A 127,598-nucleotide genomic window follows, 5' to 3' on the forward strand; every position below is an offset into this window, starting at 1 on the left:
TTTTAAATCTGGTTATATTTATAACTGGTTATTCTTATATCTGGTTATTTATGTTTAACGGATCTCGAAAACGGCTCTAACGATTTTCACGAAATTTCGAAAATAGTAGGTTTATGATATAAACGAGTCGATTATTCGATTGCACTAGGTATCATTCTTGAGAAAACTCGCTGAACAACATTAAATGGATAATTCATCCTTGGCTGAAACAGCTGTGGATAGTAAAAAATTAAAATATCGCATCCCCGAAATTCTTAAGATGCCAGCTGTGGAATATAAACACGATCATTTTAGAGAATTGTGTTCTGTTTATCAATAAATAAAAATAACGAGCGAAGCTCGGTGCCCCGATATTTATTATTATTGAAAGAAAATCCAAACTGAATGCTGTAATTCACCCCGAAGACTTCTTCTAATGCAAATATTGACAACAGGGTGAACAGCTAGATGAAAATTCGATGAGCACTACTACTCAAAAATTGTTTTGTATATTTCTAAATTTTATATTTGTGAATTTGTCCGGGCTGACAAATAATTTTACTTTCCTTGCCCTATTACCATAGGTCTTTCCTTACCGAAAATATTTGCAGTATATATTGCTTTTCGAAAAAAATTAAGGTACCCCAATTACCAAATTTCTATACGTTTCAAGGTTCCCTGAGTCCAAAAAAGTGGTTTTTGGGTATTGGTCTGTATGTGTGTGTGTGTGTGTGTGTGTGTGTGTGTGTGTGTGTGTGTGTGTGTGTGTGTGTGTGTGTGTATGAGTGTATGTGCGTCTGTGTACACGATATCTTATCTCCCAATTAACGGAATAACTTGAAATTCGGAACTTGAGGTCCTTACACTATAAGGATCCGACACGAACAATTTCGATCAAATGCAATACAAGATGGCGGCTAAAATGGCAAAAATGTTGTCAAAAACAGGGTTTTTTGCGATTTTCTCAAAAACGGCTCAAACGATTTTAATCAAACTTATACCTAATATAGTAATTGATAAGCTCTATCAACTGCCATGAGTCCCATATCTGTAAAAATTTCAGGAGCTTCGCCCCATCTATGCAAAGTTCGATTTTAGATTCCCAATTATCAGGCTTCAGATACAATTGAAACAAAAAAATTCAAGTGGTAAAGATTGAGCATAAAAATCTCTAGTCTACAATTAATGTTCAGTAACATTTTCACCTTAAATTGAAAATAAGCTCGGAATTTGAGAAAATAATATTATTCAATTGCAAACTGTTGATTCTATTAAATCATTCACTATGAAGAGATAGCAGACTTCGTGTGTCTGCAGCGCTATTGTCCTGTCACCAGCTTTCAGATCTTAGAATAGTAGACTTGAGATGCGCGGGAGCACTAGTGTTAGTTGACCAATTTTCATAACGGCAAGGAAAGTTGTGTGAGTGCGCCACACCAGATTTTTTGAATAGTAGCGCTTATCGAATTTCCATCTAGCTGTTTACCCTGTTGTCAATATTTGCAGTAGCAGAAGTCTTCGGGGTGAATTACAGCATTTAATTTGGATTTTCGAGAAATAATAATAATGTATTCATTAGCATTTGAATGATTACAATATCTCAGTAATTTCCATCTGCACAGTGAATCTCACAGTTACAATATAGCAATAGATTCATTGCATGATTTTGAAAATAATTGAGTTCTAATGAACTTGTAGACATTGCTTTTCACTATTGTATTTTTCAAAATGCAATGATGTAACCTCAGACAATTTCCGTGAGCAACGTGTTCAAATGAATTGATCATTGGTTCCAATCATGAATTTAACTTGATGAAATATGTAAGATGCCAACCCAATTAGTAAACGATTATTAAATACATACATTATGTATGAAAAATGATGAAACATCGTCATTGTGAGCTATTTATCAACATAAAATCCATATTATTATTTATTCTTCTTCTACAATGTTTTCCATAACGAATTACAATGAAATTATGTGAGTATTCCAAATGAGTATTCTTTCTATTTCCAGTATTATAACTATCATATGAATTAGGTAATGATCAGTATAATACTATACTGCTGTATATCAATTCGAAAAAATGGAATAATTATCATCACCAACTTATAATGATAGAGAGGTGGAAATGATAGAATCTCTTTGAATTCTAGAGTGTTGTAAAATAATGTCAAAACAATACGAAATTGAAATAATATTTTTTGTTGATATTTCGAATATGAATTATCTATCGATATTTATTCATTTTATGATAATGGATCCATAAAAAATGGAAAAATGGCGATATTATTACAAACTTATAATATTATAAAAAGGTGAAATAATAGAGTATCATTGAATTCTAGATTTGTGATGTAATGTCAATAAGATATGAAATTGAAAAAATTTGTTGATGATTCGAATATTAATAATCTATCGATATTATTTTCATAATAATGGATCAATTGTAATGATAACAGAAGAGGAGGAGTTCAAGCTAGTTCAAGCTATTCAGCTAGCTATCTGGAAGTATAGTGTATTCTTTTTAGATCTTGAGACAGTTATAGATCTTGAAGTTCCAATCATATAATTAATTGTTGATTAATAATTTACCTAGGGTGGTATGTTTCTTCTATGACTGGCTCAGTAAATCTTAATCTATCAAATTTTCGCAATCTATAATTCTATAGATTCATTCATAGAAAAAATAATTATTATTCCATGGATTCATCAAATCTTCACTGATTTCCATTTACTTGATTTCACCTAAATATGTGAAAATATCAGCTTAATCGTAAACCTATGAGAGGAACATGCAATTGGTTGATAATAATAACGAACAAATTTTAATTTCAAAACTGGAAAATATATTCAACTATAGTTTGCATACAATTGTATTAAAAATATTACAATAACAAATAATTTCAGAAAATCAAAGGAAGTTCATGACAATAAATCAATTCAAATAATTTATCAATCAATATAAACATTTCAACTTCATCAATATGCTATATTTACAATTATTTATTTATATTCTATACATTATTTTCGTATGTTTCACTTATTTTTTATTGAATTTATTCCAATAAATTTATTTAATTATCAGTGATACCATCATTTTTGTGTGACTAGTTCCCCGAATAGACTAAAAAATTTTGAATTACAAAATTTTATTAAATGAATTTAATTATTCAATTTGATTTATAAGCTAGTTAGTTTCTAACAAGCATATTACAATATTTTGCAAGTTACATATACATAAGTACAACTTAATATCAGTGCGCATTAAATAGAGAATTATAAATTAACATTTTGCAAAGCACTGCTTCAAAAGGTTACAAGTTTGACATTACCAACAGTTTCAATAAATAAGACAAAATATACATAGAATGGAACTAAAATCACAAATTCACATTCCTAATTGCACATGGAGTAAGATTTTGGATTGTTTATACTGGAATCAAAATATTTAAGAGGATGGATAAGAATTGACATGCTACATACACTAACGCTGACATACTGACATACAAAAGTTTATTTAACAATACCTTTATGGAGAATACTACTGATACATTGGAAGATGTGACTCCTGAGCAGCAATTGTTAGTGTATACGAACATTTGTTGCAAAGGAATAACACCCAATGAAGTAAATTTGATGTCTAAACAATAATTGCATAAAATACAAAATCAGAGCTGAGCTCATGAAATGCAGACGAATACTGAAGTCTTGATATTTATTTTATGAATCTTACAGGAAAAACAATTATTTTTGAAGCTGTCATTGTTCAATAGAATGTTTTTATATGTTTCATGAATGAAATATTACATATTGAATAATGACTGAAATAATTTGAAACATTCATTATGTTTAGTAGCCGTTTCTGAATCTATCACCATGAATAAGTCTCTGAATGTTGATGTTGATATATTTTCTATATTTTGATAGAGTACTGTAAATCTGTTATTGACTTTAATAGCACAAGTTGTTTTCTATGAACAAATAGGAATAAGGATTTTACCGAAATAATATCAATACAGCTAAAGAATGGAAACTATCAGCTTTCCTTCCAACATGAATGTCCTCTTATTAAGTAATGCTGACAATTGAAAGTGAATTGCTCTATAGGATAAAAGTCATGAATGAAATCGGGTCCCGTTATTGGTAAATATTTGCCGACAAAAAAGCATTACCAAGATTGACATAGTCGTTAAATGGCTGTGGCGACATGACTGTGCGCCAAAGTAGAAAATATCACGTGATCAGATATAATTCAGGTGAAAAACTGAAACGGAAGCATAATCATGCACACCCCTTATCAAAGTGAACTGGGTGGGCGAGAGAAAAAGAGAGATAGTGTGACAAAGGAAGGGAATGGCAATTATTACCATCTTAATATTCTCCATCTCTTTTCACTTTTCTTTCCTCTCGTTTTCTTTTACTACCCTTTTTACTCTGTAGTACTTCTCTCGCATCGTTTTCCTTCTCCTTCCCTTGCTTTTCCTTCTCATCTCATTCTTGGTTTTTTTCAATCTTAATTTTCACATTCCAAGTGTTTCTAACTTTTCAAAAACTGTATTTTCTTATTTTCTTGTCTCTCACTTCTTACTTCAATTTTAATTTCATCTCTCTATCATCATCAAACTTCTCTTCTTTTTCACTCCTCATTCTTCTTTCCGTATTCTTTACTTCCTCAGGTAAATTCTACAACCTCCCTTTATTCATCCTCTTCCTTCTTCTCCCCATCAACATAATTCTCCTCTTCCTTCAATTCTTCTTTCTCTCTCTTCTGTCCGCATTGCTACCACTCAATCTTCAACTTATCTTTTCTCTTTCTCTGTACCCCACCCCATATTTACTCATTACGTTACCCAACAACACGAGCTTCAGAGAGAGAGACTTTCACTTCGGAAACGATCAAAGATCCAAGTGCGGCATAAAAACACCAACAACCGACCATAAAGCCAACTACTGTACTAGCTACTTAAAACTGATCGAATTGTTTTTTGGGTTTCGTTTTCTTTTCATTTTTCAACTACGCCCTCACATGCAAAGAACCATTAAAAGATAATGTTTCAATTCAGGTGAATGGGTTTCAGTAAAGGTTGGGCCCACTACAATCAATGGAAGTAGCATTAGTGTAGATTACACTACAATCGATGAATGTAATAGATTATTTTCAAGTGGTCAGATTTGAGATAGTCGGAGAAGTATTTATTGAAGTATGCCTTGCGTAACAAGAGACATTATACAGATCAGAACTTTGTACCGAAATGGTGATCCATGGTGATAAATCTGAGGTTTTCAATTATTGCTCACGATTTTAATAGTTCGAATTTTGAAATTCATGTTAGTAACAACATCAAAGAATTGTGATTAATGTTAATGATTTAGTGAGCAGTGACAAACACCATTCTCAGAAATGAAATAAATGAACTAAAGTGGGATAATGTGAGTCTGTATAAGTGTGAGAACCAATTTCTAAATTAGTGAGAATTACGACCAACAGTATAGTGTCATCGGGAACCAATAAGATTTATCTGATCAAACTACCAAACATTTTCCACCAATTATAATTCCAACCATACTATTCCCCAAGTATACGAGTATACTGGGAGTATTTACTTTTAATACGTTTCCCCCACAATCTCACTCCAGATCGCCATGTTTGTTGATGGTATCGATCAAATTAACACGGGAAACAACAACAAACCTAAAGTTAACATCCCAAATAAAAGGAAAATCTGAAAACTAACATCGTCCACTTTTCGTTGAGAGGAGATTTACTCGAAGAACTCCTAAAAAGCTCCCAGATCTTATCAGGTGTTGCTCTAAATAAGGTTTATTTATCGGAAATATTGTATTTAACTACCGGAGATGTCGTCGTAAGGAATGGAATGTTGGATATCTTCATCGGAATATTTGTGGATGTGAATTTGACAGATGTTACTACTGTAAAGGCCAGCTTATTACGGTACATAAATCAAAGGATCTTCTCCATCGATAGAAAAAGTTTTGGAATTCCATCGTAACGGCGTGTTACACTGAATGTTTATTGGATTTTATCTCATTCCCCTTTTTATGTTTCTTGTTGATTGATTTTTTAACGTTGAAGATTTTCAGATATTATTTCATGATTATTGATTTTTTCATCTTTATTTCATGATGTTTGAGAACGGAAAGATCCATAATTTTTGGCATATACTCCATCATAAATTAATTATATTTTTTACGCGTCATCACCACATCGTAACCTTACAGTAAGAAAATCGCCAGCAAATTTCCAGCACATGAAATTGAAATTTATTGTGAAAGATTAATTTTGAACGGTTAGCATCAATTAAATAGGAATCATTGATGTTATTTGTAAGGAACGCTAATAGTTTAAATCTCACTGTAGACATGTTCACGTCGAAATTCAGTAACATAAATGGATTTCTGCAATACATTTATTGTGAATGTTAAGGAAAATAGTTAAATAGAGGAAAGAAAAATGAAAATGGATTATGAAGAGAATCACTTCTATGAAATATGGTGGATATACACTAGAGAAGAGATATCAATAAAAGAATTTAGAGTTAGAATATGGATAATAAAGACCATTTTATAGAATGGAGAATAATTATAAATAGGCTTCTACGGAATTTGAAGCAAACCTATTCCAGGATTGAATTTATAATTGAAATTTGAACGAGGCAAATGCCGAATACATTTTGAGATCCTACACAAATACAGTAGGAATGTATTCAACTACAGTTTGACATGATTGAAACTGAACATTTTCTAGGAACTGTTATGGTGTATACTCAGGATTCGCCTCTCAGAGAATGCAATGCGTCTGCTGTGTATTTGAGTTTGATGAGATATTATTTGTCCAACTGAGAATCACTTCAACTGTCAGCATTGATTGGATGATATGCTTCAGTGTTATTTACAAGCAATGCTGACACACATGTAGGCCTCTATTGAGTATCCAGTAAAACATGAGTATATCTGTATATTTGTTATCTTTAAATTAGTGTTGTATGTATATGATAGGCATCAGAGCCAAAGATGCCTCCAGTCATTCTGAGAAGGTAAACATTATTCTGCATGAGCCCGAGTGTAAATAAATAAGAAAGTTGTCATTTTCATAAAAAATTTCAATACTCTTGTCAACTGGTGTCCACAACATTGATAAACTTATTTTGAAACATAATATTTCAATTCAATAATACGTTTTTGCATTAATTTATGAGACTTCAGTATTCGACGTTCACCAAAATAACTCAAAAACTACAAAATACTTGAATGGATGAATTCAGTAGTGTAGATATATTTTCTGCCTGCAGAGAAAAAAATCCAAATCTTAACAATATTGGAGACAAAGCACATATATATATCATCAATATAATAATAATTATTTGTTGATAGGAACAGTAATATCGATGTATTACATGCAATGAAAAATCGTGAGTTCTATGTACAATTAAGGCTTCTCAGTCTTTATTATAAGCATTATAAGCACACAGAAAAATATTGACAATCGACACCATTTAGGAATTGACAATCATGAAATTCGTTAAACGATTCAGCATTTCAGTTAGAAAAATCAATTTTTAATGTACAGAACAAATTAATAAATTATGCTGTAATAATTTACAATATTTACAAGATTATCACTTAATATGCAGAGAATTATAAGGGCCTTTTTTTGTTCAATGATTTCTTGAAATATGAGTCTCAAAGATTGTATCCACCATCAAATCTAGTCTAATACAAAATATTATTATCAGAGAAAAATTCACAAAAATTACACATAAGAAGGAAATAACAATGATAAATTAGCCGGCGGAATTATAGAAATTCAATATAACTACATCATATTTGCAAAACTACACCTTCAAAACATTTGACAATAAAAATATGATCTTATTTAAATTTAATCAGTGATAAAATATTGAAATTTGAAGTGCAATGAGAATCAATATAACAAAACAATGACAGTGTACAAAGAATCACAATCAGTGATAAAGCTTTTCAATACAAACTTTGCGACAAATATGATTGGAGATTATTACTCAATAATTAAAACCATTTCAACCTACTATAAGTCAAGTTTGCTAAATTTTAAACTTGGTCAAATGAATTCCCAATTATGAAGAACGTCAAAATAAGAATAAAGGATAGTTATTTTCGAGAAACATTCTTATTTTAAAACATAACTTTCTTGAAGTTACAACAATGAAACTTTCTAAAATAGAATAAAAATAAATTGCATGTTCTTTAGGATTGATTTTGAAACATAAATCATGATACATAGATTAAAATATTTGGAGAGTAATAAAATCGTTACCTACTAGAATTGCATGAATTATAACATTGAACAGAAAAATATATTTTAAAAGCACAACTACAATGATAAATAACTACCATTTCAGTACTACACTAATTTCGAAACAAGAGGCCCGTAATTTTCGAGTAAATTTAGTTGAATATTTGGAAGAGCACAATATTCTGCATATAAGTTCATAGATAAATAACTTAGTGTCTATTGATAAGCTATCTATAATAAGTCTCACTGAGTTTCAAGTCTTTCAAGATCACAATAAAACGGCTCCACACGGCCTGGGTATTCCTGAGCTCCTCCTACAACAGACAAAATGAAAAAAAAAAATATTAGTGAACGTGAAAGGATAAAATGAAATACTATGACAGGACCTGCACCACAGTTACTGCAGGTAAAGTGAAAATGGCATTTGTTAAATCTTTGATAATACTGAGAGCTTTCACAGAATATTTCAAGAAAAAATGATCAATAACATTCAAGAACATCCTCATATATTCAATTTCTTCTCTCCAATCACACTTCTCTCGTTCGTTACCTTTCTGTCACTCTTCCTCTCACTAACTCTTTCTCCTTTTCTCTCTCTCTCCCCCCTCTCTCATACTCGCACCCTGTTTCTCTCATATCTCTTTTCTCTCTCGTCCAGTACATTGAACCGAGACTCTGTTCTACATCCGATTGATTACCGGCTTCCGTCCTACTATGACGTGAGTGCTGGTGTATGTGTGTACGTGAGTCAGTGAGTGAATATGTGTTGGTGAGTGGCTAAGTGCACTTTGTCACGGCTGTTGCTGTACTACTTTTACTCTTTCAATTACTACTTTTACTCTTTTCTGAGCTGCACTGGCGTCTGAGAGTTTTGAATTTGACGAGGATAATGTCCGTCGGTTAAACAGAGTACTAAACAGAGAGTGTCGGTTAAACAGAGTACAGTATACAGCATAAAAGTACAGTCACCTAAGTGCAGGGACACACGATCCGGCGACATTGCCGTCCGGCGTTTTCGCCGGACCCGGCGGCAATTAGCATTCAGAACACACGACAGACGGCGAAGCTGCCGTCCGGCGTTTTTGCCGGATCATTTAGATACATTTCAGTATAATAGATGGAGTACAACATTTCAAAATTAACTTACACATATTATGTTGTCGCGTAATTAAAATTATTCCTACCAAATCTCATGAAAATCTATCAAATCATTTGTCTGAAAATGTTGTAATAGCTTGGAACTGTGGTTTAGGCGTATTCAACCTTCTAATTTACGTTTTGCTACAATAAAAAATTGATAAGATACGAAAAAACAATCTTTTACTATTGCGATTGAATTTCCAGCTTGAATTTCACTTTAAATACTGAAATGAAGTGTATCTTACTGGTAATTCTAATAGAACATAATCTCAAGAGCTTATGTCGTTGTGCAAAATATCAATGTGAGGACAATGTAGTTGGTGATGATGCTTGAAGCTGAAAATTAGGTCTTTTTCATAATACAAGGAGAATTGTTGTCAGGTGTACCTAGAATATGAGATAGATTGCTATACCTGAACATCGATGTATCGATACCCATCCCTACTTACAACCCTACCCTTGTAACCTACCCTTGTAACCTACCCTTGTAACCCTACCCTACCCATTTGTAACGTTACAAATGTTGATAAATAAAGAAGTGGCATGGGTGGGGACAGCGCCGTCCGGCGTTTTCGCCGGATCGTGTGTCCCTGCACATATAGTACAATGCCCTGCTACTGCTTTCCGGCGGCAAAACCGGACGGCGAAGTAGAGAATACCCGGCGATATCGCCGGATCAATTTCTCGCCGGACCGGGGTTTTCGCCGTCGCCGGCGTCGCCGGAGTCGTGTGCTCTGCCCCATGCCTTCCTGTGTACTTCTTGCAACCGGACGGCGAAGCTTCGTCCGGCGAAAACGCCGGACGGCGATTTCGCCGGATCGTGTGTCCCTGCACTAACATAGTGAGATAAACGTTATGAAATCTGTGGAAGTGATAGAATGACATTTATAGTTAACACGTTACTTGTTATTCAAGTTATCCCTGTGAATCTGATCTAATATTAAAATTGTTGATAATGATAAATGATTGTATATTCACCAAGATTTCCATGATTCAATAATACATTTTCAGACTTCATATTAGATATTATGTTAGTTCATTATATATCTCCATACCCTACAAACAATTCGGCAACGGTAAAGGTTTTGGAAAATGATAGAGCTATCTGCTTTGTCTGATGTCAGACAAGAACAGAAAACCAATGTTAATCAAGTGCTCGACTTTATAACGTGAATCTCACTATACAGTTTTAACTATCACAGACCATTCAGAAAACATTCATATAATTATGCTTATCCTATGTTCAAGACTTAAGACGTCGATGATGGATAATAGAGGGAAAGCAATACTGTATTGAAATAAATATATAGGAACAGTGTGTAAAGTTAGATATTACATCTCCTAAATTTGTAACTCTTATTTATACTTCATCATTAAAAGAGCTCTCAACAGTTCAACTCAACTAAATATTCTACCATGTGAATAAAAATAAATTCATTTCCATGAAGAACACGCTCGACTCCTAAAATATTACATAGCAAAATAACTTTTTAAACACTCACGACGTTGCAACGAATACAACTTTGTTTCCAAATGACCATTAACTAGTCATCACCCAATTTTCTAGTTAAAATCTACCTCCTTCACCCCCCCCCTTCCCGTTCGACCCACCTGCACAAACTCTTACAAATTCCTTGTCTCGAAACAAAAAGTCGCTCCCAAGTCATTAAGGCAGGATTTACATAAATTAGAATCCCCCCGAAGCAATAGTGTACCACTCACACACATTCGAATAGATATACACACACACATGTATGCAAACATAGAGCAATAAAGCTAGTGGATAATAAGGCTTAGCTTCTTCTTGAGCATTCACTAACTACTACTAGAGCGAAATACATCACAAGCCGCCGTATATTTATTAGGCATAGCTTTCAGAGTAATAAATTCACTAGACTACTGATTTTCTTTCAAATGTTGCCTCGGGATTTGAATGTTGATCTATTCACTTCCCCTCTCCTCCTCTTGTGAACCAGGGGGAAAGAGGGGAAGGTAATCCAAAGCGCGTCTTCTTTCCACCACCTGTTGCTAAGCAACCCAAGGGGGGATTGATGTGGGGGGGAGGGAGAACTAAAACCCCCTACAGCACAGTTAAGTTGTTTCAAAGACGAATAATTTTCTCCCTTTCGGAATTAGTTGAGGCGAATCGTCTGTTACTGGAGGAGGATGAGGAGGGGTGAGGGTGAGGAGGAGGTGAAGTTGATGCTAAACCGTCGTTTGTTGAAACAGTTAAAGCAATTTACATCTAAATTATAAACAGACAGGATATTTAGTGAGATGCCTACAACGTTGTTTAAATCAGGGGGGATTAGTGGTATTGGTTTATGCAGTATTCAGATAATATGCTGCTTATGTTCATTACATTCAGTTGATTACCATATTGGGTTGAGGGGAACAGTAGGCCTCTAACAGTTATTATAAACAGTATTTAAAAGAAGTAAACTTTCGAAAATAGGAATATTTGTTGTGTTTGATGTAGACTGAAGACTGTAGAAATTTTCTATTGTTAACACGATGAAAAAGGGAAGTTAAATAGAGGGAACTAGCTCAATGATTCCATCATTTTTCATTAATGGACTGACTTTATTTTATAGCTGTTACGATATTGCAGTGGCGTTAAATGGTATGAGAGGAAAAAAGAAAAATATTGGTAAACAGTGAGTGCAAGGAAAGAAAACTGAAGGAGGATGGATGAGAAAATAAATAAGGAGAGGAATAGAGAAAAAAAGGGAATAGAGAATAAGAAGAGACTATAGTGTAATTTGACATAGACCTCTCCCTCTTCCTAACAGTGTTTCCCTGTCACCTCTTTCTTCTTCCTTGCCTTTCTCCATCTATATCATCATCATCATCATCAACATCGTCAAAGATAATCTTCTTCTTCTTCCTCTCCTTCTTCTTTCGTCTTCTCCTTCATCATTATTCTTGTCCCTCTCCCCACCATTTTGTGAAACAGTATGATCCAATAAGGCTTAACTTATGCTAAATAATTGGGAGGGGGTTCTAAGAGAGAGAGAGAGAGAGAGAGAGAGAGAGAGTGAGTAGTAAAGAGAGGTAGAAAAAAAGTGGTGTACAGAGGGAGTGAGAGAGAGGCATTGGCTGAAACACATTACACATACAAATGGCTCACTAAGTCCCTCTCATTATCACTTTGTTTCTCTCCCACTTTCTTCTTCATTCTCCTCTCCTTCTCACTTGTTTTACTTCCTCTTTTCCTGCACACCCTCTTCTTAGGAAACCATCTTCCACTCAAAAAGGTCATTCAGAAATAAAAAAGAAGAAGACAAATAAGCGGAAGAGAAGAAATGAGCCAGAGAAGAGCGAGATACAGAAAAATAAACAATGGGAAAGAAGAAGAAGAAGAGAAGAAGAAGAAGAAGAAGAAGAAGAAGAGAAGAAGAAGAAGAAGAAGAAAGAGAAGATGGAGAAGATAAAGAAGTAGGAGGGGAGCATGAAGGACAAAAGCCGATAACCATCGTTTACAATTTCTCTCAACGATCACACTACTTTTCCAGAGAAAAACCCTTGAAAAACGGGGGAAAAGCCGTGAAAGTGTGGTGGAGGGTAACTTGATGATATTCATGAGCGAATAAATCATTTATTATATCATCCCCTAACAGTGTAACAGTGTGTGCTAGTATCCGACAAGATAGGGCCTTTACCACTCTAACAAAATAGCTAGTAGCGTTTGAGATATACGAAATTCTAGAAATTACTACAATAGTAAAATTTGAAAATACAGTATGTACTATAATTTCTGAAAAATAACTGTCTTGATTGCCAATCTATCATCATAGACTGAATAGGAAGTATTGCAATCAATGAAGGAAGGAATTCAGACAGTTTTTAAATTGAATCTCACTATACAAGAATCTCTGCAGGTTATAGAGGCTAGTATTTCCAGTCTCCACTGGCAAAATGATTTTGAAAATAAACAAAAGCTTTGTCCTTCTACAAAGCACAACAAAGTAATATGATCAACGAACAATATAGCAGACTCATAAAGCAAGCACACATAGCTGTGCAAATTTCTCATTTGCTCGGAAAACTGGGCAATTTTTCCCTCTTTTCATTCCGCCTCTGGTTGCCTGCTATATTATCAATCTGAAGTGGAATATGACAAAGTCTGTGCCCGGAAAAATATTTTCATTCTTTATTCAGAATCGCATCTCCTGTTTTATTATGTGGTTTACTCCGCAAAAAAACTTTTACCTCGTTGCGAAACTTCACTCACTCTCTCTCTCTCTCCAACATTGCAATACTTCATCAAGTTCCTCTACCTCTTTCCGTCTAACAATAGAATACTTCATCAACTCACCAACTCTATCTCTTTCCAACATGACATATTTCACCAACTTCTTCTCTCTCCTACATTGGAATCACAATCCAATCCCGACTTTTCCATCTCTTTCTGCCTCTACATAACTAGAAAACTCACCGATGTCATTAAAAGTTTCCTTTTCACGAGATTATTTATTTGTTTCTCTATTTATTTCTGTTTTATGTCGTTGCGCTGTTGACTAATGAAGAGTGGGAGAGATGTGACCTTCCAGAGAATGCATTACGAAATACACGAATGGTAAATAATTTGCATTGTTATTATCAGGCTACATATAATATTCATTCATTGGAATACTCTTTCCTATGATAAGATTCACGTTTCAAAGGCTGTGGAAATGATAAGACGGCATAGTTGCCACGTTTGTTTTCCACCGCCTTCCAAAGAAGATAGCTGTGATTCAAGTCATCGGGGTGTATCTGATTTATAAAAAATCACTTCACTTATATGGGCTGCTTTATTCAAATGAATAAGAATAATATAAAAACTTGTAGTACCCTTTTATTAAAAACTTTAGAATATTTAACGACTAGTTTCGACCACAAGTATTACAAGTTATTATGACTTATTGTTTTTATTAATGTGATTTATCAATTATTGTTGATTCTTCCTGAAACTGTAATGATCAATTATATTATGTGAAATTCATATCATATCCACCAATGAAATTGTTTCATTGTTTCTCATCTTATTATTTCTCCCCTTAACTTTTCTTGAATCAATAACAAATTTCCATAATTGATATTAAATATTTTGATATTTCTTCATAGCCTACAAACGATTTTGAAACTTTGCAGAATTGGTGAAGCAATCTCCTCCCTATAATAATTATTATATGTAGGCCCACATTGCTTCCAAAGATAGCAATGAACAATCTTCATAAAGGTTTCGAAAAGATGTCAAACCTTCTCCAAACATATTCAAGAACATACTATGTCTATAAAGGTGCGTACAGATATACGCGCCGCGAACATGAGCAATTAATTCACTTTTAATTAGCTGATGCCAAGCTTTTTATATCTATATATTATACCGTTTCTGTAGAAATACAGATATAGTCAGCTGATTAAAAATGAATTGCTCATGTTCGCGGCGCGTATATCTGTACGCACCTTTATATTGACAGACAAGGAGAGCAAAACCAATCTTAATCATATGCTCACTTTAAAACATGACTCTCACTATAGGTAGGAATAATTTTCTACAGGAAATTTTGAAAATAGTCTCATTCTGGAAGAATCTTTTTCTACATTTTTTTTAATTGACCCATATTGGAAGAATTTATTATTGTAGCCCAGCAATGCTTCCCAGGGATTTAAAATCAATGAATACTGAACTAGAAAATGCATTGGTTTCCTCGTTAATTATGATGGATGAAGGATTAAATTCGGCCACGTGTGTTCAATCATATTGTAACATTCACTTTAAACTGTCAGCATTCGTTATGAATATTCATGAATGCATTCCATTCAATCAATGCTGACAGTTTCTCACAGTAGCCTCGAGGGTACCACAGTAGCACCAGTTCTGTAGTCTACCTTTTCCTGAATGAATATTTAACAATTTAATTCCATGTTTGTACGCTTTTCGGATCATTTCGAAAAGGAGGAAAGTTTTTTATAATTTGAATATTGTGTGAGGCAATGGACTTATAGGATGGGAATGCTTGCTTGAGGGCATGCATTGAATGGGTAATATTGTAGTTTCATCTGATTTGGGATATAACGGTTTTATCCAAATTATTTATTTACAAATTTTTCATTATTTTTATTTCTGAATACTAATTCATTTTCAATACCTTTTTAGAGCTATTCACCTATACATTTTTCACATTTTCACACTACTATTTCCTTTACATCACATCATTCTAATTCTTCTTCGGTAATATTATATCATGAAGTATATTATAGATTTAATAAAAAGTAACGTTTCCCTCCTTAACCATTCTCATTCATATTTTCAGATATGGGAAAAAAACTTTCGGATCTATCGGGATAATCTATGCGATAGTTGCAATTATATCTACAAATCATAATGACATTGGAACCCTTCACTTTATCCTAGGTATTTGATCGGGATTTATTGGAACTATAAGAAGTGTAATTATCCGATCAGTTTCCTTCATTTCATACATTTCTTCACCTGTAACTATTGCTTGCCTTCTATTTTAAATGTTTCAGAATGAATATTCTATTTTCTACTGCATTTGATTCTTCATCCTTCTGCTTTCCAAACCTTTCGTTCCTTACAATCTCTTACCTCCCTACTCTAACCTCCGTTTCATCTCAAATCTCAACCATTCACATATCTTTCTCCTTTTCCAAACTGAATCTGAACTCCTTTTTTCAAGCAGCTGTTTGTATAAAACAGAACTTATTCTTCTGTGCTATTAAAAAATTACGTCGGAAATAACACACACACACACACACACATACGCCTCCAAACACTAGATAAGATCGTTGAGAGCATTTCAAAGCAGCTTCTTCCAAAAAAAAAGCACAAGCACTTCCAAAAAGGATGTCTGTTTCTGATGAATCAGAAATAAAAAATCTGAAATAAAAATATGGCAAACTTGAAGTGTGCCTGCAAATGGAACTAGCACTCCATATTGGAATTCACTTCAAACGGTCATCATTGGTTTCAGTAAGGAAGCAGTAATGTTATTCATACAGAATGGTGACAGTTGAAATTGAATCTCACTATACGCTTCTTGATTGATCTGGTAGAGCACTATAATAAAAATATAAACCACTTCCTTCGGTTGAGTTTTCAAAGAGAAGCAACTGATTACAGTACAATTTTGGATCAATTCCAGACCTTTAATTTCGAGTTGGAAATAGTTTTTCGTTTGAGTTGAATGTTTTCATCTAAACTGGAAGCTTCAATAATGTTGGTGCTGATTCTAGATTGTTTACAGTCAATACATCAAAGTCTCATTGACGCAATGACAAACCCCACAATAAAAAAACAAATTCGATGTTTCAGGGCAACTATACCCCTCATCTTCTTGGCTACACAATTCAAACGATAAAATTATTATTCTCAAAAAAGTTTTGAAATAACCTTATGTTTATTCAAATAACGTAAAAGAATCATAATAAACAATAATGTAAATATGATTCAAAACAGAAATATTGTAATAATTCTAAGAGAAAAATTAGTTCGACTACTAGCCTGAAGCTACAAAGTTACACGTTTTTGTTACCAGAAATTATTCGAATTCATTTGTTTCTGGTGATTAAATCCTTTAATCCAGCCTCCTGGGCTACAATTTCCAATGTCATAAACAACATAGTGTTGTTATTCTTGGAATTTATAACAAATAAACATGTACTCCTTACTACTATATACTATATTATTTATCAATACGCGATAGTCAACTATCGAACAACTAATTTATTTCTCTATTCATCCATCTAACTCAACTTGTATCAGGAGTTCATAATTTAAGGAGAAAAAGATGAGAAAACATAATTTCAACGTTTTTTCTGGATGGTGTCTTGAGATATGATTAGTTGAGATGAGTCAGTGATGTTTATAAAATTATATATTGATGTATTATCAATTAGCTTGTAGATAAACGTTAGTTAAACTAGTAGCACAATTTTTTGTAGAGGTTTTAATAACTCAATTCCTAACTAACAATATAGTGAATTTTCTAACTATAAACCTGGAACTAAGATTCTGAGAATAATTGTTCAACCTAATAATCATCTATATTTCAAAAAAATATCTGGAGTAATTCCAAGAGCAATAGGAAATGCAAATAGTCAGATACATGAATTTCATTCGAATTACAACTTGCTGTGCATAACAACTACATACCCACCACTACCATTAATTCCGATTCTGCTATCATTCCTGATATTACCAACGTCTATGAGAGTTTTCATTGCAAGTGCTTTGAATACAGTGGTTACAGGAATTGTAGTCTATCTCTAATAATAATTAGAACTTGCTTTGCCCTTGCAAGATGCAATCCATCTGCTTTACATAAAGTGAGATGCACTCTAAACTGTCAGTAATAGTTGAATTGGAATCTATAAGGTTTTTTATAAGGAATGCTGACAGTTTACAGTCACTCTCAATACAGGAGTTTATCAATCTGCACTGAGCTAAAATTTTCAAGAAGTGAAGTTGGCTTCAAACCATCATTTATGAACAAATAATTGATGCTTATCCGTTTGATGCGATCGAATTGTTCATTTAAGATGACTGGATATAAATGCAATTGCATTTCCATGATGTAAATTGATAGAGATACTAAATCTCTCATACTCGTGGATAGTAATACTGATAGATACTGGGCAGCTCAAGATAATAACCACGTACGCGGTACCTAAGATATAATAGTACCGCAAATATACTGTTGTATCATTCCCAGGTAAAGAACAAAATGAATATTTAAATTGAATCAAGAGTCCCTGATAGTTCTATTTGATCTAAGTGAGGTGAAATATGGGAAACTGTGTACTTCGCTGTTTTGGACGCTACTTTGCATAAAAGAATATAGAGCATTGTGAAATAAACTTTTCTGAAGTTCTTCAGTAAATATAACTTCTCTGTAGTTTTGTTATCATTGAAACATTCATTCCAAGTCGAATATACAGATAACATTTTGAAAGGAACAGCTTGAAAATGGAGTTCATAATGCTGTTCTTGGTAAGTACTAAGTTATTTACCTTGCCGAGTTGCTAAGCTAGTTTTTACCTTTCTGATAAAGACGCTAACAATGTTCCTGGATCATTTTCATGCCTACCTGCAACAGAAAATAGAACAAACAATTAGAAATATGAAGATATATAGATACAACGAAAAAAGTGGAGAGATATGTTTATAAACTGGCAATTAATTTAAGTATCAAGTAATTTTGACATGAAGATTTGGATTATTAGGCATCAACTGACTCATTGTTCCATACGGTTATGACACAGATTAAAAACAAAATCTGAATATAGAATATGTATTTACTATCAAATTCCATAGCATCTTAATTGAATACTAATAATTTCGAAGATAGCAGAATGTGGATTTGAATTTAACTTTATCTAAATGTTGATTGCAGAAGCTTGAACAGAATGGAAGTAGGCTCTACTTAGTTGAACATTTTGTCTCAGTACTTTGCATTTTCCAGGACGCCGCAATACTTAACTTAATTACCAATTTCAAAAGTATTTCATTTTAAGCTACCGTAATACTCTATGGAACTGAACCGATTACAAGTTTATTTCACTATGGTATAAGTTACGTTTCCATTTTTATGCACCTTTAAGCTGGAATAATGAACTCGACTGGACTAATTTAAAATTGTATCAAGTTTTCGTTGAGTTCCAGTGGTTAGGAAAACTGAGTGGCTTAAAAGGTAGTCACAGCTCTCAGGTACTCTGGACAAAAACTGAATGACTTAAGATTTCATTAAGTTTCAGTAGAGTTTCAGTTGTTGGGGAGACTGAGTAGCTTAAAAGTCAGTCACAGCTACTTGGAGTGAATTACTTTGACCAGACAGTTCTAATAGAGAAGAGCTCTCCCACTGACAGCCTGGCATTTCAGACAAGTTGCGCTTAAATTCTCGTCTTCCTCTTTCTTCTTACTCATCTCCTACTTCCTCCTTTTCTTACTTATTTTCTTCTTCTTGTACTTAATCATCATCTTCCTCTTCTTCCTAGAATTTCCATTCCTTCTATGCTACCAGATACTTTGCTTCATAGTCTTTGCTCTTAGGTTTCGCCATTATTCTTTTATCCATTCTCTTCCTGATCGTTCATGAAACTCCTCTAGTCTCCTCTACTTTGATATGTTATTTTTAATGTAATGATTCCTAATTAGTTTCCTGATTTGTAACCTTTTTCCTGATATACGCCCCTGCTTTGCTTTGCATTCAATTCTATTCTTTTTACTTATTTCAACTCTTTCCTATTCATTTATTTCTGCCTTCCCTAATAAAACTTTTTTTTTCATTGAACAGTCACTTTCTTCGTATTGTTTCTCCTTATTTTCTCCACAATCACATGTTCTAACATTTTCTCTTCTTTGGTTATCCAGTTTTTTCTCCCCCCTCCACTTTCCACTGTACTTTACAGGTTCACCTGTCTATCACATTTTCTTCTTTATCTTCTTCCACTTTACTAAATCTTCTTCACTTTCTATGCATTCTGGTTTTTCATATCCATTCCCTCTCATTCTCACTCCTTTCGTTTCTTATTCCGCTCATTCTCAAGTTAACATAGTTTTCCAACCATTCCTCCTTTCTCTACCTTTTCGCCCCTATTTTACATATACTTCCCTTGCATCTCCTCTTTCCCCCTCGCTTCTACTCCATTTTCTCTCCCCTGAAGCAATCTGTCTAGAAGGATACACTCTATCTACAGTCACACAGACGGACAAACAGCTAGACAGACTAGAGAGATCTTAATGCAGTAATTAAAATGCGGCGTCGCCTTTATATACGACGCTATCATGAGGAGGGGTACTCCCGTGATAAAGGGGGGGGGGCATCGATCTTGTTTTATTTGAAGGGTAGGTATACCACTGCCTCACAAACAGACAAGGTTAAATAAGAGATAGCAAGAGCGAAATAGAGATACAGGAGACAGTAGGAGAGGACAAAATAGACCATCAAAGAGACTAGAGGAGGAGGAAAAAGATAACAATAGGGAACAGGAGAGACATGAGAGTACAGGGAAGACAAGGAGAGAGAAGGGAGAGTACAGGGGATAACAAGGGAAAGACAAGGAAGGATGAGAGAGAATAAGAAACATATAAGAGAGAGATGAAAGGCGTCTTAAACCCTCCATTCCACCCAAAACATTGCAAGGGTTAAATGTATACATCTTACTACTTCCTTCACTTTCCCCCTTAACTACATACACAATAATTGCAAGCAATGTTTGTCTCGTCTTCTTCTTCATCTTCTTCATGTTCACCTTATCCGTCTTCTACCTCCTCTGCGTCGTTCTACAACTGTTATCATAGTCTGGTTTCACTGAAATAAGCCCTCATCACACCTTCAAGCTGTTATACACACTGTTTCGCCAATGTCATACCACTTAATTACTCTTTTGTAACACTCTTCTTGTTCTTGATCAGATATATGTTCTAATGATCAAATCATTTATTAACTATAGTGAGGTCCACGTTATAATGACAGTATTTGATCAACTTTAGTTTTGCTATCCTTGTCTATCATTTGACAAAGCCAGTGATACTATCCATTTCTAGGTCCACAACGATGACAATTATGTTTTTGACAGTGTAGAAATATAATTAATTAATGCAGAGAATCGGCATCGCTATTCGTCTATCTTTATTCACTGCCATTATAACGTGGATAACGTGCCATTATAACCTTTGTGTCACCAATTAATGCTCTACCAACCCAACGAATTTTGACTGACTAAAATACTTTTCATATGTGAATTTCAATTTCAATGATTTTTTACGTTGAGATTTGTTAAATTAATTATTATTAAACGAAAATCCCAATTAAATGTTGTAAATTACCCCAAAGACTTCTGCTACTGCAAATATTTACAACAGGGTAAACAGCTAGATGGAAATTCGATGAGCGCTACTATACAAAAATTATTTTTCGGGGTGACTTAATTGGATTTTCATTTAATGATGATTATTCATCATTTAGTATTCGAACAAATGCTATTTCCAAATTATTTTCATCTGTAGATTTGTTGAATTTGTGATCAACGTAATAAATCAATTCAATAATAGAATTATTAATCATATTATTCTGGAACTCACGAAAGTATTCCTTATATTATATCATGAAATAGAACTAATCACTTCGTAATAAACCAACTAAATCATAGGAATTTACTTAATAATAGTGTTAGGGCATGACGAGAAGCAACGAAAACGTTTCAACAAAATATGAAGTGGAAATAAGGACAAAGAAATGAGACGAGTAGAAGCAAAACAAAGAGAAACGAACGCAAAACTTTGAAACGACTTGAATTTGAAGACGACTTGAACGCTGAAGAAAGTTGAGCGGCACCGACAAATTTGTGAAGACGACAAAATACTAATCAGCAAAAGTCTGTCGAGTTATTTGCTGGGAGTTTATAAGGCGGCTCTTTTCAATTACGCGGCAATTATGAATTTGCCTGATGAATTCAGTTAATTCTCCAGTTCTGGCGTTTTGTTTTTGAATGCTACTGGATGAAGAGAGGAAGAACTCTAATAAGATGAAAATTAAGGAGAAGGAGGAGAGAGAAATCTGAAGGGGATGGGAAACAAGAAGGAGTAATAGAAAAATAGATAAAGAGAAGAAGAAAAAGGTGTATGCAGGAGGAGGGAGGAGAAGGAGAAGGATTTGATATTTATCTAATGAGTATAATAATTGACATGTGAGGGTGAAAATAAGAACAAGAAACAGACAAAAATGGATGAATGAGGCAGGATGATAGGGAAGATTAGTAAAAGGAGGAAAAGGAGATATTTTCCTATAAAGTAACCTTCACAGTAGAAGAAAAAGCAGCACAAAAAGTGGTAGGAAAATAAGAAAAAGCATGAAAAGCAAGGTAATATGATTTGGGATGAGCAGAGGAAGAAGGAGTTGAAGTAAAATAAAAATAATGAATGTAAATAAAGGTGATGAGGGGAATGGGGTAAAAGATAAGACCTATATGAAGTAGAAGAAAATACATGAGAACGAGAAGAAGAGTACCGCGGAGATCCAGAAAGAGTACAGTTGAAAGAGGAACACGAGAAGAAATAGGAAAACGATAAGAAAAAGAAGGAGAAAAAGAAGAAGCAGAAAAAGAAGATGAAGGAGAAGAAGAAGAAGAGGAAGAAGAAGAAAAAGAAGAAGAAGAAGAAAACTTAGTAGGAATCAGATTGTGTGCTTCCAGAGTTTTGGAGAAGCTTTTGAATTTACTGAAAGCCGTCGCCGAGACAAGATTGAGATTTTAATCTACTCCAAGTGGTGAAATTATTTTAAAACGGTCAGTCAGTGTTTTTCAGGCCAGCTTCCAGCTTCCAATATTATTTTTTCTCCTCCAAAAACCTTTTTGAGATAATAATGTTTTCCTCGCTGTATTATTTACGATGACACGACAAGATTTGCTACAGTGTGATTCACTACAAAATGTCAGCATTCCTTTCAGTTATCACCAACGCTTTCCATCCAACCAATGCTGACAGTTAGAAGTGAGTCTCACTACAGAGACACATTAATGGGGGTTGGAGACTGTGAAATACTTTTAGTTTTCGAGGAAGATTCAGATCTGTGGTCAGTCTGTTGTTCACCCTCAGATTTCTTACTTTTTTCATGTTCTTTCCACTTCTCCTTCAACGGTTCTTTTACTTCATCAACCTTTCCTATCTTTTCTTTAAACTATTATCCATCGTCATCCTCTTATTCAACTTCTTAATCAGCAAAATTTTGTGTTTTCGAGTTCTCAAGCTTATATTGATTTTTTCTGTTACTTGATCCAATTAATTTCCGTGCTAATTCTGACTCTTCGACTTCCTTATCATGTTCTTCTTCAACCTCTTTTCCTTAGTTACTCCATCTTTTCATTTTTCATTATCCTTCTCTCTAGTTTTACCCTACTTTGCTTCGTCATTCTGATTCTCGCCTTCCCCATGATCAACCACTTCTCTTTCTTCAACCTCTTCTTTTCCTTCTCCCTCCTCTTCCGCATCCTTTGCGTTCTCTTCTCTCTAATCACCTTATTTTAAATAATAATTTCCATCCAGCTGATGTCAATATTTGCAGTAGCAGAAGTCTTCGGGGTGATTTATAGCATTCAATCAGGATTTTCGTTCCATAATAATTATATATTTTTCCATTCATCCTCTAATTTCATCACCCTCTCCTTCTACTTACCTTAATCTACCAGCTTACCTCATACTTATATCATGTATATAAATTTTCCTTGATGCAGCTTTCTCTCTTTTTTTTCATCTATTGTGTTTTTCCTTTCCAGTGCGTTCTCTAGATTCAAGTGCTTTTCTACTCTCGTGATTTGCCTATTCTTTTCTTTTCCGTTCCCACCTACAACTCGAACTAATAACATTTAACAAATATGCTAATTGAACATTTTATTTAATACTCCACATCATCTATCATCTGCTACGTATATTTCTTAATCTTTCTATTCTTCATACCCTGCTTTTTTAACCTCATATATATCTTCCTCCTCTTTCTTATATTTTTCCTTGTCATCACGTCTCCTTCTTTCTCTATTCCCATCCACTGACCATTAGGAGGGTGATAGTCCTGGAAGAAACCAAGAATTTTGGGGTTTCTTGAGAAGGTCATCGCACACATTTTGAATCTCTCCTCACTCTCTTTCTTTTTTCTCTTTCTTTCTCCTCTCTTTCCCTCTCATATCGCTCTGTCTCTCTGCCTTCAGATGCTGAGAAGATTGAGTGGACTGACAACAATACAAAAGATGTTGTAGCCTGATACAAGCAGGGTACGAAAGGACATGTGTGGAAAGCCACATATCATACAAAATGTGTGTATAAAAGTTATCTAACAATAAAGCTCCGACAGATCTTAAGAAAGTGGTGGATATTTTTCGGACAGAGCAAGCTGCCTGCCTGTTGATACTCGACAAACCACTTGTGCTTTTCATATGTCACATTTATCTCTCATATGTCTTTGAAAATAATGGACATCCAAAAACCTCGCAAAAACCTCCTCATGATGTATTTCTTCTAAAAAATATGCTTCCTGCACGAAAAAGAAACAGACAGTATTTTAGCACAACAATGTGTGTCTTATACGATGATTGACATTCTAATATATTATTATAAATCAACTATACGAATTATTCTACACTATTATCATGGAGGAAAAAGAAAGTTAAGAGTAATGTCATACATTGTGCAATTTGATTACCTCAGTTATCATGGAGCCAATTTGGTAACAGTAGTTTCAAATCAAATTCAACGACAGTTAGGTTCAATATTTTTTTCCTACAGTTACGTTGAAAAGTGGCCATTGCTGCACTGATTACAGAACGCAAAGAATCACTTTTCCGCTCTAGTGCGGGAAAAATTTTTCTGCACTCCAGATTTGCAACATGGCAACGCAAAATACTTAGTAGGTTATATGGAGCAACAGTGCAGCAAAATCAAAATGAAGTTGGTAACAGTGACTGCTGTGGCTGCTATAGTGAGCAGAGGTGCAACCAAGCACAACGCGCTAATTATTACTATTATAATTATATTATATCGAGGACAGCAACAGCACAGTGCCACCACAGCACACACCACACAGCCGCCTCGCCATTCAAACACTACTAAGTTATTTGATGGATTTCAGGCAATTTTACCCATAATTACCCACTTTTCATATTCAATGGTAACTGTAGGAAAAACTTAATGTGAAATACGTGCGCAAAGTTCCTCTGCTGCACTCAAGAAACCATTCCGCCCTCGCCTACGGCTCGGGCGTAAACGTTTCTTTCGGTGCAGCAAACTGTCACTTTGCGCACTAGTTGCACAAATAACTATTTCTTATTATGACATAAAAACAAGTTAGTATGGTCTTGAAATATTCAGGAATTGTATAGAAATGTATACAAATTTTGTTACTGCATCATCTTTTTAGATTATAGTCACATTACATTTAAAGCATTTTTATCCCTTTGAATTTTAGCTCAGACCATTCTTGTCTGGAACCAATTCTCAACGCACAAGGTCATTCTCCATTCTTTGACCACACAGTTTTCAAAAAGGTTACAGTTGACAAAAACGTAGCAGATTAGGATGAGCCAGAGGTGTTTGGTCCTTTAGTGAGCTCAGGCCTGCGTTTTAGCGCCGCTCCACCGAATTTCTATCACTTTCAGCCGGGTCACTGGGGTTGCCTGTATCTTCTATACACTTCTATAGCATTCCCGCTGTGTGATGGCATCTTGAGGGTTTGCACCACTTGGCAACGTTGCATCGCTACAAAAAATGTTTATGTTATAAGCTGTTACTAGAGAGATATCATTGGATATTTCGACTATTTACAGACCAGAGAACGTGAAATCTGTTGTATCAATATTATCTTAATGCTTTTACACTGCTACAGAAAATAACATTACTACATAGAATTCAATACCATTCTAAGATTGTGTTTGTTTAGGAATGATATTTCAGTTATCATGATGCTTAGGCGCTTGCTGTATAATTTACTCAATAATATGATAGTATAACTTATAACTTACTCAGTATCTATATATATAGAAGCGAAATGGCACTCACTCACTGACTGACTGACTCACTCCACTCACTCACTCGCATAACTAAAAATCTACCGGACCAAAAACGTTCAAATTTGGTAGGTATGTTCAGTTGGCCCTTTAGAGGCGCACTAAGAAATCTTTTGGCAATATTTTAACTTTAAGGGTTGTTTTTAAGGGTTTAAAGTTCGTCTTTTAGCATGTATATTCTTCTTCTCCCAATCTCTTAAATTATAATTGAAATTTCCATATCATATGTTACTATAGAACTATAATCTAGATAGAGTACCTCTTCGAAACAGTTGTTAACTGGCAACTAAATTAATAATTTTGTCAGGTTGGCATTAAGTTGAATGACTATATTAGGTTGGCACCAAGTTGAAGATCTACGATCACGATAAATGCATTTATCGCGGAAAAATTGATTGGGCACTGCTACTTCAATCCTGGGAATATTATATTACTAGCCGTCAGGCTCGCTTCGCTCGCCATATCCGTTTAGCCAGACGTTTAGTCTGGACCCCCGACTGGATTGCTCTAACATATGATAAAAATGCTCAAATGAAAAATGCAGGCGAGCGAAGCGAGCCTGCTGATCTCATTCTTGGACGATCCAGTCGGTGGTCCAGGGGGCGGAGCCCCCTGGCTAGACGGATATGGCGAGCGAAGCGAGCCTGACGGCTAGTGATGGTATAAATGCACAACTTTTTGGTATAAACTACGGAACAGTGGCGATATTGAATATGATTCTACTGAGAACTTTTACTTCTATTGTAATATTTATTGTTTCATTATACGTTTGGCTATTCTACTGAGTAAGTATATAGATCAAAACCTCATACCAAAGAGGATATATCAGAATATTTGGTAAGAATCTGAAGGAATATTTGGCGAGCTTATCTCTGTATTCTTTGTAGGAGTTTGACAACAGCAATCGTTGATTTGTTTTGATTTTTAATTGTGTACCAACTATAGTTATGACTTATTTATAGTTTTAAACTGACGTTATTCATATGTATTTGTACATGTCTGATGAATAAAGATTTTCCTATTCTATTCTATATACTAAAGAATCATATAAAATACAAATTATGCAAGAGATATTATTCTGTTCATACTAAATTAAAGTAGTTTATTCGGATAAATCACTGTATCATACAGTATTACTGGAAACTAAGTTCCATTTCATCTTCAAAGACAAGTACACATGCTTCCAGTTCAAATTTCCAACTAACGTTTGATGTACCGTTTTATACCTTATAGGAGAAACGTCAATGATGTCATGTTCACTTGCACAATGCTAGTAGACAGTCTAGTTGACAGGCCAGTCCATAAGCTAGTCTACTGGACTCTTCTCTGACATTGACTCTTTCCTAACATTGTTAAAACGTGGCTAAAGTTATAACGTACCTATAACTTGAGAAATTATAGATCATGGCGTCAGTTACCCAACATTAAATAAACGATGTTGTACCTATTAGTTTTCGAAATTGAGTTTTGCTTCTTATCGGGCAATAAAAATTTCTATTTAGAATCCTACAAGTGGCAATTGCCTGGCTAATGGTGGTGAGTTATCGATGGCTCGACTTTAACGAGCACATAAAACTATGTTGTGTTGTTTTGAAACATCAAATCCAAAGTCCAATATTGGATGTTATCTCGGCTACAGCTCGAATGGTCCATTCAATTTCAAGATTAGTGAATACTGGATTGTGGTTCAGTAATATGCTTTTAACTATGTAGGCCTGGAAGAGAAATGATTTGTTATTGAAGAAAGTGAAAACATTGTGAAAATATAAGAGTCCTAAAGTGAGATTCATGTTATACATTCAGCATCTGATTAACATTGGATCCTTTTGTGTCATTAGACAATGCAGAAAAATCGTTTGTTGCCAAATCATTTGTTGGCTATGAAGAAATGTAATAAACTAGCAAAATTACTTTTATAAATGATGAAAATCTACTATTGAATAATGAAGAATACATTTTCTTGGTAAATAAAATATATTTGAGATATTCGAACTGGCTAATATAATGTCGTCCTATAGTATCCACTAACTTTATAGTGTTAATCTCACTATAATTTTTTTTCTATTGGTCAATACTATAGCCATCTAGTCTAAAGACTAATGAGCTAATTTTTTCTATCCTAAATTACTACTTGAAAAATTGAACAGTGAATTTCTCATTAGGAACTCTTACTGCTATTGTTTAATTAATATGTACACTTATTGACTGCACTATAGACACTATTTATATGAAAGTGAAAATTTTGTATATACTAATTTCTATATAATTATATTCGTATGGTCAGGGAGAAAACACAGAAAAGAGTAACTCATTTCTGAATAAGTATTATACTTTCCTCTGAAGAGAAGGAAAAGAGAAGTGAACTAAAGATGTTGAATAAGATGGAGAAAATGGAAATTTGAGAACAAGATGGAGTCGAACAAGGTGATAAGTAAGATGAATTATGGATGGAAAAGGGGCGAAGATTACAAAAATAAAAAAACGTTTCGCCAATCAACCCCAACAAATTAGGTGCGTACACAGTCTACTTGAAAAGAATACACAATATTCTAATTATTCCTTCTCATCTGCATGACACACCGCAAACTACCATCGCAACCCCTGAAAATGGTACATGGGAGGGTGGTTTCACTGGACTGTACCCTCCAAAAGGGAGAGAGAGAGAGAGTAGAGAAGGGAGATGGGAAGTGGCATCAACCAGTTGAACCATGGCTCGAACCAGGGTTTCCGGAAAGGGAGGACTCCGCTATGACCGGGAGCTTCAAAGGGAAGCTGCCCACCCCTCAGCGAGGGGTGCATATTTTTATAGACGACCAACTATTGGGGAATCGCAGCATAACAACTTGTAGAAGCAATTGCAAAACTAGATTGGTTGCGGTGGGTGGGGAGAGTTTTAATGAGATGCTGAAGAAGGGAAGAGAGAAAAATGGCGGCTGGAAGGATGGATGGGAAGTATAGGAGAAGGATTGAGAGTAGAGAGGGAGGGGAGAGAAGAAATGGAGAGAGAGAACAGAAGAAATGGAGAGAGAATGAGGTTGGGAATGGTTATTTTGAAGAAAGTAAATTGAGAAAAAATATGTAGCGATGATGTTAACAAAAATAGAAAGAAAATATATGTACCTAGTGATGATGTGAATATTTCAGTTGTATTCAGTAAAAAATAGTACAGTAGTGTTGCATGCTACTCTGTGTTTGTCTAGTATGAATAATAAAAGCTGAATTGTATTATTTGTTGTACGATATTATGATTGTGTTATGTTGTGCTGCAGTGTTTCATTGTATAATTATTATAAAGAAAAAGTGAGTTTGAGTTTGTGCTTTGTTTTTGTGGATCTCGAAGTGCAATATTGCTAAAGCTATGTTCTATTCAGTTAAATTACAAATAGAGTGTGCAAGGAAGAAGAAAAAATAGAAAACTAATAATGAAAATATGAAGAGGAAATGAGATAAATTTCAAATCAATAAAAATTCAACACCAAATCATTGGAAGAATGAAAAGAAGAAGAATAAGAAGAAGAAGAAGAAGAAGAAGAGGAAGAAGAAGAAAAAGAAGAAGAAGAAGAAGAAGAAGAAGAAAAAGAAGAAGAAGAAGAAGAAAATAACCGAAGATAACAAAGACAAAGTGAGAAATATCTCAGCACCATTACACTCACTCATGAATATTGAAATGAGGGCTTTAGTACACCCTTAGTGGGGTGGTTTCGCCACAATATGGATGCATCACAGGTCTATCTGTCGATAAGCCCAATCAAGCAAGCGTCTGCTCAAATGACGTCACGTGACAAATCTCCGCACTGACCAATAAGTCCTTGCCACCCGCGATCATTAACAGGCTCCCCCTCCCCACACACACATGTACCATAATTATTATGAATGGTGAGACTCACAACAAACTGACAGTTTTCCTTTGAAATACGCTCGATGCTTCCCATTCAACTATACTGCTTGCTGTCAGATTTGAGTAAATCTTACCATGCTTGGGGTGATTCGCTACCATATTCGTAACCGACCATTGAACAGATTGTAGATACAGGAATAGTTGGGGGAAATGGGATGCTTGGAGGTCGACCATTGCGAACAGAAAAGTTTTGCTGATTTTACAAAATTGAAAATCTAAACACTGCTGATGACTATTTTATAAAATACTTCAGAGAACACTTTTACGATTATGAATATGATTGTTTTATTGTATGTTCAAGTGAACAAAGTAATTGAACAACACTAGTATCATTCAAACTTTAAGGTTCAAGAGTTTTTTGGGACAACTTTTAACTGCTAGTTGCGCGAGCATCTATCAAACTAAATCATAGTTAAGTGACTTCACCCAACGGGAAAAATATCACATGCACCAATGAAAGGATCGGATAATTATGAGATGACGTCATTATTCCACGGATAAATTCAATAGACTACGTTCAACGGTCGTAGGCCTACATTTTACATCAGTAAGTTTTGCCTGATGTCCCAGACATTTCAATCTTAAATATCCAATGAATGTTATAAAGGAATCAGTCGTCAGTACTGCTATCATAAAGAAAAGGAGTCAGTGATGACCTACTGAATACTGAATAATTGATTATAAATCCTCTATTTTTGATTCATTCATTCATTCATTCATGCAACATTTGTGAATTTGTATTCATCGGTTGATTTAGAGACAAACAATTGGTGGTCACGTTTGCAGGCATGTGCCAATTGTGTCACCTCTACTACGCGCCAATCGCAAACTCATTCATAAACATTGGACGGTTGTACATAACTATATAGTGACGGATATACAGATATGTTATAGAGATAAACTTTACTATGTATGGGAGGATATACAGATATGTTAGAGGGATGAACTTGATTATATATCGACGGATATACAGATATATTGCATGGATAAACTTGGGACTGTGACATCTTTCTGCGGGACAAGACACTGTTATTTATTGCCAGACAAAATTGGTGAAAGTGGGACAGATTCCCTGCAGTTTGCTACACTCTCACATACTTTATCATTGTCTCTTCTTGCGGAATTCTTTTTTCTTCTTTTTCTCTTCATCTTCTTCTTGTTCTTCTTTTCCAACCCATATTTGGGTCTCACAGTTTTTGTACACTCATATTTTCATCATCTTATTTTATCCACTTCATCTACAATCCTCTTTCACTTTCCCATCTCTCTCTCCTCTCCTTTTCCTTTCCTTCTGCTATTTTTCTTCTTCTTCTTCTTTCTTACGTTTTCACTCATAAAGAAAAATTCCATCTTCTCTTCAACACATTTTTTAATACAGCAAGTATTTTTTCACTTTCCACCGCATTGAGTATTTGGTGAGTAATCAAGTTCAGTTCTTGAACAATAGGAATAGCCAACACCTCCATTATTTATTTTGCGAAATTGAATAAAAATTTTTCTCATTGATTGCTACAAATTTGCTGAATTTGGAAGTATCTAATGTCCAGCGCTGACTGGAAATTTCCCACAGCTCTGATCCATTCGAATGTTCAATGTGTTGCACAGTTCAATATCTCTTCCAGCTGTTGAGCAATGTTAACCAATTTATTCGTCTTCCGATTCAAATGCTCAATTAAATTTGTATAAATCAATAATGTTCATCCTAGCAGTAGAATTCATATTAGCAGTAGCAGTAGGAATAATATTTTTATTGAATGAAATAGACTGAGAAATTGTCAAAAAACCACTGATTTATTGATAATTAGAAAGAGCGGTTTCGGTTATTACACCATTGTCAATCTCTGAGAAACTAATATTTTTGGAAAAATACTTCTCTTACATCTCTGTAACAGGAGAACAGAGAGTATGGCGCTCATCTTAGCACGTGCGATTAGATGCTCTTTTTTATTACAACGACTTCTCTACGAGACTATATTATTATAGACTATATTGCTATTTTCTTATATCCAAAGAGTTGTTTTCATGGGATTGATATATTTGAACTTATTCATTTATAGAATATATTAGTATCAACCACTCAGTTATTTTCCAAATTTTCAATCCCAATCATCTAGATCAGAGGAAATTCCATAATTATTTATCAACAATTTTCACCCGATTTCTGGAACCCAACTTCCCAATCTTGTTGGTCTCAATCACTCCAAGACCACAAATTCAAAAGCAACCATCCTTTGATTTTGAAAACCCCTGACCCCCCAAACCAAACTCTATGGTACCCCCTCCACTCCTTTACGTTTGAAACCAAGCAACCTACAGTGAAATTCACTTCATCCTGTCAACATAAATAACATTGATGCTTCTCATCCAACCAAAGCTGACAGTTTGAGATGAATCTCACTACAGCGTTAACTAACGGTGTTTGTGTGAGTTGAAGCATGCCTGTGTGTGTTGTGAAGCATGTTTGCGTGTATTTGTGAGTGTGAATTTATGTTAGTGTGAGTGCATGATGGTGTAAATATCCATTGAAGTCCTGTCCGGTTTTCGTGAAGCAACAGTATAGCATAGGACGGCTAGCTGAACTTGAAATGCTCTAATTACAAGAAGGGGAATTGCTAATGACCGTGCCCCCCTCCTCCTCCTCCTCCTTGCATCGTGTTAACAACCCTCTAATTAAATAGTGTCTAGTGCTATTCAATCCCTTGTGACTACACTCTACACTCTAGGACCTTATCGCTCTTACTCTATTCGTTTTGGTTCTACATTCCGTATCTCACTCTTCTTCTCCTTCTTTTCTGTATTCGTCTTCTCCTTCAACATCATTGTCTTCTCCGTCGCCATCTTGAATCATTGTGATAAATTCTAAAAGTTTTATCTACGGTTGTTGTTCGTTATCACTATTTTTGACAGCTTCTCTTCTTCATCAAATTGTTTCTTTTTCACTTTTCTTTCTCTTCCAACTCTATTTTGTTTTTTCAACTTTATCTTCTTTATCACGATCTTCTGTTTGCTTCTCTTCCCCTCCTCTACTTGCCAAACTTCTCAAACTTCATCTCCGCTTCATCTCCTATCACTCACTGTTTCTTTTTCTTTCTCTCTCACACACACACTCTTTCACTCCCTCTCTGTCACTCTCTCTATCCCTTAACTCTCCATTTCCTTGTTAATTACCGTCCAGTATCCCTCATCTAAATCAATGGCAACTTTCTGCCAGTTTGGGCAGATTATGATGAATGAGTTGGCCGATTTGTGGTAGAGGCCTATCAATGACCCAACTTTATTAGGAGAGTCTCCCAGCCGACATTTCTACGGTCGGTCATCCTGAAGGCCTCCTCAAGGCGGTGGTTATCAATCTTGCCAGTCATTAACAACTGGCAAAAGTCAGCTATGTTCGGACATCCTTCGGGAGGATTAGTTCGACATTCCTTAAGGATGTGTAATGGAGCCCTCGGGTCAGTAATACGTCAAAATGTACACACAACACTTGAGAGATTAGTTCAATTCGGTTAGTTAGCAAAGAAAACTATGTTCATCAATAACTTCCAACAATGTTCAAAGTTGAACCCATACTTAAAACTACCCTTATTTGTCCAAGAGACATGTGAAAAATCACATCATAACTGACTATACGAGAACTTAGAAGCGTGTAATTAATAATGTTTGTTCCAGTTGTGATAAAAACATTGACCACAAACGTCTTTGAACCTCACATATTTTAAAAATAGACTAAACAAGAGAATATACCTTTGAAAATGTATTGTCGAAGTTAATCTGTGTAATATTTCTTCCACTGTATCCAAATTAAAGATTTTCCTATTTTAGTTTTTCCTCGCCTGTTAAATTGTGTGAAAAAGAGTTATTCGGTTGAAACTCTTCTAACTAGTTTAGATATGTTGTGATTTCCAGTCACAGTTTTACATGGAAAAATATATTCTAGTCATAATGAATACAATCATCGTTGTTAAGTACTTTAGAAAATCTCAGAATATCACTTGAATTAATGATCTCAAATCGGCCCAACATGACAACCAGGATATTACATCATTGCATGCAGATGACATCATTTTAGAATGAATTATAAGTAATGCAACTATCAACCTCAGTTTCTACTGAATAAAATAGCCTGTTCTATCATGGACAATATCCTCTATGCATCACCTATCCAATAAAACTATAGGAGATTCACTCTCAAATGTCAGCATTGTATGTATGAGAAGCATTGATGTTATTTATAAGGAAATCTGAAAGTTTGAAGCGTATCCCACTATAGATAATAATTGGATTCAGTGTGAGTTGATTCAACTTTTTTCCAACTCCTTCTACATGAATGCCCGTTTATTTTTTCCGCAAAGCCTATTCCTACAAGAAAATTTAAAACTGTAAACCGTCATACCTTATTTAAGAACAATGATGTATCGTTAGATCATAATTGAAAGTAGACAATCTTAAAGAGGTAAAGTACAGTAAGGTACTTACAGTAGTAGGTAACCGATAGTAAGGTTCAATTATTTATTTCTAAATTGGATGGGAACTGAAAATACTTGTAAAACGGGTAATGCGTGTGGCATACTATAATGGCTGGGATCTTCTATCTCTACTTCTTATAACTTCTTTATTCCCATGGTTAACTAGTATTCGTGATCAGCCATTATTTCCTAGTTAAAGTGATGTAATTGTTGAGTAAATCACTTTTTTCCCCGGGTTCTTAGTTGGCTCTTCTTTTTTCCCAATTACTTTGCGTCTCCTTGTTTCTTTGAATTCCATAAACTTCTCAATCTTTATTCCCGATTTATTGTTTTCTTTATTCTTTGTCTGATTCTCCTTAATCATTTCCTATGATGTTTCTATGTTAATACTCCTGTTAGGAGAAAGCTTCACTTCCTTCTTCTATCTACCTATCCCTTTTCTCATTTTCCTTATTCTCTCTTTTCTTCTTCTTCTTCTTCTTCTTCTTCTTCTTCTTCTTCTTCTTTTTTATACCTTTTCTCCTTAATATATCTTTTTTCTATTCACCTCTTCCATAAATTCTTGCATTTTTTACCTTTGAATTCTTGCACAGTTTTTACCTAGCCAATCTTTCTATCCTATGTCAGATCTCTCTTCCTCTAGATCTATGTCTTCCTCTCTCAATTCCTCAACTTGGAGCTGTAGTCCTCTTCCTTGGCATTTCCTCCGTCTCCTCCTTCTCATTAGATTAGCCTTCTTGTTCCCTTACTCTCCTATTCTAATGTTTCAATTCCTCTTATGGTTTTCCATAGTCATATTCTTCATTTTACTCGCTAACTATATTCCATCCTTCTTCCTCTTTTTCAAATCCCTCTTGTTCCACATCTACTTCATATTCTTCGACTTCTTCATTATCAACCTCACCTCCCTTTATTTCCACTTCTAGTTCTTAATTATCTGCTACTTATTCTTTTTCATCTTCCACCTATATTTTTGTATCTCCATCATTTCCATTACCGTCTTGTTTCTCATCGCCTTGTTCTCACCTCCATCATTGTCATACTGCATGACTTCTCTATTTCCTCCTTCTTCCTCCTTCTATCACTCACTCTCTCTTTTTCCAATGCAATTGTGGAATCCAATACCAACACCAATTGCATTAATGTAATCAATTGCCTGATTGCATTACTCACTCATTGAGTAATAGGCGATTTACTCATTTAACCTTTCGTCCTTGACCGGCTCTGCAACTCACCTCCTCCTTGTCCACCCCCCGTCTTCATTGTCTTCTTCCTCTTCTTCTTCTTCATCTTCTTCTTCACAACACTCAACTTTGCCATGATAATATTCGCTTATCCGCTTATAAGGAAGGCCGTATGAATCAGAGGCAGACGGAGATGTTTACGACCAAGATTGGAATAATGTTGTTTGCACAGTTGAATAAATTGAATAAATTACACAGATCTTGTTGTATCTTCAGCCGATTATGAATGAGATTGTGGTTGAATGCAATAATAATCCAAGGTGTTTGTGGTATTTGCAATACTGTAGTTTGCAAATAAATATCATAGTTAACGTGGTGTGTTTATTTAATCTGGTATTTGTAAAAGTCAACTCTCAATTATCATTGATTTGTTTAATAAAATATGAATGAATTATTACAGAATTTTAGATTCATGTGGTATATTTGCAATACTATAGTTCACAGGTTGTGTTTATTCAATGTATATTTTTAAAAGTCAGTTATCACCGATTTAAAAGTTTTCAGTAATACATGAATGAGTAATAAATTCTGGAATTGAAAGTGCTAGTTGTTTATTTGCAAGGTTATGTTTATTCAAAGTTTTTATTCTTTCAAAAGTCAACACGCAATTATCATTGACTAGCCGTCAAGCTATATATTCCCAGGAATAGCTCTGATTGGAGTAGCAGTGCCCAATCAATTTTTCCGCGATAAATGCATTTCAATCTTCAAATTGGTGTCAACCTAACAAAGTCAACTCAACTTAATGCCAACCTGACAAAATTATTAATTTAGTTACCAGTTAACAACTGTTTCGAAGAGGTACTCTCTCTAGATTATAGTTCTATATTAACAAATGGTATGGACATTTTTCAATAATTATAATTAAGAGATTGGAATAAGAAGAATATACATGCTAAAAGACGAACTTTAAACCCTTAAAAACCACCCTTAGAGTTAGAATATTGCCAAAAGATTTCTTAGTGCGCCTCTAAAGGGCCAACTGAACATACCTACCAAATTTGAACGTTTTTGGTCCGGTAGACTTTTAGTTCTGCGAGTGAGCGAGTCAGTCAGTGAGTGAGCGCCATTTCGCTTTTATATATATAGATAAGTTCTTGATAAAATACTTATTTTTACTTTCCTTGCCCTATTACCATAGGTAAGGAAAGTATTGCTTTCCAAAAAAATTAAGGTACCCTAATTTCATGTTTTCTGTTACGTTTCAAGGTCCCCTGAGTCCAAAAAAATGATTTTTGGGTGTTGGTCTGTGTGTGTGTGTGTGTGTGTGTGTATGTGTGTATGTCTGTGAACACGATAACTCCATTCCTAATTATCCGATTGGCTTGAAATTTCAATCTTAAGTTCCCTTTACCATAAGGATCCGACAATAAGAAATTCAATTCAAAATGGCGGATAATGGCTAAAAAACCTTGTTTTTCACAGTTTTCTCGAAAACAGCTCTAACGATTTTCTTCAAATTTATACCTTAGATAGCTATTTATAAGCCCTATCAACTGACATGAGTCTCATTTCTGGGAAAATTGCAGGAGCTCCGTAATATTCCTGAGAAGAATGAATTCTGTTAAATTTGTATCACGATTTCCTCAAAAATGACTCGACCGATTTTTTTCAAATTCATACCCGGTATAGTTATAGTTATATATCAGCTCTATTAACTGGCATGAGTCTCCTCCCTGAGAAATTAACAGGGGGTTCACCCCATCCTTGAGAAATTTACGTTGTAACCTCCTTCTCGTGCGTGAGGTAGGTAGGTAGGTAGAGCAGTTTATTCAAAAGAACACATGTCGATATTTTATTTGTAGAACAGCTGTTTTGACAACTTTTAAAAAATCCTCAAATTCCATAATTCAAACAAAGGAAAATGTACTCTGAACACAATAACAATAGTATAATCATAGTTTTAACTATTTAGCCGCCAATCGGCATAATGTTATTCCCCTAAATTATCCTCGTTAATGAGGCTTATAGATCAATGAGCAAGGAAACTTGTGTGAGTGTACCACACCAGATTTTTAATGATTGTTACACATTCCTCCAGTATATATTACAAATAATAAGTTGCTTACTACAGGACATGACATTCAATGTATAGTAAACATAAACTGCAGAGCTGTATGTAAACACTGATTGATTTACGTAGCTCACTGATTTCCTTCCTATTGTACCAGATTATTCCATATCAGTAAGAAAATAGTTCCGCAATCAATTCCTATCCTATTACACATCACAAGATCCCTCCTTATTCAATTCATTGGGATAGAGAAGAAATTTATGTTATAAATTGAAGCAATATCTGAAAAATTTTCAAAGTAATTCATGTGGAAGAAATAAGCATGAAATAAGAGTAAAAGACCTTCTTGTCACAAATATATGAGTACTAATTCTACGGGCTAGAGTTCAATTCCCGATAAACGTCTGGTATTTTTGTACCCGCATCCAAATTCTAAGCTGAAAACTACAAATTTAATGGATTCTTATATCGAAATTCATCACCCTATCACCTACTCACATAGAAAAGATTAATCTGAGGAAACAAGTGCCTAATTCCAAGCCTTTGTAGACATGTTTGAGTCACAATTATCAATCATACTACTGAACTACAGTCAATATCATCCATTCCTCAAGAGAGACAGAGGTTGAAAAACTTTAAAATTATACTAAATAATGCATAGCTCATTTATAGTAATCATTTTTTGAGTGGTATGAAAATGAAAAATGGGGAATGTCTACAGTAGTGTTTTCTATTACCATGACAAGGAATGGTTAATCTGTGTATTAGACCTATTGCTTGGACTATTTTTCTTCGTCTGTTCGTCATCTTATTCTTTCTATTTTACTCCTTTTTCTTGTTCTCTGGTCGTGTGACGGGGAACAAACGTGTGTAGCATAATAAAGAACGAAACCGAAAGTATGGGAGGTCGAACAGTGAAAAGAAGAATGAAGCAATAACAACCACACCACGTGAGGTGGAAAAATAAGAATAAGTATGAGAGAAGAAATAGAACAAAATAGAGGACGTGTGATGGGCAAAGAGGCTGTGTTTTCGTAGCGGATTTACCTCTGTCTGTTTCTATTCACTTGTCTTTTTCTAGTTCGCTACATCTTATGTATTCTTCCGACTGTTCTTGTTTCTATTGTGTTATTTTAAATTATTTTAAAAGAAGAATAAGTATGAGAGAAGAAATAGAACAAAATAGTTTTCGTAGCGGATTTACCTCTGTCTGTTTCTATTCACTTGTCTTTTTCTAGTTCGCTACATCTTATGTATTCTTCCGACTGTTCTTGTTTCTATTGTGTTATTTTAAATTATTTTTCTCTCCCTTCTTTCAAATTTAGTGTAATAATCTCATCCTAGTTCACCTAATCCTTCTACCCGTCTAGGTCTCCTTTTTCTCCCCTATTCATCACGTTTCAACCTCTTTCTTTATCAAGTTTATTTTATGCTATTTATAAGGATAATCCAACCGAAATTTTAATCGTGACACATAATCCACTTTCTCTACTGAACCAAACCACCTTTCAATAATTACCTCCTCACGATAAAAAATGAATTATTTTCCTTCAATGTCCTTTCTGTTCAAGTTCCACAACTATTTCAGTACTCACTCATCTTCATGTATGTTTCTTCCATTTTCAATTGTTTTACCAATTATCATTGTTCGCAGCCTGCTCCATCTCTTTCCCTCCCAATCATTTTGGCAGAGATTTAGTGGGAAGGATACTTCGAATATTCTTTCCGAAGAATGTACATAGATATATGTCCAAAGCTCCGCCAATTTATGTAGATGCATAACAATATTATCTAGTTTATCTATAGTTATTACAAATTGTTTTTTATTCATATCATATACAGCTCAATAATTATTTTCTTAGTTTATATCATGTAAATTCATCTATAATTTTGCTATATTGTAAGCTATTGTATATGAGTGTATAAGCCAGTATATATTGTAATCTACATAAATAAAGTACTCAATCAATCAATCAATCATTAAACCATTCAATCAATGGTTCAATTGAACCTTTGTCACAATGTTTATTGCTTATATAGGAATAAATCATATTCATAGCATTCAATTCAGTGAAAATACAATAAATGAAATCTCAATATTTCATTTACTTTTATAATTCAATATTATATATTATATTATATTAATTCACCTTTCCTTATAGGACTACTACGTTTGTTAGGATGAAATAAAAACTCTCAGAAGACTTTCTGGGCTAAAAAGGGTACTTTTGAGAATTCTTTATTCAATAACTAACTACAACGCACTGAATAACATATAAAATAGATTACGTATTTTAGAGATCTCTTAATTTTTATTCTTATATGATTTTTCTAGACTCAACAGTCCCAGTCTCCTAGTCCAGGTACCTAGGTATAATAGTTGAGTAGTTCTAGAAATGCTGTTTCATAGATATAGTTATAGTGATTATGAGTCCTTATTAAAGGGCCTTTCATAGCTGTTGGTCTGTGGCCCTCCCAACCGGAAAGGTAGATTAAGCACACACAAAAAGAAAAACGACGAAAAAACGGGAGAAGAGCAAAAGAAAAAGATCAACCCTGAGAAAGGAATGCTGCGGAGATGACGATTCACTTCAATCTTTCAGCATTGGGTGTATGGGAGGCATTGATGTTTCTTTGGGGGATTACTGGCGGTTCAAAGTGAGAAACTTACTAAATAAAATGGATGATTGTGACTCGAGTGAGACTCAAACAAAAATCAGATTGATTCAAACATTCGGAGTCCTACATACAATATTGAAGATGGTAGGAAGGTATAGTTCTTCTTGGAGTTGGAATTCAGACGTTATTTAGAAATATGGGGGTGGTTTTCAATTCCAAACAAACAATGCCATAATCTAACAGTATTATGATACATTACCATACATTGAACGTTATCTATTACTTTACTCATCAATATCATCTTCGAATAATTTTTCATAACTAGGTCAACTATCACTTTTAAGTTTACTTAAGCTGCGTTTACACCAGTGTTAATAACACGAGTTATTAACAAAAAGTTATTAACTTGACTGAATCGTCAAAAAGTTGATAACTAGTTTTTTCAACAGAAAATTACTTGTTATTGAAGGAAATGTTGAGTTAATGACTTTTGATATCAACATCAGTTAATAACAAAAATGTTAAAAGCTTTTGTTATTTACTCCGGTGTAAACCCAGCTTGAGTTTAATTGCTTTTTACAAGTTAATACAGGTACAATGAATAACAAAATGATAATTATTCTTCAATATTATAGAATCGAGTGTTTATTTTCTCTGTTTATTATTATGAAAGTTGGGATCAGATAATCCAGAAGCATGGCCTGCTATAGTCAAGGGATACTGCAGAGTTTCTTGAACGATGATTCGTCACAAATTTTTACTGTTATTTTGTAATTAAAATTGGTAGTTATTTTCAAAAAAAATAAAATCAAGGTACCTCTCTGTGACGGTGACTCTGGTACTTTGACTCGTCTTGACTAGAGTCAGCAGCCGAATCCAGGAATCCAGCGCCAAACAGGGGAACTAACCTCATTTGATTCGCTCCACGGATTTTCGATGGATGACTCAAGGAGTCCCCCCTACCACCATGTGCCCCTTCGGGAGAGGTGAGCGACGTTCAGTTCCCATTCACCAAAAACTTCAAAAGAGAAATAAGAAGAGAGAGAAATGGAGAATAAAGTGAGAGTGACGCATGTGTGTATTTCATCCACAGACCGAAACCGAATTCAAAAGATTTTTTCTCTCCCCCACCTTATTCGTATCCGACAGAGGAGACTCACTCCATCATCTGCACATTATTGTTTTTTGATATCTTCTCCTTTCCCCCCTCCACCACCCGCTCACAATACTTCTCCACGTAACTCAAAATATTATTCACATTCGTCTCCAGATATTATTTACTATCCTAAAATACCATCCATCTTCCTCTGTATTTTTATTTCTAAATATTCTTAGTTATTTCTTCTTTTTACTTTTGTTCTTCTTAGACTATTTCTTCTTTTTCTTCCCAACTTTCTTTTTTCTTTTTCTTCTTTTTTTCTTCTTCTTCTTCTTCTACTCCTTCTTCTCTTATTTTTCTTCGTCTTCTTCTTCTTATTCTCCTTCTTCTCTTATTTTTCTTCGTCTTCTTCTCCTTCTGTCACCTCCCACGTCTTCTAGCCCTTTCACTATTCCTTCTTCTTCGCTCTTCCACTTTATTTCAGATGTTTTTCTCGTAATTTTTTATCGAGTAAAATAATAAATATTTTCTTTACTATGCTCTTACTCTGTCTCCCTCGTTCACTCACTTTCTCTTTCTCTTCTCTGGGAAAATCTCTCTAGATTCCCTGAAGAGCAAGAAACGATTCACTCTCTCTTTCTCAAATCTGAACCCTCCTTGTCATAGATACAACCCATAGATAACATCAAAATAGAGGCAACATTATCTGAATCTAATCAGATACAAGATACAGTATGGTTTGTCCCTTTATTTGATTGACAACAGAAAAGACACAATCAGATATGATACAGTATTTTCCTCGCAGTTTGATTGACAACTGAAAAGACACGAGTCCGTATTTCTCGCAAGGACCCGTCAATCGGTCTCTTTCATTCTCTCTTTCTTTCTTACTCTTCCTCAACTTCCATCCTCCCTTCTTTCTCTCAATTCTTTGTATACCTTATCTCTCTCCAATTTAAGGGCTCATCACACACCTTATCAGATCTGTAACAGAAGTATAAACGATTCGTGATCTTTGCATTGTGTGGAAGGGTTTCGAGTATCATAATGCTGCAACCTGGGGTGAGATCTGTTGGAATGTTTTTACAAAGAGGTTTTGTCTCGGCTCAATTCAAACTTGAAATTTGTCGGAATGTTTTTAGAAGGGGTTTTTGTGAAGAATTTGTATCACTTCAGTTCAAACTTGTATCAGTTTTCTAAAGATTCCATCACTAGGGGTTCACTAGTACAAAAGTTCAAAATGTTAGCCTAAAATATTTAAGAAAATTTTGATATTGATAGTATAAAATACAACATAAAATGAAAATATCACAGAACGTGTTTTTATTAAAAAATAGAAGAATCTATCCAATGAAAATAAAATCTCACTAATTAGTTAAAGTAATGGTAAGTAAAGTTTTCACCTTTAAAATGAGATTGAATTTTACCTTGTTCTCATGAATTAGGACTATATTATTCGATTCCTGGTGATGCTTACCTGCAACAAGAGATGAAACAAGAGAATTAGATAAATTATATAATATCAAAGTGAAAACCAAGAAAAACTTTTAAATTGGCAATATATGAGCTTTTAGAATGCTCTCCCAAGTTCTGTCTAGCATGCTACATATTACAAAATTGAAAATAGTTATTGTGTATGTCTAAATTCATAACAATAACAAGCAAACCATTCCAAAAGTTTCAACTTTCAACAAACTACAATTTTTTAAGTTCATAAGCGTTTATGAATTATGATTTTATCTCACTGTTAAGTCATTATAAGTCACACTGCATGCAGTAGCGTTAACGCAACTATTGTGAGATCAAATTTGACCTAGAAGCATTACTCATGAATAAACTTTTTGATAATGTATTTATTTTTATCATCTGATAATTAATTGATAATTGATGCTGCCCATTCAATCAATGTTGAAATTCGAAGTTTTTAATTCAATTTGACTGAAATCGAATACTTTGGTGATAGAGTGATAAAGTGATGATACAATAAATTGAGATCAATTCTAACTGCAAAAATGGATGATTTCACACTAATGAGGTTCTACAATTGTATAGAATTGCAGAAATCCATGGATTTACTAGACAGTTTGAAGTGGCCCTCACAATAGGATATGAAACCCATCACCTGAAACTGATCATCCTATGAAAAGAGAGAAGGCATGAGTTATTCCGGAGTGACCTTGGAAAATATTGTTTCTTGTATCATACTATGCGGGACTCATTTTTCATTTTTCATTTTTGATTTTGGGAACGGCAGTGTTGTGGAAGTTGCTTCTAGCCTTGTTGGGCAATGGGCGGGTTGCATGGATGTGAGTTTATAATTGAATTCTACCAGCTTCTCAATTTCACCGGGAATTGTTTCAATTTATTTTGTGTTTGAAAATATGCATCAGATTGTGGTGTTGGCCTTGTAAAGGTGTATCCTATTATGCAGTATGATGTGGAAGATTAGGTTATATACTGTATTTGTATTGTCTCATATAATGTGAGTGTCTTTGTCTTGCCTCAAATACTGTATCTTTTCTTGACTTAAAAAATCTGGTGTGGCGCACTCACACAACTTTCCTTGCCGTTATGAAAATTGATCACCTGTCTCTAGTGTACTCGCTCATCTCAAGTCTACTATTCAAAGATATGAGACAGCTGGTGATAGGTCAATAACGCTGGAAACACACGAGGTCTGCTATCTCTTCGTAGTGATTTAATAGAACCAACATTTGCCAACAGTTTGCAATTTAATAATCACATTTTCTCGGATTTCAAGCTTATTTTCAATTTTAGGTGGAAATGTTACTGGACATTAATTTCAGAGATTTTCATGTTCAATCTTCTCCACTTGAAATTTTTTGTTTAAATTGTATATGAAGGCTGATAATTGAGAATCTAAAATCAAACTTTGCATAGATGGGGCAAAGCTCCTGAAATTTTTACAGATATAGGACTTGTTGCAGTTGATAGAGCTTATCAATGACTATTCCAGTTATAAATTTGATCAAAATCGTTGAAACCGTTTTCGAGAAAATCGCGAAAAACCCTGTTTTTGGCAACATTTTCGCCATTTTAGTCGCCATCTTGGATTGCATTTGATCGAAATTGTTCGTGTCGGATCCTTATAATGTAAGGACCTTAAGTTCCAAATTTCAAGTCATTCCGTTAACTGGGAGATGAGATATCGTGTACACAGACGCACATACACTCATACATACACACACACACACACACACACACACACACACACACCACACACACACACACACACACACACACACACAATACTTTCCTTACCTATGGTAATAGGGCAAGGAAAGTAAAGTGTATTTGTCTAAATGTATTAATAATCAGCTGATGATGTGTGAGCACACACGAAAGCATACTCCTGTGAAATAATTTTTTTTTTATTAAAATAAAGTGGATTTTTTGACAATATCTCAAGTCTCTTCAATAATTTATTTGTCTTCATCTAGAGAAGCATAGGAAATTGCGGGTGAACTAATAATAAATTGTTCTAAAGTTATTTCATATTTGAGTAATAACTTGAACCCTAAATAGTAGATTCAGGTTGTGCAGTACCAGAAGATTTCTTTTTCCATAATAAGAAATACGAATATTACATTCTAGATAATAATTTTTTACATTCTAGATATTAATAATTAATTCTAGATAATTCCCAATTTCAAGTGAGCATTAAATTTATAATCTTGAACATTCCAAACTTAAAACGAGAAAGAAGTAATCTCAGATGAAAGTATACAGAATATGGAATTATAATTGAACAGATAATACAGAAGAATGCCAGATTGCTGGAGAACAGAACTAATGGAAGAATCTAGAGCAGACAAAAACTGGAAATCTTTCACGATTTCATGAATAAAATCAACTCTGGAACATTGAAATGAGAAACAAGTTGTACAGTACATATTACATAATCAAAAATTGCAATACATGAACTAATATAGAGCCATGAAGACAATTACCATCTTACAACAAGTTCAGCATGGAAAATCCCAGTTTTGGATATTATCTCATTTTTTGGACGCAGGATAAAACCTACAAAAACGGATTCAATCATGATTTTCAGGAGAGTTACAGAATTTAGGCGTTTTCGAATCGCGATTCACTATGATAGCAAAAACAATTACAATATCATCTGAATTCACATTCAAATTGTGTGCGTAATTTGTGTGTAATCTCCTATCCCAGTTCTCGTTTTTTTGTCTGTGTAATCTTCAACTATTCCTTGTTTTTGTTTGTTTCATTTCTTCTAATAGCCAATCTGTCTGCTGTACAAAATTGAATTTGCAGCTGATGTTGCATGGTCCCCTGTTTTTATGCTTCCTTATCGTGTCTTCGTATTCTACCCGTTGGTATCTTTCATGATATTTTGAAGAAACAAACAACTCATGGAAAAGAAGTTTATCTGAAAAATGGATCATTTTATTCAAGACTAGAGGGTTTTCACTCAATTGCTGATTATTGTGAAATGAGTATTGAGTGTGATACAAAATTGAAGACTACAAAAAGGAGGAGAATTGAATTGAATCGCTGCTTTTATTAAAAACCTAGGAGGGAGAAGTTAGGGCGCAGCCGGCCCTCTCTTACACTTAACCCTCAAAGAGAAGGAGAAGAAGAAGAAGAAAAATTGAAATAAACTATGAATGGGGAAAAATAGTGAAGAAATATAATTTAAAGACAAATTAATAAAACCAGGGAAAAATTACTGGAGCTTGAAGAAAAAAAAGTAGAAGTAAGAGTGGATGAAGAGGATAAAGAAGGAGAAAGAGTGATGAGAACTGAAAAAAGAGTATTTTTGACATTGATAGATGGATAGAAAGATAGACAGCATAGCAGGCCATTAGTATAGGAGCCTGAATGCAAATTACACATTTAACGTGTCTGTATTTGTTTTATTTTTCAAAATTGGAATCATTTAAAGTTTCATTCAACTTGTCGGCGAAGCTGATTACTTTTTAAAAGTTGAAATCTATTAGCGAACGGCAACTGATGGATGTGAGGTGGATACTGGATTTACAAATAGCGATTATTTTTTAGGACAAGCTTTGTGGATCTCAGGACACTGAAGATTGACAAATCATACAGTATATTTTCTCAAGTATCACATAATATGTTTAAAGTAATTGTAGGTCTTATTTGAGTACTCAGTGTTGGTACTACATGAACTAAAATCACATTTTATGGAACACTGTTCATAGAGCAATTTAAATTGAATGCATCCTAGGACACTCACCTGAAACTTTACTTACAGCAAAAAAATCAAACGAAAAACACAGAAAATAAACAAGTCTAGATGAAATAGTGAACTGATTGCAGGATGTGAGACGCCAGGGAGTAACAGTCACTCAGTCACTTCTAACTACGAAGCAGCCTCAGGTTCTGTTTCGTAAATCAATCAAGCCACGATTTTCAGTCGGCTGTTTTGAAACATTATCTCTCACAACTCTCAATCAATCTTTTCCACTTTGCTCCACTATCACTCTATCACTCTCTTACTCTCTCACCCTTATTCTCTTCTCCTTTCCCTTCTCTCGCATCCATAACCTATTAACATTAGTCACGCTGGCTCTATTTGACGGGTTCTAGTTCAAGTTTTTGCCGCCAGATTATACCTACCATAAGATTGTCGAAAAAATATTATGTACGAATAAGCAAACAAGCAAACTGGACTAATAGTAATTGGAAAAAGAGCTGAGTTGGAAATTATTGTTCAACGAGCTCTGTTTGTTTGAGTGCCGCTAATTTCAAATTTCGACTAATCGTTTCCAACTCTATTTCGTTTTGCTTTCATTTTCTCTTTTTCTTCTTCTTCTTCTTCTTTATTGTATAAAGGCATAATGCATACTGTATTGTAAAGGCATAAGAATGGCACAAGACATAGAATTATGTAGCCACCATTGAAGAATATTGGGAATAATACTAACTATAAAGTAAATGGTAAATCAAATAGTAATCGATTTACCTGACAATAATTACTCATTTATCACACCATTTATCTAGAATTATTCACTTTACAGTTATTCAAGATATTCAGCCTAAACTACTGAACGAATATCTGCTAAAATAATCGACTCCTTTAAAACAATACTGATTGTTCTTGACATACTGCAGAGTTGTAGAAAATGTATGTAGGCGTATTATTTATGATAGAAGGAGACATTTTTTCATTCCTCATTCAAAGTTCTATCTGACATAGTGTGCTATTATTTACATTGTAGACGATTTCCAAGTTATCTACCAAATCTAGCAAAAATAGTAGATGTCTAATTCCATCTAGAGACTCCTAGAGCAATTGAAATAGGTGATGGATTCAACTATTGTGTGCTGACATCTTGAGAATAGACTATAGAATAAATTCTATACTCCGAAAGTCAGTATTTAAAGTGTCAGAAACAATTATTTATTCTTTGATGTGCATTTACCTAGCAAAATTTCAACTACGGTAGGCTACTACATGAAACTTATAATTGAATAGGTGAATGATACAGCTATTGTGTTACCATCCACAATCATTAAGAATCCAGAAAGCCTTATTTAGGGTGTCAGGAACAATTAATTATTTCCTGATATTTACTTATCTAGCCAAAATCCAACTAGTTCATAGGAGATCTAGAATAGGTGATTGATACAACTATTGTGTTAGCATTTTCAAACAATGATTAAAGATTCAGTAAGGCCTTATTTAGGGTGTCAGGAACAATTATTATTCTGTGATAAATTGAATACTGTGATATCTGGGAACTTGAGACTGATTTTTACAAAACTAACAAGTTTCTCCAGTCTAGTTCACATAGATACTGGCGAACAATTTTCTTCACACGGGTTGGAGAATTTTTTCGGAATTCGTGGGAGAATCGTGAACAATAAGTTGTTTGGTCGGGGGGTCGAAATTACCGCGATTACCATATTAAGCCCCTCCCATTCTCTTAATAAAATCTTACCGTCATTAGCTCATTAATTAATTACCGTTGAGACGGAAACGGAAATTTATTAATTAAACCTATTACTAGGTGGATTGGTGTGTTGTGATGCGTCTAGTTTAAAGATGGAGGATCCACAAAATTGCGCTCCAACTAGTTTTTAGTGGGAGGACTGTTTTCACAGGACAATGCTTTATTTCCTTCATTAATTCAATGCTCTATCTCCTCCTCCCTGTTTTGGTGTGTACGCCTTTTTATCGGATTTCTTTTTGTGGGTGTTCGTTTTCGTGTGGAAAATCGTTTTCACCTTATTCTCTTCCACATTCTCCTCCTACAACACCCTGTAAACGTCTCTATTTTACAATAATTCTTACTTATTTTCTGGAACACTTTATACCTTATAAGCTCCTTTTCCTCCTTCTATCCCTCCTCCTCCTTTTTCTTCACCTCCTCCAACCCCTCATCCACTTACTCCTCCTCCTCCTCCTCTTCTTCTGACTCTCTTCTGCACTTCATTCTGATCTTCGTTCTTCCACACATGCACAATCTTTTCTTTATCATACATATTCCTTTTCCACCTCCTTCCCTTTCCTTCATCCTATTTCCCCCCTTCTATGCTATTCTATTCCTACTTCTCCTACCCATCTACACACCCCTCATCCATTGCACTTCTTCTACCCCCTCTCCTTCTCCACCGCTATTTTCACCTGTCTCCAGCCATTGGCTGATCGTCTCAACATCTGTCTTCTCTTAAGATAGTTTTTTCGTTTTGTTCTTCGGTTCTTCTCCGTTGATTGGTGGAAAATGGTGCGTGACTATGGGGGGGGCCGGAAGGAGGTTAGGAAGAAAAGTAAAGTAGACAACAACGAATAGAGGTGTAATGAGGGATTACTTCGGAAGTGAATCTATCTACATGTAAATTGTAGGTTCTTTGGATTTCCGGAGGAGCTGTCTACATTGAGAATTCAATCGTCCATCTTCAATTAATTGTCAATTCTCTTCTTATTTACATTTTAATTCTATTTCAGTGCTCATCCATCCACTTCTTCTCCTTCTTCTTTTTCTTTCATCTCTTATTCTTCTTCTTCACCTACTCCTTCTTCTTGTTCTTTTCTCATTTCAATAGTTTTTCCGCCCTTCTTAGTTCCATGCTGCTGAAACTAGCGGTGTGGAACAAAGTGTTTACGCCCTGAAGAAATTCAAGTTGCTCTTGAAAACTATAACGATATTTTTTTCGATTGCCAGTTTGGAATAAACCGAACCAAAACCCTCAGTTTGGACGTCATGGTGATTGCTATACAGTTTGAAATATTTCAATTATTTTCATTTCTGGAAAGAGATGTCTGTTTCCACAATTCAGGTTAAAATAAGGTTAGCAGTTATGGGCGAATGCCTGTTGTTATCAGGGGTGCCCAGCCCCCCCAAGGCCAATGGCGCATGCCCCCCCCCAATTCAAGTGTAATTCCCCCCCCCCAATCCATGTGTAATGACCCCCCCCCCAAAGTACCCCAACTCCCAACTCTTTAGTTTTTAACATTAGTCAGTGTTTGACAATAAATTCACATCTTAAGGTGCTTACAGATATACGCGCCGCGAACATGAGCAATTCACTTTTAATCAGCTGATGCCAAGCTTTTTATATCTGTATTTTACCGTTTCTGTAAAAATACAGATATAATCAGCTGGTTAAAAGTGAATTGCTCATGTTCGCGGCGCGTATATCTGTACGCACCTCTACATTCTAATCTTCCAAAGGACATTTACCTTTGGTCTTGTGAGGAATTCTTTCTGTTTTCATAATATTGTAAAAATATATACCATCGTTTCTTATCTCTTTAAAATAGAAATAAAGTATTTTTTGATATTATTTTTGAGACTAGCAGTGCACCCGTTCTTGTTAGGGAGGACTAGAAAGAACTTCATTATATCAGGAAAAACTACATGACACATATTTTAATTGGATATTAAAAGATAAGTAAGGGAGGCTTTGCTTTTTAAATGTTAAGGTTACTTATAAAAAGTTGAATAATAATATCATTGATAATTCTTTATTGCAAAAGAATATTGCATAGCAATTTTGGTAAACATTTATACATATTTGGAACGATTTTATTCATACAATATATAATGTCGGCAAGTTTAGGTATTCTAAATCCTATACTATTAAACGAGCAATTTCTGTTTAGATGTTTTGATGTTTAAATTTTTAGATGTTTATAATGTCGGCAAGTTTAGGTATTCTAAATCCTATACTATTAAACGAGCAATTTCTGTTTAGATGTTTTGATGTTTAAATTTTTAGATGTTTATATGTTTGTATTTCACCGGATCTCGAAAACGGCTCTAACGATTCTCACGAAATTCAGAACATAGTAGGTTTATAATATGAAAATTCGATTACACTAGGTCTCATCCCTGGGGAAACTCGCTGAAGGACATTAAAAGAATTTATTCATCCTTGGAAAAACAGCTGATAATTTCGGCGTCTGTTGATGATGGAAGTGAGTGAGCGAGTGCATGTGTGTGGGACTGAGACAAAAATATGACTCAGCTGTTGAACTTTTGTACATAATTCAATCAGGTACTTAGTGACAGTTGTACAAAAGCCGGTTAAATTTCAATCCTGATTAATTCCAGTAGAACCAATCAGATAAGCTATCTTTTTGAGATAGTCTTCTGTGATTTGGTTCACGTGACATGAATCAGGATTAAAATTTAACATGTTTTTGTGAGAGAAATTTTTGCATTCCTCTGCGAATTAATCTCAATCCACTGTGATTGGATAGAACCTTTCTGTATGAACTATGAATATTTATTATAATTTCTTCTTTCGTAATAGTTTTTATATGCTTTTGTAGGTACTCTAGAGCGGAGCTCGGTGCCCCGATATTTATCATGAATTGGAATAGGTTGTCACTGATGTTGTGTTGTTGGTAGTATTTACTTTTCAACATTACAGGAGTAAATAACACAAGTCGAACAAAATGTACCTTTAAATGGTTTGGTTTTTGGAATAAAGATATCATCTGAACAAGTACATTTTGTAAATTCTATCTATTAATACCAAATATTGGGGCACCGAGCTTTGCTCGTTATTTATTCATTGATAAACAGATTTATTTCATTGATAATCATTTCTTCAAAATGATTGGGGAAGTACTAACAGGCACAGCCCAAAACTGTTACTTACCCGAATTTTGATTTATTCACTACGAAAAATATATTTCGTCTGTGATTTATTCACAGACGAAATCATCATCTGTTTTTCCAAGGATGAATTATCCTTTTCATGTCCTTCAGGGAGTTTTCTCAGGGATGAGACCTAGTGCAATCGAATTTTGATATCATAAACCGCTACTATATTCCGAATTTCGTGAAAATCGTTAGAGCCATTTCCGAGATCCGTTGAACATAAATAACCAGATAGCCAGATATAGAAATAGAAAAATATAAACAGATATACATAAATTGCTCGCTATTATAATAGGATAACAACTTATAGTCCAGTCAAATGGTCGTTTTTCAGGAAACAGCCCCGAAATATTTTTTTTCGATGGTTCTATATATATTTTGGGGCGCTAAATTCAAATCTGAAATTTGCTGACACACCAGAAGGCGACTTAACCCCAAAATTTTGGATTTTTTTATGTTTTCCATTTAATCTCGAGAACCTTGAATTTTTCGAGAAAAAGCATTCTCTATATAATATTAAAGATAATAAATTTCCAATGAATTGAGTGGTCGCGCAGGACTACTTTTTGGATTTTATATCTGAAGTGTTCCACAAGATACGCAACTTTGAATGTGCGAGAAGTTTTCAATACCGTTAAAAAGTTACAGCCAATTGAATGAAGATCTTTATTTTCTCATTTTTCTTGCGATTTTACTGTTTAGAGTCTCTAAAATGAGTACAATGCATGATAGAAACTTGCGATTGGTCTTAAATGAGAGAAAATTTCATGCTCTATAAGCTGAGTTGCCCTAAATTGATCTTGCATTACTGTTTATATCGAAAAACTGTCGAGACTGTGAAAATGAGAAAAATATCGCATATTTCTTGCAACAGCAAGGAAACTCAAACACAGGACCATTAAAAATTAAAATGAAGCAAAGGAAATCAGAATAATAATGGATGATGAAGTTATAATTTATTTTTGTCAAAGATTTACCTTCAAACTCATAGGCTTAAAATTACTAAAATTCCTGCATACAAAATATTATCAATTGTGCTTATGCTTTATATTGAGTTACACTTAGCAAAATATAACATTTTAAAGGTGGGAAAAATTAACTACATTAGGATATCTCTATTTAATACCTTGATTTTTTAATCATAATTCAAAATGTTGACATAAAATATACAAAAAATCATGCCCCCCCCAAAAATGTTGATGGCGCAAATTGCGCCATGCCCCCCCTTGTGGGCACCCCTGGTTGTTATTACTTTCCTTGCCCTACTACCATAGGTAAGGAAAGTATTGCTTTCCAAAAAAAATTAAGGTACCCAAATTTCAAGTTTTCTATACGTTTCAAGGTCCCCTGAGTCCAAAAACATGATTTTTGGGTGTTGGTCTGTGTGTGTGTGTGTATGTGTGTGTGTGTGTGTATGTGTGTATGTGTGTATGTCTGTGAACACGATAACTCCATTCCTAATCAACCGATTGACTTGAAATTTTAAACTTAACGTCCTTATACCATGAGGACCCGACAATAAGAAATTCAATAAAATTCAATTCAAGATGGCGGAAAAAATGGCGGATAATTACTAAAAAACCATGTTTTTCACGGTTTTCTCGAAAACGGCTCTAACGATTTTCTTCAAATTTATACCATGGATAGCTATTTATAAGCCCTATCAACTGACATGAGTCTCATTTCTGGGAAAATTGCAGGAGCTCCGTAATATTTTTGTGAAAAATGGCGGATAATCACTAAAAAACCATGTTATTCACGGTTTTCTCGAAAACGGCTCTAACGATTTTCTTCAAATGTATACCCCAGATAGCTATTTATAAGTCCTATCAACTGACTTGAGTCTCATTTCTGGGAAAATTGCAGGAGCTCCGTAATATTCTTGAGAAAAATGGCGAATAATCACTAAAAAACCATGTTTTTCACGGTTTTCTCGAAAACGGCTCTAACGATTTTCTTCAAATTTTTACCATGGATAGCTATTTATAAGCCCTATCAACTGACATGAGTCTCATTTCTTGGAAAATTGCAGGAGCTCCGTAATATTCTTGAGAAAAATGGCGGATAATCGCAAAATAAAAACATGTTTTTCACGATTTTCTCAAAAATGACTTGACCGATTTTTTTCAAATTCATACCCTGTATAGTTATATATCAGCTCTATAAACTAGCATAAGTTTCCTTCCTGAGAAACTAACAGGGGGTCCACCCCATTCTTGAGAAATTTACTTTGTAACCTCCTTCTCGTGCTTGAGGTAGGTGGGTAGAGCAGTAATATATACACCACTATGTATGATAATATATAATATTATGTATTTGATAGTGGATTTAAATACATAATTTTATTCAAAAATGTACAGTTTTCAGTACAGATACGTTTACCCTGTACGGAACTATTAGTAATATTGCAATAATATTGATTATCATTATGGAAAATATATCATAGAATGTAATTTTAGATGATATGAAATTATTCGATTATAACTCATGTGAAATGCGACTATTTCTGCGGTGTGTGTGCATTATACCAGAGAAAACTAACATAATATAATGCTGTACTATAATGTGCTATGATGTACTAAATATATTTTCTCGTGAATATATTATTCATTCATTCAATTCATTAAGCAGTATCCACCAAATCGAAATTTCAATGATGTAATCTGTGATTATACGAAGATGCCTACACTATCATAATATTTTCTCTTATAATTTTGTCTTCTACGAGATTCAATTTTGGTTAAATCAAGTGTTAATGAGGATTCTTGATATTATTAATGATAAGTACAGTTGCAATTACAGTAAGCCTCTACAAATAATATTCATCATTATATTATAATATGAACTCCACGGTACTGTGCTACTCTAGGGTATTCACATTCCAAATAAATGTAGAGATTTGTTGACATTTGCCCTACATTTCGCCCTATTCAACAAAGTAGAGGTGCGAACAGAACGAGTAAGTTGCGGTGAAGATCGATGCCACTAAACAGCTGAGCTATGATAGAAACATTTTGAGTCACTGATATAGATGAATAATTCATTTATTCATTGAATGATACACAATCATTGAATCAATGATTATTGAAATAATCATCAAATCAATCATTAAATTGAAATAACAATGATAACTGTGAATCATTGAAACAATAGAAGAAGGCTAGCGAGCTGAATCACTTGAATCGACCTGTTCATGCCCTCACATATCCTCTGCCTGTTTATGGACGTTTTCGTTATTTTCACAAGTAAAGTATATACGGAAGTTCGGAAGTACATCAGCCTACATGCAGACTATAGTCTACAAACTGCATACAATACTGAATACTAACATAACGAAGGGTCGAGGTTACAGCATACAGAACATTCTAACCACTATTTTATAACTACATATCGACCACACTATCATACATTGCTTATCGCACAACCTGGTAACCACAAACCTGTGGTCAGAGATGCTTGAGTGTATGTGTAATTGAGTGAGAGAGTATGAGTGTTTGTGTAATTGTGTGAGTGCAGCGGCCTACTGCTTTTCCCTGTGGTGAGATTCACTTTAGCAACCTTGTCAGTGCTTCCCGTTCAACCAATGCTGACAGTTTGGCGTGAATCTCCCAATAGTAAAGAACGAGGCTTAAATGAATTCCGAATGTAAATATTTCTCAAGGAGAACCTCTTTGCTTCGGGACGATATCAGCAGAGACGGTCAATAGGCTTCCTTTTCATCTTCCAACATTATTTGCATCCTTCTCCGCGTATTCACAATTATTATCAAGAATTGTACTATTTCTACTACGTATTGCATTCTGGAAGCTATCCTCTGTTTCTTCTTCTCTTTTTCTTTTATTCTTATTCTTCTTCTTCTTCTTCTTCCAGTGAAATTGTAAATACAAATGAATCAGGATGTTTTATACAGCTAGTTATAAGATTAATATAAAAAAACACGTAGTCTCCAATTCTCCCAAGCACTCTTCAAAAATCAATATTCTAATTCAAAGACTTTTGACTTTACTAATATTTTATAAAATCGTTTAAAACATCTCTCTTCCGGAGAAGAGAGGATTCTCTTCCGGTCATAATATTGTAGCTGACAAGTGACAAGCCTGACCAGGGAGCAAGGCAAGGCCTAAATTAAAATATTTCCACTCGAATCAAACTCAAAGTCAATCGATTACGGTGCTTTCTCGTTAATCGTTACTTCGTTCTCTTTCTATTCATCAGTCGCTTTCAGTTTCTCAAATGGGTTTATCTGGTCAGATTGAGTTGTGGGCGCTGGAAATTGAATAAAAAAGAAGCTTTCAATGCTCGTTCAATCGTGAAAAGCAGCAGCCTCTGCTTCTTCTCCTTCATCTCCTCCTTATTTTTCGTTTTCTTCTCTTTCATTTAGGAGGTGATCGAAACAGTTAACAGGATGTGAATGTTGTAACAGTTTTGGTAAAATAACACACAGTCAATCTGTCTTAAGAAAAGACAAATTCTCTTAAACCAGAATAACTTGAACAAAATTACTCCAAAAGAACTAGTCAGACACTAACGAAACATTTCCTCCTTATTGTATAGACGAATCAAAGAATTCAGCGGCAAAATATACACGCATCCGAACCTTAAAATTTGATACCAAACGACAGATAAAATTCAATATTGTGTTTCCTTCTTAGCCACTGGCACAAAACGCACCGATCTTTATCAACATTATTAATTACAATTATACACTTTAATAACAGTTTCCGAGCCACAGATACCATCTTTAGACAGTCGACATGAAACTGAATTCAATACAAGTTATTATGTAGGTCTGTCTATCCTATGTATATAATAATATGTCCTAAAATAAGTATGTTTTTAGGTCCACTTTCAACTGTCAGAGCATTGGTTGAATTGGAATCATCGATGCTATATATAAGGAATGCTGACAATTCAATGTGAATATCACTATAAATATAAATGATTATGTTATTGTATATACATAACTTACTTGTCCAATCTTCATTACATATATTATAGTATATATACTCTGAAAAGTTATATTCTATTATGGATAGATGTATTGTGTAGTTTATATAGAAGCCCAACGTTTATCATTGTTTTTTTACAGTTTCCTTTTAGTAGCTTGTGTTCAAAGCCGCCTTCTGATGCCTTAATAACAATCCAGAAAACAATTTGTTAAACAATTTCTACATGTTTATCAGCTGTTTTATCGAAATTTATTCAGTCGGGAACTGTCATTCAAAGCTGCTCTTCTCCTTTCGTGCGCGGAGCACGAGATAAGAAACGCAGACACTGCAAGAGGAGAACAGAGAGAGAAAGAAGAGAGGAAAAACAGTTGGAATTCCATTGAGAGCCGCAATTTGGAGAGAGATAAGGCGAATTAGTGTCCGGGGATAATTTGGGGGAAACGGCTGTTTTATCTATTTATCAACCCCGGACAACCTGTTGCGTTTCGTTGCCAACTTAACGGCGCAAATTGTTCCGCAACAGGTGGAAATTACCGTCGACTTTTCCCCATACCACTGGAAAACTTTCAGGATAAAATGGGATCGGTTCTCGTCTAATTCCTGCTGCGGTTCTAGGGTTTTTTGCTTGAGAGTGTACATTTCAAATTGTCATCTATAAAGAGGTGTAATGCCTATACTGGTGTAATTAGCGTTGGCAATGAACTGATTCTGAATTGATTTTCCGTGTGCTAAGCAGTGAAAACTATGTAGTTCACGATATCCTTGTTGAATGCAATGTCTTGTAATGACCACTATTTATTAACTAAATAATTGAGAGAATAGTTCCGATTGTTACAAGACTATATTCATCTCAAACCAGTCCTTCTATTACATTTTGAATTAAGTAGAGTTCAAGCTGTGCTACAGAGTTCTCTTAATGCCTTTAGTATGTTCAAATAACATTTTTGAAGAATATCGTAGTATAGCCTACACCAAATACTTGAAGGTTGAGTTCTTAATTAACAAATTATGATCTTAATATGTGACAAAAGGTTCAAAAATTGTGGATTTAATATTTCTTGTCGTACTGGATCTATTTTTTAGTCGTGTATGTGATAAATTACAATTTTTCACCTTTATCTCCAAATAACCTCAATTAGTGTCAAAAGGTTCAAGAATTTCTGATAACATTTTTTACTATCGTGTTTTTGTTTTCTGTCGTGTGTGTAATGAATTACGATTGGAAAAATACTGTAAAAAAACGTAGATTATATAGATGCTAGATGATTCAGCAGTTATGATAATGAGTGAAATAATTAATAGAGCGCCTAGTAAGTTCAAAGAGAACAGCCCACCTAAGAAAAATCAGGATCCACTTCCAAATTCCAGCCTCTCTTTTTGTAACAATTCTTCCTTTCGACAAGCACTAATGTTCCGGACGTCATACATTTGCCAGATGAAAGAATAATAACCACAGGAGAGATAAAGAATTATAACGACGATACCAAAAGAATAATAACTGAAGAGAAAAAGAATAATAACGGTTACTAGCCGAAAAAAGTATCGGTTTGTTGAGGAAATAGCAGGCTTCATCAATTTTAGCCCGAGTCTGCCTACTTCCTTTATATCTTCATTATTCTCTGTGATGACAGGTGGCAAAATCTGAATTGTGTTACAGTTTTGTAATGATAAGGAAATCCGTTGTTTTTACGGTGAGCTCTCCTGATTTTTTCATAATTTTTCTTCTTCAGTTGTCATAGTTTTTACTTTTTAATTCTCGTCTGAAGTATTACAGTGCTTCACAGATCACATTCTTCCCAAGTTCATAGTCACAGTAAACACATAGCTACTAATATTCCACATCTTATCATCTCATAATTTTAAGTCTCTATATCCAGTAATTATTATTTCATGCTTTACCTTGAAAAATGAATGATAGACGCCAACAATATCTATGAATTCTGTTCATGCTTACCTGCAACAAAAGAAAATGAAACAAAAATTAGAAAAATCGGAATACAGTATGATAATGGAATATAAAATCAAGAAACTTCTCATGATTATCTGGAAACACAAATGATTATTCTGGAGAATAACTTTTGAGAAAGGGCTTTTAGGGTTTGGGGGGTGTGGTGAAAGGGTAGTTTCGGTAGAGGAGGGGGAAAGAAGAAGGGTAGCTGGAATCCTGACAGGAGTTCTGAATTACAATCAGTTTTTTCCCTAATATAAGGGCGCGCATTCTAGTGGCTGGAAAAGGGACTGACAGTATGACAGCTAACCCAAGCTGTCAAAAAGCAGACGAAAATAAAATTATCTACAGATATTTTTTTCAAGATAAGAAAGAAGGCGTGAGACTTGATGGCAAGAGGCTTATTCTGTCGAAAGATTGAAAAACAAAAGAAAATTGACATACAGGTTGAAAGGTTGACAGATGCTAAGTGTCAACTGTTTTCTACAGAGAACTGGGATTGTCTTTTGATTTATTGAAATAATAGAAAGAAAAATACAAGACAAAATAGAGAAATACATTTCAAGGATTTGAAAAGTTCATTTTTCCAAAGGAAAGTTTCCTATGTAAGCTTTTCCCTTTATTATTTGAGTACAGTAAATTATTATTAATTCATAAACCTAGCATTAGTTAAAGTTTTATGTTATTGAATCAAATTGAGTTCAGGGTTTATTTTATTTTCATATAATTAAGTTTAAAATTAATAATGTATCATTTTTAAATCCTGATATTTTTGTTGTATTTTTGATGGAATAAATTTGGTTGATCATCTTAGTCAACTGTTGCATATTATTAAAAGCGAGCATGTGATGAAAACTATTCAATATTTTTATAATTTATCTAATACTGTTTACAAGTCTGCTGATGTATACCAGACAAATTATATGAATGAGCTAGACATATGACAATTACATAATGGTAGTATCACTTGTACTCTTTTGCTTTCTATAATGAAAGGTGCTCCCATATTCACACATATATTCATACTGGTGTACGTGCCCGATACAGTGAAAATATTATTACAATCACTTCTAATAGGACTATTCCCACCCATCCCGGCCGAGTAAGTATGGATACTCGCATTAGAACTCATTGGAATTTAATTTATAATGTGCGGATCCAGCTTAAATCTTCCAACATTTAAAATGTATGAATTATTTCGATTAAATTGTGATATTGATTCATATTAATCGATGGAACGTTATCACCCAGCGAGAGGTGAAGCTCTGCATTTATAATGAGGCTTGATTCATTTTAATCATCCCTCAATTCATTACCAACAACAGGTTAACAAGATCGTTTGTAACTGAGAGTCAATTTCAAAGTTTTAACAGCAGATCAAACCAATCGGTTTCATCTAACTGTTTTTTACCAATTTTACAGCCATCATAAACAAACAAGATTAGTTGAAAATCAAATTTGATTCAGTATATGTTTAAAATCAGATCTGGTTAGTTGTTGGTATACAATAATTTAATAGCTCAATCTTAATAAATTATTGCCGTATTGAATTTCGTAGCAGAGATGGACTAATCGATTTTAGTGGAATGCTAATTATACACGAAATCGATTCACCTCGATCTGTCAGCATTGTTTGAATGGGAAGCACTGAAGCGCGTGTACAAGGAATGCTGACAGTTTGAAGTGAGACTGGCCACATGTTATTATGAACGGGTTTCGTAATTTCATACAAGAAATGAAAATTTTATAGCCCTGTTTTTCAATTTGATGAGCTAGAGCCAATAATCCAGAGCAAGTAGACTGATGGCTTGGCGAGTGAAGGAGAGAGAGAAAGAGAGAGAGTGTGAGAGAGAGAGTAGATTAGAGAAGAGGAACAGGAGGAAATGTTGATGAGAGATGTAGAGTGACAAAGAGAAGAGGAGAAGACGAGGACATAAGCAACAAATGAAAATGTGGAGAAGTGAAAATCACAAATGTTTAACGGGGGAAACTAAAGAAAATTTTTGGATAAATGAGAAAGAAGAAGAAGGAGATGAAGGAGAAGAAGAAGAAGAAGAAAAAGAATGCATGCCAAGACAAATTGGCCTGTCTAATTGAGACTGGTCAGAAATTGTGAGATCGACAAATTTTGATTGACCACCATCAACTCAACTTTCATCTCTCTCTCTCTCACTATTTATCTTTGGCAAAGATTGTCTTGCAGCTTAAATAAATTAACAGTTGATAGGCTTGCAGTGCGCGACTAATTACTTCACTACGGATGAACACAACAAAAATAAGAGGATGCTACCAAAAGAAATATCTCAACTTCTGTTTCCTTATCAACTTCTTTTCACTCCTTCATCATATTTCTTCTCATTCATAATCAATATTTTCATCTCTAATGAGCCTTCTCGTGAATAATACAGTGAGATTTATGTTGAAAAGTGAATTGAAATGAGGGAACGGCGTTGTTATTACGTGCCCTTTTCCAGCCTCTTCTGTAGTACGTACAGACAGTTGTGGTCCTTATTAACCCTGTATATCTGATCTGATATTATTGATTGTTGATTCTTGTTGGGAAGGATTAATTAAATAGAAAACGCTAATTTAAATTGTCAACCACTATTATTAATTTTAAATTAATTGACCAATTTACAATGTTTAACTAATTAACCAATTTAGTTAACTTTGAATAAAAGTTGTTGACAATTTCAATTTGTGTTTTCATTATTGAAAAGTAAAAGTAAAAGTTGAAATTGTCATCGACTATTATTAATTTTTAATTAATTAACCAAGTAACCAATTTCTAACTGATTAATCAATTTAGTTTGAATAAAAGTTTTTAACAATTTCAATTTGTGTTTTCATAATGGAAAAGTACCACAACACAACAGTAAAGATCAAAATATCTCAACCATATCAAGTTCACCAAGAAAATATATCTTTGTGTGATACATTTTCAGAATAGAGATTAGATATATATTATTCCAATAGTTCATATATTTTTCTATAGCCTACAAACTGTTATCAACGGTGAGGAGTTGGTAAATGATGGAGCTATCTGCTTTGTCCAATCACAGACAACGATAGCAAATCAATGTTAATCAGATGCAGACATTAGCATTAGATCATGGTATTTCGGCATGGAAAAGAGGCTTTCAACACTCGCTTCAATTCAAAACCGATTGAAGCAAACGGCTGCTTGCACTGCATCTGTATGAACGCCTGCACTTATTCTCGTTAAATACAAAAACACATTTAATGCACTATGTTCTTGAAACCGATGCCTCATTAAACGTGTGTCTGTTGCATGCACTCAAGTACCTAACTACGGTGAGTTTAGCTTACACTGTCAGCATTGGTTAAATGGGATGCGTTTAGTGACATTCATAAGGAATGCTGACAGTTTATAGTGGATCCAACAAGTACAATATCATTATTGCCTCATTGTTTTCCTTTTCTTGTTTTACTCCTTCTTCTTTTACTCTTAGTTTTCTTCTTCAAACATGTCTCATTATTTCTCTTTATCATTTACTCATGGCTTATTCCTACAAAATTGTTCCAAAATTCTTTATTCACCATTATTCTCACACTTATCTGCTTCATCACCTATCATCATTTCCTCTCATATTCAATTCTTCCTCTCACTTTTTTTTCCACCATATACACATTTTGAATCGTTCACTTTCTTCTACATTCTCCCAAGTTAATATCTATCTATTCATACGTTAATATGTAGGAGGGTTAAGTGTAAGATAGGGCCGATTGCGAGCTAACTTCGCCCTCCTAGGTCAAAACTAAAGCCAGTCATTCTATTCTATTCTAGTCTTTCTTTTCCATTAATTTTCACCAATTTTATTAGTGTTCTATACTTCTTGAACAATATTATCATTGTTAATATTCTGTGTTTACTAATATGCTCAACTTGATCTACTCTCCTATTTACTTTCTTTGTACTTCTTACTCTGATTTCTCAAAATCTTTGTCATTATATTCTTCTTTTTCTTTATTCTACTACATTCTCTAATTTCCTCTTTCTCATCGTCTTTTACTTATTCTTCTTCCTCTCTTTTTTCTCCCTGTTTTTCTTTTCCTTCGCCTTCATCTTCTTATTCTTCTTCTCCTCTTTTCTCTTCCTGTTCTTCTTTTCCTCCTACCTCTCCTTCTTCTTCTTATTTGTCTTCTTCTCTTTTTTCTTCCTGTTCTTCTTTTCCTCCTACCTCTTCTTCTTCCTCTTCTAATATTTTCCCTCCCTGTTCTTCTTTTCCACCTCCTTCTTCTTCTTCTTCTTCTTCTTATATTTTCCCTCCCTGTTCTTCTTTTCCTCCTCCTCCTCCTTCTACTTCTTATTGTTCTTATATTTCCCTTCCCGTTGTTCTTGCTCTCCTATTTCTTCTCCTACCTCTTCTTCCTTTCCAAAGTTGCCTTACTTAGTGAAAAAACCATGCTAATTTAAGCGAAATGAGAACAGTAATGTAAGCTGTGGTAAGCAAAAAGTTGATGGATACCGAAGCAGGGTATTAAAATGATGCAACCTGCATTTTAGCTCAGGTTTTATTGCAAAAAGTAATGACTGATGGTTTATTGAAATGAGCGAGTGCGAGTGTAATACCGTGAAGAATCAATAATTACTGTTCATCTAGTTTCAATTATTTCAGACATGTAATGCTAATACAGGAAGTAAGCATGCATTCACTAAACAGTGGTACTTAACTGAAATTGGAGAGCAAGAGTCTATATTGAGATTCACTTTAAAGTGTCAGCATTAATTGAATGATAAGCAAGCATAGGTATTGAGGAATTCTGACAAAGACTGTATAGTGATATAAGCTTGTCAGAATTGGTTGGATTGAAAGCATTAAATATGTTATTAATAAGGAAATTCTGACAAAGACTCTATAGTGAGATAAGCTTGTCAGAATTGATTGGATTAAAAGTATTTAATATTATTAATAAGGAATTCTGACAGTGAGTATGAATAGAATTACACTGCAGATTCATCAGACAAGACATAGGCTCATATCTGTGGCAGTATTTTGTAATGTCGTGTACTTGACTGAGTAGTATTTTAGAGTTACTTGAGAATTGATTATAGCTCTAATTATATTTTGATATAGGAAGAGTTCATCTATTATTTAGAAAAGGAAGAAGAAGAAAAAGAAGTAGAAGAAGAAGAGCAAGAAGAAGGAGAAGAAGATGAGGAAGAGAGAAATACAATTTCATCAATTATTTCTATCATGCCCTCATCCAGGGGATTTCTACCAGCTTTTCCTTTTGTCACGAATTTCTAATCATTCCAATAGTTTTACATCGACTTTGAATTATTTTCATGGATTTCCATCACGTTTTCATCAAAATCTATAATCTATAAAGTTTTCCATGTGAATTTCCTATCGATCAAAAGATTTTTCATCGACTTTCAAAAATACTTTGAATGGATTTCCATCAGGTTTTCATCGATTTCCACCAGTTTTCCCGGCTATCCAATCACTTATCAAGCTACATTGAGAATCATCTACAACAGTCAGCATTCCTTATGGATGACATCACTGCTTCTCATACAATCAATGCTGGCATTTTATGTGGATCTCAGTGACCCATTTGCGTTGGTTTACAATCCACAGCCCTCTCTATTCACACCAATGTTGCCAACCGCATGATGGCACTCCAGAGTGTTACAAACTACAAACACCAACTATTTTCCCAGCATTTTCCCGACAGCCGGAAAACTGGCACTTAATTGGGATGGAAATCGCCACCGATTGATTGGGTCGGGAAAGTGCTGCTAATGAAACCGGCCTCTATTAGAGTGACATCACTGCTTTCCATTCAACCAAGGCTGACCATGGTCAAATTCACTTTGTAATGTCAGTATTTCCTATAAATAACATCAACACTTCGCATCTAACTGATGCTGATAGGCTCTACTGTATCACATCAATGTTGGAAATTCAACCGTGGTTGAGAGTATGAAGAAAATCTCACAGAATCAGCCTTTAATGTCCTAAATCCAATTTGAACTAGTGACATACAGTGAGTAGTAGTTCAGAATGAATGGTGATACCTGGTAATGTAATCGGTCTAATGTAAACTAGATTGCTGTTCCAATGGATATTTGGGTTTAAAAATGTCTGAAAAACACTGTAATAGAGTCGGAATTCATCTGGTTTTTGCTGTGAAAGAGATCATTAAGTCCTCGTAGTTACTGTTAGTTGGTGAACTACTATAGATGGTGAATACATTCTGTAGTAGACATACATAAACATATTTGAGTTTATTCAAAGGAAAGTTATAGTGCAATCAAAATTCATATTCTTTCTCAAAAGATTACAGTAACCTCACTTCGTCAAATACCATGAGAATAATTACACACAAATTAACAGCCTTGTCGAACAAACCCAAAATTAATCACAAACTACGAAATTTGATTACAACATCTTGTCCTCTCGTTTATACGATAAATAATAATGATAATAAATAATTGAAGAGGAACACAAAACGGAAATGGGCGTCGAGACAAAGATAGAGAGTCTATCGTGGAGCTGAAAGAGAGAGAGAGAGAGAAAATGAACATGAGGATAGAGGGGGTATCGTGAACCGACTAGAAACAGTACTGAATGCCTCAGGCTAAACAGAGAACAGAGATGATAATATACTCTTTTTAGTCGGGTAAAATTGAGGTTACGGTCATCCGATTTTTCTTCTGTCTGTGTATGTTTCTACTTTTTCTCCTCCTCCATCTCCATCTCCTGCCTCTTCTTCCTCTTCTTCTTCTTCTTTTTCTTAATTTTCTTCTTTTCGTTTGCTGCATCTTGTACTCGTCCAGCTCTGCAGTTTCGATGCTCAAATTCTTTCGTGAATTCCTTCCAACCTCCTCACCGTTCTCATTTTCTTTCTTTTGCTGAGATCTTGAATGGCCAGCAGTCAGGTATAATATCATCCTCTATGCGCTTGTTCCAATGTTTGTTTTAAACCAGGCAAGAGTGAGCCTTGCAGCGCGGCAGTCTCTCCATCTAACTGATTATAGTGATTACCTTCTTCCCATCCTCCTACTTCTCCTCTTACTCCTCCTCCTCCACCTATCCATCCCACAAAGTTACCGATCTTCTTCTTCTCCTTTTCCCTCTTCTTGTTCTTAGTCTTCTTCTTCTTCTTATATGATACCCGTCTGCCCAGTTCGGCAGATTCCATTAGGAAGTTAAACCAGCAAACAACGGCGAAAATATGAAGATTACCAGGTCGATGACTATCGTAAAGGAGAAAAAGAATAAGATGGATAAGAGGAAAGAGGAGAGAGCGAGAGAGAAAGAAGATGAAGTGGAGTGGACCAAAATCTAATCTTTTGCCAGGTAGAAATAGTGTGGATAAGTTTTGTTGAGTGCGTGTTATTGATTGAGGTATTCGGTTTGTTTTGAAGAAATCTATGGATTTTGATGATTGATTGTGAAACATGTGTGGGTGAGAAGAAATAATACATATATACATAACCAGAACATTACATTTGGGCCCAGATGAACGCTAATCTAGTTTAATATGAATATAATTGGTCGCAGATATTTAAGTAAGTGTTACATTCCAGGTAACGAGATGATTCATTTCCGTATGTCGCATATGATTGTTGATTGACCCCACTTTCTATCGAATTGCCATTCTAGAATGTATCTTATATGATTCATCGCCTATATGTCGGTGCATGTTCTACTTCATGGATTAGATTCGAAAGTATGTTCTAACATTTTACAAATAATCTTACATCCTCGATCAAATTTTTCTTATAAAAATACTTGTACTTTCTGATATTCCCAACTATGGTTGAATAATTTCTCAGTTCATAAATTGTACAATTCATATAATTATATTCATGTTCGCAACCGTAAACTTGTTATAAACTATTGTGAATTATTATTAGTTCATATTGTATTGTAATCTAGGTTAATGAAGAAATTTGATATATTCCAAGGCTTATAATACACATTTTTATTCTCTCTTCCTATACTATTCTCATTCTCATTTTCATTCTTATTCTCATATCTTCTAGACTATACTAGGTTCCAATATCTTCTAGACTCCTCAAACAAACTCAAAATGGACTTGCTCTTTATTTCGTGTAGTATATACATTTCAGAACTGTATTATTACTGAGACTGTTGCGACCCCGATAGATGCACTTTAATGTATTCAGAGCTCGACATTGAATCCCGGTTGGGGGACCAAGGGGCACCTCTAAACCCACCCCCCCCTCCGAGAGACATTTATCTTACATCTATCTGACCGTGTATCGCTCTGGCTTCGTGACATACTCACACAAATGTACGTACAAACACTATATATGAATACAAACAAGCATATACCATATGTACATATACATAAGCTATATAGATATAGAGATTCATAAATATACATTGACTATGTAGATATGCCGGTAAGATAGTGAGTCTGCTAAAAAGATTTTGGACCTGATAGCAATGTTAGTTATGTCGTGTATTCTTCAATGCTGCAGTGTGCTGTACAGAATTGGATAGTCACTACCGGACACTGGGTGATGGGGAAAAAAGAAGAAAAAGAGAGAGGAAGTGGAAAAGAAGACAAAGTAATAGGGTGAAAAGTAGAGATTGAGAAGAAAGGAATGGGATATGAGATTGATTGATTGATTGGTTTATTTATTTTTTAAATTCCTGGTCTTGCATCAACATTACAATGATTGCTAAAATTACAAAATTAATCACTGAGAGAGTTTGTTTATTGAAATTATGATATTTTGTAGAATAACCGAACTATACATGTTTAAATACTTTTTCGATTGATTTATCTACTTAGATACATGATTGAATTCGAATGAAAGGCATTAAATTATTATCTACATTCATTGTTAACAAGCTTGTCTCAAGTTACCATCTCACACTTAAACTAATCCGCACTCAATGTCACCAAAAATATCAGCAACTGAAAACATCCATGAAAACCAGTTAACCAGAACAAAAGAACGACAACCAGTTTTTCGCATCCCATTACAAAACACTTAACCTCTTTGCAAGGATGTGATTCAAGAAGGGAATTTTATACAGTGAGATTCACTTGAAGCTGTCAGCATACCTTATGAATAACATCAATGCTCCCCAATTCACCCAGTACTGAAATGGATATTATCAATGCTTTTCATTCACCTAATGCTGACCGTTTGAAATGAATCTGACTGAAGCGCCCAATGATTAACAACCGTACACGTTATTAATATTCGCATAACGTACAAAAGGTAAACAAATTTCAACGTCCACCTCAAGCAAGAGCGGTCGGTGGATTACTTCAAAACAAGTATTCAAATTACTCGCCGCATCGCACGCTTACAATTTAATAAATAATTTATATTCAAATACTTTACTTACACGCAATTTAATTCTGTAAAAGGTAGGAAGGGGGAATGCATTATAATCAAATGCAATCTGTTGCACTGAGAAGATTGAATTTTCCTTTCTGCTGGTTTTTGCTGACCGCAACGTAAAGTGGTGTGTAGTCTAGTTGTTTTGTTGTCGTTGCTCATCGGAAGGTGAGCTTCGAGCAGAGAGATGCATGGAGTGGCGCCCCGCTGTGCTGTCAGCGCCAATTAGCGCCAGTGACGTCACTGTGATCACTGCGAATGCGCATTTGTCTCAAAACATAAGGCCCACAGCTTCCTCATCTGGATGGACTTGTTCGATGGAAATTTTTGTGTATTTTCATAGGAAATTTTGTTTCTTGTCTCTTATAATATCTTATCCTTTTCTTCTAACTTTTCCTTTGTCTTCTTCTCATTCTTCTTCTTCTTCTTCTTCTTCTTCTTCTTCTTCTTCTTCTCCTGCCTCTTCTTCTCCTTCTTCCGCTACATCTCCTTCTTTCCCGTCTTCCCTGCTTAACCATTTAGTTGCCTGTTATAAGAACCCAAGACCGGCAGGTCATCACATTCACCTCCTGCTGTTAACAAATACATATGTTTTCGCTCATTTCACCAACCAAATTTGATTAAATTGCGGCCGATGTTGTGTGTGCTCAATAAATTTGATTTATTCAACTTCAAGCTAATCGGTGTCTTGTATCATCAACGGTTACTTTGTTGTCTAACCTCTTTTCAATCTGTATATATATTATGGTTTCAATCCTGGATCCAACTAAAAATTCTTCTCTCCCACAATTTTCTTCATGTTCTTCTCGTTGATCATCTTCCTATTTTATTCTTTTCCTCTCTATCTACATATTCTGCTAGTTCCCTCCTTATTTATATATTCAACTTTTTCATTACACATTCATCACTCTCTCCTTCATAACACCTTTTTCATACTTGTTCATCTTCTCCTTCTTCTTATTTTTCTCCTCCATCTTTTTCCACCCTCTCCTCCTCTTTTCCTCTCTTTGATAGTAAACTCTGTACAAATACATCGTTCTCTTGTCATCAATCTCAAAAACAACAAAAAGTCATGTCTTCAAATTAAATCTTCAACTTTTCTGTGGCGTCAACTTCACTTTCTAGTCATAATGAATGCAGACGGTGGTCTGTCGACTGTCTGTCTAATGTCTGTCGTGAGTCTGCGGCGTGTGTTTTTGAAACACACAGTCCTTAATGGGAACATTCACATCGAGTTTGTGAGACATGCGGCTGGACAGGATAATTGAATGGGCATCAGATTCCACCAAGGATTATTATTTTCAGCCAGTAAGTCACGATAAGCTTCCAACATTATTTTGTCATGTCTTCTCCTACTCCTACTCCTCCACCACCTCCTTTCTCTCATCATCTTCCTTCTTCCATCTCTTCTTCATCATCTTCTTACTCCTCCACCACCTCTTTTGTCTCCTCATCTTCCTCCTTCTATCACTTCTTCTTCTTCCCCTCTTGGTATTCTCTACCATAATCTACTTTGTTTCGAACTTCCCCACCTTCACATCTTCACCATTGATCCTCCTTCTTCAATCCTTATATTCTCTCATTTCTATCTCTACTTCTCCACTCACATCTCACATTCTCTTCCTGTTTATTCCCTAGTTTATAATGTCCTTCATTTGTAAAGCTTCTCTTTCATCCTTTGTTTGAAATTCTAATTTAATTCATGTACAAATCAATCATCATCAGAGTTTAAAGTCATGAACATCAAGCAAACAACATGATTGCTGTAATAGACTTAATAATACTAGTCATACTGTACAGCCAATGCAAATATCCAAGTTACAATGTTCAGATTCCAATTATCCAAGCACCAAGTTGATCGTGATCCGTGCACAAACTGAATACCTGCATGATAGCTGATGGTGCATTCACTTTTCTTAATTGAAAACCCACATTTGACAGACTGAATGAATAAAAATTGATTGTAATTATTTTAAATTGTATAAGAAAACCAACCTTACATAACTTGAAGTTAGAAATAAGATTAGAATTTCAGTATTACCATACAAGCTGTGAAACAAATCACTCTAGCCAACCTTGGATTATATATTCTTAGATAAAAACACTCTTTAAAAGAATTCAGAAGATCTACATGATTGAAGACCTACATGTATAGTACATGCACCATCAGGTGAGTGATTATTTTTATACAGCTTTCATTAAGCAGTATTCACTGAGTATTTATAGTATTTATGTATTTGTGAAGTATTTACCGACTTGTCAGAAATCGAAAAAAATTGAAGACGTTCAAAGTACACAGAACATGATAAACTTGCAATTAAATTCCAGCACTAGGATACCTCGACGGCTTTAGCATCTCAACAGCTGCAATTCAATTACATTTTTCCTGAAAAAATCAAGGTTACCAAGTAGCATCCTGGCAATAAAATTCATGGAATAAAATAAACAGCTGACACCTGAGATGAACAAACATGTTTGAGAGAAACGTGTTGAACGATCTCAAACTGACTCATAAAGGTTAAGAGTCAATAAAATCGAAAGCTAGTTTCCTTGTTCTGACCAGAGGTTAAGACCAAACTCTAACTAAACTAGCAAGTTGATACTAAACTCAACTGGATCTGGACATTGAAGAGCTGTAAATATGCTACTAGTCAACTAAGGATGCTCGTTCTTATTTTAACAGTCAATGCGGTAATACTACATTTATCACGTCTTTAGTTTTATGTGATTCAATCATAAAGCGTAGAAATGGATTTGAGTTTTGAGTATTCCAATAATATTTGAAGATAATTGAAAATCTATCACCTCCAAGTATGAAGGTATAAAAAACAAATATGAGTATCAGATACTAGAGTATCAAATTCAACTTTTACAACATAAATAACAAGTGAAGAACAGACGCGTTTCAAGGTACTGAGTCCCAATTTAAGTATACATTGTTAATCTTACTTTACAAGTATGATTGTAATAATATTATTGTAATCATACTTTACAAGGTACCCCCGATACACTGAAGATGAGACCCAATGCCTTGGAAAGCATTTAAATTTATATAAAATTCATGTGTAGTAGGCTACTGTCATAAAAGTAAATTTGATGATAATAATAATATAAAAAATTCTTTTAAAGTTTCAAAGTAATTCCACGGTTGGTGCATGTTTGTTGAAATTTGAAGTAATCTAAATTTATATATATTTTTCAAAAACTGCAATGTTCTGTTATAAAAAACCGACTAATTATCGTATTCTCTACTTTACTACTTTACCTACTGCAGTATCTGCCTATATTCTACTACTTAAGTTGCCTGTAGCCTATTTCAAAGGCAACATCCGAAAAATCTAATTGGAAAAATGAATATGAAACGCAAGTCCAAAACAGCCTTTCATGATTAACACTAGTAATCATATGGACCGGAATTCCGTTATTCTTCTAGTGATTATTTATTGTAGTCTACCCTAAAAACTCTCCAATCTCATTATGTCAGACGAATGTTTGAACAGACTGGTCCTACTCTCAACTATTAATATTACAATGTAGCGAAACTCTACCCGAAAAATTAAGAAGAGAAGAGAGAAAGAGCAGAGGCTAGAAGGGAAGAAAGAAAAAGACTCTTCCCAAAAAAGGTAACCGCAACATAATAATGGTTGTAGATTAATCACCAACTCATTAGTTGAGTCCTTATGGCGTAGGGAAATCACCTGTTTGAAACGTTACACTAATTTAGTAACTAGATATACATAGCTATACATGTGTAACCTGAATAAATATATGTGACTAGACTAATAGCAGTTATTTACTTTTTTGACGGAAGCTATATTGTTGTTACACTTCTACAAGAGGGGACGTCAATCATATCCAAGATTAGAGTGAGATTCACCTATAATTGTCAGCATTTCATGCAGATAACATCAAGGCTTCCCATTCAAGCAATACTGACAGTTCGCAGTGTATTTGAGTGTTTCGTTAGAATTATTGTGGGTCAGTGACTTCCAAACAATTATTTTTACAAGAAAATTCCACAATAACTAATTTCACCTTGTTATGGTTGTTTATAACTGAACAAATACAAAAGAAGTAGTCGAATTTTTCAATCATTAATTGCAGTTCGTGATGGAAACAGAAAATTGAAGAATTCGAAAATTGTTTAGGAACGCATCAAATAATCATCTCAAGCGTCCTTGATACTGTTAGCTGCCTGCCTTTCAATAATATTGAGTGTGAGAAATTGACTGACAATTTAAGTGGAAAATTGACTAATTTACTGAAAATGAATAAAATTTTCACTACAACTGCACTATAACCTTGATGCAGTTTCCATGTTTGAAAGTGGAAAATTGACTGACAATCGAGTGAAGAATTGATTATAAGGAATGAATTACCAACAATGATTCTAGACAAAAATCAACATATTTTGTTTACTAGACGGATCGTATGTACACCTGTTTGCACCTAATTCCAAGCTATCATTATTTGCACGATTTCTGGATATAATGATAGGTTAGATACTGGTGTATCATTGATATACTATATGAATATACATACACATATATATAAATGATTGATTTACTTGTATGGAAAGCATGATAAAGCATAACATGATTGATATACTTATGTTTATCTGGTTTTTACGTGTATATCTACATGAAATACTCAGACTAGCGTTGATAAATATGCCATGAATGCTAGGAAATTCCGAAATCAATTACTTTAAAATAAGAAGTATTAAAATGATTACATAATGATTGATAGAAAGGCTGAGTTCAGACCGTAGAATAAAACAGGAACTAGTTTGTGACTAAGATAATAGAGCAGCATTTGTTGAAGTAGTAGTGGATTGCGATGCAAAAAAAGGGGAGGAAGACAAAAGAAAAGAGAGAAGAGGGAGAGAATGTTGAGGGTGATGATGGGGGAAAATAGGGGAAATAAGAGAATTAGGGAAGCTACATTCTCTCAAATAGGAACGAGTGAGTCGCGCTGAAGAACGATGCCACAAAACAGCTATGCAATGATAATGAAATTTGGAGTACCTATTGATAAATTGGAACATATACAATGATGAAATATACCATAATGAAATAACAAGGGGAGACCGATCTTCGCTCTGGAGTGTAAAAGCATAGAAAATTTGTAACGGAAGATTGAATTTATAGTTTATATATATTTATTCATTTTTTCAGTCGTACAATTAATTTTACAGTTATATGAGGAGACATAACAGGTCTATGCCCGAAAATGTCCCTTTTCAAATTTATACTACAGTCCAAATCAAAATCTAGGTTAAGCTACTATCACTTATCAAAATAACACTTTATTCACACTTCAAAAAATAAACACATCATCAATTACAAACAGAATACCTTGAATTCGATTTAGAATGATATACTATGTTTGCTACAATTTTTGTTAATATACTATGTACTATTCTACACTAACAGCAAAGACCATAAAGATATAAGGGTCTTTAAGGTCTTTGACTAACAGCATCTAGTTCGGACTTTCTGGAGTAAACAAAAGAGAAATAAACAAAATATGTTTTTCTTGCTGGATTATTATTCTCGAGAGATCAGCTGAGGAATAGCCCACACGTGCAATCGCTCACTCACTTCTATTACGGTATCGACAGACGACAAAATTCCCAGCTATTTTTCCAGCTATCCTTTTAATGTCCTACAGCGAGTTATCCCAGGGTTGAGACCTAGTGCAATCGAATTTTCATATCATAAACCTACTTTGTTCTAAATTTCGTGAGAATCGATAGAGCCGTTCTCCAGTGATGGAATATACAATGATAAAATATAGATATTTGAAGAACGGAACTCTAGCGAGCTAAAATCCACATATCGACCTGAAAACAAAGCATACAGCTTGACTAAGAATTGCGTATTAAGCCTTTCTCAATAAATTTCAAAAATAAATGAATTCAGAAACTAATTGAAATACATAACAACCTTTGGTGAATTAATAACTAGGAAAATAAACTGAATACACTGTATGATATATTGCTGGTTAATGAAAATCAAATTGTTCTCAGAAATTGATAGTTGTTTTAGCCATCCTGAAGGAGATTTATTACTTGGCTGATGACAGCTGACTTGTACACTCATTTGAAATCATCTTTATTACCACATAATCAAATATGGACGCAAGAATAACGATGGAACGAGGAAGATACACAAGAAGGAGACGAAGAAAAGCAAAAGAAAACAAGAAGTAGTAAAAAGAGAAGAGACAAAAGTGAGCTGATATTGTTGGAGAGCAAGTGTAGAAAGAACAGAACAAGGGGAAGAAATAAAACAGAAAATTAGAAGTAAAAAGAGGTTTACAGTGTAATTAGCTATTATATTGCAAGCGTACTCAAAACAGTCTCCAGGAGTAATATAAACGTTACGTCCATATCATTTAACATTTGAACAGTAAATAATTCAAGTTTAGTCCGAACTGTTAAATCACCTAGTCACCTCTCACCCCCCCCCAAGCGCATGCGCAATTGTGGTCGACCTAATCACCTGTCTGGCCGCAATTATAATTTAGGATTGTTAGCTTTACAGTTCTCTGTCTTCCTCCTCACTCTCGCTCCTTCTCCTTCCCACTGAGCAATAATACTTTTGCAAAGAAGATCTTTGAAATAATCCTGTCTCAATTACAAACGTTTTTCTCTAATTCAGGCAGTAAACTTTCAACAGAAGTATTATTATTCAACTTACGACTGCTCGTTCGTTCGTTTTAATAAGTTTGTTTTCGAATAATGACGGCAACAAATTTTTGAAAAGCGCGCTTTGTGCTAGTGATGTCTAGCGGCGGAAAATGGTGTACCAACAATAACAAACCTGCGTAAATAAACTGACAGCAGTAAATTATTTATTATTGTTTTAGACGACAAACAAAGTGTATTGAATTTGAGTTAGCTGTGACGTCACGGAATGAAGATTGATGGCTGGCTGCTTGTTGCTTGCTGGATGTTGGGTAATCGCTGTTGCTACAATTAACTGTGCTAGCCGAGATTTGGGTTAACGAAAGACAATGGGCAAAGAGAACAATGAAATAGAAGGAGAAGAGTATAAGTATAAGAAGAAGACGAAGAAGAAGAAGAAAAAGAAGAACAACAACACGGATAATAAGAGAAAGGAGAAGGAAGAGATGGAACGAAGAAGAACGAAGACAAAGAAGAAAGAGGAGGAGAAAGGGGAAGGAATGTAAAGAAAAATCAGTAGAAGTAGAAGATGATGATGATGATCATATTGAGGATGATGATGATTATCATTAGGTAGAGGAGAAAGAGGAAGACGAGGAAAACAAGGGGAAGAAGGAGGAGGATAGAGAAGTGGGGGAAGAAGTAGAAAGAGATTGAGGAAGGATAGGATGTAGGATGAAGCGAATAAGGATTGGGAAAGTAGATAAACAATAAGAACGAGAAATTGAATGGAGGAGAGTAAGAACACAGTGGAGAAAATCGGAGACAGGAGTCGATCAAGAGAAGAAGAGAGGTTGAAGGAGAAAATGAGGGGAGAGAAAGAGAGAATAACAGTTTTCCCAGAAACTGAAGAGATGAAAGAGAATAACGAAGAACAAGAAGATGAAAAATGGAAGACCGATTGAGAAATATAAGGAAGAGAAGAAGGAGCAAGGAGTAAAGAAGAAGAACTAAAGGACATAAGACATAGACTTGGCTTAGCCATCGTAATTAGGCCAAGCATCGTTAGGAAAGCCTGGCCAGGTTCGTTCAGAAGGTTTTCTAAAGCCAGCAGAGAATTAGACAAAGACATATTGAGTGTGTTGTCCTGAGCACTTTATGTTGTTTATACGGTCTCCATTCTACACAAAGATTCTGGCAAGTTGTAATTAGTTTCTATCAATCAGCCCGAAAACCCTGAAACATTTGCTCTATGATGAGATTCACGTTTCATAGTCAGCATCTGATTGATATTCGCTGTCTTTGTCTGTCATTGGACAAATCAGATAGCTCTATCGTTCCTCAACTCCGCACTGTTGTCAAATCGATTGTGTAAAAATATAATGAACTAGCAGGTAACCCGTGCTTCAATTTTGTTGGAAATTTTGTGTGGTGGAAAATCAAACTCTCATGTCGAGGAAACATAAACAATATAATAATTAATTATTGTTTATGTTTCCTAAAACCTATAATAATTAATTATTATATTGACAAAATAACGTGGCAATCTTCATCAGAATTGAAAAGTCTGAAAAAAGAGTTTGATTGGTCGTAAGACCAATAGACCGAAACCTTTCATTCATGGGTCGCACGTGCTACCTATTACGCCACGGATACACTTGGAGAAAGATGGGCTCTCATTTTAGACCAACATTTATTATCATGTTTGTATACTTGCTATAGCCTAAATATTTCGTATCCCGTACATGTTCACTATTCTCAATTATGAGAATTTATAATTAAATCATGAAAAAATAAATTTTCTTTACGAATGGAATATATTTGAGATAGAGCTAATCAATATAAACTGATTAGAATCAACAATAAATAATTGAATCAGGATTGTTTAAGCTGGTAGAACTTGAATTACAGCTATTTATCATAGAAGCTAGTGAAAATGAAAAGTGCCAACAATGCCTTCCTATAATTTCCACTGATTTTGGAACATGAATCTCACAATAGGAAACTTTTATCATCAAATTACTCATACTTTCACATCCATGCAAAAGTTTACAATGATTTCAAATTTGTTTCGATAAGAAGAAAAGATGAAAACGACGATGACGACGAAGAAGAAGAAGAAGAAGAAGAAGAAGAAGAAGAAGAAGAAGAAGAAGAAGAAGAAGAAGAAGAAGAAAATAATGATCGATGAAGAGAAGAAGAGGTCTCTTAGAAAATTGTGGTAATATTTTTAGGTGCAGTGAGTGAGCTGATCTATGAAGTTGCAACATTACCTATACGAGGAGTGATGATTGGGAAGATGTCGTAAATTGAGCCGAAATAATGTGAAGCAGTCCAACTAACAACCGGATACTGAGAGAAAGAGAGAGAACGAGAAAGTGTGAGAGAGCGTGAGTTAGAGAGATTCGATAATAAATCGCCTTCCTTCAACCACCTCTTCCCGCTAAACCCCAACAACCCTAAGACCCTAAAATTATTGGAGTACCACTACACATTCCCGATACACAATATATGTCACAGGCAACGCCTCACGAATATACTGCCAATGCAAGACAACTGACAAAGACAGAAATAGTAGATCTGCAGTATATTCACTGTCTCATTCCCAGCAGCTCACAAGCGAACATAAGTGACAAAGATAGGAACAGTTCCCGAATTGCACAAACTCTTTCATTTTAACTTAATCACAAATGGATTATTTATTTATTCGTAAATACAATCACAAATCATATAAATATGATTGAGAAGGAACAACAGGCTTGGTCCAAAACTATTCCATTCTCAAATTTTGATAATGTCCAAAAAAGTAGGTTATGTTTCTATTGCAAAAAGTTTAAGATCAATTATTGTGAGATTTGCTTAAAAAGTTGGTATTTTTTGTTAATACAGTAATATGAATTATTCCCACAGGCACTTTGGAGTGAAACAAGTCTCTCTTTCGATTGAATGTATCACCAAAAATCAAAAATACAAAATTGTAAAATAGGTTTTGTAAAGTATGCAATGCGAATACACATCAGAACATGAGTAATTCAATTTTATCAATGTACTTTTTGACACTGCCAACAATACAAATACAATGGATCTGAGAAGGATAGACATAGTAGTAGGATAGTACTATATTGACTATACAGTACTACTGCGTAGCAGCATAGAGATCCCGGGTTCGAACCCACTAGATTGAAAGATTTTATTTTTTTGGCAATTTCACAACATACCATACAGGCGCCATGAATCTGATCATACATAAATGATCTATCACAAGAGTAGGTCTTTCAATACTGACTTTCCAAAAACATTTCCCTGCCACAAAAGATCCATTAGCAGTTGTAGACCTCCCCTATCAACGCCAACACTTTTGAAACAAAAGGACGCTTATGAATGTTATCACACCGACATCGTAAACACACTCCACCGTTTCTCACAACAGAGTAGATATTTTGGGGCAACTGTTCTACCTGTACGCTCATTGTTTGGTTTCTTCACATAGTAATAGTTCATCAGCTCATAATAGTTTCTTGAGATAATAGTTGGGGTGCATTCACCTATTCACTAGGCGCCACTCAGCTAACGAAATGTTTACGCTTCATTAATAATATAACAGCACTCACGCACGCACATGTGTGCCCAACTGTTTACAATCCATTGACAAACGTTGCCGCCGGGCAGCCATCTTGGATTTTCAACGCATTCATTCATGATTTCAAGAGTGTGTATGAGCAGACAGTGATTTCTATTCTACTATTCTATTTCTCTTGTAAAGTATGAATGAATGGATTGAATACAAAGGTGAGTGGAAGGAAGAAAGAGGAAGTGAGTGTATTGAAGTAGAGGACAATGCAAAGAAATAAAGTGGAAAGAGGAACAGATACATGAAAGATGGAAGAAATAATGGATGAGTGGATGATGTAGTTGAGGAAGCAGATAGTAAAATACTCGTAGACTCATCAATACAGGTAGAATTATTCGACAATAGTGAATTTAGTAGCCCACTCATTATCGAATACAAAAGTTCCAATCTAAATTATGATAGGCCTATTAGCCTCGTGGAAGTGTTCTAGTGAATACTATATTCAACAAAGCTGTATTTTTCATACGCTTATGCTATTTTTTCTCTATGAAAATACTTATATTGATGAAATTTCTATGTAAATATCCATCAAGAGTAATTGAGAATTTTCACAGAAATGATAATAATTCACAATCATTTAGTGTATTTTGTGCTTGGGTAAAATAAATTAATAGAAAAATAAAATGAGTTTCAGTATGAATACCCAAGTAGGCCTCAATCTCTATATCTATAAACATGATTCTACCAGATACTGAACTGGTTTTGATTGAAACTAAGAATATTGAAATTATTATTCCGGTCAAAAATAATGATGTAAGATTATCAGAGAAGTAAAAATGTGTGACGATTTGGTTTTCCTTAGGAGGAAATTTGTGATTTTTTAAAATTTGTTTATGTAGAATTTCTCTCAATTTTTTTCAAATAGCCTACTCCATATCAAACGCTCAGAGCAACAATAATTCTACACTTAGAAAAATTTCAACATAAAAAATAACACCAGAGACAAACGAATATCCTATTGGTGGAACTATGCAATACATCTCTCAGAATTCTATTCTCTCTGATAACGCTTACAGAAACAATAATTTTTCCAACTTCAAAAAAAAATATAACAAACAAAATTATAGTAGCTATAATATCCGCCCAAAGCCCTCAGAAGACCATTGAAACTCCACAGAAGCAAAATTATTAAAATCAAAGATCAAAAAGTAACACAATGAACCATTCAAACAATCTCGATGGTTAGGAGGAATTTCCCGTCTCCATCTTGCTCATGATTTCGAATACTTGGCTTGAAATATTTAGAGAGTCATGAGAATGAACAGCAGCTTGCTCCCAGCAATCACATTATTGTGATATTCACTTCAAACTCAGAGCATTTCTTATGAGTAACATCAATACTTCCAATCGAGTTATGCTGACTGTTCAAAGTGAATCTATGCAACGTTCAGTGTCTGAAAACGAACCGAAAATATCGTGCGCTAATTTTATTATCCATTCTGGGGGCCGAAAATTACTCTTTTTTCTATTTTTCGATATCATAATACCAGCGATACCTCCCTCCTTCCTTGTCGAATCGAATTACGATTATGATTATTATTTTTATTAGCAAGCTGTTATGCGCGAGCCCGTGATACGGGGTGTGATCGAAAATTAATGAGATAAATTTCAATAGTGCAAGTGTATAGCGAAGGTAAGCTTCGTAACGCGGCGTGAAATAACGCTTGGGGGACTTTACTGAATTACCGAAACAGATGCTGACGAAGAAGGAGAAGGAGGGTGGAGGAGAGCGGTGATAAAGAATAAAAGGCTGGAGGGAAGAAATTTAGAAGCCGAAGATTGGGAGATAACATGGATATTGTGTTAAAAGAATTATTAAACCATTGTGGCATGTATTTGAAGGCCAAATACAAGTTTTTAGAGGTATTATAGCCTACTGTATATTTAGCTACCTGTCTAGGATTGAGATACGAACTTATTTCCATGGATTTCAAGAACAGTATAGAGATAGAGCAAGGGTGGTCTACAATAGTGTAACAATATTTACAGGAAAGTAGCGAGCGAAGTAATTTACCTTTAGATACTATATCGAGTTGCATGAGAAATTGTTGATTTATGGAATTCTGCTCACCTGTAACAAAAGAAATTTAAAAATTTGTAAGACAGTTTTAATGTATTTTTGAAAATTGGATCATATTCATGAATCACTGACCTACCAAATACTGTCTATTTTTTATATTATTTGATCGAGACAGACTCATCATTGAAATTATTGGGAAGAGAATCAATAAGGTGCTATTGAGCTAGTTCTCTACCTAATTCAGATAAAATGTCGTTGTCCGAAATCAAGACTATTTAGAATACATTACTAATTGATATTATAGGTATTTTTGATTCTATAAATCTTGTAGCCTGCTTTCTGTAGTGTATTTGCTAACCTTACATTCGGGAGAAAACCATTTAAAGTTGATAAAATGATCGAACGACGTGAAATTAAGAAACGACAATGAAGAAGACCTTTTGAAAAATGTGTATGTAAAGACGATAGCTAAAGATTGGCCACGGAACAAGGAGATAGAGATAAAATACACAGAATTAAAGAACAAAATGGACAAGTAAAACCTCTCTAATCACGATTATTCCAGGATTAGAGGAACACAATATGCTAGTAAAACAACTATTGGGAGAGTTAATTGGAAGAGGAGGAGGCTGACTTCTTGCTTGTATCGTGCTGCTGCCCGAAGAAGATGGAAACAAACAAAAAGATGATGTGAAAGATAATAGAGTAACAAGGAATGGAAGAGGAGGAGGTGATGGAGGAGGAGAAGGAGGAGACGATAAGTGAGCAATTATTCAAAAAACCAGGTAAAATGTTTGTGTAAATAAGTCTCCCAAAAGAAGTATGCACTAAGCGGGGGTTGTGGGGTTTATTGACTCATGAAGGGGGAAAGATTATCTTCCTTACTTTCTTTCTCTCTCAACCTCCTCATTTTTCCCTGTTACTCACCAAGGATATCTCCCATCCTACGAGCTAAGCAGAGAGATGATCTTTTCTCACAACAATATATCCCTCTCATTCCTCCAATTTCTCTATACTCTCTGTCTCTCTCTGTCTTGTACTCCTCCTACTGGTCTTAGAGTGGTTGATAGTGATCGGTTTCATCGACTAACACAGCCAATTTACTTTACTTTGGCTGATAATTAAATTGATAATCGCTGCGGTGGCTATCTGTTTATTAGTCATCATCATCATCATCATCCAGCCAAGCTTCTAAAAGCACTTTTGAAGATAGTCGACATAAGGAAGAAGGGAGAAGAAGGAAGAAGGAGGGTTGTGGTGGAGGGAGAGAGGAGGCAAAAAGAAATGAGAAGAAGGAGAAATGAAGAGGGCAAAAGAATGATGATTGAGAATGAAGAAAGTAGAAGGAAAATAGAAGAAGAAGGAAGAGAAGAAGAAGAAGGAGGAGGAGAAGAAGAAGCAGAGACAGTAGAAGGAGAGGAAGAAGAAGGTGATGATGATGATGATGATGATGATGATGATGATGATGATGATGATGAAGATGAAAAATGAATATGGATTTAGTAAAGAAGGTTTTTTTGAAGAGTGAAAAAAAAAGGAATTCAAGGAGAAAGAGGACGATAAAGATGAGTTGTGAGATGAAAGTTGCTTAGAAGAGAAAATATATAGAGAAGAAACCTAGATAAATAAATGGATGGATAACTTCCATGGAAAAAGTCAAGATCCATTTTTGAATGCAAATTTCCTTGTGCTAACCTCTCAATCCTTCTAAAAGGCAATTTTTTATAATATGTCAAAATAAGGTTAGATCTGCGCTCTGCACATAGTCCAATTCATATAGTCCAGTTACCAGGTAATCTACTTTTTGATTGAAAAAATCCGTACACGCTGATTTTTCCGTGCAATGATTCTGTAGTATTGGACAAATTGAAACTTAACCTTCTAGCTCTAGAGCTTTTTACAGATTGATCCAAAAGTTTAGAAGATTTGAAGAAAATGAGACGATGAAATGTTTGAAGCTCACCAAATTTTATGAATATTTTTAGTGTATTTGATTCTATTGCCAGTACGTTTAACAGTTTTTCAAGTTCAATGAAGTATAGTACCTATTCACTCCTCCTTCATCTATAGGCTATATTATTATCATGATCAGTTGAATAGTGTCGTATCAAAACCTCCATTTCACATTGTGTTGTGACAGAATAATACTAATCCTTTGTCGTATTATTGGAGACAAAATTACTTGTTAGGATTACTGAAGTCTGTCTAATCCACCTGTATTTCTCGAAAGCATTCAATCAAATCCGGCGGTAAAGGCATAAACGTCGTTGAAATAAAGCTAAACTTAAATTCACTTTAAACTGACAGCATCCAACGTATAAATAACAACAATGCTTCCCATTCAGCCATTGCTGACAATATCTGAAGTGAGTCTTACTATAGAAGATAATACCGACCCGAAGACTAATGGATAAAATAATGAAATAGCCAATATAAAATAGATGCGCCGCTTACCACCCAGTGGGAATTATGCTACACTCCTCCTTCTCCTTTCTCACTCCTCCTTCACCTCATTCCTTCATCATCTCTCTGTTCCTCCTGCTTCTCACTGTCTCTATCTGCGTCCGTCTCTTCTACCCACCCGTTCGTTCTTGATCTATTGTTATTATCCATTGTAATTCTCATTTCACGGTTTTCGTTACTACCTTCGGGCGGCCTTTGTCGGAGAAGATGCGAGAGAGAGAAGAAGAAGAAGAAGAAGAAGAAGAAGAAGAAGAAGAAGAAAAAGAAGAAATATGAGAAATTTTGCCGGAAGATAGCGTAACTGAACGTGCAAGACCTGTTGTATTCCGGTGTCATCTTCTTCTCCTACCTCTTCTACTTCTCCTTCTTCTTCTTCTCCTTCATTTGAGTTCTTCTTCACACTAATCTTCAAGCTTGATGTCTGAATGACCAGCCCAGAATGTTCAAGCTTTGTTTTGTATTTTCGGCTTTAGTTCGTTGTCTTTTACAATCTCTTGCTTCTGTTTCAGCTTCATGCATGGTCTTCTTCCTCTTATTTTCTTCTTTTCTCCTTCTCCTTCCTCTTTTCTTTCTTCTTCATCTTCACATTCTATGTACAAGGCCCATTATCTCCAGCTTCCGTGCAAAATTGCACATTAGATACGTGGTTACTCTTCCACTCATTACTGCTGTCCTTATTTTTCGTCTGTATTGTCCTCATTGTCTGTCTCTCTTCTCATAACATGTGAGTGGCAAGTCTTCTCCTGTGATATGAGGCATTGGTTTTGGTTTGATCGAGACAATAGCATTCATTCAAGATGCTACCAATTGCAAATTGCATAGTGTTTCTGGACTATACGAGATTACTGTCGTGAAGTAAAATTGATAGTGAGATTCGGTTATAATAGTATCTTACGTCTCATGGACGGGAAGGGGCCTTTTGCAGGCGAGAATGATGTTTATAATATAGGCTTTAGCCGAAACTAGAATTTCATTCAAGTTTTAGAATGAAACTAGAATAAGCACTGCAAAAGACATTCACGTCCAAGTAAGGTACACTATTTTTTGTCATAATAATCTAAAGAAAAATAATTGAGAAATAGAAAACATTACCTGCTTGTGCTGAAGTTACTACATGCATTCTTTAATCATAACCTAGTTTTAAATTCCGAATCAGGAATTTTGTGGAAGTTGACAAAACTTCCAGCAGGAGCGCTGAAGGTGGTTTTTTTTGTAGCAGTTTTGCTGTTCCTGTTTCGGAACTAGGAAACATACTCGACTGTAAAGAAAACATATGGTATCATTACAGTAAAGTCTTACACCAGTTATAGAATAGACACGGCTCATTGTATATTCATACTGAAAGTCGATGAAGCCAACATCTACAGCCAAATCCACCCATCTTGACGTCACAACAGTGACGTCACGCATCGTAAAGAAATTATAGAAAACTTTTTTGAGTTTGTTGTGTAAGTGTTTGTGGTGTTTAACTTACATTGTTGTTGAACAATGCATTGTTGTTAGCTTGGTTGTGACGTCAAGATGGGTGGATTTGGCAGTAGATGTTGGCTTCAGAGGCTAGACTTCCCAGCGTGTCTATTCTATAACTGGTCTAAGAATAAAGTATGCTGTAATGAGAATGATAAGTCTATTTGTTCTGCGAACAGCTGTTTGCCGGTTTTATTTCAAGCATGGAAAACAGCTGTGACTGAATGACTATGTCAAGAACATTGTTTCCATATCCTTGTCTGTTATTAGATAAATCAGATAACTCTATCCTTTTGTAGCTCCGCACCGATGCCAAATTGTTCGTACACTGTGTAGAACTACGAAAATATTTAATCTTTATTATGAAAATTAATATCAGATTAGATTCACCGGGATAGCTTGAATCACAGCAATATACTATAAAAAGCAGTGAGAATGGGAAAGTGTCAACAATGCGTCCCTATCATTTTAATAATTGACTTTTTATAAAGTGATTCTCATGATGAGGATCGGCAATCATTATGCATGAAAGCTCTTTCCTTTAAATTGGTGAATTTACATTAACTTTGAATAAATACTGTATGTATTCTCATTTTCACAATTAATACTACAAAGTAGTAGTAGGAGGAGGAGGAGGAGTGGGAGGAGGAGGAGTGGGAGGAGGAGGAGGAAGAAGAGAAAAAGGAGGAGATGGAGGAGAAGGAGGAGGAGGAGGTGAAGGAAAAGGAGATGAAGGAAGAGAATGAGTGAAAAGAGGTGTGAGAGAAGGGAGACTAGGAAAACGATGACTAGGAGGAAGAGGAGGAGGTGGAGAGGATGGGAACTGGGATCAGGATTAGGAGGTGGAGAGATATAAATTTAATAGAGAATATTGATAATTGACGAGGGTATGACTGAACGAATGTAAAACATGATTAGGGCCTGTACAGTAACTGGAGAATTAATGAATGCTCTGAAGATTTGTTGGATTTAGTATGCAAGCCGTGTGTTGAAAGCTGTGATGAGTTATGAACGCGCATGCGCGCATCACGTGTATTGGATCTTGGTTATGATAGCCTATAGTCAGATTCACTTGCAACTTACAGCATTGGTTGTACGGGAAGTTTAGGGGTTGTTTATGACGAAAACTGACAGTTTGAACTGAATCTATGTCAAGAGCGTTTCACTTCAAGCTTGCAGCGATGGTCAAATAGAAAGAGTTGGTGTTATTTACAAGGGACGCTGACAGTTTAAAGTGAATGCCAGGATAAAGTAACCCATGGGGCAAATCAATGTTGAGATGCCTGATGCCTCCACTCAGATAAGTTCAACTGATTACTGAGCCGAGTTCAAAGTAACTTATGACTTTTTCATTTTTTCATCACTTTGCCTTCCCCCTTATTTATTTGCTGTTGTTTCTACTTGGTTTATTTATTTTGTCGTAAATCGTTTCTGTAAGTGTATGCAAAGAGGAATTGAAGGGTACCAACGTTCACAAAAAAAAAATGATCCTGAGGGTATTGTTCGATTTTGTAGTTGACAGTCAACTAACCTATAATACAATAATATAATCTTGAAAATAGAAAATAAATAAATATGTTCTTTAAACCTATAATCCTTAAACTGTGTTTAACAGACTGGTTGATTGCCTACTTTACTGATCGTTAGACTGAGTTTGGGTATACTGTAGTAGTGTTTGTGTTTCTTAATTTCTGATACAGACGCTATTTCCCTAATATATAACCGTCAATTCATCTGTATTTTTACTGGTTGATAATTTTATTGATCATTTACTAATCATCGCTATATATATATATTATATATATATATATATATATATATATATATATATATATATATTCCTCCCCCAAATTTTGATTCATATACTAGTCCAGAAGAAAGTAAGGTTATGTTTGAGATATCACCTCAACAATATTCATAATTATTATCAGTACAATTTCCATGTCTATCAAATTAAAATACAGCCTGGATCAGTGAAATACTTGAGTATTGTTCTCTAAATATGCTCCTCACTTGAGCGTCAAAAATATTTCACGAGCATGTAAGGATGTTTCTAATTTCAGTAAATTCCAAATTAAGGTTTGAAGCAGTTTTGGGCAAATGCCTGTTGTTTTTACCTGGATTGTATTTGCATTTATCAATAAATAAATAACTAATTGGAGATTATCATTAAGAGAGCAAATGCCGTACACTGTACACCGTAACTATAACCAATCATTCAATTAATTTGAACATCATTTATTGAATGAACACAATCAATATATTATTATATGATAATATTACATTCAAAAGATGTGAATAATTAATATAATTTGTGGCTTGATATCGATAAATGGAATGAATGAAGAGAATTTATCTAGTTGTTCAGAGTCAGTTTTGAAAATAAAAGAGGAGTAGGTCTATAACCACCACATTCCTATCCACCATTATTTGCTACACCATGTGTACATAGGCTCAATATATTCCCATGCTTTTAATAAGCATTTACACACACGCACAAACCAACCTGTCCTTGTTTAATAGCCACGTTTTGTGTCAATTACCACTGTAATTGGCTTAGGCAAACATTCCTGTCAATTTCATTACCTCCTCACCATCATCCTTTATCTACTACATTCTCTCTCTCACACAATCCCTACCGGATCATACTCTCCTTCTGACTATTTTTTATCAACTTCCCACTTCCCCTCTATCATTTTTATGAGCTTGTTCTGAGACGGATGATGATAAGATACGATTGGACCTACAGCTTTAAGTGGGTTCCGAAGCACCTTCATCACAATCTCCTTCACATTACCAACCATATCATTACAGTGTGAAACCTGCCCTTTCACATAAAAAAATACAGGGGATATTGATGTTGTGGAAAATCATCGAAAACATGCTCCTGTAAAATAAAATTTTTTATTGAAATAAAGTGGAATATCGTCAAAATCTCAAGTCTCTTCAGATACAGGGAACCTTACTCAAATATTCTGTGACATTCTAAGGAAAAATAGTGGTGGAATAGTAGCTCTATAATTATTACTATGGTACTAGTTTCTGCTGTGTTTACTCAGATAAAAGAGTTATTATTCTTGAATTTAAGTTACGACCGGTATTAATGTGGTTTTAACAAGTAGTGCACTGTTATCGTGGAATCATGCATTTGATGCAGAATTGTGCATGCGATATTTTTTCTGTAGGTGAATTGGTTTGTAGGTGTGTTGGTTTTTCAAACCGGAAGTAAGTTTCTTGACGGAGTTTTGAAGTAAGAAATTATCATGATTGCATACTTTCCACAGTTTAGACTAAATTTTGACTTCTTCTTCATCATCATCATCATCATCTTATTCTTCACCTTATTATTCTTCTTCTTTTTCTCCCTCTTCTCTCCTCCTCCCCCACCTTCATCATCATCTACTACTCCTTTTCTTTCACTACCTTGTAGTCTCCACAACTTTTAGCCTCTAGTCCCAAGTCCCAACACTGGGCACTGTGAGAGAAAAAACATCTATCCTGAACCCGTGAGGAGTCGCTGGTTCAAAAAAGTAGGTAAAACTAGTTTCGTTGTGTTGGTAGCACTTCTTTTCATCCTGGCATTTACCGCTTTGTTTACACGAGAGATGAATCATAATGGACCAAAGTATTTTCAGTGAGCGATTGCCCAACCTGATATTACCGACCACTTTTTCTCTCATTTTTTGTTATTATCTTCTCTCACACACACTCTCTCACTCTCTCTTTCTTCTTTGCTACTCGTCCACCCACTCTTCCTTTACCTGTCTGTCTTGAGCAACACTTTCCTCTATATTTTTAGCCACCGTCCAAATAGTCGATTTTCGACCATACTTCGTTGTGCAATCACCAAACATTATTTGGAAATTTATGATGGCCCACGTAAGAATTTTCGAGTTATTTATGTGTGTGTAAAAGGCACTAACTTTCATTTTTTTTCGTTTGCAAGCGAGATTGTTGTTTTCAGTTATGTACAAGAACTCAAGAACTGAAATTCGCTGCAGTTGACCAATACAAAAGAAAACTAGGATTTAACAATATGTAAAGGTCATGTACTTTGACACAAGTCCTCAATATCAAATTATTATGGAGTATATGGAATGGAATTTATATAAGGAGAATTTTATATGGAAACACAGTAATCTGTGTTTATGACTGTATCAAACATAAGAATTGAATGAACCCATTTGTATGTTTCATGATGTTCTCTTCAAACAAATTACAGTGATTCACTATGATTTTTATTAATTTTGAAAGCATCCTGACTACTCATTTCAGAACTAAGTTCTAATTATAATCCCCAATGTGAGTCACAAATTCTGAAATTGCAAATGAGAACTTCACCTAAATCCGTAGGATCCAACTTAAACAGTAAACGAATACCTCTTCTACATTATTTGTGAAGTATTGTTTATGTCTGTCAACCATAAAAACATTTCAAAATTTCACATTTCGGTTTTTGGTCAGTTTTGGAACCTATTTCGGGCAAAATTTTGAACCAAGAAAGTTCTCACCTCAAAAACTTGAGCATTTTATAGCCCTGTGGCGCCAAGGCTTTTTCAAACATAGTTATACAGGATAAATACTGCACAACTACAGATATACTGTACAGCATAATGCTCAGTAGAGGTTTTAGTGAAGTTGTAAATTGTAAACTACATTGGAGCGCGAGTCTATACAAGAATGCTTTTACCACTAGTGTGCAAGATTCTCATCAATGAAGCAAGCAATCTTTCTGTTTGTTACTCTTTTTTCATTCAGCTCCCTCATTTTTCATCGCACCCGTCCCCTCTCTTATTTTTATCATAATCTCTATGTCTATTTCTACTTTCCTCATTGTCTTCTCACTATTTCATTCTCAAGTTGTTTCATCAAACTATCCTCCTCTTCCACCATCATACGAAATGAGCAAATGGAGTAATTTAGAAAAAAATGGGGAAAATGACAAGAATAAGAACTAGAAGAAAAGAAGAAGGAAGAGGAGAAGAAGAAGAAGAAGAAGAAGAAGAAGAAGAAGAGAAGAAGAAGAAGAAGAAGAAGAAGAAGAAAAAGTACAAGAAGATGGTGTGATTCCTTACCATCAAATTGGATTTTCAGTTTCTGGAATGAAAGTAAAATTCTAGTGAATAGAAACCAACCCAATGGTGCAATCTATAATTGGTCTAATTCAATCTAATTGTCCTACCTTCTTCTAATTGGTCTACAGTCTACAGAGCATCAACAAGAGACTCTAGTCTAAATATGGAATCCCTGTTGACAAGTAGAGCTGAAACATTGCATTAATTTGGCGGCTGTTAAATCGCTTTTATGTTCAATTAAACCAATTAAGGGCCTTCAGTTTGTAGTAGAATTGGTTTTGTATACAATAATGCCAATTAAGGCTGTTCATTTTGTAGTACTACAGGAGTCATTCAATACCTGTAATGTGATATCTATTTATAGGATCTGTAAGCAAATCTTAAATAGATCAGTTTTAGTAAAATTGTATTAAATTTCGTCATCCTCTACCAAATTTTGTTTAATGTTACGGTATTAAAATCGGTTATGGTTGTGTTGAATTTCGTCAATTTGAAACGATTAAATCGTTTCCAAATCGAGTTTTGGAAATGTTGAAGGCTTCAAAGCAATCAAAATAAATTTTAATTCAGAAATGGATATGATTGTTTTGAATTTCATCACTGTCAATCGAAGAAATTAATATTTTTTTTTTTATTTGAGAAGTTTTAGAACAATACTTATTGAGATAGGATTATTCACAATATTAGAATACGCCCAGTAATTACAATAACGACCAAACCTAGAACTAGAAACTGATCTACCTCTTGTATCTAACCATAACAGTCCATAGAATAACATCACTTTTTGTACAGTTTTCTTTTTTGTTTCCTACTACTCCTCACCCACTACTTTTTCTTTGTCACATTCTTCTCCTCTTCCTTCTTCTTTTATTGTCCTCTGCCCATAATGTACAACGACACTCAACTTCAGTGAGTTGTTCCCAAGTTCATTTATTATCTTTATTCTTCTTCTTTCACTTTCGTTTCGTGTGGGAGTGTGTGTGTTTGTAACCACACTACGTGTATATTCTCCACTCTTTCATCTTCCAATCCTCTCTTTCTTTCCCTCTACATCCTGTTTCTTTACGGCACTTCCTCCTTCGTTATAACTCAAAAGCGGGAGCATAAATAAAAAGAGAACAACAGACACACACCCACTTGTTGGCAGTTTTTTTTATCGGACAGTTGTAACGGTCACTCACTCGGTAGTGTTTCTGCTTTATGATGTACTGCACGAGAAATGAGAAAGGAGTGGGAGAAGGGTAATGAAGGGGAGAGGATAGGTGTGGAAAGAGAGAAAAATTCTTATAGAAGGTGAGTAGATGTGTAGATAAAGTATAGATGGAACGATGCTATGAAAATGAAAATACTCTCTACTTCAAAAGTACAAAGAATTTTGAAGACTAAAAATAAAGATTTTCAGGAACTAGAAGTAGTGAAGGAAGACGATGAGAAGGTTGAAGAAAATACTGTATGTGGAAGAAGAGGAAGAGGAAGAGTTAGAGAGGGGAAAGGAGAAGAACGATGAGAAGAAGAGTGGACGGAATTATGACGGCGATTTCTTCTCGATTCCGGAGAAGAAAAATTAGCTGCAGGCAGGAAACTACGTTCTACTCAGTTTTTGCGCCACATTTCTCGGAGACCAGCTACGGTAATTTTCTTCCTATTTCCTGCAATATTCCTATCGGAAGATTCACTTCAAACTGTCAGCATTCCTCGTGAATAGCATCAATGCTTCCCATTTAATCGATGCTGACAGTATGAAGTGAGTTCGGAGTTGATATTGAGGCGAACGCATCAGTCAGGAAACGCAGGTCAAGTCCAAAGCGAGCATGTGCCATTATTCTGTCAAAATATGACGCCAATTTCGCCCATAATTCGCCAGAAAAGTACAGCAATCTATGCTAAAAAGTAACGAAAATTCTGGAGAAGAAATTCAAAAAATACGAAATTTCATTAACTTGAGTATGAGAAAGTGAATAGACCAATGAAATTAGAATATGAGGAAGTGAATAGACCAATAACATTAGAGTATGAGAAAGTGAATCGACCAATAAAATAAATTAAATTAAAATAAATATAGTTAATAAATTCAGAGAATCCAGAACTAACTAAACATGCTGAAAAAGGAAAATTATTCTCACAAAAACCTATTAGTTATGGGCTCAGATACTTCTTCTCCTACCTTACTGATTTCACAAATCTAGATATTTTTTGATTTGGTTTCCTTTAGCCCTAGTTTCTAAATTCTTATTTCTGTGAGTTTCGAATAGTTCAAAGTTATTGTGTTTTGGATAGACTTACAACTTTATACTAAGTCACAAACTATAGTTGAATATATATGAAATCAGCTTTAAGTTTCCTGACAAGGTTCCCGAGATAGCTCTGCACTTGTATGAACTACATATTTTTGAGGAAGATATGAGCAAGTAGGGGAACTTCATTAAGTATAAAAATGCTTCTTAATTGCTCAATTTTCACCTGCTTTGGAAGGCAACAACTACAGACAACACAAACCTATGTAAGATTCTTTCTAAAAGCTACAATTTCCAAACAAAATGGTCAGAACTGACTACAGTCTTCAATTACTTCGACTAAAAAACCAGGATCCCGTCTAGTTGAAGCCAACCTGAACAAATTACCCTTAGGTAGTCCGACTCATAACTCGTCTGCCCGGACTATCCGAGCCGCTCGCTCATCCGACAACGACAAGAAAAGCTACAAATGAAGAAGAACTGATGACACTTTCAGCAGGGCACCAAACAAGGACAGAGAACGAGCGACCGGTGAAAATGGGGACAAAAAGTGAGACAGAAATATTGGTATGACAAGACGGGAAAAAATACACAGCAACTACGTCTGAAACATTAGGCGTTTAAGATGATATTAGAAAGAAATGGATAAAAAATTGGTCTGTTCACTTTGATATTCTTTTTACACTTCTTTCTCATTTTTCTTCTTCTGCTTCTTCATCTACTTCTTCTGTCGGCGGCATTACTTCAGTCGCGTAGCAGCAGTAGTTCTACTTTGATTACAATAATCATAACCCTCTTAAGCCTTCCCCTACCACTCTAAAGAGAAACTAGGCTTATCCCTCTTATTTGTGTTCTTCTTTCTTTCTTTTTCCTCTCCTCCTCCTTCTCTTTCTTCCTCTTCTTATTTTTTATCTTCTTTTAAACCACCACCATATTGGCTTTTAGACATTCATCATAACACACACTGTTGTAGATCATAAAAGTGATGGATTGTTATTCTTTCTGCATTTTTCAGCCATTTTTTTCAATAGTCTCGCTTGCAGGGTTGGACACAGACTCACAGGTTTTTCAAATACTATTTGTAGTGTTAGTAGGAGTTATGCTGGTACTTCTTAACAGTTGCAATCACACAGTAAGAAATCTTTCACTTTAGAACTTTGTTTTCGATACTGGTGAAGTGTGAAAATCAATTTTGAAATTTAATGTTGAGCGTTTATTTTAAAATTACAATGCTAAGAACTGTAGCAGTTATACTATAGCAGTTGAATAGTGGAACTGTTGAACTATTGTATTTTAAAAATTGTAATATCTGCTTCTGAGATCATTATTAGATTAAATTTGGAACAATCCAATAGGGAATAGACTATAATAGCTAAATATTGTTGGTCACTTTCTCAAGAAAAACAAAAATTGTCAACATGGAACATTAAATATAATAATATTGTAGTAACATAATATCGTAGATTACCTTATATCAAGATTGCAAATAATTGCAGTAAAATATTATTGTTTACCTTCTCATAAAATCGGAAAATTGTCGATAAGGAATGCTCACCTGTAACAATAGAAGAAAAAAAATTATTGGATTTTGTTCAATAATTTACTTTCAATTTAAACTACACATAAATGACTACATGGCACGATGAAGGATGACTTAAAATCTAGTTTAAGTTTGTTAGTAGTTACTTATTGCTTCCATTTTTATTTCATTGTTCTTTTGTTTGTATCTCTTATCTGTGGTTTGAGTGCTCAAACTGCTTATACTTTGAAACACGGTGTTTTCTCGGCCAATGACAAACTTCCATGATGATTGGTTAGCCAACCACCAATCGTAGAACTGTCATTCACACTGAACATTTCAAAGTTCGATATTCAAGCTCATTATTCAATGTTCACTAATGATTGATAATGATATGACAAGCGGAAGTAGTAGGCCTTTCTCAATTTTTGTCAATGAATGAATGATAAAATATATGAATACATGAATGAATGACAATTTGCTAAGAATTTTAAAATCATATTACAATATTCCCAATTTAGCATAAATCCCTTTTTTACTTTCTTTGCCCTATTACCATAGGTAAGGAAAGTATTGCTTTCCAAAAAAAATTAAGGTACCCCAATTTCTAAATTTCTATACGTTCCAAGGTCCCTGAGTCCAAAAAAGTGGTTGTGTGTGTGTGTGTGTGTGTGTGTGTGTGTGTGTGTGTGTGTGTGTGTGTGTGTGTGTGTGTGTGTGTGTGTGTGTGTGTGTGTGTGTGTATGAGTGTATGTGCGTCTGTGTACACGATATCTCATCTCCCAATTAACGGAATGACTTGAAATTTGGAACTTAAGGTCCTTCCCCTATAAGGATCCGACACGAACAATTTGGAACAAATCCAATTCAAGATGGCGGCTAAAATGGCGAAAATGTTGTCAAAAACCGGGTTTTCCGCGATTTTCTCAAAAACGGCTCCAACGATTTTGATTAAAGTTATACCTGAAATAGTCATTAATAAGCTCTATCAACTGCCACAAGTCCCATATCTGTAAAAATTTCAGGAGCTCCGTCCCATCAATGGAAAGTGTGATTTTAGATTCCCAATTATCAGGCTTCAGATACAATTTAAACAAAAAAATTCAAGTGGAAAAGATTGAGCATAAAAATCTCTACAATTAATGTTCAGTTACATTTTCACCTGAAATTGGAAATAAGCTCGAAATTCGAGAAAATGTGTTTATCCAATAAAGCAAACTGTTGGCAACTGTTGATTCTATTAAATCATTCACTATGAAGAGATAGCAGACTTCGTGTGACTCAGATCTTTGTTTATAAGTATACTTGAGATGCGCGAGAACACTAGCGTCAGGTGATCAATTTTCATAAAGGCAAGGAAAGTTGTGTGAGTGCGCCACACCAGATTTTTCAGCATAGAAAAGCAGCGGGATACAAAGAAAACGGAGCAGAAGAAGAAGAAGAAGAAAGTGATCAAGTATATTGGGAATGAGTCGGTTGGTAGTGAGTCTGAGTCATAGTTGATGAGGCTGTGAAAAGCAGTATAGCTACCACTACTACCAGCACAGTACAGAGCTCCAGGTAGAAGAGTACTGTACCAAAAAAAGAGAGAGAAAGAAGACCACAAACACAAGTGAGAGTGAGGCCAGTTTCACACGGCAGAGACCTCGCTCCTGGAATATCATATTACAGAAGATCATATTTCATATTTTGCAGCTCTCCTGTACTTTCACATGGGGATCTTACGAATAAGCCGACAGATCTAACAACTATGCCGACGTTTGCTCAAACCTATGACTCATCACTTTTTCTCAAAGTCTAACTTCCTTAAAAATATAGATAGAAGATTTCTGATTTCGGATTTGGATTCAGCGACCCCAAATTCTTTAACGCGTAAGTCCCATTTTCAAAAATACCCGAAAACAAGGGAGTTAAAGCTGTTTTTAATATAGCTTTCCATTATCATATGATTATATAGTACATACTAAGATAATAATACTCCTGCCTCACAAAGGGACAGGCAAAGGTTTTAAGAAGTTTTTGAACACCTGAGAAGTTTATACATAAACATTTTTAATTTTTAAAAGTTCTAGTTTTCCAAAAAAATATTGAACTATGAAAAGATGAATCCAAATATGAAATCATAAATCATCTCCACTCATCACCCAATAAAATAGGAGGAAAAGGAATGTTGTACAGTAAAATTCACTGAATTTCAATTGTCATTCAACAATCCAATTTATCAAGTTCAAATCGTTGAATATCACTTTAAATTCTCAGCAATTATTGACTATTTCTTTTTACAATCGGAAAAATCTATTATGAACATACAGTATAAACATTGTGCTGATCTGAATCGATCTATGGTAATAATAGGAATTGAAAGAATAGAAAATGTCATGGCATTCCAAGTAGTGATGTCTGTGTATTAGAACTGCTGAGTTGATAATGCATACTGAAAAAAAGTCATGAATAGCTCAGACCAGCCTGGCGACTTTGATGCTTTTGAAACCGGAATCTTGTTTTATTTTTATTAAAGAATGATACGGAATGAAAACCATGTATCATAGTACAAAGCTTTGTATCATGAGTAAGATTGACAATCATGGCTTGTCGATTTTAGTTGCTGACCTAAATCTTCATTCCTCAGTCGTAGAACTATGGACCAAGCGCGAGCATTTGCCTTTTATGTCATATACCGTCGACACAAACTTATGAAATTTATGAAAAGCTTGATAGCTTGAATAGTGATCTGATATTTGTTACACGTTTTTATTCTAAGACATAATATGTCTTGTAGACTAATTTTTAATGTTTCTTCAATCGGCAGGAAAACTTTGGTTTTTCAAAGTTATCTTACTCCCTTATTTTGGGGTATTTCCAGAAATCAAGATAAATAACCTACCAAATTTCCTACACGAATACAGTGTAAGTTGTATTATAATAGCTAGAGTACTTACGTACTGTATAGTACAGTACCTGTTCGTTTTTACCGTATAATTATATGATAATAGAAAGCTTTATTAAAAACAGCTATAACTCCCTTGTTTTCGGGTATTTTTGAAAATGGGACTTACGCTTTAAAGAATTTGGGGTCGCTGAATCCAAATCCGAAATCAGAAATCTTCTATCTATATTTTTAAGGAAGTTAGACTTTGAGAAAAAAGTGATGAGTCATACTTTGTGGAAACGGCGGCGTAGTTGTTAGATCTTGCCTCTGCTTGCCTCGAGGGGAAAAGACGTGACAAAACGAGGTTCCTGGATAGGAGTCACCATGTGAAAGACACGATTTGACTCAATGTACTTCGACAAAAAAACGAGAACACTGTTCAGTGTTCAAGTTGCACGTCTCCTATCGTGTGAAAGAGGCCTGATGAGTAAGTGAGAGAGACGGAGTGAATGAGAGTGAGTAAATGAACAATATTCAGCCTTGAAAAGCAAACACAGGGCACAGATTATAAATGCTATAAGGCTACGGCTCACTGGGTTTAGGCGTATGCTATATTATACAGTACTACTACAGTGGAGTGAGATGATTCACTTTGGACTGCCAGCATTTGTTGAATGAGAAGCATTGTCGCTATTATCATAAGGGATGCTGACTGTAGAATGCTTCAATAATAATCTATTTCGCCTGAGGCATTTACGCAACAAACTCACTTCTCATTCTAATTCTTGTATTGGAAGAGGATGCTGCTGTTCTCAGGGTCTCCACTCATTCTTATTCATCCATCTTCCTCCTCCTTCTCCTTCTTCTTCTTCTTTTTCTTCTTCTCCTCCTCCTTCTTCCTCTTCTTCTTTTTCTTCACCTTATCACCGTTTTCTCTCCTGGTTTTACTCACCTTTCGCCACTTATTTCTGTGCCTCATTTATATTCATTCATCTTCTGCTTATTTCTAAATCCTTGTTACCTTTTTTCTTTCCTTGAGTGCTCCTCCAATCATTATTATTATTTCTCATCCTCCTCCTCACTGTTTCCCTTCACCTTATTTGTCTACTCCTTCATCTGCATTTCCTCCTTCTCTTATTCTCACTCACCTTTGGTAGAGAGTTAGTGGGGAGGATATTTTTAATATTCTTTCCGAAGAATGGACATTGATATGTCTAAAGCTCTGCCAATTTATGTAGATGCATAACAATATAATTATCTATAGTTATTATATTACAAATTACTTTTTCATATCATATACAGTTCAATAATAATTTTCTTAGTCTATATTATGTAAATTCATCTATAATGTTGCTGTATTGTAAGCTATTGTATATAAGTGTATAAGCCAGTATATATTGTAATCTACATAAATAAAGTCCTCAATCAATCAATCAATCACCTTCCACCACATATTCCTGTGCCTCATTTCTTTTCAACATGGTCTATTCCACTATTCACCATTCATTTTTCCCCTACCTTGTTGTACTTGGTATTCCTCCTTCTTATCCTTCTCTTTGTATCCCGCTTTGCACTTCTCTCTTCCTTTCCCTGTTTTCAATCACCATCCGTCACTTTCTTGTGTGACACATTCCTCTGTGCCTTCTGCCTATTTCCCAATCTATTTTTCTCTTTCTGCTGCTTCACCTTTTGTACCTCTTTTCCTACTCTTTCTTCTCTACCGTCTTCTCCTCCTCCTGCTCCTTCCCTGTCACTTCTCCTCCTCCTTCATCTTTCACTTGTCCCAGTCCTTGTTATCCCTTCTACTTGTCCAAGTCATTATCCTGCAAGTACTCTTTTTTCTTCTCCTTCCTCTTCCTCTTTCTCTTCTTCTTCATTCTTATCATCTTCTTCATTTATATCTTCTTCTTCTTCTTCTTCTCTTCTTCTTCTTCTTCTTCTTCTTCTTCTTCTTCTTCTTCTTCTATATTCTTCTACTTATCAACGTTTATCTCCTCTCCTGTATTTCCGTCGTACTATGCATCTCTAAAATTTTATATAAGCATCCCACAATAAACAAAACAGTGATATGTATTTCACAAATCTCATCTCAAGCTAACCTTCAACCAGAGAAAACTTATACTGTACTTGGATTGTTTTATTGTATGCTTCAGTGAATGCGTCAACCGGAACAAATGGCAAAAACAATAATTGCAAGTAGAATTACTCCAACCAGTGACTTGACAGCAAACCGTCAGCATTGGTTGAATAGGAAGCATCGGTGTTTTCTATGAGGAATGCTGACAGTTTAAACAGGATCCCACTGTAGCCGTTTTGCTATAAACGCAGGATGACAAAAAATTGAAAAAAGTATTCTTTCATAAAATGTGATCAGGTAAGCATTGGTCTGGTGTAATGACATAACGATAGTGTCTGATTTCACAATAAGCTACGAACAAGAAGGAGTCGGAAAAACGGAGGAGTCTTATCGGTGAGGGGGGGGGGAGTGATCACGGACAATTTAACCAACCTGAGTGAGAGAGAACCTGAGTGAGATGATGAGATCTCAGCATCAGGTAATGAAAATAAGGTGAATGACAAGGGAACAAATAGATGATTTTCAAAATAAAGTAAAATTGAAAAACGAATGAGAAGACAAAGCAGGAAATTGAGAAGAAGTTGGAAAGGAGAAGTAGGAGAAATGTAAGAGCACAATCATCATTGAAGATGAGGGAGAAGATCAAGGAGAGAACAAGAGGAGGAGAAAGAATAAATACAAATCTTATCAACTCCCAGTAGTAAAAAATGCAAAAATATTTATACTGTAGATCTACATCTACAATGATAACTCTTTTGCGTCAAAAATTGGCTCCAAAAGGGTTAGAAAAGTTTGTAATTCTTCATGGTTGCGAGCAATTCTAATGATGCAGTGATAATCTTCACATTATTCAGTACTTCGTACTTGATTATTTCCCAAGTTATTTGAATTAAATGTATAAACACACCTTTGAATTGAGTGTTCACCATCACATTTATATCCTCATAGCACTTCAATATTAAATGATACTACTTTCCAGGAGGAAAACGGGAATAGTAATCAATCAATCACATTTTCCCAATTTTCTTTACCGGTGATTTGCAAGGAAAACGTAAGCCGATGATTTTCATTCAAATTTCCACGGCACTCACTCTGTTGGATTGCATTTCTAGGTGTGCGAAGAACGGATGGAGATGGAAAATTCAGATTAATAAGAACAAGAGGCAGATAAATCATAAAAAAATGCAATAGGATGAGAGGAAATGAGAAGAGAATGACCAAGTATAAAAAGAAGTAGAAGGGGAAATGAGAAGAAGTAGATGAAGAAGAAAAAGAAGAAGTAGAAGAAGAAAAAGACAAAGACAAAACAGAGAGACAAAGAATGACACACTAAACTGGAGATGAGAGCGGAGAGATGACTGTCTGTGTGTGTGTGTGTGTTGTGTGTGTGTGTGTGTGTGTGTGTGAATGTGAGAGGAGAAAGCAGGAGGCAATTCGATTTGCAACTAGTCGCGACGTCGGTGATGAATTGAGGAAGAGCAACAACAACAAGAAAATGGAGAAGAAGAAAGTGGGAATAGAATGAAATAAAGAAGGTACAGTCGGTAGGTAAATGGGGAAGGAAGCCCATCTGCAATATATAGCGGTCTGGTTATTTGTTGAGTCGTGGCTGACTGCTATTTCTTCTTCTTCTTCTTCTTCTTAATCTTGTTCTTCTTCCATCACCCTCATTCGTCGATCCACATATGAAGGGAGCTCGGTGCATCTTCGAAATTCCGTAATACTTCTACTTCTCATCAGGTGGAAAGCGGCTTCTCTGTTCTTCTCCTCCTCTTTCTACTCCTTCTCCTTCTTCTTATTTTTCTTTTTCTTCTTCTTCTTCAGTTCTTGTTTCCTCCTTTTTTCACACCTTCTTTCTCTCTCTGGCAGCATCTCAAAGGTACAGTTGATTACTTCACTTGTATTTACGTTCCTTTAGGCGCGAACATTTATCATAAATATTATATGACTTAGGTACTGCTGCTGCTTATAGTGTGTGAGGGGTAGAAGAATTTGTATGAGAAATTGGAAGTAGGATAAGGGGTGGAGGAACAAGTAAACAATGAGAAGTAAAAGGAGAAGATTAGAAAATGAAGAAAAAAAAGATGAGGGAGAAAAATGATGAAACAGATGAAAAGGAATGCAGAAGAAGAAGGAAAATAATGGAAATTGAAAGTAGGAGACGGAGAACAATAACGAAACTAAGAAGAAGAAAAAGGTAAAGATGTAGAATTGGAGAAAATGAAGATGAGGGAGACAAAATAACGAAAAACATGAAAAAGGATGCAGAAGAAAAATAGATGTGAGAAGATTAGGATAGGGGAAAAAGAAAGAAAAATGAGAGAGTAGAAGTATGGATTAGTGGAGTACTGATCTATCTTGTACTACGGAAATTACATGACGTTATAGCAGCCGAGAAAGACAAATTTGAATACTGTCGTCTCTAATTTTCTCACTTGCTTGAGTCACTCTTCTAGAAATCTCTACAATAAATTATTATTACTACTACTACTACTGATAGTGTAATCTGGGATAGATCCTACATCCTTACTTTCACACATTCCATCCTCTACACAAAACGAAAAAGTATAGGAATAGAACGACGAATGGAAAAGATGAGGAAGAAGAAGAAGAAGAAGAAGAAGAGAAGAAGAAGAAGAAGAAGAAGAAGAAGAAGAAGAAGAAGAAGAAGAAGTGGATAGAGAATAAGGTAGAGAAGAGTTGGTTCACACACTAGTTGAAATGCTGCCAGTTGAATTCAAGTCACTTTTAATTTATTTCATTTTCGTGCGTGAAAAGACAGAATTACAGTACCTTCATGCATCAAAAGTGATTTATACAGTGTCAGTGTGTTAGCTAGGAATTATTGTAATCAATCACGGCTTCATTGTAGATATACTATTTACTATGTTGTTCTTTATTATTAGACAAACTCAATTGTTTGATATACTGGCAGTAACCATTGTACAACCTAACATATACCACTTATAATGTGCCACTATTTATAATGTACACTATTCATGTCAGAGGCCCTGAAATTGATCAGGTGCGACCAGAAAACGTTGACACCAGATCTGAGCAAGCCAGGTCATTGGACATTTATTCATTTCTATAAAAAATACACGACAGTTAAACCTATCACAGTTAAATGACTATAGGATTATAAGAGAAATATGCGTTACTAATTACATTTTTAGTTGTACAAATACACTGAATACCACACCAATACAACCTATCATAGTAAAATGTCGAGGATTATATGGGGAATATGCGTTATTATATTTTTATACGATTATTACTTATTAGCTTTCTATTTGATTTTCGAGTTTACTTCCATGTGAATAGTAGTATCAAAATAGTATTCCTACAGTAAACCTTCACTGAATCACAGAATAAAAATCTATATAATAGACTAGATATATTACGGTATATAAACAATCTATTCTATAGTATAGACGTTTTCTTTTACAGAATCTATACTATCTTTCAAAGACTGCATGGCTTTTTCAAAGTAACCATTTGTACTTGGCTATAAAATATAAAACCTACTAGGCGTCAGGCTCGCTTCGCTCGCCATATCCGTCTAGCAAGGGGGCTCCGCCCCCTGGACCCCCGACTGGATCGTCCAAGAATGAGATCAGCAGGCTTGATTCGCTCGCCAGCATTTTTCATTTGAGCATTTTTATCATATGTTAGGACAATCCAGTCGGGGGTCCAGACTAAACGGATATGGCGAGCGAAGCTAGCCTGACGGCTAGTGATATAATATTCCCAGGATTGAAGTAGCAGTGCCCATTTAAATCTTCAACTTGGTGCCAACCTAACAAAGTCAACTCAACTTAATGCCAACCTGACAAAATTATTAATTTAGTTGCCAGTTAACAACTGTTTCGAAGAGCTACTCTATCTAGATTATAGTTCTATAGTAACATATGATATGAAAATTTCAATTATAATTAAGAGATTGGGAGAAGAAGAATATACATGCTAAAAGACGAACTTTAAACCCTTAAAAACAACCCTTAGAGTTAAAATATTGCCAAAAGATTTCTTTGTGCGCCTATAAAGGGCCAACTTACCTACCAAATTTGAACGTTTTTGGTCCGGTAGATTTTTAGTTATGCGAGTGAGTAAGTGAGTCAGTCAGTCAGTCAGTCAGTGAGTGAGTGAGCGCCATTTCGCTTATATATATATATAGAAGAAGAAGAAGATAAAATTTACTTCAATGTACACTGTATTGAGACTGCACTTTTTTATAGAGTACTGTGAACCATCTCAAAATCGACACTATCTTCCAGAGTCAGCTATCAGATTCCTACATGAGGTATTTCTATTGGACCTAAGTGTATACATACCCAACCCAAAACTGAACACACCTACAGAGAGATGCACTTGAAACTGTCATCATCGATTGTATGAGTAGCATTGGCTTTTGTTTATGGATAGTGCTGACCGTTTGAAGTGAATCATACCACAACAACCATAGTTGGGGCCTCGCTGCATCAATCGCCGCATACACTGAATACAGCCACCAATAAATTTCTCACTACTCCGGGCTGCTGACTCTTAATTAAAAATAACTTCACTCATGTATACTCCTTTTTCTTCTCCTCCTTCTTATTTTTCTCCTTCTTCTTTGTTTTTTTCTTCACCTTCTTTTTCTTCTCCTTCATCGTCTTCTTTGTCTTTTGTTCTCTCATTGTTAATTCTTTAAATTTTAACGTTTTTCGACTTCTTCTTCTTCTTCCTCTTCATTTGTCCTTTGTTCTATTTTTGTTACTTCTTTCAATTTCAACGTTTTCAACTCTCCAAACTATAATAATTGATTAAATTTATTTAAAAATATAATTGTTTTTGTTTGCATTCGATTGTAAATTGCCGTCTATAATCTACTTCTGTCTTCGTTTTCTCTTCTTCTTCTTCTTCACATTTTTTCCACTTATTCCTCTCCTACTTCTTCCTCTCATCTTCTCATGGGAGCTCTATCCTCTAATCTCTTCATTTTTCCATAATATCTTGCTTCTTCTTCGTCTTCTTCTTCTTCTTCTTCTTCTTCTTTATTTGTCCTTTGTTCTCTCCTTGTTATTTCTTTCAATTTCAACGTTTTTCAACTCTCCAAACTGTAATAATTGATAAAATTTATTTTAAAAAATAATTATGTGTGTTTTTGTTTGCATTCGATTGTAAATTGCAGTGTGTAATCTACTTCTGTCTTCGTTTTCTCTCTTCTTCTTCTTCTTCACATTTTTTCCACTTATTCCTCTCCTACTTCTACCTCTCATCTTCTCATGGGAGCTCTATCCTCTAATCTCTTCATTTTTCATAACATCTTTCTTAGTGTTAGCGTATATCTGATAAAACGGTAAAAAGAGTGATAGTGATTGAGAAAGACTGAGTGGGAGAAAAAATATAAGAAATAAACAGGATGAGGAAGAGAGAGTGGTAGAGAGTAAATTTATTACTTGTCAACAAGCCCTCCAATCTCGGAGGCGTAGTACTCTTCATTCCCCAAATATCCATCTAACAAACATCCACAGGTTGTCTATTCTTTCATAATCCTTACTAATTGTATTTCTTCTCTTTATTTTCCTCTATTGTCTCTTCTCCTTAATTCCTCTTCACATCTTTCCCATCCTCTACTTTTCCTCTCCTATACAACGGACAACATAATCATCATTATCATCATCATCATCATCAACACAAACTCATCCTTATCATGAGTGTATACGAATCGATAGTTGTTCAATTTGATATTTCATTCCTCAATGTGTTAGCATTGCAGCCGGTGTGATGCTATGTTGTCAAAAGTAATTGGATTGTTGAAATGTTGTGAACGTACTATTACATTACCTACTGATGTTGTTTGGTGTTTATAACGGCGATTATAAATTCTTAGTCTCCTCTTAGTTCTTCTTCTCCTTCTACTTCTTCATCATCATCATCATCATCATCATCATCATCAACTCTTCTTCTTCCTCTTTTCTTCTTCTTCGTCGCCTTCTTCTTCTTCTTCTTCTTCTTCTCTTCTTCTTCTTCTTCTTCGAGTTCCAAACTCAATTCCAAGTGATTTTCAAGTTGTACCATTTAGAAAAAATGTAGAGGGAACGATTGAAATTTCTTTCATTACTCGTATTCGTCTGTGGTAGTAGTATCACAGATTTAATTTATTAATTATTATTGATTTATTACTAGTAGTTCTGTGAACAGTAGACCTCACGAAGTATTCTCATCCACAAGTACCTGATTCAAACTATAGACCTTATGGAAATACAGCAATAGACTGGCGTCTCCACACATCTGTGTAATCACTTGTCAGCTGATTTATGATAAATAATTCTATAGTCTGATTTTTACTCCAATATTGGCGTATGAAGGAGGCTCCTTTTTCCTTTTATATTGTCCTTGAAATGCAAAATTTCCAAAAATCTTGTATATACGTCGACGCGCAATTAAAAAAGGAACATACCAGGAAATTTCATGAAAATCTATTACCGCGTTTCACCGTAAATGCGCAACATATAAACATATAAACATTTAAACATTAAGAGAAATGCCAAACCGTCGACTTGAATCTTAGACCTCACTTCGCTCGGCCAATTAATTTCAACCAATCATTTCTAATCTCGAATGTTTGATTTTAAGAAACTCGTTCAAGATATTACTGTAATTCTAATTAGTACTTGAACCAAAACAAGTGAGTGTTTGTGTGAGAGGAAGAGAGAGAGAGAGAGAGAGAGAGAGAGAGAGAGAGAGAGAGTTAGAGTGTGAAAGAGTGAGGGTGAGTACGGGAGAGTTAGTGGCGAAAGCTGAGAATCTAATTTACTCGGCTAGTATGTGAAGTAAAGGGAAGATGATGGTGCTCTCTCAATCTCAAACTAATTTCTGGCATGTGACTTGCAACGCTGAGACGAGCCGACAAGCAACAGTACAATTATTGCGGCTCTGCACTGTCTATGATTTATCACCGTTTAGGGCAGCCCAGCTCCAAGCTTCCTTCTCACACAAAATATGTATGCTGCGAAGATATGAGGATGGAGAGAAAAGGATAAAAGAAGAGGGAAAAGGAGGAGGGGAAGAAAAAGAAGTAAAATGAGGGAAAAGAGAGATGTTAATCGAATTAGGGTAATATATGTAGTTTCAGATTTTCGGAATTTTTTGTATTGATCTGTCTCTAGCATAATTTTGTATTAATTTGATGATATTCTCGACACATATTATATTGTATAGTGAGATATCATTCTGAAAACTTTCAATAATGTTATATTATTGAAAATGTATAAAAATATTATGTAATGTTCCTGTGATTATAAATACTTAAGGAGAAGAAGAATAAGGAAGGAATGGAGAAGGAGAAGATGAATGAAGAAGAAGATTGATTGATTGATTGATTGATTGAGTACTTTATTTATGTAGATTAAAATATATACTGGCTTATACACTTATATACAATAGCTTACAATACAGCAAAATTATAGATGAATTTACATAATATAGACTAAGAAAATAATTATTGAACTGTATATGATATGAAAAAGTAATTTGTAATAATAACTATAGATATAGGTATAATAACTATAAGGTATAATAACTATAGATAATTATATTGTTATGCATCTACCTACATAAATTGGCGGAGCTTTGGACATATTTGTCCAAATTATTATATATTTCCTCGGAAAGAATATTAAAAATATCCTCCCCACTAACTCTCTACCAGAAGAGGGAGAACGAAAGGAGAAGAAGAGAAGTAGAAGGAGTAGTGACGCAAGGAAGACGGCATAACAGCAATAGATCGAGAAGAAAGCCATCTTGCACGAGATGAGTGTAGTGGCGGGTGGTGAAAAATTGAAAAAGTTGCCAAAACTTTTCTCTGCTGCCGAACGAAAAGATGACCAAACTTTTTGCTGCTGTTGCAGTCATCATAGAAGGTCGGTCAAGGTTACCAGGATCTCCCCCTCCCCTCCACCCACCCTAAACAGATGAATGAGTGAATGTAAAAAAGCCCAAAAAAGTTGCCACCGCGGATGATGAGAAACTGAAAAGTTTCTAAACGTGTGGAGAGGGGGTGAGAAAGATGGATGGAGGAGGGGAAATTGAGAAAATTGATGATGTGGGGGAGGAGGAATGAAAGGTTGTGGAGGAGGAGTAGGAGGAGGAGGAGGTGGAGAAGGAGGACGAGGAGGAGAATGAGACAGAGAAATTGGAAATGGAAATATTCAGACGACAGTAGCTTTTCGACAAAGTTATATTGAGAAGACGATGGTTGATCCTTCTCAAACCAATTGTCTGCCGAAATTCGAAGTGAGCCACTTGTGGCTACAATGCTGATCAAATAAGTGCAGATAGAGAGAGAAGATGGAACTGGCTGTGAATATTTGATGAGAATGAGAACAAAAGAAATGAGATAACGATACAACATACAGAGGAAGTGAGCTGGAAGAGAGATAAGAGGATGATAGTGACCTTTGAATTTGAATGGAATTCTTATCACACTCCTGTATAATGTCAATAGGTCTATTCGATAACTCTAGTCAAATCGGATTTAGGAAACTGTATTAATCTTGAGCAAGCCGTGCTTGTATAGTTTAATAATAATTATAGATAATAGTTCTGAGAGAATGAGAGGTGTTCTTTATTTCACCATACAAACATAGAACAACAAACTATATAGATGGTAGTGGATATTATAGTTATTTTACTGTATAATGAAATTATTCGACCTCGTACGAGTATTTTATCAATCTATACTCTAAAGCCATCCCATATTCTTTGATGTACTCGTATATCCTTCATCGTAAGTCATCTCCAGGTTATTCACATATTTACAAATTTACTTTGGGCAATCAAAAATTTTCTTCGAAATAATATTTCTCTATATTCATGTTCCCAATATTAGAGGATATTCTATATCAATATTGTCCTATATTCAACTCCCTATATTATTCAACAAAATGTAGGCCCTATGTCATCACAGCCTATTCATATTTCCTGTAGAAAATATGTTCTCAAATTTAAATATTCTAATAAAAACTTCTTTGAAAACAATTATTTCTCCATTCTTGAATACACTCCCAATACATAACATATCTCAGAAAATACATTCAATCGATCCTATCTCCAAAGTATTCTATTTACAACTTCTCACTCAAACAATTTTTCTCAACATCATTTAATTTTCGTCTATTTAATCATTCACTCGCAATAGTATTCAACAGGATTTTGAAAAAGCACGTGCAATCGTTCAACCTCAAATATTTAAATATATTTCATCTACTAATTTTCACACAGATGAGCAATTTCTCAACTCTTTTCACAATGGCTGTCACCCAACAATGGACTGGAGAATCCTCTCGAAAATGCTGGTAAAAAACGGAAACTAGACAGTGTTGGTTTCTACCTGGCATGGTGTAAGTACGCCTCAGTAAACACACGGTAAATAGGCCTTTTCAATTACTGACAACAAATATACGGAATCCAAGAGGAAACCACCGTTTGAACAAGTCTTTCCAACCACTAAACTTCCCAAGGTTAATATATATTACAAGGTAATATATACCTATATCTCTCGCAAACAGCCAACCCTTTCTATTGTATGTCTACTTATCATTATTATTAACCGTTGGGCCAGGGCCCTCGGGGCAAAAAAGGATCCAAGTACCAATTTCCTTCTTCGTTCATATTTTGAGGCTCATTTTTTGCGCTCCATTAAAAATATGACTCCCTATTTCAATAGGAATTCAATGGCTTTCGGTACACAAGTGGTCGGTCTTCGTGCACTATAAATCTTCAATTAATAAATGCGTACTACTATCATATGAATCATTGGCAAAAAATGGGGTCCAATTTTATCGGCTACCCTTCTATAAATGAATTAGTTCCACGTGATGAGTTGTATTTTCAGAGGATAAAATGGTTGAAAAGAGAAAGGATTCATTGAGCTAGGACAGATTGGTGGCAAATCGTTTGAAAATAGTTCCAATTCATTTGAGAAAACTCTCAGAAATAATACTGATGTTTTGTAACCTGATTATTGAAATACAATCAAATGTTTAGAAGATTCTGGCAAACTACATCAAGAATGCTGATAAAATTTGATTATGATGATTATTAAATAAAACTCTAGGATTTGTGAAATCCAATCCAATATCTAATCTCCTTCCATTTTTATAGAATTTAGTTGTTAATTCCATCAAGCTAAAGTGATAGGTTCCTTATCAAAACATATCACAGAACCAGTTCAAATCAAATATTAGATGAAAGAATGTTGATGAAATAACTATTATTTATTTTAATGTTTTTCCATTAGACTGATTTTTTCTCAATTGAACTGAATATCATTATGATCTCCACAGTGTTGAGCAGTTATGATTTGAAATCCAACGACCACACAAAATTTTCACAATATATCAACAGTTAAACATTTATTTTGAGCTATATTCAATCACTTTTGAAATTCAATCTTGCGATAATATTCTGATTGGCTGTCTTCGTTCTGTAACCTAATATTGGAATGGTGGTAATTTTTGGCAATAACTTGGCCTGTTTATCTGGTTAATAATAGTGGTCCAAACGTGATGATGGGTTTTGGATCCGTTGAAAGTCTACGTCAAAATTATTGACAAATGACAACTGTACGTGAGAATAGAAAGAGTAGCATAGAAAATATGTAGAATATTTTAGAAAAAGAGAGGAGATTTGAATTAAAATACGATGTAGAGAGAGAAGAAGTAGGAAATAATATGCGTGTCAATCATATTTTGCTTGCAGGCTCTCTCTTCACGTGAGAAAATTTGTTGTAATGATACACTCTCTAATGTAATTCAGTCAGCATTGCTATTATTTTCTTTGGTGAGATTCACTTCAAACTGTCCGCTTTCCTTCATAAACAACACTAACACATCCAATTTAACAAATACTGACAGTGTGAAGTGAATATCTCACTTACTTTCTCTCAACCGGATCACTCAAAAATTTCGTGCACGTAAATTGCTTTTTATTTCAAAATGATATCCTCTACCAGCAAATACTTGATAAGAAATTTTCTTTTTAATTTGAATGAAATCAATAGCAAGGAAATAATTATTTATTGATTGAGATTATTGTAAAAATGGTTGCGCAAAACCAAATCATAGTAGGCCTAACTTAATGTAATCGAAACAGCAATCACATAATACAAAATTTGTTTAAAGTATGTTATCATTTGTATAAATCTGTGTACATCTTACAATATATTGATACTGTTCTGTCTCAAAAAAGAAGAAGAAAAAGACTGGAGGAGAGGAGGAGGAGGAGGAGGTGGAGGAGGAGGAGAAGGATGAGAAGAAGAAGAAGAAGAAGAAAAAAAAAAGAAGAAGAAGAAGAAGATGATGATGATGATGATGATGATGATGATGATGATGATGAAGAAGAAGAAGAAGAAGAAGAAGAAGAAGAAGAAGAAGAAGAAGAAGAAGAAGAAGAAGAAGAAGAAGGCGATGATGATGATGATGATGATGATGATGATGATGATGATGATGATGATGATGATGATGGATGATGATGATGATGATGATGATGATGATGATGATGATGATGATGATGATGATGTAGAGGAGTAAAATGTGATCAATAGAGTAATGCCCGAAAAACTTGATGGTTGAAGATTTGAGGTCAAGCCCTGCTCTGGTCTGCTCTGCTGTTCTGTGTATTGCCTCTAAGTTGAATTTAATAGCCCCGGCCACTGGTGCACTTTTGAACAGTTGCCCCCTTAGTAGAATAGTTTGAACAAGTTCGAAGAAAGTTTGCAACTTTTTGCTGCAGCAATAATGTCAAATAGCAATAACAAGATGGGTGGACGACGCCATTTTTAGTTTGAAAAAGAGGGGAGTGAGAACCACGAGAAGAGCAGTGTGAGGAATGTTTGATAAGGAGAAGATGGATTTCAAGCTTTTGAAATTGGAAAAAATCAGCCTATAATAGGAGAATATTTCTTGGTAAGTGTATTGAATGAGAAGAATTGTGAATATTATTATAATTTATTTCTAGTATTTTTAGTATCAATCAAACATTTATTTATTCAACCATTCTTCTTCTTCTTTCAGCTCAATCGTTTGTTTGGTTGGCAACCTTCCATCTAAATCTGTCCAACCATTATTATTCAAGCCCAAAACGATTCGAATTCTAATTTATGCTAAATGCATGAAAAAATAAATATTATTAATCCACATTGCAGTAGATTGTAGAATGAAAGCCTTTAGAAAATAGAATTCAGGAAATAGTCTTTAGAATATTGTGTTGACCAGAGCCAAATAATGATACTACGAGATAATAAATATTTTTTCTCTATGTTCTATATCTTACTTTGGAGTTTCAATAGTATTTGATATTTTGACTCTTACATTTTTCGCGGTGGGTGGTTCCTTTCCTCCAAGTACAATTAAGCACTCTCAAATTTTAACAACGACTTCACACAATCCACGAGAGTTTGTATAAGAGAGCAAAAAAAAAAAAATGAAGAAGCAACAGTTGAAGAAGAAAAAAGATACAACCGTAGAGAAAAGACACACAGTATTTGGAAAAAATCTAGGGTGTGGGTAGGTAGGTAGGTAAGGTAGGTAGGTAAGGTAGGTAAAGTAGGTAGGAACACCACCATTCGTGGGAAAGACGAAAGAGTTGTAATTAGCAACCCCACAACTATTCTATGGAGAGATTCACTTTAAACTTTCAGCATAAGTTGGATGGCAAGCAATGGTTTTATTTACAAGGAATGCTGACAGTTGAAAGTAAACCTAACTAGTCAAAGCAACAGTTACAATGTCACACCTTTTCAGAAAGAGTGACCAAAAAAAAGGAAAAAGTGAAGCAAAAGACGGAGGAGGAGAAGAAGAAGAAGAAGAAGAAGAAGAAGAAGAAGAAGAAGAAGAAGAAGAAGAAGAAGAAGAAGAAGAAGAAGAGAAGAAGAAGAAGAAGAAGAAGAGAAGAAGAAGAAGAAGAAGAAGATGGAAGTGAACAAATAGACAAGTCGAGAAAAAATAAACATGCAGCCCTTTGGATCAGGTATACAAATTATCGCTAGCCTAGAAACCCCTGATGTATATTCAGGTGCAGTAGACTGTCCTAAATAAATACATGTACTACCATAGTGTTCCACATATTTTATCAACGTGTGACCATGATAGCTTCACCCCTAGTTCGGCTTGCCACCCTTAACTTCTAGTTAATTTTCTTTTAAGTTTCTCTTTCAACGTGAACTCTTCTATAACCTCCACACCAAGATATGTTCACCCCTAGTCCACTATCATCTTCATTTACTTGTTATTTTTCTTCTACGAGAAGAAAATTTCTCTATTGAGTTTCCTGTTAATTTTATTTTATTTATAGATTATAGATATATATCATAAATACACTTGATATTATCTCCAACTTCTAGTTCAATCTTCTTCAGGTTCTATTTACTATTAACTCTTTTGTCACCCACATTCCTAATTTTGATACATTATTATTATTTTTTGATTGCAGCATTTCCAGCAAGGATCGAGTTCTTGAAAAGCAGTAGATAGTTGAGAAAGTTTACACTACAAAGTAATTTGTTAAGTCTTGGGAAGTCTTTCTTAGAGTAATTAAGAAAGTCATTCGAGACATTGCTCAACTCTCCGTGGTGGAAATTGGAACTAAGTAAGAATAAATTGTTAGAACGGATAGAAAATTAATCCAATGAGAAAGGATATAGAAAATCAAGAAGTTAACGGAATGAAAAATAAATTGATGAAACTTGTAAAATCGTACTACTGAGAAAGAATAAATACAACATATTGAAGATTGAGCTTGTTAAGAGTGGAATAATAGTTGAAAAGTAAGTGATGAAATAACGAGAAAACTGCCGAAAAATGAAGAAAATCTCATGTTGAACTTGGAAAAAACGTAGGCGAAACTGAAGATTAGATAAACAGATGGATATTGAAACACTGAGAAAGAATGGATACAATATATCAAAGATTCAGCTTGTTAAGAGTCGAAAAAGACTTGAAAAGTGAGTGAAATAACGAAAAACCAACCATGAAATGGCAGAAAACCTCAATTTACTTCAACAAAACGTGTACGAAACTTTATTGCGTGCGTTAAATATTGCATGGCCATGTAATCAAATGTCTTGAGTTGGCAAACAGAAGTGTGTAAATTCAACGAAGCTTCTACCCTTGGGCCGTTAAAGTGTAAACGCTGAAAATTAAACGTTATAATAGGGGAATGTATGTGAGAAGGGGTTAAGCCATGTTTACGCTACATGCGACCTGTGTGTGGGATGGCGGATGGGGGTGTTTTATCAGGAGGGGGAAAAGGAAAATTGAAAAAATACAGGAAATAAGTTCAGAAACTGAAAAGTGTCCTGGACACTTACTTAAATAGTAGGTGACTACTATTTTGCAACGCAACAGGCTTTGTAGAGTGTAGGCCAAGTAAACTGTAAAATAGATACAGTATATTATGTAAAACTGAATATACTCTCTACATAGAGAAAACATACATTTAAGTATTCTCATTAAATGCTTTTTTCAGGAATAAATGCCTTGAAATTGTCGTTGATATGCCTACGTACCGAACAATTTAATTCAATATGGATGACTACCACAACATTTCTAAATTGTTCGCTATATGTAATCCGTAAATTAGTATATTATTTATAAGTACAGTATATGCATAATCATAAATGAATTACATGTAATCACAAGAGTATTAATATAATTATAGGATAAAATGAATTCTGTAATCTGTAATAAATTCTGAATCTGTAATATTTGAAAACTTTTTCAAGTTTAGAAATGTTTCAAGTGGTTTGGTTTTTGCGAATGAAACTTGCTAGGTTTAGTACATAAGTAGAGTTTCAAGATATGACGGATTGAAGTTATATAACAATATAAGGCAGGGATTACTCTTAAATCACTAAGAAAAATTGTGTTGGGAGTGCACGAAAACTGTTTGGCTTGAATGAAATTTCAAGTGTTGGACTAAATGCTTGAGCCTTGATTCTTGAAGTAATTTAAAATAGATTGCTATTGTATAACAATTGATAGGAAAGCTGAGGCTTATTTTATACGATGAAGTTTGTGATAGAATTGTGTTTCTCCTACTTTTCGAGGGTCAAAATCTCTATATGTACACCGAATCATAAAATGGTAATATCAATGGTATATATAATGTTGAAGAAACCTTTCAAGTATTGTGAAAAAAAGTAAGCTAAAATTAATTTTTTATTGGGTGAGTTTTTGCGCTTCTATTCCCAATTTCTTGAAAAAAAATGAAATCCAACGAGTGGTGGTAAATCTCAATAATAAACAATATAGGTGAAGATAAGAGCTAAAATAAAACGCCAGTTTCCTACTTTGTGAACCTGTGTCAGAATTAGAAAGCGTGTCCTGAAACTTTAATTTGTGTTCAGAAACTTGTCTCCAAAGTCTGAAACGCAAAACAGCTTATTTTTCCTCCCGCTTACGAGCCCTTGATTTCAATTTAAACTGAAATAATAGTATCTTGAAAAATGATAGTACCATGGAAGAATAATATAAACTAAATGTCAACTACAGTATTCAAAAGATGAGTCTCTTATCCATTATTTTGGTTAGTTTTGCATTACAGTATTTTGCAAACACCAACTTGTCCCGTGTCTATCCTATCTCATTTTCAATTCAATTCCTAAACGCTCTTCCAAAACGCACAACGTTTGTTCCAAACCAGTTCCTCCATCACTTCTTCTCTCCTCTTCACTCTCCCATCTCCTTCATCTCTTCATCCTCTTCACACAGAGGACAACGTCTCTTTGTTGCCGCATTCCTAGAACAAGTTTCGTTAACAGTTTTTTCTCTTTCCTCTTTCTGTTGTCATCAGGATTTGTTTTTATTTCTCTCCGATAAAGCCGAATCTTCTCTTTCGTAGAGTTCATGTTCTCAAACATTTTACATCCCATAAAAATTTAGAACTGGGATACGTTCGTTTCCCGATACCAGAATCGTTTTGGGTTGTTTTCGATTCCCCAAAATTGTTTTTTTAACGTGCCATTCAAAAATACCGTAACTGGTAACAGGGACTCGAAAGACGTTATGTGGATACAGCGCAATAAATCTCAAATACCTGAATAATTGAAAATTCAATTTGTTTTTCTAACCGCACAAGACGTTTTCTCAAATGATTACCAATTAGTTTCACTGTTTTAGACAGCCAATGAAAGATTTATAGCTGTAATGTACTCGTGTAGGAGAAATTCTGTAACGAAAGTTATCATGATTGTGATTACAAATTGACCAACGGTAAGTAAGCCTGGAATTTTGGTGAATAGAGAATATATATTTTATTTACCGTACAGAATATGGTAGTAGATATTGTTTTCATAGAGAATATATTATTCAAGTTACCGTATGGAATGGTAGATATTGTGTTTTCTTATAGAATACAGGCGAATGAAAATTCATGGCATCCTGTATGTTTATTGAAGAATTATATTACCTATTAATTTTTCAATAGTGGTATGGAACGAGAAAGTTGATTCAGTTTGCGAATCAATCTTATTTAAAACGTATTCTTTGTTAATTGTCAGATTTCTCAGCTTTTCTCTAAGAGGTATGCAATTATTTACTTCCAAACCTATCTAAATGTAAGTAGCCTAAATATTCATTACTATGAATAATAGTATAAGTGTGAGATATTATAGTCATTAATAATTTGTAGTAACCTATGAGATAAAACGCTAATTGCCATTGACTTTCCACTTTCAAACTTACTTCTTTTTATTTCTCTTTCTAGATATATTAAAATTATTGATCATTACAGACAAGATGTCAATTTGTTAAATATGTTGACAGTGGAATCAATGTTTATGAGCAGCTATGCTGCTAATAATGAAGATTATTGTATGATTAGGTCCAATCTATTTATTTATGAGAGAAGCAGTGAAATCCGAAATCGTTATCGCAAATATAATTATGGATTATTATATGAGTTGTGGTGATCTGTTCTGATATGTTTCATTTGTAGGCCAACTCTTGAGAACTCTCGACACCTACCAATCTAAATACCAGTTTACTAAGAGCAGAAATATATCATCTATCTCTCCTTCGAAACCAAGGCATTCCATTCAATCTGTTATCTGTTAGTACAGAGATTACATACTATAAAATGTTTTTGTTGACTGACTTTATCAAACATTGATTGAGTTACATGAAATTGTGTTTATCATTTCACGGGTGAATAATCTTCTTAAATAAAGTGAATTTTTGCATGGGAATTCATAATTTCTTCTGGATTTCACACTTTTACCTCCAGTTTCTGAACAACAAGTAGTGCATTTTTGCATTGGAATTCGTAAATTTCTTAGGTATTCTATCTTCAGTTTTATACATAAACTTTGTAGAATGAAATTGTATTGTGGATGTTTTAGCTTAGTTTTATTTCTCTCATGTTGAGGTCCTATTTTTTCACCAGACAGTATGAGAATGCTTACAATTATCAGAAAAGTAAAGAAGACTTTATCAGTACATAAAGATTCACAAATATTTTTATACACCTAAATCTCTATGAATTTCCGTCCAAAACCTATATATTATGTGTAGGCACGTCTTTCTAATCCAATTATTATGATTAAAATTGACTTTAGTCTCTTCCATAGCATTTTATAATATTTCCAAGATTTTTTGGAGTTTTTGGACAGAATATTTTTCATCTAAAATTGAAATGATGATTGACTTTTTACATGCAAATTCATAGTTTCCTAGTTCCTAAACACTTGAATTTTTGTAGGTAATAAGTAGTTTTATACCTCGGACATACCTAGAATACATTTAGCATTACTTTTAACTTACTAGCAACATTTATCATCTAAATATGACTTTAGAATAGACTTTTTTAATGCAAATTTCTCGACTTACCTAAATTTCTATACAAAGTAGGTCCTCCCCTGACCCGGTGCATAACTGGGATCAGGTATCGTTGTGTAGAGATGCTGATGCGGCGCTGGCCTGTGTGCATGCGGGTGCGGGTGACAGGCGTCGATCGACACATAGCTGTGCGGATCATCCTCCTCGTCGGTGACAGTCCGCTGCGACGACTCCTCGGACGTCGAGGTCGTCGAAACCGTCGACGACTGCGTGACTGCGGCCGATTGGGTGGTGAGGGAGGCGGGTGACATCCGCGCACACCACGAGTCCACTGTGGGGGTGGCCGAATATCGGGCCTGTTTCAACACCGCCCCGGTCACCGACTCACAACATCCCCCCTTGGGAAGTGTCGGCTTGCACCGGGGGTCTGGCAGCGAGTACCTCAGTTTCTGCCAAAACCTTTTGTCCCTCCAACACAGGGTTCTACCACACGACTTCAACAGCATTTGCAGCTGCAGATCCGCGTCTAACGACGAATCCGAGGTTAACAAGACTAACAACAGTTTGCCCGGCCTCGTACGCTCGGCACACGCTTGTAAGGCGGCCCTGAACCCGGGTTTCTCCCACTCATGCTGGAGAAAACTCAGCGAAAGTACCAGAACTACCCTTCGGGACGCGTCGGACGCTCCCAACACACTATCCCTCAAATATGCGGGACTCATCACTTGCAAGTCCCTGTAATGTAGACACAGATTGTACCCTGACCGCTCCAAACTAGCCGCTAGGACTTGCGTCACAAACTCCTCGTCTTTCACACTGTACACCATGTAAGCATCGTAGAGACGATCGTCTTGCGGGTCGTTCTGATCCCCAAACACTCGCACTCCATACTTTGCGTGTGCCCACAGACTCAAATCTTGTCTAAATATGAAGGCTAACGTGGTTATCATGAAGATCACAATGAAAAACACTAGACTGATTGCTAGAAAGGGTACTAGCGCTGGTGGTAAGATGGTAGGGGCGAAGGAGTCTCTATGAACTGCTGACACTGCAGCTCGTCCTTGTCTGCAGGCACGAACGCTCTCCTGCACACTCTCACCGGTCTCGCAGAGGGGTTTGTTCGCCACCAAACTGTCCGCGTTGTCTCGCAACCACGCCTCCAGTAAATCGGCGTCCTCACACCGACAGTTCCATGTGTTACCTTCTAGCGAAATACTTGACAAACTGTCGCTTGACAACTGGTGCCAGGGCGAAAAATCGATTATACTATTCTCCTCCAACCTCAATACTTGTAGGGATTTCATGTTGGTGAACGTTCCGTTTCCTAATTGTTTGATACCGTTATGATCTAGGTACAACTCAACAAGATTCTCTAACTGATCTAATTCAAATCCTCTTAACTCTTTCAGTTTATTGTTCTCCATGTGCAGTATCTTTAAAGAAGTCAATCCGTTGAACGTTCTATTATGTAACGACTGTATGTTGCTGTTGTTCAAATACAAGACTTCCAGTTTCTTCTTCCCGATGAACACATGGCTTCCAAGTTCCCCCAAATCGTTACCATCCAGGTAGATCTCGGTAGCATCCATAGGGATTTTTGAGGGAACATGACGGTATCCTGCGTTACTACAATCAACAACATTCGCGGACCATGTATGATCGTGGTAACAGGTACAGTTGGGAGGACACGTCATTTCACAGTCACATGCGTCAAACTCACAGCAGTGACAGAGAGCGAAACAGTGTGCCTCGTAGCGACACAGAAACTGGGAGGGTCTTAGTTCCAGGAGAGGACGGTGAGGTGACCCTCGACTGTGAGAGAGTTTACAAGTCAGAGAGTCCAAATCCATCACTCTCGGATGTCTTCTCATGTGGCTCATCTGGTTGATTCGTTGTAGCCACTCCAAGGAACAATCACAGATAATCGGGTTGTTTCCCAAATAGAATTGAGGTAAAGGACGATCCTCCGATACTGGATCTAACGCCAGGGCGCTGGATTCAAATTTTTCTAACAAATTGTTATACAATGCGACACTGGTTAGATTAGCTTTCTTCAAAAATGTGTTGGGTTTCAACTTTTTGATGAGGTTATCATTCAAGAGTACTGTTTCAACACTGTCGGGTATCGAAGTGTCACCAACCTCCGCCAAACGATTAAAGCTAGCGTCCAGTGTTTTGATTTTTATATCACCGCGGCGATCAAAATAATTTCCCAAATCAGCTACGTTATTGTTATGCATGTCCAGCCATTCTAGACTCGGTGGAACTAGTGCATAATCGAACCACTCTAGTCTGTTATCGGAGACGTTCAACCACACCAATCCCGGGAGATTCACAAACATACCACTGATATCCTTCAATTTGTTGCCATCTAGACGCACAGCGTGCAAAGTCGGACTAGTGCCGAACGCATTCTTATCCACGTGTTCGATTTTGTTGCACGCCAAATTCAACACTTGCAACGAACCTAGCGACGAAAACGAGTCCTTGGTAATATTCACTAATTCGTTCTCGATCAGTCTCAGCCCGTACAACTGGTCCAATCCTTGGAATGTGTTGTTGTCCACGCTTTGGATACGATTCTCACCCAAATCCAACGTTTTCAAGAACGTCAACCGTTTCACCGCTTCGGGAACTGTTGTCAAAATATTTCCACTCAATCCTAAATCGTGTAAATTTGAACAGTTTTCAAAAGCACGGTCAGAAACATTTTCAATCTTGTTATGATCTAAAAACAACTGATTCAACACATAAAGTCCGCTGAAAGGATTCGCTTCAACTTTCACTAAACGATTGTGTGACAAAGTCAAAGCATGGAGATTGTTCAGCGTTTTGAACGAATTTTCGGCAATAGATTCAATGTGGTTGTGCTCCAAATTCAACATCTGCAAACTGTACAAGTCTTGGAAGAGATGTGAGTCCACACGTGAGATACGGTTGTGTCCCAAATTCAGCACAACTAAACGAACTAACCCTGAGAAAGTATCACGGTTCACCCAAGAACTTGTAAGCTCGTTATGGGAGAGATCCAACTGTTGAAGCTGGTCCAGTCCTTCGAGTAAACCAGGAGCCAACACACTGATTGAGTTATTGTTGAGGTAGACTTCTTTCAGATCACGGGAGGATTGGAATAGTTCTGGAGGAAGAGCTAGGAGATGGTTGCTGGAAGCGTTAAGGAGTTGTAACGAAACTAATCCAACGAAAGCACGGTCAGCTAACTGGGAAATCGCGTTTTCTTGTAGGAGAAGTTTCTGTAAACTTCTGAGACTTGTGAACGCGTTATCGGGTACTGAGGTTAGTTCATTACGCGACAAATCCAACTCCTCTAAACCTACGTTACAAGTCTTACCGGGAGCGGTGGGTCCTTCGCCCCAGTCGGAAAACCCCAACTCAGCGACGTCTTGGAGACGGTTGCGGGACAGGTTGAGTTGAGAAAGAGCGTACAACGGGCAAAACACTTCACTAGGCACTGTCCAAATGTTGTTTTCCGATAGATCCAGGGTTTTCAGTTGCGGTAGTCCACGGAAACTATCAGAGTGCAGCTCCATGGTCATAGCTGACCAGTCAGTGTTGTGTGTGCGTAGAGTTAACGAACGTAAGTCACGTGATTCGCGTAACACTGCGGCCGGCACAAAACGGATTTTACAATACTCCAGTTGTAATTCACGAAGGGATTTTAACTGTACAACCGGGCTGTCATGTTCGAGAGAACTTTCAAAGAAAAACACATCGTTGCACTCGATTTTTAGAGACGTAATCATGTCCAGTTGAGCCTGGGTCAAGTTTGCGAGCACTGAGTCGGCGGAAGCAACTGTACGCAGACGACACTCTAGAGAAACGCGAACCTGAGGCTCTTCGTCGGACGTCAACACACGTCTCCACTCACAATCAGGCTCGGAGATCGCGGATACGAGATTGAGGACGGCGACTGTGGCAGTCAGCCAGGCGACAAGAGGATGACGCACCATCCTTACTGCACCGCGTCGCGCGTACTACTGAAGTCTGGAAAGTTTCGGCGCTGGAGCACGGAGCGCTCTAACTCCAGGCTCGGCCACCAGGTGGCAGCTGCTCGCGGATCGCCGGAAGGAAGGAGTGGCTTCGGCTCCTGCATCCTGAATTCTAATCAAGGGTGGTGAGTGCGCGTCAGGGAGTGCGCAAAGGATGGAGAAATGATTGGAAGAGTGCATGCGAAAATAATTGAGGTTCTGTTTTTGTTGATTTGATGCTTACTTTTTTCTATTTCATGCAAGTGAAGTTACTAAGAACACAGTATTAAAGTAGAACACCAGGTTGGACACTAAGTGTACGAGCGAGTCACGGGGATTGGTTATTTTTGTGCTCATTACTCATTAGATTTTGGTATGAGGATGGTGTCAACTGTCAACCAACCGAAGAGTATAAAATGCAAGCAAAAAGTGTAAATCAAGCAAATGTGAATGTAAGTATAGAATGAATACATCCAGGTGTTCACAATTATAATAAAAATTTGTTACATTCACTAGTAGGGAAATGAATGAATCATCAACACATTTATAATTTATCTTCATATTGAGAGATTACAGATCAAAGAGATCATTAATAAGATGATTGAATTATCATTGAAATTCTCTTGGCTCTACCACAGTACTTATACGTGTGACAAGACATTTACTATGTGGTTTTACCATCATTGTGAATTTAAATATGCCTTTTCTGATAATGACAGCAAACCTCACATTGTTCATTTGTAATAGAAAGTAATTATTATGAGATAAAAATAAACCTCAAGCTTCTGGTGTGACCTGAATCATCGGGAAGGAAAATTAGGTTCATGAATGCCAATTATTAGATTAGGACTCAAGCAGTCATCCTTTCAACTAGAGTATCAAGCCGAAAACATGTATTCTATCTAATATAAGCGATTGTAAAAAACGCTAAATGATTGGGATTGATTCCCACTTAATCACCATACAGTATTAAGATAAATATGTAAGGAACATAGTACAATAATATTCAATTGCACCTCCTACTACTCTCTTGAATAATAGAAAGAATATTGGAGATAGAGTAATTGATAATTCTTCAATTCTACATGGTTTTGTAATTAATGCACTGAATATTGTAATGAGATTAGCTTCAAACTATCAGCATCACTTTATGCTCTCCATTCAACAAATGCTAACATTGATGTGAATCTCACTATAAACAAAGTACTGCACAATCACGCATTCGAGCGACTCTGTGATTGAGCAAGTTGAAGAACAAATTAAAAATAAAAGGAATAAATATGGAGGACAAGAAAGATACAAGGCACACACTATGAAAATAAAAAATCTTTAATTCCGAAAAATATTCAACAAAAGTCCAACAAGAATCAATGTGAAAATCCCTTCGACAATCTCAATTTGATTTATCAGTGAGGTTAAGCTCTTTTGTCACGACACCTAAAACACAATCATACTCACTACAATGCAACCCATATTTGTATCGCAGATGAGAGAAAGGCTGTTAGTTTATTTGTGATTACTTGATCTTTGGTTGCACTCATCTGAGTTCAGTTGAGTTGCGATGTGCTGCAATGTAGTGTGTGTTGCATATTGAACTTGAATTTTCTGCTTTATTTCTATGTGTCTCTTGACTTGTATAAAATTATCCCATCAAGTCAAGTACTGTAAATACAGACAAGTAGGTTATTTCAAGTTAGTTTGCTGTCAAATTATGTTTAATGAAATCAAATTAGAAATTGCTCAGTGAATTCAATCAAAGTGAAGTCGGTTCCAGGGAGTAGATTCTTATTTTTAATTCAATAAGTTTGAACTATGAACAGATTTCCATTTTACCAATATAGGCCATTCACTTTCTTTTGAACCCGACAGAACAAAAAAATCAGTGGAAAGCAGCACCATAGAGAATTAATAGCGTAATCAATAGCGTAATTATAGCGTAATCAATAGCGAATCAATCTTACGCTATTGTTTCTCTATGACATGACTTAGTTATCGAATTTTTACTTAATAAAATTTTGTCCCATAGTATATTTTTAGAATTTATTAAATTTTTAAAATTAAAAATCTGGTGTGGCGCACTCACACAACTTTCCTTGCCGTTATGAAAATTGATCACCTGACGCTAGTGTTCCCGCGCATCTCAAGTCTACTATTCAAAGATTTGAGCCAGCTGGTGACAGGGCAATAACGCTGGAGACACACATGAGGTCTGCTATCTCTTCATAGTGGATGATTTAATAGAATCAACAATAATTTGCAATTGAATAATCACATTTTCTCGAATTTAAAGCTTATTTTCAATTTTAGGTGAAAATGTTACTGAACATTAATTGTAGAGATTTTCATGATCAATCTACTCCACTTGATTTTTTTCGTTTCAATTGTATCTGAAGCCTGATAATTGGGAATCTATCTGCATCGATGGGGCGAAGCTCCTGAAATTTTTACAGATATGGGACTTGTGGCAGTTGATAGAGCTTATCGATGACTATTTCAGGTATGAATTTGATCGAAATCGTTGGAGCCGTTTTCAAGAAAATTGCAAAAAACCCTGTTTTTGACAACATTTTCGCCATTTTAGCCGCCATTTTGAATTGCATCAGATCGAACACACACACACACACACACACACACAACACACACACACACACCACACACACACACACACAACACACACACACACACACACACACACACACACACACACACACACACACACACACACACACACACCACACACACACACAACACACACACACACACACACACACACACACACACACACTCAGACCAATACCCAAAAACCACTTTTTTGGACTCAGGGGACCTTGAAACGTATAGAAATTTAGAAATTGGGGTACCTTAATTTTTTTCGGAAAGCAATACTTTCCTTACCTATGGTAATAGGGCAAGGAAAGTAAAAATCTGGTGTGGCACACTCACACAACTTTCCTTGCCGTTATGAAAATTAATCACCTGACGCTAGTGTTCCCGCGCATCTGATGTCTACTATTCAAAGATTTGAGCCAGCTGGTGACAGGGCAATAACGCTGGAGACACACGAGGTCTGCTATCTCTTCATAGTGAATAATTTAATAGAATCAACAGTTGCCAACAGTTTACAATTGGATAATCACATTTTCTCGAATTTCGAGCTTATTTTTAATTTTAGATGGAAATGTTACTGAAAATTAATTGTAGAGATTCTCATGCTCAATCTTTTCCACTCAAATTTTTTTGTTTAAATTGTATCTGAAGCCTGATAATTGGGAATCGAAAATCAAACTTTGCATAGATGAGGCGGAGCTCCTGAAATTTTTACAGATATGGGACTTGTGACAGTTGATAGAGATTATCGATGACTATTTTAGGTTTAACTTTAATCAAAATCGTTGGAGCCGTTTTCGAGAAAATCGCAAAAACCCTGTTTTCGACAACATTTTCGCCATTTTAGCCGCCATCTTGAATCGCATTTGATCGAAATTGTTCGTGTCGGATCCTTATATTGCAAGGACCTTACGTTCCAAATTTCAAGTCAATCCGTTAATTGGGAGATGATATATCGTGTACACAGACGCACATACACTTATACACACACAGACAGGCAGACCAATACCCAAAAATCACTTTTTTGGACTCAGGGGACCTTGAAACGTATAGAAATTTAGAAATTGGGGAACCTTAATTTTTTTCGGAAAGCAATACTTTCCTTACCTATGGTAATAGGGCAAGGAAAGTAAAAATTTACCCTTTTATACACTATAGTCTAGTGTCTATTTTACATCTCAGCTGCTGTCTAGTTCACACTTTGTTGAAACTCCCATCTTAATAAATATATTAATAGGCGGTGTCAGTATCATTCATCTTTTACATAATACAAAGTTATCAATGAACCTATTCAATTGATTGATGATGCTATACTCTCATCTCTGGCGGGGTGGCAGATATTTATATTAATACATAAATATAATATAAAATATTCTGTATATCTAGCGGATATAATTCATGTTTCTTAGGATGAATTTTAATAATATGACTCATTTGCTTTCACCAAAAAAGTTCAACTAATATTCTAGTTAAAACTATGAGCTGACTCAATAATTGAAACCTTTTATAATAAATGCGACCATACAATGGTTTAATAAACGTGTTTCATAGTTGAATTGACTTTGGAGAAAGCGACCCTAAATATTATCTAAGGATGAGTTATAGTTTCGTAATGATTCCGCAACCACGGATGATTCACGCGTTCGCAGCCTGCGAAGTGAGAACATTCCCATAAGAGCCTCAAGTATTTTTCTGTAGTCGTCTAATTATTGCGCATAAACGAAAACCCCCATTAAGCTGGTTCACTGACTCTTGCAACCGCGAATATTTTCTTATTGCCCACTTATAGCTAATTGCTGATACCAAAACTGGCAAATAAGAAGGTTATTTATTTTCTTCAATGACAATTACAAATCATAATTATAATAAATATAATATGATTGGGAGAAGACAACAGGCATAGCCCAAAACTGTCTTCTCCCAAATTTTTACAAACAAAAGTTTCAAAAAAGAATGAGGTTAAGATTTCACTTTCACTTCAAAAAGCCAATTTCCACTTCAAAACTAATGACTAAACTAAAAATTTTGAATTTTTATATTCAAAAACTGATTAAAAACAAAAATATTTCACTCAAATCTTTACAAATTGGAAATTTTTGAGTAATTTTGCAAAATTTTGAGCCAGAAAAGAAACACAACTTCACTAAAACTTATAAAAAAATAAAACTTTGATAAATGAATAATATATTTTCCAATAACTTAAAGAATACAATGAAAATTTGCAATGAAACTCGAACAATTTGCAACATACTATTTATAGTGCAGATAATGTATACTACAGCACAACTAAAAGAAAAACCTTGTCCTATTTCTTCCATTCTGTGAATACAGTAACGGGTGAAGATTTCATTGTAGGTGTTGTGTTACATAAATGACTGTATTCAGGACTAAATTGACGTACTACTTTGTGAACTTAGAAGTCACAGTAGTATACAGTGTAGTATGATGTAGATAATATACAAAGATGTATATTATACAAAGAGTTACAAACAAATACTTGTCCAAGAGGACTTAACTTGTTTGACATCTAGTAGCCAAGAATGAAACCAGTTCCAAGTAGTACTAAGAATCACCACTAGATATCAGGACGTGCACTCCTGCTTTGAAAGGTCTGCTTTGGAGTTGACAAAATAGAAAAGCAAATAAAGGAGTTTCTCAGTATCATAAATTGATAATAATTATTTAATTCTCTAAAAGATAATACAATTTTTCAAACGGTTAATACGGTACAAATGATACAAATTAGGTAAGCCATTTTGATGATCATTATAAGTTATTTTAATAATAATCTATTTCTATATAAATAAAAAATATGGTTAGCGCACTCACAAAACTTTCCTTACCGTTATGAAAATTGATCACCTGACGCTAGTGTTCACGCGCATCTCAAGTCTACTATTCAAAGATCTGAGCCAGCTAGTGACAGGACAATAACGATGGAGACACATGAGGTCTGCTATCTCTTCGTAGTGAATGATTTAATAGAATCAGTTGCCAACAGTTTGCAATTGAATAATCACATCTTCTCGAATTCCGAGCTTATTTTCAATTTTAGGTGAAAATGTTAGTTTTTCAGAATACAAGGAACCGTCAACCGGCGTAACTTTGTTTATTCCGGGGTGACTTTGTTTACCCCGGGGTGACACTTTGTCCCAACTCGCGGAAGAATATTCAAATCCAATCTCTGTTATCCGAAATCGATGTTCAACATTGATAGCCGTAGGCCTGATCATTATTGAGGTTATACAATCGATAATCTTGTTGAATTTTGATATACAGAGTGATTCTTAATTATGGTAAAATAATTTAATACGTGATAGTAGAGGTAAAATAAGAAAAAAAGTTCTTATGAACATATATCCATAAACGCTTCATTAGTGAGCTATACAGAGTGAAAGATTTCGCCCGGAATTCAGTTCCTCTGGTGAAATACACCGATGCTAAATTGTTTGGGGACTGGTTTTTGAAAAACCTATGCTCGATTCATATGGAAAAATATCTGAAAAATTGAATAAAACTAGTCTGGAAGCTGTAGTAAGAGTAGTTTTTGAGAAAAATGTTTAAATATGAAAAAAAGTCAAGTAGAGTAACACAGACTTCTACGTTTGATGCCCAATAACTTTCTTTAATGACCAGTAAACAAATAATTTTTTTGTAATAAAAGTTGTAGAGAATTTAATTCTGAAAATGATTATGTAAGCTGTGTGAACTAAATTTAAATAAAATGTATTTTTATGTAGTACATTACACCACAAAAATTTGCTGCTCTATGAGGAGAGAACTAATAACTCATAGGTTGTAGCTGATTGCAAATAAAACATGGATTTTAATAACAGCTGATTTATTTTGTTCTAAATAAGAAAATATTTAAAAGAAATTATCAGCTAAAAATTATTTTCAGAAATATTTCAGCTCACTGTTGAACAAAACAACAATCTGTAAGTTAGGCCTACTGTAACAGTGCTGTATTTTTTGTTTAATCTATTAACCAGTTATTTGTAACCATTTCACTTTGCTCTTGTGTTAAGTGTTAACTTTTTAAAAAATGGCAGGTAATTTTAGACATTATTCATACTCCGTATATTAGCTGACATGCATTTAATGTTCGGGATGGGACACTGTAATAGTACTGAAGCAAGACGTTTGTATCAAGAGAACTTTCCTATCCGAGTATGTCCAAGTTCAAGGTTTTTTGCCACTATTCATCAACTTCTGTCTAAAACAGATTCTTTGATGTCCAAAGAGCACATTTATGCAGGCAGACCCCGATCTACTAGGACTGTTGAGTTAGAAGAACAAGTTCTTGATGAAATTTATGAATATCCAGAGAAGAGCACGAGAGAATTGTCGGTGCAGTTTAATGTCAATCAATCTATTTATTTGGAAGATACTAAAATAGCAACAATTACATCCATACCACCTCCAGAAAGTTCATACTCTATATTGCCACGAGGCTGTATTCCCCGTGCTGGTATTTTAATTGAAATTGATAAGTTCTCAATATTCATTTTTTGCTGATTCTACCGCTGGAGCCAACATGCCTCGACGCTACAAAGATCTTCAGTCAACAAAAACTTGAATATTTTTCAATTTTGATTTCCAACTTGTGATTTTTTTGAAGTGTATTTCATTTGTTTTTAATGTCACGCTTCATTTTAAAGTTTAACAGTTGGTTTCACTCTGAAAAATTAACCATATATTATAAATGTTTTTCTTTTATAAAAGTTTCTTTTTCTGATAGCCTACGTATTTTTTAAAGTGAGACCCCAACCCCTGGTTAACATTGTCTCTTATTTTAAAAATATATCTTTGTTAAAGTGAAGAAAAGTACTGACTTTTTATAATGATAAATACTCTTTTAACATTGCAGAATACAATGAAAAATATTGCAAGAGATTTGTTTCAACTTTAGTATTGATAGCAAGTTGCAAACTCCCAAAAATTGGGGCAAAGTCACCCCGGTTTACCGGTATTTTGTAAAAAGCTTCAGGGCTAGATTAGTCCAGTAAACGAAAGATTATGGAGGGAAAAGTTTGGAACACAATTTTCAACTCCACAGCTCCTCGCCCCTACCCCCTGTGCTAAAGGGGTGGGGGTGGTTTGAAAGTACAATTTTTTCATTTTTCGCTTTTATCTCGGAAACTATGCACCTTATGCACTTTTTCAAGTCTTATAACTTTTCAACAATTGATGAAACAAGAATGTGCTGATTACGAGATTGTAGAGCATCAAATTATATTTCATTTCATGTATAATTGGAGTATTTCACGCATTCCCATACGACTGTTGCAGCAGTTTTACTTTTGAGTGTCTTTGTTTGGTAGGAAGTTTAGAAACAACCCCTTTATTTAGTTCCGTAGACGTTCCAATAAGTACTCAATATTAGGGATGGGTATCGATACATCGATGTTTAGAAACATCGATGTTTCAACATCAAACATCGATGTCTACTGTTCGATGTTTTTCACTTATCGATGGTTTTACCTAGACATCGGTCATTCGATGTTT

The 127,598-nt window shown here is 35.0% G+C and overlaps 1 protein-coding gene across 3 annotated transcripts; it reads right to left on the reverse strand.

The window, feature by feature from the left end:
* Positions 1-4,560: 4,560 nt before the first annotated feature.
* LOC111049148 (toll-like receptor 6) lies at positions 4,561-119,477 on the reverse strand. Of its 3 annotated transcripts, XM_039432817.1 has the most exons (3): positions 115,549-119,477; positions 82,473-82,477; positions 4,561-8,587 (listed from the first exon to the last, which is right to left on the reverse strand). In XM_039432817.1, the coding sequence occupies exon 1, from the start codon at positions 119,463-119,465 to the stop codon at positions 115,557-115,559; it is 3,909 nt and encodes a 1,302-aa protein (XP_039288751.1). In that variant the 5' UTR covers positions 119,466-119,477; the 3' UTR covers positions 4,561-8,587; positions 82,473-82,477; positions 115,549-115,556. The 3 variants fall into 3 exon arrangements, with proteins under 3 accessions (XP_039288751.1, XP_039288750.1, XP_039288752.1); XM_039432816.1 differs by lacking the exon at positions 82,473-82,477 and having other exon boundaries at positions 4,561-8,590; XM_039432818.1 differs by lacking the exons at positions 4,561-8,587; positions 82,473-82,477 and adding an exon at positions 41,680-42,793.
* Positions 119,478-127,598: the final 8,121 nt, after the last annotated feature.

This window comes from Nilaparvata lugens, chromosome 7, assembly GCF_014356525.2.
Source record: "Nilaparvata lugens isolate BPH chromosome 7, ASM1435652v1, whole genome shotgun sequence".
Taxonomy (NCBI): Eukaryota; Metazoa; Arthropoda; class Insecta; order Hemiptera; family Delphacidae; genus Nilaparvata; species Nilaparvata lugens.

What these genes read in the sequence shown, in the direction of transcription:
- LOC111049148 (XM_039432816.1), bottom strand. Translation starts at nt 119,465, where the DNA reads ATGGTGCGTCATCCTCTTGTCGCCTGGCTGACTGCCACAGTCGCCGTC.